This window comes from Cajanus cajan, chromosome 9, assembly GCF_000230855.2.
Source record: "Cajanus cajan strain Asha chromosome 9, NIPB_CcT2T_4, whole genome shotgun sequence".
Classification (NCBI taxonomy): domain Eukaryota; kingdom Viridiplantae; phylum Streptophyta; class Magnoliopsida; order Fabales; family Fabaceae; genus Cajanus; species Cajanus cajan.
This window is the reverse complement of record NC_138525.1, coordinates 14,750,632-14,894,810: the sequence shown is the minus strand read 5'-3', so window position 1 is coordinate 14,894,810 and position 144,179 is coordinate 14,750,632. Positions and strand designations below refer to the sequence as shown.

The following is a 144,179-nucleotide window of genomic DNA, read 5'->3' as shown; positions in this document are numbered from 1 at the left end:
AACTTTGAAAAGACATAAAGTCGTGTATATAATCCAAAGAAACTTAAAAATATCTTTCGACCTCTTGCTAGCTAGCATATCATTAGCGGTCACATTCTTGTATTGTTCACTCCAATGTCTAAAATATTGTTCGCTTTGTAGTGTCTGATAGACTAATCACAGTTTTTATATAAGACATTTCAATGTGTTAGAGAGAGAAAAATTATAAATTATCCTTACACTATATTATTTAAAGTAATTTAGTAGAAAGAAATTTTAGTATGGTATTGAGATGGACAAATTGTAAAAATTTGTGGGATCTATCATATTATATTTTCTTCCACTTTAGTCGTCATAATTTGGGATGGAAAGTCTATATAAATTATTACTTCATAACTAACTAATATTTTAAATTGTTTGAAAATAATGATAATAATATTAATTTATTTTAAAAAATAAACTATTAATATAAATATATTTTATATACAATCTATTTTTTAATCAATCATCTTGTCTCAATGGTTATAACAAGAAGTTAAATTTTTATGTGTTTTAAAATTATATTTGACAAATAGAAGACATGTGTCCCAAAAGTACAAATTAATTATTAGTTATCAATTTTCGGACATTGCGTGGGCCATGAAATAAAAAATAATTTTTTTTACTCTTTCATTTTCACTCATTCGAACACGTGGGAGTGAAAATAATTTTTTTTTTACCTTTTTTGTTTTTTTTTTTGTCTATTCAAACAACACATTATTTCTACAAAATTTCGATTTTCTTTTATTTCTATTCTTTCTATTTTTTTTTTATTTCTTTCCTTACTATTTCATTTAGTGTAAACAAATTAAGCATTAATCTTAAATTTTAAGCAATATAATATTTTTTTTTCATATCAAACCAAGTCCTCTAATCCAAAGTTATAATATACTATTTTTTATAAATATCATTTCTTTTTCACCCGTAAAAAGAGAAGACTTTACACAAAAGAAAAATATTACATCCAATATCTTCTATTGCTAAAAGCTCGTCTAAGACGGTCATTTAGTTAAATTATAAGTTATCATACCACTATTGGGAGTTGTACACCGGAGAGAACTCCATCAATAGATAGTAAACAAATTATAAGTAAAATTAACACTATATCTTAACTCAAAATCTTAAAACATTAATTTATATGTCTTTCTTACTTATATACTATTTAACATACTCAATTTTATTTGATGTAAGACTCTTATTTATACTTAAATTCCAACACTCTTCTCAAGTGTGAGTCTCTTTCATATGATATAATACCTCCCTCAAAGATGAGTATTTAATGGCCTATTTACATTGCTATTAGCTCATTTCAATGAGACACTTATTCACACTATCCAGAAGACTTTTAGTTTATGACTATATGGTAATCCCACTCTTGGAGGTCGTGAGCAAACTGCAAGTGAACTTAATCTAACATCTTAAATCAAAACATTAAAACGTTGATAGTTTTTCATACTTATATATCAATTAACACGTTCTACTTTATTTGATGTGAGACTTTTATTTGCACTTAAACTCAAGCCAAACATAAATATCATCTCTCTACCACCAGTAAGAGAGAAAACTTTACACAGGAAAATTATTACGGCAAACAATTAAGGTATTATAAAATTTTGCTAGTCCGGGAAATTTCAACGTAATTTTTTTATAAATAAAATCAAACTATGATCATTAAAATGGAAATATATTTAAAAACATTTTAAGGTTCATATATATATATATATATATATATATATATATATATATATATATATAGTTAATTATCCATACACTGCTAGTGTAAAGTTTTTTACATTGACAACTAATTATATCTTTTAAATTATTTTATTTTATTTTTATTTTATTAAATAAGCAACTGACATGACATTATTAAAAAATATAATTAGTTGTCGGTGTAAAAAAACTTTACACTGACTTATATATATATATATATATATATATATATATATATATATATATATATATATATATATATTTTGAGTGATTTTATCAAAATCTGAACCTCCAAGTTAGTAAATTGGATCTCCCTCACTTATGTACATGTAGCTGGAGTAAATGCAAACAAGACTAACATTCAAGTAGTAGTTTTACAGTGATAATGAGAAAATTAAGTTAAAATAACATGATATGATGTCCCATTTGTATAGATGTGAATGTGTAACTATTAGGATTTCATCATATTTTTTTGTAGATATATTTTGTTTATAAGAAGATAACTAAATCATAGAGATAAGATTGTTACCTTAATTAATTATTTTAAGAAATAAATATTTGAATAATAGTTAATAGTTCAACATTATGGAAGAGATAATAGTGACCGGCGTAAAATTATGGAAGAGATTTATGTCGCATAATTATTTTCTTTTAGGATTTTGTGATTATTTATCAATCGTTAATAATAAGATTGAATTATTGGTAAACATTTCTAACCATAGTATTAAAGGTATTGTGATATCATTAACGGCTTATTTAGATATAAATTATAAATGATTTTAATAGTTTTTATTGAATTTTTTTTATTTTAATAAAAAAATTCTCAAAAATACTTTTAAACTTATATATAAATTTATTGAAAAAAAATTCAAGTTTCACATCGACTAATAATAAAATAATTAAAGGATCGACTCTCACTTTATAAATCAATTTTATAGAATTAAGTTAAGTTCATAATCCACATTTTAAGATGATATCAGAACTAGTTATATTTATTATAAAAGGATTACCCATCATTTGATACATGCATCAAAACGTGATTGTGTTAAGAATGAATTTTTTTATGGATAAAAACTCAAGTCTCATCTACTCTAAATTATTAAAAATAGTTATTCATCATTTGTCTACATATCAAATTCAATAATATTGTATGTGAAAAAATTTATTAAAAAAATACAAATTCTACGTTGAATAAAAATAAAATAATTAAAAATTATATAAATAAGAATAAATTAAGAAAATCCGATTTTATATATATATATATATATATATATAAGTTTATTGAAAATAATTTGTTATATGTAAAAGTCTTAATATATAAAAACATTCTTAGACAATGCACTTGGTATGACATTAATTACTTCAACGTGAACAATCATGCATGGCGTGATGGTGATGGTGATGCAGTAGGTACGTATGATAATAGGTGTCAGCTTTAGATTACTGGTCTTTATTCATAGTTTGAACGTGTTAAAGGGTGACTGGTTACAGAAGAGTGAACGTGACAGGGTAATCTATGGAGATACTGAGGTATCAATTACAAGGGACACCTGTCTCATCCTGGTCACAATCCCACCCTCCACGTACTGCCATTAATTCGCCAATGGTGCCCCGTGCTTGTTTTGGTTATGTTTCTACAAATGTATAGCGTTCAAAACTAGAAAAAGTGTTGCATAGCTATACTTCAACTAATGCAGAAATTTCGTACGGGGACCTATCACCGCCACGTATACACCCACAACACACCATTTCTCTTGTCATTCATTCTTGTATGCATGTCAACATATAGGGAGAAAAATACGCGTGGATGCTTCTAAGCTTGTATGACTTAATTAGCTCACATCACACTCAACCTTGCTTATTTTTTCTTTTTAAACAATTAAGTTTGTACTATTCGTACAGCGAAGTCGAGCTTGAGTTCAGCTTCATAACGCAGATTGACATCGAACATGCGCTACACGACATCGGCCAAGACAGAGGCTCATTATCTGAACAAACTATAATTAATCTCGGGCCCAAGGTCTAGAAAAATCCTAATTCACACTAAGGTACGTGCATTACTTATAAGAGACTCAAACATCCACAAACACTAACTTTGGCATCGGAGTCTCTTTTGCAGGTATCACCCCCACTTTGGAGCAGCAAGCGTACTCAGCAAAGGAGGCTCACCAATCTTGCCCAACAGATCGTCCCTACGACCAATCTCCGGTAAGAACATTTGGCGCCCACCGTGGGGCTGATCCAGACATCTCCTATCGGCCACGCTTATGGTTTTCACCCGAAGCCATAGTAGACGAGCAACAGACGACCTAGATCGCGCAACAAGAATGGAAAGTGAAGCAACATTGAGGAGACTGATCGAGCAGGTCGATCAAATGCGGCAACAACACCCCGTCGACCTGGAGAACATCCGTGCTAGGCACGAATCCGACCTAGCGGCACTGCGCGCTGAGAATGAGCGCATTTGCGCTCAGCTTCCTTGGCACCCTTCTGATCAACCCCCTCAACCGAGTAATCAACACGAGAAAGAGGGGCACTCAGTTTCCCAACCACCGACTGCACCCAGGGCGGCGACCCATAGGTCTACTGTTCATCGGTCACACGTACCGACGAATAGGTTAGACCATGAAGTCAGCAATGCACCTGTCCAGGCTCTAGGACATAGGGCAAGCATCCGCCGCCATCCTTTTGTTGATGGCATCATGGAGACGCCTCTCTCTTTTGGATGGAAGCCCCTCAACATCGACCGTTACGATGGCACTACTGACCCAGATGAGCACGTCGATCTGTACGTCACACAGGTAAACCTATACACTAACGAAGATGTTATTTTGTGTAGGTTTTTTCGACCTCGCTCAAGGGAGCAGCGCTCGCCTGGTATACTCAATTGCCGGCAGGATCAATCGATAACTTCGACACTCTGGTGAGACGATTCACGGTGCAGTACGCGACGAGCCGACCTCACCACATCACGTCAACCGCCTTGGCCAGTCTCAAACAGGGAGATGACAAGCCACCGAGGGCGTTCATGGAGCGCTTTGCCGGCACCTCGGTCAAGATCCAAAATTTAAACCCCAAGGTCGCCCTTCACGCCATGCTCATGGCGTTCAAGCCAGGATCTTTCGTTGACAGCCTATGTCGACGACCTCCCCCAAACATGGACGAACTCCGTGCCTGAGCTGCAGGGTACATCCAGATGGAAGAGCACACCGCTTTCCGCGACCAAGTTCGTGGCAAATCTCAGGCGAGGCCAGACCACGGTCACAAAGATAAGGTGAAAGTCACCAATGATAGCCAATTCAAGAAGGTTGTTAGGGCAAACAAAGGAGGGAGGTATGATTTCTACACCCCCCTGAATGCGCCCCGAGTACACATCCTAGAAGAGGCCAACAACACCAATCTGCTCACTCTGCCACCACCTGGGCATAGCCCCAACAGTGCAGACAAATCCAAGCATTGCCGGTACCACTGAACACTACAAGAAAAATGATAAATTGCGACGGACAAATTGCGAAGGTTATCTAGAAACCGTCGCCGCTTTGATATTGCGACCCTTCATACGACAGTTTTTCAAAACCGTCGCAAAATTGTTCAACATTGTGACGGTTTATCGTAAACCGTCGCAAAAATTGTTTAATATTGCGACGGTTTATCATAAACTGTCGCAAAATTTGTTTAACATTGCGACGGTTTATGATAAACCGTCGCAAGTTTAACATTGCGACAGTTAATCATAAACCGTCGCAAATTTAACATTGCGACAGTTAGTCATAAACCGTCGCAAAATTTTCAGCATTTTTTTTTTATTAGAATTAAAAATTTTTTTTTGAAGTATTATGTATATTATCTTAATGAACTTATATTTTATTAATACTTTTATATATACTTTCTTTAACATGAGGTACACGATTTTTTTTTCTTTATATAATTTCAAAATCGTGACTAGAATATAAATTTATCTTTCAACAAACTTATAAATTTATCTTGTATGTAAGATGTGTTAGAGTATATAAATAAGTATAATTATCATTTTATAACTTAATTCTTGAGTTATCACATCACATATTATTGAATAATTTACAATGTTAAATTTTATAAATTTTATTTTAAATGTCCATCTTTTTAACACTATTAAAAATATAAAAATAAATATGTTAAATTTTATAAAAATCCAGTTTAATTTATTTATGATATAAATATGTTTTTAATATCTAATATATATTTTTAGATGATAATTTATTTTAAAATATATCTTATAATAACAATTCTAAATGGAACATAAATCTTCTGATTTTTCTTATTTTGATTTTTTTAATCAATATATACAATTTTACTATTTTGATTTTTTCAATCAACGTATACAATAAATAAAAAACACAAAAGATAAACATGCATGGTAAAAATTTTATTTTATCAAAAAACTTTTATTTTAATATATTACATTATAGATGTGAATATTAAGACATATATATATATATATACATATATATTATAATTAAAATTTTTTAAAAAATTAATTCATTATTAAGAATTTTTTTTATTACATGAGAATTAATTTCTTTCAAAAATTTGACAGATATAAAATAAATAAACGTTTTTTCTGAATCTATATTTTTATTTTATTAGAATATAATTTTTATTTTTTAAAATATATTATTTTTTTAGATAAAAAATTATGTATATGTCAAATAGTAGTGGGGCAAGTGCCCACTATTCCAAACGTACATCCGTCCCTGTATAATTATATCAATGTAACTTTTATTAAGTATTATGTTGCTCAATAACTTTATATTAAATGTGTATTTTGTAAATCCAACCGTTAAATTGAAAGTTCATATCACTTTATAAGTGTATATCAATTTTTGTTAAAATTGAACAACAACCGGAAGGTAATCAAATTGTTTATATTTTAATGTATTTTGAAATGAATATATTACATCAATTTTGTTTTATAAAAATGAAGTATCAAATCATCTTGGGTTAATATAAAGTTTTGTATATATAATCTATGAGAGATATGAACTTTCAATCTAACAGTTGGATTTACCAAATTCACATTTAATATAAAATTCTTGAGCGGTGTAATACTTAGTAAAAGTCACATTTAATATATATATATATATATATATATATATATATATATATGAGGGGGTTTATAATTACCAGTGTAAATTTTACTAAATATTACACCACTCAATAACTTTATATTAAATGTGAATTTTGTAAATTTAACCGTTAAATTGAAAATCTTTTATTATTAAATCATATATACAAAATGTTATATTAATCGAAGATGATTTCTTATAAAAATAAAATTAAATCTGTCAGAAAATTTATATTTTCGATGAGAAATTTTTTGTAGGAAAAGCTATATTATTGATGGAATATTTTAGAAAATTTTATATTTGTCGAAAATGTAAGAACTGGTTTTAAATTTGATATGAAAATATTATGATATAATTAGATAAGATTTTAAGTTAGTATTTTATTAATATTTGATAATTAAAAAATAAAACAAGGATAAAATTTTATATGTTTGATTTAAGATAACTTACAAAATAACTCTTGGTAAAGTTATTCCGCTCAATAAATCATAGTGTGTTGAATTTCATCGATCCAATTAATTGTTAATTTAAAAATTATTAAATTTTACTAATAATTAATATAAAAAAATTAATTAGTTTTGGAATAAATTATTTTCTAATTAACAATATAATTGAAACATTAATTATTTTAAATTATTTAACTAAAATCTTATTGCCAATTTACTATATGATCTTAATATTTTTGTATAACTAATATCTGGTTTTAAATTTGATATGAGAATATTATATATAATTAGATAAGATTTTAAGTTAGTATTTTATTAATAGTTGATAATTAGAAAATAAAACAAGGATAAATACATTTTTTTTTGAATTTTATATGTTTGATTTAAGGTAAATAAATATATTAAATTAATTAATAATTTATTTAAAATATTAAAATTTAATTTATAAGTATGTAATAAATAAATATTCATAATTTTATAAATTATATTATCATTATAAATTAAAAATTTTTAAAAATTTAAATTATAATTTTAAATCGAAATAAGTAGATGTTAATTATAAAAGTAAGTACATATAAATAAAGAATAACTAAATATATTATTATTATTATTATTATTATTATTATTTGTAATATAAAATTATTATATATTATTATTATAGTACAAATATGAGATTGTATATTTGAGAATGACTTAAATGAATTAATTTGTACAAGTTATACTGGCAACATACATATACATTTCGGTAGCTTACTCATCAGAACTTCACAGTTAAGCGTGCTTGAGCTGGAGTAGTACAGGGATGGGTGACCTTCTGGGAAGTTTTCGAGAAATTGCACAAGTAAGGATAAAACATGCTAAACAGTGAAATATCGTGAAATAAAATCCTTGAAAGGCCAAATACGAGGATTGTTACATTAATAAATTTATTAAAATAAAAAAAAAATTATAATTTTCGACGGGTAAAAAAAGGGTTGTAATATTAATTTAGAGGCAGTTGGTGCGACCTTTGATGAAAGGGTCGCAATGTTAATATAGAGGCATTTGGTGCGACAGTTGATGAAACGGTCGCAATTCCAATTTTGCGACGGTTTGTGCAACGGTTCTGATAACCGTCGCAAAATTGCCTGGTGACGGACGATTCTGCGACGGTTCCCAAACCGTCGCAATGTTGTCTTTGCGGCAGTTCTAACCGTCGCAAAATCGTCATTTTCTTGTAGTGAAACTATGGTCACACAACCGAGGAGTGTCGCACACTCAGAGATCGCATCGAGGAACTCGTCCAAGGAGGGCACCTCGGACAATACGTCCAACGACAATAATCTCATAGAGGAGGCTACCACAGACAAGGACGAGGACGCGGCCTAGGTTCTGGCACCCGCACAGACCAACCCTCTAGATCTCATCAAAATAATGGCAGAACGGTGCAGGTGGCTCCCTTACGTAGAGTCATTAACACAATTGCAGGTGGCTTTGCAGGGAGAGGCTCTAGCAGCTCGGCGCGCAAAAGACATTTGCGCAGCATCAACAATGTCCACACTGCCACCTTGGCCCCGCACCACAACACACCACCCATCACCTTCACGGATGACGACCACACTAACATCTGTCCAAACCAGGATGATCCCATGGTCATCGTAGTGGAAGTCGTTAATTGGGAAGTCCACAAGACGTTGATTGACCAGGGAAGCTCGGCTAACGTCCTATACTGGCCGACATTCCTAAGGTTAGACATTCCTCACTCCCTTATCCAACCTCACACAGAACCCTAGTCGGTTTTGTAGGAGAGCGAGTTCACACTCGAGGGTACGTGGATCTGCTGACAACTTTCGGGACCCTTCCTGACTCAAGGAGAATCATGGTCAGATACCTCCTCGTCGAGGCCAACACATCCTATAATATAATCATCGGAAGGCCGACGTTGAACCAACTCGAAGTTGTGGTATCTACCCCGCACCTGGCGATGAAATTCCCTAGGGAGCAATGGCAAGATCATCTCCGTCAAGGCAAACCAGAAGACAGCTCGGCAATGCTATGCTAAAAGCTTGAAGGTCTCGCCATCCGAGGAACGCCACAAAGGAGGCCCCCCTACGATAGCTCACATTGCCCAGGTTGACATCATTGACCTGGACCCAAGGTCAGAATCCCATAACGAACGACCAAGTCCCATTGACGAGCTTGACGACCATCAAGTCGGTAAACTTCCCAGACAGTGTACGAAAATAAGTCGCCAGTTAAACCCAGAGCTACGACAACGACTTATTGAGGAGATCTCCAAAAATGCCGACCTCTTCGCATGGTCAAGCGCAGACATGCCAGGTATTGACCCTAACCTCATCTGTCACAGGTTAGCCATCCACAAGGAAGCTAAGCCGATCACTCAGAGAAAGAGGAAAGTCAGAGGGGAGTGGGGCGACGCCATCGTAGCTGAGACACAGAAGTTGATGAACGCGGGCTTCATCTGCGAAGTCAGATACACCACGTGGCTGGAAAACATGGTACTGGTCAAGAAGAGCTCGGGGAAGTGGCGCATGTGCGTTGACTACACCGACCGCAACAAGGCGTGTCCCACAAACTCATACCCCTTACCGAGCATTGACAGGTTGGTTGACGGCGCTTCCAGCCATGCTCTCCTCATCTTCCTTGACGCATACTCGGGGTACAATCAGATCATGATGTACCCACCAGACGAGGAGCACACAACCTTCATCACCGAACACGCAAATTTCTGCTATCGCGTGATGCCTTTCGGCCTCTAGAACGCGGGAGATACTTATCAAAGGCTGATAGACAAAGTTTTTCACCAACAGATTGGTCGGAACATGGAAGTCTACGTCGATGACATGGTCGTCAAGACCACCTCAGCCGAGAATCATGCCGCCGACTTGGCCGAGGTGTTCAGCCAAATCAGAAAGCACAACATGCGCCTCAACCCATAGAAATGTGTGTTCGGCGTCCAAGGAGGTCAATTTCTGGGTTTTATGATCACCAGCAGGGATATTGAAGCCAACCCGGAGAAGTCAAAGCTATTATCCTAATGCAGAGCCCCCAGACTGTCAAGGACGTCCAACGCTTGGCAAGACGGTTAGTCTCTCTCTCCCGTTTCATCCCCAGGTTGGCAGAGAAAGCAGGACCCATCTTTACCCTGCTGCGGAAACCTAAGAACTTTGAGTGGACCGAACAATGCGAAGAAGCTTTCAAAAGCTTCAAAGTTTTCCTCACCACTCCACCAATCCTGTAGAGGCCGGATCATCACGCCAACCTACTCCTTTACCTGGTCGTGGCAGAAGGCGCAGTCATAGTGTAAGAACACGAAAAGGTACAAACGCCCATTTACTTCATCAGCCGAGTCCTTCAAGACAGAGAAAAATGATATAAGACAATTGAGAAGCTTGCACTAGCACTCGTCACCGCAGCTCGATGCCTCTGACCGTACTTTCAAAGTCACCAGGTGGTCGTCAAAATCGACTACCCGATCAAGCAAATCTTGAGAAAGCCGGAGCTCGCCGGACGCATTATAGCATGGTCAGTAGAGCTGTCCGAGTTTCGCATCCAATATGAAAGCCGCAGCCCCTTAAAAGCTCAATGCCTGGCAGATTTCGTGGCCGAACTCACCCCAACCTCGGCTGAAGAACAACAGGTATGGACTTTACACGTTGATGGAGCCTCGAATTCTAAAGGTGGTGATGCAGGTATCATTTCTGAGGGACCAAATAAAGTCACCGTAGAGAAGTCTCTCAAATTTGGCTTCAAAGTGACCAACAATCAAGCAGAATATGAAGCGCTACTAGCAGGATTGAGCTTGGCACGTGACCTCGGAGCACAGCGGGTGAGTTGCAACAGCGACTCAAAACTCATGGTAGAGCAGCTTAGTGCGGCATACCAGACCAAGGATACCCTTCTCCAGAGGTACTTCCATGCAGCATCCCAGGAGATCTCGTCTTTTGACGAGTTCACCATACACCATGTGCCCCGAGAGCAGAATGCCAGAGCCGACCTCCTATCCAAGCTCGCCAGTACCAAGCGCCCCAGACAACACCAAACCATCATCCAGGAGACTCTGAATTCACCTAGCCTGGACGACAAGGTCGTCAATGCTAATGACAACGGAGACCAAGGATGGATGACAGGTATTTGGAACTACCTAAAGGAGGGAACCCTACCCGAGGAAAAGGATGAAGCTTGGAAGACGAGGGTAAGGTCAACTAAGTTCGTCATCGTCAAAGATGAACTGTTCAAACGCGGCATCTCTACTCCTTTACTAAAATGTTTAGCGGGGTCCCAAGCCACATATGTCATCGAGGAGATCCATCGAGGGATATGTGGTATGCATTTCGGGGCACGCTCGATGGCGATCAGGGTGCTCCGAGCTGGGTACTACTGGCCCACATTGAAGTCAGATTGCCAAGCTTATGTGCAAAAATGTAAGGAATGCCAGCAGTTCGGCAATGCACATCGACAACCACCTGAAGTCTTTCACCAGATGATGTCACCGTGGCCTTTCGCCTAATGGGGAATGGACATCCTCAGACCGTTTCCCCCCGCGAAGGGTCAACTCAAATTCCTCCTAGTGGCAATCGACTACTTCACCAAGTGGATCGAGGCATGCCCACTCGCCAAGATCACCGCCGAGAATGTACAGAAATTCACCTGGAAGAACATCATCTGCATGTTTGGCATCCCACATTCTCTCATCACCGATAATGGCAAACAATTCAAAGCGTAGAGCTTCGAGGACTTCCTCCGTGAACTCGGAATCAAACACCTCCCGACCTCGATGGAGCATTCCCAAACCAATGGCCAAGTTGAAGCCGCAAACAAGGTAGTACTCTGAGAACTCAAGAAACGGCTAGTAAGCGCTAAAGGAAAATGGGTTGACGAGCTCCCCAGCATTCTCTGGACGTACCAGTATACACCCCAATCAACAACATAGGAAACACCTTACAGGCTGACCTACGGAGCCAATGCCATGATTCTAGTGGAGGTCGGTGAAACATCTCATCGGCGTCACACCTTCGACAATGAGCAAAACGCTCAAGAAACGGCAATCAACCTCAACCTCATCGACGAGCTCAGAAAGGAAGCTCGGATCCACGAAGAAGCCTACAAACTCCGAGCTTCCAGAAGATACAACACGCGAGTCTGACCTCGCTCTTTCCAGGTCGGCAACTTGGTGTGGCGACTACTAGGCGAAGCATGAAGAGACTCGTCGGAAGGGAAACTCGCGCCTAACTGGGATGGCCCATTTCGAGTTACAGAAGACCTCGAAAATGGGGCATACCGACTAGAAGAGCTCAACGGAAAAACCATCCCACGAACTTGGAATGTCACGCATCTCAAGTTTTATTTCAGGTGAAATGTACAAATGGGTTATGCACTCTTTTCCCGAGTCAGTCTTTTATCCCAAAAAATAGAAAAAATAGGTTTTGGCTTAGAGGGTTTTTAACAAGGCATACCCATAACATCAATAAAAGTGAATCATTCCACTCATTTTGTCTTAAATTTACACCATATTGGCAAGAATCACTTCATGTTAAGCCAAGGTCGAATTCGAACCTTGGTGCGAATCACTTTATGTTAAAGCCAAGGTCGAATTCGAACCTTGGTGCGAATTACATTATGATAAGCCAAGGTTGAATTCGAACCTTGGTGCGAATTACTTTATGATAATCCAAGGTCAAATTCGAACCTTGGTGCGAATTACTTTACGATAAGCCAAGGTCGAAATCGAACCTCGGTACGAATTGCTTTACGATAAGTCAAGGTCAAATTCGAACCTTGGTGCGAATTACTTTACGATAAGCCAAGGTCGAATTCGAACCTTGGTGCGAATTACTTTACGATAGGCCAAGGTCGAATTTGAACCTTGGTGCGAATTACATTATGATAAGCAAGGTCGAATTCGAACCTCGGTGCGAATTACTTTACGATAAGCCAAGGTCGAATTTGAACCTTGGTGCAAATAACTTTACGATAGGCCAAGGTCGAATTCGAACCTTGGTGCAAATTACATTATGATAAGCCAAGGTCGAATTCGAGCCTTGGTGCGAATTACTTTACGATAAGCCAAGGTCGAATTCGAACCTTGGTGCAAATTACTTTATCCTAAACTAAGGTTGAATTTGAACCTTATCAAAATGAGGGTCATCAAAAGAGCAAGACAAAAACCGCAAATGAAAAAAGAAAATTATATACATAAACGAGTTTATAACACAAAATACGAGTTCAGAAAGCGAGAAAAATAAACTAAGCTATTACAAAATAGCAGGCCTATGCAATGGTATTCTCGCTCGAGCTATCGGGGAGGTCATCCTCCTTCACCAGTTGCCCACCTCGCACCTCTTTCTCTACATGCATAGCAGAGAGGTCGACCCCTGGTGCAAGCAACCTTGCCTGACGAGTGGCCTTGACGAAACCCCTCTTGTGCTCCATCAGGACAGCTCGCTCAGCCTCGAAGAGCTTTCTCTCCAAGCATGCCCTCGCCGCGGCCATGTTATCAAGGTCAGCCCTCAAATCTCCAGCCTCCTCTTCCTTGCCGGCAAGCAGTACCTCCTCGCAGAGACGCCTCTCAGCTGCCTCCGCTAGCTCAGCCTTCAGTGCCGAGACCTCATCCTCTAGAGAGCGCGCTCGGCCTCGAGCAAAATTAGCGACCTCCTACAGCTCTCCCACTTGGGCAGCATAAACCTCATTAGCCTTCAGAGCAATCTCTAAAGACTTTTGAGTTCTCACAAGACCCCTCCTTGTGGCTTGCAGCTCAGCCTCATTCTGCCTCTTGGCCTCGCCTAGAGCGGCCCCCAAGGCCTTGTTCTCTTCCTCAAAAGGCCGAACCCGGCTCTTAGCACTCTCGAGCTCCCCCTGCAGCTTCTACCACTTGTGCTTCCAATGATCCACAATAGTGATCGACCTCTGCATGAAGACCTCCACAGAGTCTAGGCCCTCCATTGCCCCAACCTTGTCGATAATTGCCTTGTCAGCCGAGCACAGTGAACCTTGAGGGTAGAAGGTCTTGGCGGTCACCTTCAAACTCCACATGGAGTCCACATCCGATGACACACTCACGTGATCCAACCTCGACAGGGGGTGATTCACATCGAAGCGTTGCGCGATGAATTTCCCCTTTGGAGCCCCCGACGAGGGAGGAGGCAGCACAGCGATTGTAGGAGTCAGAGTCTGGGTCGCAGAGCTCGGTCCCTCCCCGTAGACCTCGGTGGGAGTTGAAGTAGGAGCCGCCTGCTCAACAGTTGAGGCATTCGGCCCTGGCACCTCTAAGCTCGGCTCCACCCACGCCTCAGCGACAGTTGGCACAGGCCCCGCCTACACACAACACGAAAAACTTAATAAGTTATAAAACAAGGAAATCACACAGTATGAAAGAAAAATGATAAGAAGAGAGACACAAACCTGTGTCTCACGAGCAACCTCCTCTACGGCCACTCTGGACGACCCCCCAAGCGGAGGACTCCCTGTTAGGTCGACCAGGTCGGCATCGACGGCCTTCGAGGTCACCTCTTCAACATCATGAGGGGCTGAGGTCTCCCCGACCTTCTTCTCTTCCTTCTTTCTTTTTCTACAAGTTTCAAGGGGAGCAACCTCCTCTTCGTCGACCTCAGAAACCTCGATCTCGTCTACATTGTAGCGGGCCTTTAGCTCTCGCCATTTTCTTCTTCTTATTATACCTGCAAGCACAAAAATCCATCACATAAGAAAAAGAAAAAAGAAAGAAACCCTAACCACTAAGGATGACGAGGTACTCACTCTCTAAACCCCTCTCCTTGTTCACCGAGTTAGCAAGCGACAGGACGAGCTTGCAATCCAAGGGACGAGGGAGCGCAGCTAGGTTGGCAATGGCAGCCGTATCCGAATTCATCAGATGAAGACCACTTGACCCGTTGAACTTAATCGGATTTTGCTGCCAAAAAAAAGGGAACCTCGGCAACCCACCGAAGTGGAAGACCTCGTCGACCAGAGGGTCGGCCTCCTTAGGCAAGACTCGAAAGAACTCCTGTTTGAAGCCCTTATACGACTTGGAGTAAAGTGAGAATAATCTCCCAGCCTTACTCCCATTCAACGACACCCACCCTAGGGGAGGGTCACCCAACTTGAGTTGGTAAAAATGGAGAAACACGGGCAGTGACAACCCTATCCCCAGGGCGGAGCACAGGACTTGAAAAGCCCTAAAAAAACCCCAATTATTGGGGTGCAGCTGGCAAGGAGCCACCTTGATGAAGTTAAAAAATTTACACTCAAATTGTGTGAAGGGTAGACAAACGCCTAAATCCCTAAAAAAATACTGGTACACAGAAAAAAGGGGGATTAGAGGTACCCCCCATATACACATGCTCGCCTGGTTGACAAGGCTCAACCCGGATGAGCTTGGAGATGGACGCTTGGCAGATCCTATGCGATTTACATATCGCATTGACCTTAAGAAATGATTTAAAGACGCTCTGAAACTCTCCGACGTCCCCTCAGACCCACTCGTAGGCCGGGACGGTAATGGCGGGGTGGGAATCTTTAGGATTATTCCCACCCCTTTTCTTTTCAGCGACGACCGTCTCGTCGGCCACCGCCTTATCGCGCGCCTTGCCCTTGGCCGGCGCAGAAGGTGCGACACTACTCTCACCAGCCATCAAAAATGGAAAAGACTCGAAAAAGGGGAAAGACGAAGAAGAAAGAGGAAGGAACCCGGAGGAGAGAAAGAGCGAAAGAGAAAGCAGTAGAAAGGAAGTACCTAGTACTCCTCCTCAAACAATGACCTTAACGGCGGCCTGGGTGCCAAAAATGGCGGCGACAAGGACAAACGGAGAATATGAGAAAGGAAAGGGACAGAGGGAGCATCGGCGTGCACGAGAAGCCAAAACAAAAGAAAGAGTAAAGTGAAGGTAAGAGGGGTGCGAAAGAGAGAGGGAAAAAGAAGTCTCCAAAATTGAAACGAAAGTGACACGTGGAGGAAGGAGACACAACTGACGACACATTAAATGAGGCCTATTATGACAAAGTGCGCCCATCATTACATAACCGTCACCTCCCATTAACACGCCGCCCACGCCTTATGGGAACGAGGTGACATTCATGACACATGGCGTCACGTCAGAGGAACGCACGCGAAGAGTCATGACCCTCCAGCAAGCTCGATATTAACTCCTCGATCCACGGTCTTCGGAGCTTGGGGGGCTAGTGTACTATCCTTACCGCGAAGCCGAGCTTGAGCTCGGCTTCATAGCGCAGATTGACATCGGACATGTGTCACACGACATTGGCCAAGATAGAGGCCCATTATCTGAATAGACTATAACTGATCTCGGGCCCAAGGCCCAGAAAAATCCTAATTCACACTAAGGTACGTGCATTACTTATACAAGACACATACATCCACAAACACTAACTTTGGCATCGGAGTCTCTTTTGCAGGTACCACTCCTACTTTGGAGCAGCAAGCGTACTCAGCAAAGGAGACTCACCAATCTTGCCCAGCAGATCGTCCCTATGACCGATCGCCGGTAAGAACAAAGTTCAAATTTTAAAATTAATGTATTCAAATTTTATCTTTTTAAAATATTAAACAAGTTGATTTATATAAAGAGTAAAACCTACAAGTTTATTAAAAATAATTTGTTATATGTAAAAGTCTTAATATATATATATATATATATATATATATATATATATATATATATATACTTAAATAATTTATATGAATGTTAAATTAGATCTGATGTTACGTTAATTGTGTCACATTCAACATAGTAAAAGACGTGGTAATATTGTAAGTTTTGTGAATTCTATTACATCAATTATATAATAACATACCGATACATTGTACATCAATTGAGATAAAAATCAATGCAGAAATATACATTTTTATATTAGTTATTTATACAATCGATGTATAATCGTTAATATACATAGATTCTCCCTGTAGTTTTTCACTTTGCTTGAGCTCATGAATAAGGGGACGTACACAACTAGAGTAGTGAAAAATATCGCTTCCTGAGGTGTGTGACGAAACTATCCTTTAAAACTTATTCGTGGTATCTACACGGGCCCCGCAGAATACAACAAAGACTTTCCAACAATAGAGTTATGGCACAAAACTAGCAAGACTTTAATAGTCGAGAACCCAATAGTTAAGAATCCAATATGATAGATAGTAAGAGAAGACAAGTTTGAGTGAAGGTGAAAACAGTGACGTAGAGGTACATATATATTTATAAGAGGAATGTAACATCTTATTTTTTGAAAAAAAAATTAAAGTTGTTAAATAATGTAAGCTTAACTAATTTATTTATTTGAACTTATAATATAAATAAGGATGTCTTTAATAAATAAAATAAAATAGAGTTTAAGACATGGGTTAGAGAAGAATTTATGGGTTTGGACTTTTAAGTCCAACTCAAAATCTTGCTAAAAAATAAGTAGAGGAAAGGTTAGGTTAGATAACGCATTAGTTTTTTGAAATCCTAAGAGTATCTACAAGAACACGTTAGAGGATGCATCATAGAGGAAACTTGAGAGGAAAACCCTAAGAAGCCTGTGGAGTAGTCTCAAACTACAATGAACATGCCCGTTGCCTTGGAGATCGTCATCTAAGGTAAGAACGGGAATGAAAAAGTCTCAATATGAACACATATAAGGGGTATGGATAGTGAGCCAACCTCTAAGTTTCTTTAGGATTTGTAATTGAATACATTCGATGAATTAATTGAGAGTTTGTGATTTGTGTGGTTGTATGACAATTAATGAAACTTTATTTAAGTGTTGAATATCTAAGAGTTAGGGTTATGTGATAATTGGGTAAGTTTGTATGAACTGGAGTTCTATGTGAATTGAATGATTTGACATTAATTGATGTTAAGTAAACATATCTCTTAATTATGTAATTTCTCTCTATGTGATTAACCAAACGCAGTTTCGTTTATTGGGTTAGAAACCAGATATTTGGGACTATAGTTTAGATTCAAGAATTACATAAAAATGTTAAGAAATGATTGAGTTATGTGAGTTACAAAGATAAGCCTCAACTTTTGTGCATAAAAGTAATGTCTACAACTTGTAAGCCTTATGAGGACCTTTCGATGACCAAATTAAGTGTCATCATATTCATAAGAGTTATAGCCATGAATGTTAGCTTTCCAATGACACTATAATCACCTAAAAAGCTAAAATACTATAGTTTTGTAATTTTTAGAATATGGTAAAATCAACTCTTGATGATGTCAACATAAAAGTAGTAGATAATTATCTTAGCTTTCTAATAAAATTAAGATCAATTTGATAGTATATGTACAACTCTAGATATTATAATATTTAGACTACACGATGTCATAGAAGCTCAAGATAAGAAAATATTATTTGTGAGTTATAATGGTGAGTTGTTTTATTCTTTAAGTGCATATATGTGATGAGTAATGGTAATATATAGTGTATGGTGTGTAATGATGTTTGATGATGATGTTTTGATAATGATGTTATAATGTTGAATGTTATAATATATCATGAATGAATAATGACGATGTATAGTGATAATATGCGTATGAGATGGTATTGATGACAACATGATGTATGAGTTGATGTTGATGATGGTAATATTTATGAGATGCGTAAGTCCAAGCTGCAACTAACAATGACGAGATCCAGACGGTAACATATTGATTTTCTTAAATAAAATAAATAAATAAATTGCCTTTAATAAAAATTATATTATAGGATTAATTATTTAATTAATATGTTTATAATGAATTTTTTTTTATTAATTAAATGAAATAAAAGGGGTGAGAAAAGGAAGAATAGTTTGGGTTAGACTTTGAATCCAACCTAAAAGCTTTTAAAAACAAAACAAAGGTAAGATTTTCATTACACATCCTTCTAAAATCCTAAGAGCACTTGTAGAGGAGAACTTAGAAGAGGCCACTAGAGTTTGAATCAGCCAAAAAGAAGGCCTAGAACTCAAGTTATAATCAAATTAGTGAATGAAGATCAAATTGTCAAAATTAGGCTAAAATATTGTAATTTTGTATTTTTTTTTTAAAATAGTATGTTAGATCAAAGGACAATCTTAGATCTCCTAATATATAAGTTTTAATCTTAACAAACTTGAACGTTTTTGTTAAATAAATGTTTTCTAGATCATATAAAAGGATAATTGGTTACCATGACATATAGTCTTTCAAATGGACTACGTCGTTTATCTAATATGAATGTATTAATTATATCTTTTATGATATTCGATAACCAAATCATCTTTATCTATGTTATTTTTTAATAGATTGAAGGAACAAAAACTTCTTTAGTACTTGAACTTCAAAAAGAAACAAAGATTTGTTGTTTGTCAGAGAAAGGATAAACAAATATCTTCAAAGGGTGCTACATTTAAAAAATATCATTTTTGACTAACAAAAGCGACAGTCCCTCCCATTTTGTACCTTAAAGATGATAAGAAATCTCCTTGATCAGATAAGAAGTGAAATTTTGGTAAAATTCATTTAATGCTTGCATTTAATACACCAACGAATACTTCACTCTACAAGGAAGAAAGACGAAGCAAGTCTGTGAGAAAAGTTTAAGGATTTCTAGTGATTGTCTTCATGAAACATCTATTTAAAGAAGTTTAAAGACTTAGAAAGAAGAATAAGAATAACAATTATAAAATTCATTTCATTCTTTCTGTGTAACTTTGTACTTAAATTTTTTGTCTTATGAGTAAGACGAAACAACATTAATTACCTAGCTTTAACTTTGTGTTTTAGCTTAAAACTTAAAAAGACTTTGTTGTAAATAATATTTGGTTAATGAAGCTTGGAGAAATTTTGTTGTTCGAAAAATACTTGAATACTTGAATACTTGCTTGAAGAGGTAACTAAAAAAATATTTAGGTTGATCCAAAAGTAGCTTGTGAAAAAATATTTGTATCTTTGCGAAGATAGTGGAACTTGATTAGTTGATCAAGAAATAAACGTATTTTCGATGCTTGAGACAAACTAATATAAAATACTTCATGTTCTTTGCTCTTAAAAGTTTCATCTGCACTATTAAGGTTTATATACTACTTTGTTGTTTCAAAAAGTATTGAGTTTTTGATTGACATTATTTAACCTCCTTTCTAGTGTCTCTCTTTAATCCACATAATAGATGGTAAACTCTATAGTCTCAACTCTTGAGATTAACATAAAAGTTATATATAATTATCCTATCTTTCTAATAAAATTAAGATTAAATTGATAGTATAGGTATGACTCTAGGTATTAGGTTTATACCACACAATGTCATAGAAACTCAAGATAAAAAGAGGTAATTTGTGAATTGTAATGATAAGTTGCTTTATCCTTTAAATGCTTATAAGTGATACAAGTAATGGTAATGTATATTGTTATAATGTGTGATGAGGTTCGATGATGATTATGTTTGAGGTTCGATGATGATGATGTTTGAGGTTCGATGATGATGATGTTATGATTGAAATGCTATGATAATAATTTTATAATAATGTATAGTGATAATATGATGTATTAAATGAATGATGATGGGTATGGTTGAGTTGATGAGATGTCATGATGATGTTGAACATGTAAGTCCAAGCTATGGTTGGCAATGATGAGATCCAAGCAAGGCTTATTGTGTTGTGGATAAGTCTAGGGCTACAATTTAGCAAGTATCATTTAATGGTTATACATATGTATTGTTGCATTATGTTGATTGTAGAGTCCATGAATAAATGTTTTGTTGAGAATTAGTGACTTTATGTGGATAGGTCTCAAAGGTCATATACCTAAACCTTAGGAGCATTATGGTGGAGAACCTCTAACGAGAATGAGAAATAACCATGTTCAATTATAGCACTTTGACAGGACCCTAATAAACATCCCCTGGTTGAGGATGAATCATGGGAATCACTATAGATGGGTTGGTCCCACTCCATGGATCCTAGGCTGTCTTGAGGTGGTGATGATGATCATTTGGAGATTGGTACCAGATGCATATGAAATTATAATTGTGATTATCATTTGCACATGTCTATATATTATAATTGTGATTGATTGGCTTACATGAATAATCATCATTGATGATGAATGAATATAGATTGATGTATTTAAGGTGAGTGTTGCCTTGGATGTTGGATACAAATATGTCTTGTTAAGTGTTATCCTTATGTCTTATATGTGTTATACATGGATGAGATATATTCTCACTTTTTGTGTTTGTTGTTGTGTATGTTTGGGCTAATAGTCAATTATAGAAGTAACACAAGTATAAGAGGGTGAGTATAATGGCAGAACAGCTTAAAGCTTTGGTAGGTGTTGGGTCTTGCTATTATATTGTGAAATCGAGGCTAGTGGATGTTGTCATGTTTTATTAGTTATAAATGGAGCTTGATTTATTTTATGATGGATTATGTTTTTGAAAGATTTGTATAAAGGGATGGTTTTAGCCTTGTTGAACTTATGTCAATGTTTGTCCATCTTTTTATTTAAGAGTCTTATTTAAAAGTTTGTGATTAATTGAATAAGAGGATCTTTATTAATTTGTTTCTCACTCATTACATTCTTCTCTTTCCCTATTATAGAGATACATTTGTCCCTAAAATAGGTAACTATGAAAATAAATAAATATAAAAGAAATAAGAAAATATCATATCAAATCTCCTAAAATAATATCAAATCTTCTAAGATATTTTTATTTACAACATGAGCCATTTTACTAAATGAGATAAGTTTTATTTTAAAGAGGTTTTATAAGGTTTTTAAATTGACAATTCTTTATAATAAAAATATTTATTTATTGTGTTTTAAGGTAAAAAGGTGTCAAACAAGCAAGACTTGGTGTCTTGTAGAGAAGTTCAGGGATGTGGTCTGACAAAGAATCACCAAAATGATTATTGGATATGCATGTTGTGTTATTGTGGTTGGTAGAATCCATGCATTCATGTTTTGTTGCAAGGTAGTTTGAGTCTATGTATAAGGGTCTCGATGTTATCTACATAAACCTTGATTGTGTGTTTGGATGAGGAATTTTACAAATTCAATGAATTTTAAATTCTTGGTATTTAAATTACTTTGATTTCAATTTCTATTATTCTTAAAATATTTTGTTCGGATAAGTCAATTCAAAATTTATCAAATTTTAAATTGTTAGGTTGGATATGATAATTTGATTCCACCATGGTAAAATTGATTTTAAAAATATATTTATATGTTGAGATTTTTTAATTAAATTTTATAAAAATAAATATTAGCTAATTTTTAAATATTTAATAATTTCAAAAATTAATATTAGATAATTTTAAAAATTTTAAAAATATTTTTTAATATTCAATAATTAAAAACATTAAGAGATAAGAGATAAGATAAAATATATAAGTGAAATAAGAAAAAAAATATGAGGAATTTCAAATTTTTACTTTTTTGGGAGAATTTGAAATTCTACTATTTCAAGGAATTTCACAAATTCTTGAATTTCAAATTCTTTATAAATTATTCATCTAAACAAGGTATTTCACCTCAAAGAATTTGAAATTCTTCAAATAAATGAATTACTCCATTTTAATCCCCCATCCAAACACACTATGAGGGTGTTATGGTAGGAAGCCTATAATAGATGGTATGGGGTGACTGTGGTTGACTATAACACTTCAACAATATTCTGATAGATGTTTCTTGATTAAGGATGGATCAAGGGGATCACCTATGGCGGGATTGTTCCATTCCATGGCTCCTAGGCTACCTTGTTTTGACGATGATGATGTGATTGGTACCACATGCATATGAGTTAGTTATATGCATTTGCACAAATTTTATTTTATAATTGAAGTATTCTTGATTAGAATGAATAATTGTTATGGATGATGAGTATATGTGATTTGATTGATATTTGAGTATGAATGAGCTTTGATCTTATGAACGTGAATATACTTGTATGGCTAATATTGAAGTTATTGTATGTTTGGTTAGTACTATTCTACACCTTATGTATGCCATACATGGATGAGATGTATTCTCACTCCCAATTTATCATTGTTGTTATGTGTGTTTGGATTGATTGTCACTTGTAGGATTAGATTAGGTACAAAAGGAGGAATTTGATGGAGGCGAAACTTACAACTTTTATGGTTACTTTGGTTCCTTACTCAAATAATATGACATCAAAGGATAGAGTTATTGTTTTGCATTTATAGTTGTAGTGAATTCTATTTTATGATAATTTCATTTGTATTGGAGTTTGTGTAAACAAATAATTTGTGCTTGGTTTAGATTACTTTTGAAAGTTTAAGTATGTTTTATTTTAAGAGTTTATTATGATGGATTTGTGAACCCTTTTACTAGTTGAACTAAAATTAAATTTCTTTTTATTAAAATTTTTTTAACTTAGTTGTCTTTCAAAAATAAAAATCTTTATTTTTTATGCTTTGAGGTAGAAGGGTGTCATATTTAGCGGTATCAAAGTTAGGTTGGTTCATTTAGCTAGTGTGTTATGAGAGTTTGCCATGTTTTTGTGTACTTTGAACTTTTGCTTGATGCTGAGTGTTTTGAGTTGCTTGTGTTTGTTTTGGAATTTAAACTTGTAGTGGAAATGCCAACTAGTGGGTAAGTTTCTACCTCTAATGTTTGTTTTAAATTCCCTTTGAGAATTGCTGATATGATTTTTGTAGTTGACTTAATTTTTTACCTTTAAGTCAACTAGATGTCATTCCAGGTATGGATTGGTTATCTTCCAACCATGTCTATTAAAATGTTCTAATAAAACCATCATTTTTTGTTAGTCTATCGAGGGTAAGAGCAAGGACTTGGCATCTTTGAAAGAGAATACCCAAGTATACATGATGTTAGCCTCCTTGAAGTTAAAAAGTAAGGTTATTGTGAGTGAGGTACCTATAGTAAGTGAAGACCTTGAAGTAATTCTAGAGGATATGTCTAGTTTACCACTTGAAAGTGAGAAAAACTTTTCCATAGACATAATACTAGGAACTAGACCCATATGTTTAATACCCTATAGGATGTCTCCCTTAGAGTTAGTTAAGCTTCAGAAACAATTAGGGGAGTTGTCAAAAAGGCAATTTGTGAGAATTAGCGTATCACCTTTGGGGAGCATTTGTCCTTTTAGTCAAGAAGAAAGATGAGAATATGAGGTTGTGCATACACTATTGCCAACTGAGCAAGGTAATGATTAAGAGTAAGTATATTTGCCTAGGATGGATGACCTTATGGACTAGTTAGTGGGAACTTGTGTGTTTAATAAGATAAACCTTAGATCAACTTATCACCTAGGTAAAGCCAACATGCATGGTGGCTAATGCCTTGAGTAGGAAATTTTTACATGTGTAAACCTTGATGATTAGGGAGATGGATTTGATTATAGAGTAGGGACATCAACTTAATAAGAGAGATTACCCCCTAGTAGTGTGAGACTAGGTATGTTGAGGATAACTAGTGATTTGTTGGTTGAGATTAAGGAATGTCAAAAGGTTGATTGGTTCTTCATAGATAGAGTGGAAGCTATAGGTCAAGGTTAAGGTGGAATTTAACCTATGAGATAATGGAGTATTGAGGTTTAATTATAAAGTGTGTGCCTATTGATTTCAAACTTAAGAAGTTGATCTTAGAGAGAAAGAGGGAGATAGATAGTTGAGTTTGTGTGAGAATGCTTAGTATTCCAAAAGGCTAAGATAGAACACTTGAAACCATTAGGTTTGTTATAGCCTTGAATATTCTTGAGTGAAAATGGGATAACATTTTCATGGACTTTATGGTCAGGTTGCATAAGACAATAAAGGGTTTAAGTTTTATCTGGGTTATAGTTGATAGACTGATTAAGTCTTCTAACTTCATCCCTATCAACACTAGGTATTCCTTAGAGAGATTGGTTAATCTCTATGTTAACAAGATTGTTAGATTGCATGATATGCCTTCTAGCATTGTTTCTAATAGAGATCCTAGGTTTAACTTTATATTTTGGGGGAGTCATCACCAAACCTTGGGAACTAAGCTTAAGTTGAGTTTAGCTAATCAACCTCAAATCGATGGCCAGACAGAGATAATCATTCAATCCTTAGAAGACCTGCTTAGAGCTTATGTGTTATAACAAGGGGTGGTTGGGATAACTTATGCCTTTGATAGAATTTACGTACAACAATAACTTTCATTCCAATATAGGAATGACACCCTACAAAGCCTTAGATGGGAGGAAATGTAGGACACCTTTATGTTGGTGTGGACCTAGTTATAACCCTATGTTAGGACCTGATGTAGTGCAATAGACTACCAAAAAAAGTTAAAATGATCGAAGATAGGATGATAACAACCTAAAGTAAGTAAAAGAGTTATGCCGACAAGAGGAGAAAAAGCTTAGGGTTTCAAGAGGGCAATCATGTATTCCTAAGAGCTACTAAGTGGACTAGAGTTGGTAAGGCATTGAAATCTAGAAAGCTTAACCCTCGTTTCATTGGTCTGTACCATATCCTTAAGAGATTTGTTGAAGTATCTTATCAAGTTGTTGTACTTCCACATTCATCAAATCTTCATAATGTTTTTTATGTGTCTCAACTTTGAAAGTATGTCCATGATCTTTCACGTGTGATAAAGTCAAACCACTCTAAGGTCAGAGACAATTTGATTGTCAATACCTTACCAGTAAAAGTTGAAAAGCGAATGGTTAAACAACTCAAAGGCAATGATATTCCTCTAGTTTAGGTTGTTTGAGGAGGAACTGCTTCCAAGAGTGCTGCTACTTGTGAGCTAGGGAACAAGATTAAAGAAACATATCTTGGGTTTTTCATTATAGGTAAAATTCGAAGACATATTTCCTTGTATAAAGGGTGGAATTGTAACATCTTATTTTTTGAAAATAAAAAAAAATAGTTATTAAATAATATTCTAATATAGGCTTAATTTATTTAATTGGGCTTATAATATAGATAAGGATGTTTTTAATAAATAAAATAAGGTTTAAGAGGTAGGTTAAAGAAGAGTTTATGAGTTTGGATTCTTAAACCCAACCTAGAGTCTTATTAAAATATAAGTAGAGGAAGGATTAGTTCAAATAACATGTCAATTTTGAAACCCTAAAAGTGCCCACAAAGAACACATCATTGGGGAGACAACAATGCAAATGGTACATGACAATCCAATTCATTTAAGTGGCACTTCATAACAATGGTCGAGCGTTTCTTTGACAATGGATTATGTATGATTGAAAATAAACATAACAATATGAGATTTGGGCTAGCTGGTCCTCAATAGTGTACTAGATAGCAGCTATTTGATACAATAATAATAGAGTAAGAATTACTTTGAGATTAATTTGATTTCTTATATAAATATATATAAATTATAATTAAATATTAATTTGATTCCATATAATGAAGTACTAAATAATTTTAAAATTTCGTAAAAAAATTGTAAATTTGATATATTTAATAAGAACTTTTTATTTAATGGTTGGATCATTGAAATTTCATATAAACTGTGAGTACCAAGAGTTATTCTTAGGATAAGTTATTCTAAAATAATTTGATACATATATATATATATATATATATATATATATATATATATATATATTTATATCAAAATTATCATAATATATATTTTAAAATATATTAAAATATAAATAATTTAACCACCGTCAAATTGTTATTTAATTTTAACAAAATTTTACATAAACAAAAAATGTAATGTGAAGTTATAATCGACAAAATTCATGTTTAATATAAAATTATTGAATAGTATAATAATTGATAAAAATTACATGATATCATTTGATTTCTCCCCTTATATAAATATAGCTATATGTAACTATGACTACATAAAGTTTTATTTTATTTAATTAAAATTTATAATAAATAAGTAGTTATAAATATATGAATTATAATAAATAAATATTATAATTGTGGACTGTACGATTATCATAATAAATAAAAATAAAATTATCTACATAAAAACATTATATAATCTTTATATATTATTATATATAGATTCATGAAGAGATGATGGGTATTATTGTAGATGATGCCTTTATTATTGTTGTTTATCATTGTTGTGATTGATTAATTTGATTCTACAGCATGGAAAGTTTTTAGCTAAAGATTTGGTCTATATTTAAGCATTGGAGAAACTAAGAAAGAGAATGGATTATAATCTTTGAAAGTTGAAAGCATAGATACTTACAGTTAGTGTGTTCATCGATGAGGCAACATGTGTTGGCATGTTGCGTCCTATAGCAGATAGCTTGTGAATGGGAAGACCCAACGTGAAGCAAAACGCGACGAGTGTCGTACTGCCCCTTTGTCTTCAAATATTTTTACTGTAAAGTGTGTGTACTGAAGATCCACTCTTCATTCATTTTGTCTGCATGAAACGCTTCATCTGGACACAAACATTACGTTTGATTTGACCAACATGTAGGGTTTTCCAACATTAACCTAAACATCTTCAAAGTATATATTATTATCTTCTAAATTCTCACTCAGATTTGTGCATGTCCTACCTGGCTATCTTACAATGAAGCAATTCAGTTTTCTTTTATTTTCCCTGCATAAACTTTTCATTTTAATTATTTTACGGTGTAATTAACGTGAATAGATCTTAACAAATATATTTTACGTAAATTTTAAATTAAAATATAAAGAGTAATATGATAGAATAAGATAAGATGATTGTCTTATCTTATTATAACCCCTTTTTTTGTGTTCTAATATGATAAACTAATTTCATCCCTATTCTTCTTTATATCTTGTTCGTCTTCTATGTAACTAATATTTTGGTATGTGTAATAAATAAACATACATAGTTAAATATTTATTATATAATTAAAATTTATAAATATATATATATATATATATATATATATATATATATATGAGGAGGGTTCAAATAATACCAGTATAATTTTTACTAAGTATTATACCGCTCATAATTCAACCGTTGAATTATAATTTCATATTACTTTATATGTTTATATCAAATTTTGTTAAAATCAAACAATAACTTGAAGGTAATCAAAGTGTTCATATTTTATTATATTTTAAAATATATATATTACATCAATTTTATTTTATAAAAATTAAGTATCAAATCATCTTGGATTAATATAAAATTTTATATATATAATCTAAGAGTAAAAAACTTCTAATATAATGGTTGAATTTACAAAATTCATATTTAATATAAAATTATTGAGTGGTATAAATTATATATAAAATTTGTATAAATAAATATTTTCAAAATTATATTTATGATAAATAATTTATATTGTGATACGAGATTATTTATAATTTATTTAAAATATTAAAATTTAATTTATATATAAATATGATAAATAAAAATTAAATTAGATAAAATTAAAGAAAAACTCTAATAATTTTTTCATCAAAAATAAGTACTTCAAAACATTCTCTCACAAGATAGCTGATGTGTTTACTATATGAAAGTGAATATGTTGATTATAATAAACACAATATATAATTTAATATATATTATATTATATTAGATAAATAATATAATATTTTATGCAAAATATATACCACGTAGTGATATATAGTACTACTTCTAACCCTAATTATAAGTAATATAAGATAAATATTAGTTAATATATAGTACTGCTTCTACACTGATTATAAGTAATATAAGATAAATATTAGTTAATATGCTTAGTTTTAATTAATTTTACCATAAATTTAAGTTTTATTTCAAATATATTATTTATTTAAGTAGTTATTATATTTAATATTAGTTATAAGTAAATTCATAGGAAATAGAATTAACAAGTTATAAAATAAGTTTAATCTTTACGTGACTTTAAAAAATAATAATTATTGCTTAAAATTATGACCAAAGAAAAACTCAATTTATTGTTTATAATTAGGGTCAAATGTAGTAATATATATTTATAAATTTTGTATTCATCATATTATCTTTATATTATATATATATATATATATATATATATATATATATATATAATATTTTTGACAAGTAAATCTAAAATATATTATTAATTAAACTATTAAAAATAAATAGCTATTATTCAAATTTTTAAGAAAAATATTTAAATAATAATTATAATTTTAAAAAATATTGTATATATAAGTAATTTCATAAAAAAATCATTTTGTGTAATTTATTTAAAAAAATTATATAACTTCCATAATTTCAAAAAATTAAATTAAAAATATATAAAAAAATCATATGTAATTTTATAGAAATACTATCTTCTATCCATAACTTTTGATGTTATAGATTTTCTCTTTTGTTCTAAATTTTTTTGAAGTTTTACACATTTGAAGTAATACTAGTATTTTAGTCGGTGCATTGTAAATGCACATGCTAAATGTTTATGGTAGATAACTAATTTTTTTAATAAATTATATATATATATATCAATAAATATATTATATTTTAGCATATAAATTATAGTTAAAAATTTTATAAGTAGATATTTTTAAACAACTAACTTATATTATAGATTTATGATTTTAGTTATTATTAGTTTATTTTAAAAATATTAAATTAATTAATAAAAAAATATGATAAATTAAAATTAAAATAAATAAATAAATTATTAAAAATTCTCTCGTAAAAAAAATGTCTAGAAACATGATAGGCCCAAAAGATACAAACAAACACCAGCCTGGATGAGAGACTATATTTAAGGATAAGCCCAATCGTTCTTTTTGTGTTGCAGTGTTTTTTGTTAATAACTTTCAGCCCTTGTATTTACAAGCCCAACGTCCATTAGATATTTTCTAGGGTTCTATATATGTATGCAGAGGTGAATTGAATGGGCAGAGATCATTTTCCTGAATTTTCTTTTCTTTATTTTAGTAATACTAGTGTAGCCCTAGCTCTCAATAATTTGGACCTATCATTGGTGCTTTCATTGCTGCCGCTCATGCCTCCTCGCAAGGATACCGACCCAAAGCCGACCGATGAGGCTATTTCAGCACTCACAGAGAAGCTTAATGCTCTCCAAACCCAGTTGGACCTTCAACATCAAACCCAAGAATCTCGTCATGATTCCCTCACCACACTCATGGCCACCTTTTTGGAACGTTTTCCCCAACAATTTCATCCACCTGACCCCTCACCTTCTATATCCCTTCCCATCCCATCCCCGTCAGCACATTCTTCCATATCCTTTCCCACAATACCGCCTATTTTCACATCTCACAACCCGCCCAATACACAACCCCAAAACTCATTTTCCACAACTACTTTTCCCCTCCAGCCTTTGGGTACTTCCCACCCTCCCCACCATCAACCATACCCCACCTCTCTCCGTCCCCCTAAACTACAGCTAGCTACGTTTGATGGTCAAGACCCACTTGACTGGCTTTTTCAAGCTGATCAGTATTTCATTCTCTATCAAGTCCCTTGGGAGCAACGTGTATCTCTTGCTGCTTTTTATATGCGTGGTGATGCCCTCGCATGGTTCAAATGGATGTTTTACAATCAAAAGCTTGGTGATTGGCTATCATTTAGCCGTGCATTAGAAGTCCGTTTTGGTCCTTCTTCATACGAAAACCCCCAGGCCACCTTATTCAAATTAAAGCAAACAGGTACTGTTACTGATTATCAAACTGCTTTTGAAAAATTAAATAACCAAGTATTTGGTTTAGACCCAGCTGCTATTCGCAATTGTTTCATCTCTGGCCTTTCAAAGGACATTCAAAAAGAGCTAGCTATTTTAAAACCCCAAACTGTGTCCCAGGCCATGGGCCTTGCTAAATTGGTAGAGGACAAATTGAAAGATGTACGGCCTAAACCTTTCCGTTCCCATTCCTATCCCTCCACCACCGCCCCCTCTTCTAAAATACCTTCCACCAACACACCCCAAATTTCCCCTACCCTTGCCCCAAATACACTCCCCATCAAACGCCTTTCCACCCAACAAATGCAAGAACGCCGTACGGCTGGTTTATGCTACAACTGTGATGAAAAGTTTTTTCCCGGGCATAAATGCTCTACCCCTCGATTCCTTCTTTTGCTTCATGATGAGGCAGAAACCCTTGATCCAAATTCCGAACCTGAAACTGCAATTTTACCATCTGACCCACCCCTACATTTCCATTTATCCCCACAAGCACTCACGGGTTTACCATCCCCTCAAACCCTCAAATTCCATGGTACCATAAATGGACAGTCAGTCATGGTGTTAATCGATACCGGGAGCTCCCACAATATAATCCAACCTCGCCTAGCCAAACACCTACATTTATCCACTCAACCCACTTCCCCTTTTAAGGTCATGGTAGGCAATGGTGCCCACATTCTTTGCCAGGACTACTGCCCACAAGTTGCAATATCTTTTCAAAAACACACCTTTCAGGTACCCTTATACCTCCTTCCCATTGAGGGGGCAGATGTGGTTTTAGGCCTGGCTTGGTTACGCACCTTAGGCCCTGTTCAAGCAGATTTTTCGATCCCTTCATTCACCTTTAATCACCATTCCATGCCTATTACCATTACTGGCGAGACCCTTCATAACCCCACCCAAGCTTCTTTCCATCAAGTTTGCCAATTCTTTCACCAAGATTCCATTGCCTCTTTTCACCTTTTAACTATCTCCTCCGTTACTACCCTACCAAATTTTTCCACTAACACTCACCCTTCCACTACTGACCCTCCTCCAAATTTCCAACAAGCACTATCCACCCTCCTCCAAAAATTTTCTCAACTATTCCAACAACCTCACGGCCTTCCACCATCCCGACCCCACGATCATCACATTCCTTTAATTCCCTCTTCTAATCCCGTCAATATTAAACCATATCGTTACCCACACTCCCAAAAAGACACCATGACCTCCCTGATTTCCTCTATGCTTCATGACGGTATTATCAAACCCAGCACTAGCCCCTTTTCCTCCCCAGTGTTACTAGTTAAAAAGAAGGACGGAACGTGGCGTTTTTGTGTTGATTATTGTAACACCCCAGCAACCCGCATGTGGATATTGTCCGCTTTGGCCGCAGCCCTCACGGTTTTGCTTCTGGCAATGGCACGCATGCCACCTCAAAACGCGTCCACACAAGGAAGGTATCCACACCCATATATATGGCATGCTTCGTTCTCCTTCCTAACCGATGTGGGACTTCACAATCCACCCCCCTCAAGGGAGTCCAGCGCCCTCGCTGGCACACTGGCCCGGGTCCAGGCTCTGATACCAAATGTAACACCCCAGCAACCCGCATGTGGATATTGTCCGCTTTGGTCGCAGCCCTCACGGTTTTGTTTCTGGCAATGGCACGCATGCCACCCCAAAACGCGTCCACACAAGGAAGGTATCCACACCCATATATATGGCATGCTTCGTTCTCCTTCCTAACCGATGTGGGACTTCACAATCCACCCCCCTCAAGGGAGTCCAGCGCCCTCGCTGGCACACCGGCTCGGGTCCCGGCTCTGATACCAAATGTAACACCCCAGCAACCCGCATGTGGATATTGTCCGCTTTGGCCGCAGCCCTCACGGTTTTGCTTCTGGAAATGGCACGCATGCCACCCCAAAACGCGTCCACACAAGGAAGGTATCCACACCCATATATATGGCATGCTTCGTTCTCCTTCCTAACCGATGTGGGACTTCACAACAATTATCGGGCTCTTATGCAATTACTATTGGTGATCGTTTCCTTATTCCTACGATAGACGAGTTGCTTGATGAGCTTGGGGCTGCTCGAGTATTTTCTAAAATTGATTTGCGTTCAGGTTATCACCAAATACGAGTTGCTCCCTCAGACACTTACAAAACAGCTTTTAGGACATTTGATGGCCACTATGAATTTTTGGTGATGCCTTTTGGGTTGTCAAATGCTCCTTCCACTTTTCAAGCAGCTATGAATGATTTACTCAGACCATATTTACGAAAATTTGTTCTAGTTTTTTTTGATGATATTTTGGTCTATAGTGAATCATTTGATAGCCACCTTAATCATTTGCGCATTATCCTCAATTTGTTGCTTTCTAATCAGTTTTATGCCAAATTATCTAAGTGTGAGTTTGGTGTGACTTCTGTTAAGTATCTAGGCCATATTATCAATGATCAGGGTGTTTCCCCAGACGCAACCAAGATACAAGCCATTGTGGACTGGCCTGCACCGCGTTCTCTCTCGGCTTTACGTGGATTCTTAGGCCTATCAGGGTTCTATCGACGTTTCGTGAAGAACTACGCTACAATCGCCGCTCCTCTCACCAATTTACTTAAATCTCAGACTTTTACATGGACAGACGAAGCCCAAATGGCCTTTACATCCTTAAAGAAACATATGACATCAACTCCGGTGTTAGCCCTTCCTGATTTCAATTCCTCGTTCGTGCTTGAAACTGACGCTTCAGCTATTGCCGTTGGTGCTGTTCTTTCTCAACGGGGCCATCCGTTAGCTTTTTTTTAGCAAGAAACTCTGTCCAAAAATGCAGAGTGAATCAGTTTATATAAGAGAAATGTTTGCCATCACAGAGGCCCTCAAAAAATGGCGACAATATCTCATTGGGCAACATTTTCAGATTATTACTGATCAACAGAGTTTAAAAAACTTACTTTCGCAATCTATTCACACCCCAGCACAATAGAAATGGGCCACTAAATTTTTGGGGTTTCACTTTGACATTTTGTACAGGCCTGGCAAGCAGAATTTGGTTGCTGATGCTCTGTCTCGACCGGAAACACCCACCATGCTGGCTTTTTCTGTATCCTCTCCGGTTGCATCCTTCATCCAAGAATGGCAACATTATTATTCTCACACCACCGAGGGCCAAACACTCAAACAACAATTGTTACACGACACTACGCACAACAACAATTTCACCTGTCGCAATGGGCTGCTTTTTTTTAAGGAACGCCTCTTTGTCCCTGACCTTCCAGACCTCCGTCACAAGCTTATTCGTGAGTTTCATTGCACACCTCTAGCTGGCCACTCTGGTTTGAAACCAACTCTTTGTCGTCTCTCTGCTTCCTTCTATTGGCCCAAAATGGCTGCTGCCACTCGAACCTTCATCCGCCAGTGCTCCACCTGCCAATGCAACAAATACAATCCACAGAAACCACTTGGCTTATTACAACCTTTACTCCCACCAAAACGAGTTTGCGAAGAAATTACAATGGATTTTATCGCCCATTTACCTGGATCTTTCGGCCACACCACTATTTGGGTCTTGTGTGATAGGCTCAGCAAGTTCGCCCACTTCATCGCCTTACCTGCCAAATTTTCCGCCCCACAACTGGCCCAACGTTTCATGGTGGACATTTGTCGTTTGCATGGTGTCCCAAAGTCCATCGTTTCTGATCGTGACCCAGTCTTCCTTAGTGCTTTTTGGAAAGAGCTTTTTCGCATGCAAGGCACAACCTTATGTTTCAGCTCCGCTTACCATCCTCAAACTGATGGTCAAACCGAGGTCTTGAACCGGTCATTGGAAACCTACCTCCGTTGTTTTGCTGGTGACCTACCCCGTACTTGGTATCGGTTCTTGCATCTCGCCGAATATTGGTACAACACTTCCCGCCACTCTAGTCTGGGTACGTCTCCATTCCATGTCCTGTATGGTCGACCCCCTCCAGCTACCCTTGATCTTCTTTCGGGCTCCTCTTCACTTACCACCGTGGCTGCGATTATCAGAGAACACAAGAATATTATCAAAATCGTTAGAGCAAATTTATTTCGCAGTCAACAACGAATGAAGGCTCTCGCTGACCTCGGTCGCCAAGACCTTACCTTTGAAGTTGGTGACTGGGTCCTTCTCCGGCTCCAACCGTACCGGCAAACCACAGTTTCTCGTCGATCATCGAACAAACTCGGCCGTCGTTATTTTGGCCCCTTCCAGGTCCGTCATTGCATTGGTCCGGTGGCTTATGACTTGGCCCTTCCAGAGACAGCCAAAATTCATCCTGTGGTTCATATTTCCAAGCTTAGGCCTTTTCGAGGACCTCCCCCTCCATTGTCGCCTCTCAACCTTCCTCGTGACCTTTGCCCTCCGCCTAACCCACATACTGATCCAAATGCCACCTTAATTCCCAATATTACGTTCTCAACTACTGACCCATTACTCCATCAGCCTCTCTCTTCATCTGAGCCGTCTACTTTGAATCCAACGGACATACCTTTTCCCCTCCCACCTAACCCCACTAAAGTCACTTCGACTTCCGCAAGCACGCACGTGTCCGCAATTGATCCCACGAGTGCTACGGTTTCATCTAGACCATTCCTTACAAACACAAATTCATCCTCACCGCATAATGCAACCGTGATCCGTGACTCCCACACTCCCACCAACCAGCTGCTGCCACCTCATGATATGGCCCTTGTGGACCTTGAGGACAAGGTCCGTTTCGGACCGGGCGGTAATGATAGGCCCAAAAGATACAAACAAACACCAGCCTGGATGAGAGACTATACTTAAGGATAGGCCCAATCGTTCTTTTTGTGTTGCAGTGTTTTTTGTTAATAACTTTCAGCCCTTGTATTTACAAGCCCAGCGTCCATTAGATATTTTCTAGGGTTCTATATATGTATGCAGAGGTGAATTGAATGGGCAGAGATCATTTTCCTGAATTTGCTTTTCTTTATTTTAGTAATACTAGTGTAGCCCTAGCTCTCAGTAATTTGGACCTATCAAAACACTCTCTTTAAAAAGAGATTCTTAAAAATGTTCTTACATTAAATAGGGCTTTTCAGCCAAAATAAATTAAAAATAAAATAAAATTATTGAAATAAATTAATTAAAAAACTAATTACTAAAATAAGTTGTTTCTGCCAAGTAGGAGAGAGAGGATGCAAAAAACATCATTACATATGACGTTTTCTTTAAATAAGTTACCTCCATTCATGTTGCGGCATGTATAAGGGAAAACGTCATTATGATAGACGTTTTCTTTAAAATTTTCTTCAAATAGAAGGCGTCACCATGCTATACGTCTTGTAGCACAGGTACTGGTACGTCGTCGAAAAACACTTCCCTCCCACTTCATGCAATCGCAAGCTCATCGGAGCTCACTACTTCTACGCTGGCTACGAAGCCACCAATGACAAAATGAACAACACCCTCGAGTATCGCTCCCCCATAGACTCTGACGGCCATGACACCCACACCGCCTCCATCACCGTCGGAAGGTACGTCTTCCTGACCTCCACCATGGGCTACGCCAAAGGAATGGCAGCCGAGATGGCTCCCAAGGCTCACCTCGTCATTTACAAGCAGGGACGGAGCCAGGATTTCAATACTGGGGGTGCCATATAGGGGGTGCCATATAGTAATATACATATGAGTTTATATTAAAAATATGAGTTTATATTAAAAATAGGGGGTGCCATATAGTAATATATATGTATATAAAAAAAAATTAAAATTGTTGGGGGGGCCGTGGCACCCGTAGGTCCCCCCTTGGCTCCGTCCTTGTTTACAAGGTCTATTGGAACATCAACTACTACGACTCTGACATTCTGGCTGCATTCGACGCTGTCGTGGCCGACAGCGTGGAGGTGATCTCTCTCAGCGTGGGGGGCATGGTGGTGCCTTACCACCTGGACGTCATTATTGTGGGGGCCTTCGAAGCCAGCAAGGATGGCGTCTTCGTCTCCGCCTCCATGGGGAACAACGGTCCCGGCGTCCTGACGGTGACGAATGTGGCACCCTGGATGTTGGCGTATGTGGCAAAGAAGTCGTCAATCCAGGTGACAATTTGTTTGAATTTTTGGTCAAACTCGCGCAAACCATGGAGCAAAAAAATGTCGTACAGAAGTCGTCAACACTGTTAATGTTTTTTATGTAACATGCAGCATCGTTTCTGTACTTTTTCACATGGTATGGGAGGCACTTTTCAAATATTTAAAAATCACTTTCCATGATGTCTTATGCATCCTACGTGGCAGAAATTATTTATTTTAATAATTAGTTTTCTTATTAATTTATTTCAATAATTTTATTTATTTATTTATTTATTTTGGTCCAAAAGCCTATTAAATAGTTGTTCATGTCTAATACATAATAGTAGATTAATTAATTTTTTCCACATATACCACTACTTAACAATTGTTATTATCAGGTGTCAAAAAAAATTAGTAGTTATTACTACTCCATAATTGATCTTGTTAAAGATATTATATTAGTATTTTAGATTCAACATACTAACATTAAATATTTTTCAAGAAGTGCGAAAAATCTTAAACATAAAAATTATGAATAGGAGTGAGTAGTGATTTTTTTATTTGAACATAATTAACATTATATTTTATAATTATATGTCTAGTAATGTTAAATACAAGTCAAAATAATACAACAACATTATTTAATTTTGATATATGACATGTATTAAATATTAGATAAAATTAAAATTTATCTTATTTTAAAAAATATTAGAGCCAACTTAGCAATGAAATATTAAAGTAATGTGTACATTAAATTAAAACCTTATATTTTATTGTTATGTCACCCTCTATCTCGCATACATAATATAATAATTATAAAAAAAATAATTGTACTTGAATAGCTTCAAATCTAGGTAAAGAATATTATAATAGAAATTCAAATAAATTAAACTAACGCCTAGTTATTACAAACTTTAAAGAAAGTACATTTTAAGAAAAGTAAACTAAAATTCCTAAAATAGAAAGCATGAACATAATTCAATATTCCCAATATCATAGATATCATAGTTCTCCCTTCAATCAACTAGACTCCTCTAAAAAGGAATCCTCTTGCATCTACATATAAACATCTACGATGAAAAATAAGAGATTGAGAACATATCCCACTCTGACTATCAGTGTAGAATAAGGTCAGATAGTCACACACAAACATTATATATAAAACCAATAATTAAACTCCTCGTCAATCCATACAATAGTTTCAACTCAATTTATATCTCATTCCATCATGATATCAATCAAAATATAGTTTAAACACGAGCAAAATGTTTTGATCATATATAGATTAGACTATCCTAATCTACATGTATGTGGCGTTAGTAAAAACACTTTTCTTGCTAAAAGGTTGAGAAGTTTAGGAGTACATGCCGAGTCAAGCCATCACAATACTTTCACTAGAAAGATATACTACTAGGGTCTTTTCGAAATAATTGAGTCACGCAAGATACCTCACATGCACACAATAGACAAGATTGGGGTTTCTCGACCCAAACTATCCCCAAGGACTAATCCACAAACTTTTTACACAAGGGAGCCTTTCCTAGCAATGTATTCTGCATCATACCAATCACAAAACCCAAATGCTCATGATACATGACATTCAAAACTCAATACATTATTACACAAATTCAGTTACCACATATCATTCGTAACACATAAGCTTTATCACTTATCACTTTATCACTTCACAATTCATAATTCATAATGTATCACTTTCACTTATCACAATCACTTATATACACAAACCACCCACATACATGTACATAAGAAGAAGGTTTAGGCAAAGAATCGCACTTGGCAAGACACCCTACGATCGACGTGTGTGAGGCTGCAAGCCTCTGGAAGGAAATCAAGCTCAACGAGATACATCTAAAGAATCTCTAGAGCTCTCGTGCTTGGCATGACTACACTCACGCCTGGTGTCAATAAAGCCAAAAATATTTTGGACTTTCACGCTCAACGAGACCAAGTCCATGTCCGACGTGGTCAAGGCTTCGAGTATTTTTGGTTTATCCGCACTTAGCGAGACCATGTTGTCGCTTAGCACGACACCAGTAAAATTTATTTTTCAAATATGTGGCTTTTATGATTTCTATGATTTTAATTTGCTAAAGAGGTTTCTATAGCCTAATTAATCCACGTTTTAGTCAAACAATTTACAATTATTATGAATTAATTCCAACCTAAGGGTTTAGATACATCCTTAGGATTCCCCGGGGAAACCACAAGCACTCATAGGTTCATGATTACATACAATTCTTATAACCAATACATCAATACACACATCTATCATATACAAAACATTTAATTTCATACAAGTTCACAAAAAGGATCGAGTTTAATTCCTCGCCAATATAAATACACATCCTAAGGATTGGGAGCTATCCCACTACCCAATAGTTACCCTACACTCTGGAGGAAGGTTTTCATTCCCCCTTACCTAGATCGGCGCTAGTTTCAAGATTTTGATCTTCGAGTTCCTCTTCGACTGTCTCCAGTTTCCTCCCCTCTTTAGATCACAATGTACTGTTAGATTGCATGTAAGATAAACATGACATTACTAATGTATTTAAACAAAATCCTAACACTAGTACAAAAGAGGTATTCCACGTCGGTTATTTTGAGCTTTTTACGTTGGAAAAAATACCGACGTTAATGCGGGAGACGTAAATCTACGTCGGCCCTGTAAAACTGACGTAAATTTACGTCGGACATTACCAAGGTCCGACGTAAAAAACTAGTAAAAAAATTATTAAAAAAAATATAACGAGTGCAAGCAGAACGGGCCGTTCTGCAAGGTAGAACAACCCAAAAGAAAAGGCCAACGAACTGTACAAATAGAACAACCTAAAAATTGGATAGAACAGATAGCTACAATAGCAATGCGAAGCAAAAAGGTGTTAACGAAACCTTGATTCATACCTGATGAGCTGCAATAGTGTGCGAATGAGTAACAAAGAGTTCACCCCACTCTGCAAAAGACAAAAAAATGATTCAGTAACAAAGGAGAGGGAGAGGGTTTACAGAGAAAAAAACAAAAAGTGATGAAGAGTGAATGCGCGTGGTGTGCCTCACACTCTCTTATTCAATTTCACGAACTTTTTTACGTCGGACCCTACCAGGTCCGACGTAAAATGTCAAATCTACGTTGGACACAACATACATCCGACGTAGATTTGACATTTTACGTCGGACCTGGTAGGGTCCGACGTAAAAAAGTTCGCTACAATTATAAAAATGCTACCGCGTCTTTTTTACGTCGGATTTTAGTGTGTCCGACGTTAAAGAGGTGACGTAATATACTAATTTTCCATTAGTGTAAATCTCACTTGCATAACCCATCAGTAAAAAGCTCAACCAATTAACTCTACATATTTAAATTTTAAAAAATAATTAATAGATATTATCTTATCTAATCACTCAAAATAATTTAAATCCCAATTAATTAATAAAAAAATATTTTATTCATCTATTTGGGAAAATAGTGAGATGTTACAATTGTCACTGTAATTTCTACTAAAGAAAATCTTATTCTTGTTCTACCGTACGTGCTCACGTATCCCATTAATCCTCTCATTTGTGACCACAAAACGACTCAAAAATCACGTAACTTTTGTATATCGTGCTATCCAGTGACTGTTTGGCTAAAAGATAATGATAAAGCTAGAATGAAAAGAAAATAAAGGAATGTTTGATAAAAAGAATGAAAATGACAAAATCGATCGCGGGACAGACTCCATGATCATGAAACTTTGTTGTAATTGCGAAGTGATCAACACTTAACAAGTATTATGATGCAGATCATTTTGGAATTGAAGGAGGAGGTGCTAAATAAAGCAAATACATTATAAAATTCTCAATTTACAATTTATCTTTAAATTAATATTTTTTTTTATTGTTACGTCTATAATACAAAAGTAATTTAAAATTACCTGGATAAACAAACACTATTTAATCCATTGAGTGTCGGTTAATGAGAAAAAAACTATCTTTATTTTACAATGTCCAAATTTCTGTGTAGTCTCAATGCAATCACACTGACAAATGTAAAGAAATAGAAAACTTATGGACTCACTTGCTTATACAGTAAGCTCACAGATAATCTACCACATTAATTCATTATAAATTATTATTTTATAATAATAATAATAATAATGTTAATATTTATTATTAATTTCAATAAATATTAATATAATGATAACATTGTGACTAATAACATTCATGTACTCTAATATTTTAACATTTTACTAATTTAAATTTTAAAATAAACAATAACATTAACTATAGTTATCCAAATAATCTGAGAGTAGCACCATCATATCTATTCGACCAATTAGTAAGATGAGAAAGATATAGTTCATAATTGTAAAGATTGTGGTTGATAGAACATGAGAAAAGACCCTAATATTTTCCAAATCAAAAAAGAAGATTAAAGGGACCCAAGTGCTTACGATAAAGGATGTAGCATATGCCAGGAACCACATCTCTCTTCTAAATCATCACACATCACCATTTATTTCCAGCTGGAAGGAGTCATCTCGTAAAGTTCATGAATTATTGATCGAATCCCATGATACATAGGAAAAAAAAATTAAAAAGGAAGAAGAGGAAGAACACGACATTACCATGGCGGCCACCAATAGTCGAGAATTGAGCTTGAGATAAAAATTATATATTTTCCATCACTCTATCCCTACGTGAGAATTTCGGATCCGGATCCTCTGACTTTGAGATATCAAAGTTATGGTAACTTAACACATCTCAATCGTTGGATTTGTAATAATAGATCAGATTGTGACACGTGTACAAAATATATTTTAACTTAAATGTACACGTGTCACAATTTGATCTATTATTACAAATCTAATGGTTTAAATGTGTAAAGTTATCTTAACTTTCACCCTCCAAAGTCTATTTCTGAGAATTTCGTGGTTGAGGTACTGGTCAAACTGGGCCTCCTTATATCACTTTTAAATTATTAGTTATCACCGGTGTCGGTCAAGAGATTAGAACACTGCCAATGTGGATTCTAATCATAGTTTTAACTATTTTAGTTACTAATTAAATTTGAAAAGTATTATCAAATTAAATTTTGAAATTATAAAATTATAGGAATGTTAAAATGAGTCGGTTAGTCAATCAAATAAAAATAGATTAGACGCTTTAATTTGTCTTATCTAAAGATAAGTTGACAGGTTAACAAGTTAGTCCACCATAAAATTAAAAAAATATATATAAAGAAAAAAATTTACATATTTATTTTGAATACTTTTTTTAATATATTTCTTTTTCAATATCTAAAAAGCTCACATAAAATTACTGTACTTAAATAATAAAATAAATCTTAAATTATAATATTTTTTGTTTGATTTGTTAGATAACAAATATCAAATTTGTTACATAATAAAATAGATATGTAATTATAATAATAATAATTCTTTTTAAAAAAATCTTAAAATTATATTAATAAAATAAATCGAATGTATAACATATTTGTTGCACAACAAATCACATATTACTTACATAATAAATCTCATGTGACTTATTTAAACTTAACAATAAAAATAAATAATAATAAGTTATCCCAATTTGTCGTTGACAAGTTAGATATGACGAGCTAAGCGAATTAGGATGCCTAATCCGACTGACGGATAGCCTCCGTTTTATAATCCTTATAAAAATTGTCAAATAAGTTTCTACAATATTAAATATGTTCTTAAATTTAATACTTAATAAGTAATTTAATGGTATAATAGCTTTAGCTAAATTCAATAGACTTGTTTTTCTGTTGGACAATGTTGTTGCTATTATGTAGTAATTGCAATTTCTATTTCATTAATTTTTGATCTTGTAATCAGATTATAAACTTTGTTAATGCATGAATAAATAAAATTAAATCTTTATCTTTTTAAAACAAAAAATATCTCTTTTTTATCCTTAGGATTAATATAATTGTGAATTTGTACTTTTCTTAACTTGTGGCTAATATGATAGTACTTTTCAAATTCAAGAATCAATTTGGATGTTTATTCATTTTAATTTTAAACACTTTATAAGAACCTTTCATTGAATTATGCTTTGATGACGATTTCAACCTTCTAAATTAAGAACTAACTTTTAAATAAACAAGTTCTTAATATTAAAATATTAATTTCTTTGTGTTGTTGTCTTTTTCATAAATTAATTTTGTAAGTTATCAAGTAAAGTACAAATAAAAAATTATAAAAGTATAAGTAGGTTATAAGATTTTAATATTATAGAAAAATTTGTATATATATATATAAGATAAATGCTTAAAAGTGATATATGATATATGGTGAAACCATTTAAAATGAAATAAGAATCTGAATGAGTTAGTTATAAAAACTTGCATTGAATATCCTCTAACAAGTGAATTTGACCAACAAATTATCTTGATTTTTATTCTCAAGTATAAACTCTTTGTGATGTTTATATTTGAAGTATTGCATGTGTTTCGAATACACTAGAAAGGTTGGATGCTAAGGGCATGACTCCAAAACTATAAGATCATTATTTCAATGTATATGCATCCAATTCTAAGGGCATGAAAATTCAAAATTATCAGATTATTATTTCAATGTACATGCGCCCAATGAAACGATAAATGAAAGACCATGACGATGGGGTCTCATATTAAGACGTTGATCTTTATTTTCGTCCACTTTCTTATCTTCTTCAATCGTTTTTGCGGCTACTTTTATGCAAAGAATGGAATAAATTAACTTAAGGGATGTGATATTTGTGCTTTACAACTTGAATCCAAAAGAAACAGCTAAAGTCCAAGCCAAGCTGCCAAAGTAATTCTTAGCCTCATTTGTATAAAAGTATGTTCTAATTTGACTTACGGCTGTTTACAGGTCGGATTAATTCGGATTTTGATAAAAATTTAATTTGAATTAATTAAATTTAATTGATTTAAATTTATTCAAATTTCATAAATTTTTTTATTTAATTAAAATTGAATCAATCTGATACTGATTGAGTTAAATTGATTAGAGTTATCAGATATTTAATGATTTTTTATAAAAAAAAAATTTCTTAAAATAAATAGATTTTTCAATATTAACTAAATTGATATATTGATAAAAATTAACTAAATTGATAAATTTACAATATAGTTCTTTTTGGTTTCTTTTCTTAATCTACTTAAAAGATTTTAAATGAACTATAGTGTATGAAAATGATATTTAATATATTGTCATATAATTCTTCATGATTTTTTTAAGTATTTAAAAAAGTGAAAAATTTATATACATAAAAATATCATCAAAATAATCAAAATGATACATATATATTAATTGTTAACAAAATAAAAAATAAAAATATATAATTCTATTGGTTTGGTTCGAGGTAATTTGGATTTTAGATGTGTAAATTTAATCGATATTTAAATCAATTAATATTGAGTTTAATTGATTTAGTTTATATTAGATTAAAAAAATATATATATATATATATATATATATATATATATATATACTAATTTAATTAATTTGATTTAGATTGTTAAATTAACTCGGATTGTTAAATTTATTGGATTGAGAATCGATGAACACTCCTAATTTGACCAATTAACATAGGATAACGAGGAAATTTCCACTTTTGCCTCATATTCTAATGAGTTATTTTAACTCAATGATGAATCCTTGCTTGAAATTACATAACGTTATTTGAATTAGTTCCTTTTTATCACACATTTTGGTGTACATCAAAGACAAAAGTAAAGTGGTTAATATTTTAAAATTTATTCTTTTTATCTCGTCATATTTAAAAAATCTTAAAATAATTATTATATTAATTTTTCAATGTACTATTAATGATTATTAGAGATGAGAATAAATCAGATTTTAAATAGGAATTTTTGATCTATCCTAACTTATTCAATAAAAAGAAATTTAGACTTTTAAAAAAGTCTATTTATTTAAACAGGCTAAACTTAGACTTAAAAAAGTTATGAAAGATTTAATAGGTTGACCTATTTATCTATATAATATAATAAAAAAAAACGATATACATATTAAATTATTAACAATATAATTAAATAAATAAATTTATAATAAAAAAATTGTTAATATTTTTAACATTTTTACTAGATTAAACATTTTTATATTCCTTGTTTATATGAAATCAAGAAATAGAAAATCTAGCGGTTATTCATCTTCATGATTGTTTATTTAAAATATTCTAAATGGGATATAGGAAACATTTTTTAAAAAAGTTATAAGATTATCTTATTCCATTACATTTGTACCTGAGTGGACACATGTGTGAATGAGTTATGTCTCTTATGTTAATTTTTTATTTTTATTTGATCTGATTGACTTATTCTAATTTGAAATGATCACTTTTCTTTTATATTATATACTTTTAGTAAAAAGGATTAATTATAAATTTTTTTTTTACCTATTTATTAGTTTTTTTTAATTAAAAAAATATAGCATTACACTCATTATAGGAACGAGGAAATGCTACTTATATAAGGGGAAATTTATGGAGGATATCTTCTAACAACATCTTAATCATTCCTGTCTTTTGTAGGAAGTGACGTGCATTGAAAGGATGGTACTTATCGTAAGAGTTTTCCATATAATCCAATAAATAAGTCTGGTTAGGTTGTGAAAAATGAGTTAATTACTTATATTACATTGACAACTAATCATATCTTTTAATAATATCATGTTATTTATTTATTTAATTAAATAAAAATAAAATAAAATAATTTAAAAGATATGATTAGTTGTCTGTATAAAAAATTTTACACGGTATATAGATGATTAATTCGTGAAAAATTAGGTCTCAAGTTATTTTGATATGAATCTTTACTAGTTTGAGGTGAAGTGAGCTGACCATGTGATAGGTTAAGCCTGCTCATAGGTCAAATTTATTTATTATTATTATTATTAAGATAATAAACAATAAATATAATATTATATATATAGTGAATACTTATTTTAAGATTAATATTTTATGCATAGAGTTTTGTTTCTAATTTTAACACTTTATATATATATATATATATATATATATATATATATATATATATATATATATATATTCATGATATGATTGACATAATATTTCACAACTCGCAACTAAGACTTAATCTACATATGTGAAACATAACTTAATTTTAAGTTTTTATTCATGGTTATAATTGATACACGTTATTTTATTTATATTATTGTGTATTATATCTTGGGTCAAATACAATGACAATTACCATTGTATTCACCCTCATGATCCTTCAAATAGCCAAGCTTTTAAAGTTTCTGATCTAATGAGCAATGATAAGAATGGTTGGAACGATATTTTGATTAATTCCCTGCTAGATAAGGACACCAGCAACCGGATACTCAACATTCCTATTCTCAACCCACGCTGTGAAGATAAACGTATTTGGAAATGGAACCCCTCGGGTTCTTACACTGTTCGTTCTGCTTATAAAGGTTACCTCCAGCATTGCCTCTCCATGGGTAATCTCAATGTTCCTGGTCCATGGAAAAACATTTGGAATCTACGTATTCCCCACAAAATTAAGCATTTCATATGGAGATTGATGCGAGACATCCTTCCCACGCGGCCAAACCTTCAAAAGAAAGGCATTCGTTGCCCAAGTACATGTTTCCGATGTAATACTGATATCGAAAACACCTGGCACACTTTCTTTAGTTGTCCATCAGCCAAGTTGTGCTGACAGGGAAGTAATCTTCACTCTTGTATCTTGAATTTGATCAACTCCTCTGATGGTGTCTTTAACCTCATATCTCATATTTTACAGCATTGGACCCCTCAAGCTGCTGCAGAATTTTCCATGATTCTCTGGAGCATGTGGCACAACCGGAACGCTTTGCATTGGAGTAACACTCCTTGGAACCCAGACGAGATCAATCTTCGCGCCTCCTCCATGCTTCATGATTGGGCCACTGCTAACAGAATCGACCTGGTCCAGCGCACTAAAACCCAAACCAGACAGCGGTGGTCTCCTCCCCCCCCAAGGGTCATTTAAGTGCAACATTGCCACTCACTCTTTTCCAGTGGAAGGACTTACTGGAATAGGCATCTGCATTAGAGACCATCAAGGTGCCTTTGTTAGAGCTCGTTCAACCACTATCAAAGGCTGTTTGGAACCCCACATTAGTAAAGCCTTTGCTCTTCTTCATGCTATCAACTGGACACATAACCAGAACCTGGAGGACATCATTTTCGAAACCGATTGTAATCGCATCCCTTCCTATTTCTCCAATCATCACTCTGTTGACATAACTAAATTTGGTTGCCTTCTTGACCAATGTAAGCCTATCATGGTTAACCCCCCAAACTCTCATGTGAGTTTCTCCCCTAGATTTGCCAATATTGTTGTTCATAAGCTTGCTAAAGCAGTAATAGAAAGTGCAAATCACTGTGACTTTTTTTACATCCCAAATTGTATCATTTATGATATTCTTAATGATATGAGCTAAAATTTTGAATTTAAAAAAAAAACTGTTTTATTAATTTATTATAAACAAATAATTTAATTTTTCTTATCCATAAAAAAAATTAAATAAGAAATTAATAAAACTTTTTTTAATTACCATAAAATATAATAATTTACTTTAATAATTTTTAATTTTTCTATTTCAAAAAATGATTTGCCCGTGGGCTTGACTAGGCCCAAAAATGTTTTGATCCGAACTAAGAAAAAAACTCCTCAAACCTTTTTGCTTTGGGCTTGCATCTCCCATGTTAGGTACGCTCAGCCTTCACCTTGATTACCTCAGTTATTTGCTATGTTAGCTCCTTCAGTCATTTTTCTTTTCTTCCTTTTATAATGCAACTATCATCTTAGTCCAACGTATTATTAGGCCTAACATAAATTTTAATGTTAAGTGTTTATAAAATTTCAAAAAGTAATACAAAAATTGGAGGTCTTTAAAAGGTAAAAACAATCTTTTCTCCAACAATATTAAAATTCTATTTATAAAAACTATTTATAAAACAAATTCACTTTAAAATTATCATACTAAATTAATAAGCTAATAATATAAATGTATCTATATTAATATAAATACTAATATATATTATATATTATTTGGAAGACCTAAAGTAAGAGCTTCTCTTGTATTGGTTAAGTCGATCATGACAATTATGATTTTTTTATTTGTTATTTTAATTTTTTTTATAAAATAATATAGGTGGAGCAAAAAAGAATATGAATAGAAACTGAGAATAGAAAATCATAACATCCTAAAATTGTTATGATTTTTTATTTTAACAACTTAACAGAAAATAAATAATTTTTTAAAAATTACTTTTTTTATGCAAAATTGATTCTACCAAAATTATCTAATGTTGACACTAACTACAAATTAATTATTCACTGTCGGGATTCTATGTTCACCATGAGGTAACAAACTTGCATCGTCCTTAATTGGATTCTTGACTATTCAAATAAGCTACTAATTTTTTAAAACATGATGCTACGCAATATTTTAAAATTAATAACAAAAAAATAATATGCATGATTTTACTAGTTAAATATTATTTTAATGTCATAGAAATTGATCTTAAGTGATTTTACTAGTTAAATATTATTTTAATGTCATAGAAATTGATCTTAAGAATATTATATCAATTTTTTTATGTAAATTTTAATGATTAACAGATAAATATAAAATAAATTATTAAAATTACAGATTTTATAAAATTAAATAACAAAAATTATAAAATTAAAAATTAAAAGATCAGAATATTATAAGAGATCCAAAGTGAAATTTAACCGTTTTCTTTCTTCCCTCACCTTCCTTCCTTTTATTCAAACGTGCCATAAATGTTGTTACAAAGCTTGTACGACTCGAAGAACTCACATCGGATAATATTATATTCACCTTTATACATGTACAAACTAACATGTGTTGATGGACGAAAATTTATCCGTGCAAGAAAATAAGGTTGTTGGTTTTGGACTTTTGAGATCACAGAAGTTGTATCTTTATCTGCTCTACGATCATCGGTAATTGATAAAGGTGAATATAATATTACTGTTAACCTGTCAAACTATGTTTCTGAATAATTTTCACTTGCAACCATATAACACAAGTTGTTTGGCTTTTATGCTCAAAGAAATTGTAGCCTTAGTTACAGTAACATGATTGCTCTGACAAGTTAATAGCTCTGTTCAAAACCAAACAAGCCCTCATCACATATTGGTGATTTTAAGGTATGATGTTATCCACTTCCAATTGATTAATGTATATATGTACAATAAATTAGAGCAATTCTTATACAACAAAGAAAAGAACATGTAAAAAAAGAAAAAGAAAAAAGTATAGAATAAATAAGACAATGAATAAAAATAGGAAAAATAATATAAAAAAACTTAAATAATACATTTTTACATAAAATAGATTTACTACTTAAATAAAAATAACAATAAATCAAATTTAAATTATGTATAATCCAACTTGATTTGTAAATCAACATATAAATATATATCTTATATAATAATTCCAAGCTCTATATATAAATATATAATTTATATATAAAAAAATTATTTAATTTTAACTCATTAATACTTAAAAAAAATTAAAAACTTAATTATAAATTAATAATAATATAAAAGTCACCATTTTAAGATTTTATGGTTATAAATTAAATGTTTTATTATTTTAAGCAAAATATAATTTATGCAAACATTAGTTATAATATTTTTTAAAAGATTATATTTATAGCCTTACAAAACTAATAGAACCATTTTTTTCTTAAAAAAATTAAACAATTATTTAATCTAAAATTTATTAATAAATTAAAAATTACAATTATTTTATCTATAATTTATTAATAAATTAAATATTTTGAGACATATAAAATTAAAAAACAAAATTAACTATTTGAACTAACAAGTTGTTCACAACGGTCAATCGAACCGAATCAATTATTCTAACTAAAAAAATGTTTATATCAAATTTGAATCAAACTTACATCATGACATTGAGGCAAGCTAATCCAAACTCAACTCTCATTTCCAACCTTAGTTAAACACTAATTGTACTCTCATTTAGATTCTCATTTCTCTCTATATAAAAATAAACATTTATAGTCGATCAAAATAGCACCCAAAAAATGCATAGTAACTCAAATTAGCTTCAATTCATAAAACTCACCAAAGCTTTCATGTATGTACATCACGAAAGCTTTCATTATGTACACACATCATTAACACAGGCCAAAAACAATTGCCCCAGAAAATTTTATGTCTGATTCCAACAACGCTACAAAATCCCAAGCATGGGTATACATAGAAAGCACTGTAAAATCTTAAAATTCCGGGTACAATTATCATGTGCAATATCCACCATTTCCCTGTGACTCCGATGCTAAATTGCTAACTAAGAACGTGTCATTCATAAAGGTCACAGCGAATCACGTTTCTGATAACCCCTCGTATTATAAGTGAGTAAAAAATTATTTTGTTCCCTGAAAATTTTGAGACCAGTCACGTTAGTCCTAAAAAACAAGAATCACAGTTCTCATTTTTGAAAAAAAAAAAAAAGAAAAAAAAAGTCAACCAATACACTGATTTTTTTTTTCTTTTTATCATAAGTACTGAATTGATCGACATTTTTTGTATTAGTTTTTTGGGAGGAAAATAGTAATTTTCCTATTTGAGAGACTAACGTGACAAACTCTAAATCTTGCAGAAACAAAACGTGTTTTCACTCTATTTTAAGCAGCAGAAACAAAATTCTTGGTGAAATCTCGACCAGAAGAAGAATATTTTCTGTTAGGGACCATCTGAAACAGCAAGTTGAAATGGTCATAACTCAGTTCCAAGTTCCAATCACCCGAATGAAACTTGAGATTCCTAGCAACAAAAGGATGCAATATAAAATAAAATATTACCTGATCATTGCCTTCTGATGCATCAGTTATCAATGATCTCTGTCGTTTCACCTTGCTTTTTTTACTTTGCTTTTTGCCTTTCACTTCTTCATCGACAAAGTTCTGGTCTGACATCTCTGCAAGAGCCACATAATCAAATTAAAATACTTTAATAAATGGAATTGCCATTCATAAATCATAGTATACGTACACAAAGAGCAGTAAGCTAAATTACTGTGTTTGGATTCACATCGGTTCATCATGTTAAAATACTAGCTAACATAATTTAGGTACATGTTCACATGTTTGGTTTTTTTTTCAATTTTTAATAACTATGCCATTAATACAAAGTATCCATAATGCTTTCCTAATAACTAGTTACTAAGTTTTGCGAGAAAACTTAACTGATTACTTTAGTCCTGAGGTGTTACATGTTTAATTTGACATTGAGAAATCGATTAAATGTCCAAAATTGATTTTGATTTACAACTTTAGATATCTTCTACTTCTAGTGTTCTACATAGTCAGTTTAGACGCATGTTATCAATGTTTTCAGAGCTTCTCTATTAAAAGAAATTCTTTATTTTCAATAGAGAAACTCTCAAAAACTCTTGTAAGTTTGCATCCAAGCAGACTCCTAATATACTCTTTCTAAAGGGTCACCAATAAACATTTGTTTGCCACATTTGATAATACTATAAATTAGAATTTAACAGATAAAGACACTGTGGGTCATGTTATGCATGCCATGCAGGAAAGCTGAGATAGTAAACAATTTTAAAGATGATATTCAAAGTAGAGGTGGTAGAAGAAGATTTAGGCTCACCTGTATCACTGCAAAGCATATCCTTATGGCAGACACGAGATTCACACATATGAAGATGTCCTGATGCAGTGGAAACTCCTTTCCTTTGGCCTAAATCAACAACTTTGCTTGATGTAGTAACACTTTCTTGAAGGGATGGAGCTACTATGCCTCTCTGTTTGCTTGAAGTTCGATAGTGCTGAATCCATGGGTTTTCTGTCAAGTCATGACACTGGCTAATCCTACTCATTTGTGGATTATCTCTTTGAAAATTGATTTTTTGCCAACACCCACCACGAAGCACTTTGAACTGCAGGAAGGTATATAAGTTAGGATCATCAGATTCTGCAGGATGTGTATACAGGCTCTGTTTAGAAAAATTTCTTTAAAAACACTTCTAGGAGAAAAAAATAAGAAGAAAAATCTAAATAAACTTTTCTATAAGCTAAAAACTAGTTTATGCATAAGTTAAAAATAAGATTTTGAAGAAGTTAATAGGAGAAAACTTCTAAAAATAAGTTTATATATAAACTAATTTTAACTTACGAAAAAACTTATTTCATTTTTTCTTTATATTGTTCTCTCCTGGAAGTGTTTTTGAATAAATTTACTCAAACAGACACATAATCTTAAATAATTTAATGCCCCCACAAGGCCACACTAATTTCAAGGAAAGAAAAGGCAACAACAAAAGATTTTTATTTTTCATTCAATCACAAATTGGTATGTATGATAAGTTAGTTAACTTCGTAATAATTACATTAAAAGTCATATTATCACGGTTTCTGATTTTTTATATAGTTTTTTTTGCACCACGATGCATATAAATTAAACCCAAAAGAGAAGTAATGATGTTCATGATAACAACCAAATCTCTCTTCTAAAATATATTGTTTACATTAAATCAAGTCAAATTTTTGGAATGTATGGATCAAATTAAAAAGGAAACCTGGCCAGAAGTGGTAGCAGGGTCAATTGAAGTTCCTTTGCACATTTGCTTAGAATCATATAACTGATTAACAAAAGATGCTTCTATAGACTTTATATACATGCTGTGTTTCTCGTCTGTCCACTCTGCACCCATTGTGGATTCCGTCTCCCTAATGCCCTGATATGCATACCAAACCCCAAAATCATGTTAATACAATAAATAATATATATGCCAATACAAAAATAGTCTGCAAACAAGAACTTCTATCAGCAAGAAAAAAGGAAAACAAAGTTCTATACATTTGGTGTTATAATTTCTTTTTTAATACATGCATACAAATTTCCGACCTATACTAAAAACAATTACCTTTTCCTTCTATATGATTTTCAAAAGTGACCAAAATTCAAGGAATATATACATCATACTATTATATATTATATTCATCAAAAAATTAAAAATTGGTAAATAACAACAAATCATCATATTTGTTAAGTGAGGCTTCACTTGACAAATGTGACGATCACATTACCAATATCTATTTTTTTGGTTTTTATAGTATCTAATAGTGTGATGTATATATTCTTTGAACTTTGATCACTTTTGAAAATCACACAGAAAAAAAAAACACATAGAAGATAACGATTTTTAAGTATAATCCGGCAAATTTTATTAATAAACAAAAAATTCATACCAGCTTTTATTTAAAACAAACACTTCATTTATTTTAATTTAATTTAATTTTGAAGGAACATTAATGTAGTTATCTGTTCATTTATTTTAATTAAATTTAATTTGAAGGAACATTAATGTAGTTATCTGTTCGTAATTTCAAAAATATCAAAATGTGATAGCTGTACTTCAAAAAAAAACATATCAAAATTTTGTCAATTCATTAAAACATATTTCTTCAAAAAACAATTCACTAATTTCATCAAATAAATACTTATATTTTAGTTTATTTAATTTAAAATATAAAAAAGAAAAGCAAATATTAACCAGCTCTACTATCCTTCTATTTTAAAAAATATAGTTTTAAGAATTTAATTAAACCCATTAGTTTCATATGATATATTAGTAAAGAAGTTCAGTTGTATGTTTTATGGTATAAGATGACAACAAATATTCAAATAATAGTGCTACTCCAAGTCCAAGTCCAAACATCCACTCAAATAGGACCCCGCAAACACAGGGCTTGTACTGTTTCTATGAGAAATATCTTTACCAATCCCTGATATCTCTACAAAATCTTTGATTCAATATAATATCTAAAAGATAGGAATATAATTAAAAATAAAAATAGTACTCAGTAATTAATATTATTTTAGATTTTTAAATCAATAATTGACAGTTAAATATAATCTTTCTAAATATCAGATTATAAAAATAAAAATAAAATAAAAAAAGTACCAAAAAAAAAAACAATATCCCACCATCACAATTTTTTGTTATATAACATTTTTATTCATACAAACACTAAATTACAAATATATATATATATATATAAAAACTAAAATAAACTCGGTTATCATTATCATCATCATATTCTACATTTTAAACCTTGATCTGATTCTCTTTCCACAACAATTTTTTTAACCGTTAAACAAGTCTTCATTCATGTAGAAATTTTACTTCTTGGTTCAAAAACATTAAACAACGAAGAAGCCCTGAAAATTGATCAGCTGAAAAGCTATATAAAACTCTTAAAACACTTAAAAACATGAATTCAGACATGAATCAACTTTAAAATCTCTGAAAATTGAACAGCTGAAAGCTATATAAAAATCTTAAAACACTTAAAACGTAAATTCAGACACCTTACAAAACCCCGACTCATAATCTCTTCCCTTATATATTCAAGTATACAACTCAATGTATATTTCTTAAATTACAAAATCCATCGTAGATACGAAAAATTTATTAAGAAAGTAATAGTAGTGAACATTAAACAATCTCCATCATTTAAATGTCCTTCAAGCTTTTATAAATATAATTAAACGGAATATTCTTTATCGCAGATCAAACGAAAGCATGAGCGAATTTACTTGAATTCAACAAAGGTAACAATAATCAGCAAGATGATGAACATGAAGCATAATTTATTTGCGATTCTAAAGAGGATTAGGAAGTTTTATAATAATAATAAAAAAGAGCAGATATGTAAATGAATGAAATTAGGAGAAAGAAAAGGTTACCTTGTCGGAGTTGTGGAAGGTGGTTGGAGTTTCTTGTTTTAGAACTCTGAGATTGCTCTTCATGATGATGATGGTGTGTATTGAATTTGGAAGGGTGAAGAAGAATAAGAAGGAGAAGGAGAGAGGGCGGTGATGGGGAGGAAAAGGGAATACAGTTGTCTGCGCTTTTACACGTGTCGTGGGACCAGGCCATGGCCACGTCACAGTCAGGCTACATTAGCATGGGAGATAAGACGCTGCCGTAGATATTTTCATCAACTATCAAAAATATCTGTTATCCTTCTTCTTCATCATTTAATTAATATATAAATATAAATATGTTGGTAGCATCAACAGTACTACTACTGCACTTAAAAATCTGCCACCTCATTCTACCAGTTTTTTCACACCTTTTTCCTATCTAGATATTTTATTGCTGCACTTTCACTTTTTACAAACTTGTTTTTTAAGTAATCCAGTTAAATAGCATCTCAATTTTTCATACCATCCTTTTGTTTTTTTTGAAATAAGAGATTAAAGATTTTGTTTAATTTTTTTACTAAAAATTAAAATTAATTAGAATACAATAAAATGTTTTTTATATTGTGATTTGATTGGGTGGTTAGTTAATTATTTTAAAATTTTGAAAGTTATATATAAGAACAATCCTATAAATAAGTAGTTAAAATGATTATAAAATAATAAAGACAAAATAATAATTCTAAATTTATAAGAATTAAAAATAAAGATTTTTTATTTTATATAAATTAAAATCAAAACCTACTTATCTTACAATGACTAAAAATAATAGTTCTAAATTTTATAAAAATGAAAGATAATTTTTTTTTACATAAATCAAAATTAAAACTTATTTATTTTATAAGAAGTAATACATATTTAAACTTATTTCTTATATCTTAATTTTATTATATCAAAATATAAGAGTGATGTATTTTCATTTGTTTATTTTAAATAATTTATTTTTAAAGATTTTAATTCAAGAACTAAAGGATAAAATCTCCTTCCTTTTAAAAGTGTATCAACTAAATTCTTTTTACGGCTTCCACCAAGATGAAGTTATTAAAATTACAATATAAGTATTTTTTTAATCTGTTTTAACTAATATTTTTTTTATCAGTAATTACGAGAATAGTTTTATTTTTTATTTAAACTTAAAATTATTTTTGTGTACTACTCCAACTCTTAATTATTAGATAAATTTTTATTTTTCTGGTACATACTTGTGCATAAGATGAGTTTAAATTTTTTTTATAAAAATGAATCTTGTGTTATCTAAAGATTAAAACGTATTAAACATTTCAAAAGAGTGTTTTGTTGCAAATTAATCTAATATATATCTAAAGTTTTCAATTATTGATTGATGTGTATAAAAAAAAATATATTAAAAGAAGTTAACTCTTTATATAAATTTTAATAATAATTAATCTTAATTTTAGAACGGTGATATTTTATTTTAAAAAATTATCTAATCCATTTGAGTTTTTTCTTTTAAAGTATTTCATTCTAAATTCAGAAAACGTGAATGGATGAATCATATTCTGATTTAGTAAAAAAAATAATGAAACGTAATAGGTTGAATGTCGTATAATTAAATTAATTTTATCTAAGTCAAACCATATAGATTCATGACGGCATTTAGGAGGATTAGAAAAGAGTAAAGAAGAATGCGGCTTTGGTAAACAAATGGGTCACGACAACCACGATATCTGTGACCCAGATAAAAAAAAACAACGGCAGGGACAGGCTCACATGATCGAATTCGTTTGGTTAATACAGCGAATTCAAAAATAAAAAAATAAAATAAATAAACAAATATTCCAGCAAAGCTCGTGAGAAATAAAAATGAAAAATAGATCCATAGATGATAGAACACATGATGGAGTATGAAGCATCGTGCTACAACATCAGCATCCATTTTATCCCTGGACCCTGATACTCTTTTCTTGTAGTATAAGCCTTTGGTTGCATTTCTTTCAAGATATATGATATGATTATATTTTAAGAAATGTCATTTTCGAGAATAATATATTTGTGTCCCAAAAGAAAATAAAAGAAAGTCATTTTTTATAAATTTAAACACATGTTTGGTTATACCTTTTTGTTATCATTGTCTAATTAGAAATATTATCATTGTCTAATTAGAAATATATACTAAGTCGATAAAAAAATTATATATTAATAATAAAGAGAATATTTACATAAATTTTTAGACAATTATACTTTTAATTAATTTTAAAAATCACTCTTTTATAGTAATTTTACATTTTTTAACCATATTTATTTTTAACTAAAAATATTTTTTTAACCCACAAAAGACATTGTTTTGTAACTAGTGAATGTAATGAGAATATTTTATTTCAATTCCAAATGATATAAAAAAGTAAGAATGAGAATAAAAGTCGATAATTTAATTATATAATAATTTTTAAATTTTCATAAACTGTCAATAAATTGATTAAACATAACAAATATGTGTATTATATTTTTAAAACACTTTGTTAAGAATATAAACATGTTGTTAATGCAATAATTAAAAAATTAAACAAATAAAATTATTTGAAGACTGAAATTATCCATTAACTATAATAAATAAATAAATAAAAACTAAAAGTACATTCAAACATTTTTTTTATTATTTTAACTTCTGATATTATAACTTACTGCTTCTGATATTATAGCTTACTGCGTGTTTGATTTTGATGGTGTGTTTGATTTTGATGGTGCTCCGTCCAAGAAGTACATCAAATGTTTGACATCTATTTTTGACATTTCTAGAATTCGATTTTTCTTTTCCTGGAATGTAATGAATTGGTGCATGTTTAAATATGCATTCAGATCAATTTTGTCGATAAATATCAATGATGCAGAAGTAAATATTTACTGCTTCTACTTGACCCGCGTCGACACAGAACCAAACAGAGGCATAGTCATATCAGACTTTTCCCTCTAAACAACATTTTAGTACTTGGTGTAACCAAAAAAATAATCTTAGCACTTAATAGGAAAGTAAACACACTAATGGTTGCAAAAATATTATCAAAATATCTGTATACAAAAAAAATGCAAAATTTTCTCGTTACTTAACAGCATAAATGAATGGATTCCAGAAGATTGAAACAGAACTATATATGAACAGCACAGGTCTGACTTCATGTTAAGGATAGTATCATCGTTTGAGCGGTAGAACAGAGCCACATGATATTAAAACTAACCCCACCATGATCCATGACCTTACTCCAGTGTTCAGTTTTGTCCTGTAATTGAATTATGAATATGCTTGCTAACATTCAGTCATCTACAATCTTCAAACGCCAAGCATAAAGAATAGAATACAAGATCCAACAAAGGTAAAACAAGTTAGCTTTGATTCAAGCTTCTGGCTTCTGCTCACTTTCTGGTATGACAGTATCTTGCAAATCAATCCGACCTGCATAACCACAGCGTGTTAATACATCAGCTGTAAAATAGCAGAGATATATACCAGATTATAGCCATCAGTCAATATTGGTCACTCTGGAAGAAACAAAGCTATACAAATGCTGCAATGCAATTTTTATTTGTCAAAGAATACTTCTAAACATATCCGATTAAGAAATTTTGCTACAAATGTAACTTGTTTTACTACATCCAAAGAAACCAAATCTTGCTGCATGGAAATTATTTACTACATCCAAAGAAACCAAAAGAAAGATTGCACACGTGGTTATGCATGCCTCACATGTCTGCATTAAGAATAGTTGTTCATACCTAACAAGGTAATCAAGGAAGGGGTCTTCGATGATCCATTTACTCTGATATCTGCATCTACAAAATATGTCAAAATCTGAGGATTAGTGTTGAATGCTTAACAAAAGGCAGTTTTTTATTCAGAAAGTATTTGTAGTCATCCCAAGGTGTAGTTTTTTATTTCTGAGTATTTTCTTCGGGCATGCCTACAGATGGAAGATCATCATTCCACTTCATCTCTTGAGATTCCGAAGAGTTTCAGGTAGTTTTTTTGAATGGTAAATTTATCCAGATAAGAAAATGCAATCTTTGCATGTCATTGCTAATACATTTCCTCAGATTTTATTTGTAGGATCAAATAGATTTAGATACCATCAATTTTAAATCTTCATCTAATAGTTAACGCTGTCTCTGACTACACTGAGATGAAATCAGCCAGCATGACCCCTCCTCAGTATTTAAGTTCTGTTAGTAAATTCTTTCAAGTTTCAACCAAGGGTTTCTGCATGAACTATACCAGCTTTCTTACTTCATAAAAATTAAAATCTACGAAATTGCCAACCAGGCGAGCATAAATCCAAAATAATGTGTTATGCTACAGAAGTATGAATAGCCATAAGTTGCATACCTGAGGTTTCAAGCGATTTAGGGATGTCTGACTTCTTAAAAGTATATCCTATGAAATTGTTATCTTTGGACGTCAGCATCTGTAAGAGGATCAAAAACAAAAATAAAATATCATAACATTGCAATTTTAAATAAATAGTTAATTATTAATTATCAAAGAAGCTGGAAAATTCAGAAGACAACAGAACTACTGTTTTTTTAGAAGAATAAAGACCTATTAAAGCAGAGTTTCAAATGGAATAAACTTGAAACACAGAAATAGAGACCACACTGCTTCAACTTGATATGTAGAATATACTGTACTACCATTGAAATAACGTTGAAATCAATATACCTAAAAAAGTAGTGCACTAACCAATGAATATCAGTAAATATAACAGGAGGAAGATGTACTTAAAAAAAAATTAAAGTCCAAGTTAATAGTTAAAGATATAATGCTACCAAAAGGAAGTTTTTTTTTTTTTATATCTTTGCACTTTCCCATCACACCTGCACACATATATATGCTAAAATGCAATGGGAAAGATCCTAGACAACAGCAGACGTGCAACTTTTAAAAGACTACCGAAGCATAATTTAAAGAGGAATACACTTGACAATAAATTATAAAATTTTATTAACAGGACTTAGAGACGTTACTTTGTTTTAATGAAATTATATAGCTCACTTATCCAGCAGAATATATTGTAGTCTTCACCAAAATAACACAAAAATGAATATAGACCTCTAAACCAAAAAAATGTAGTGCACTAAAATATGAATGTCAGTAAATATAACAGGAGGTGGAGTGGTGGACTTACTAATTAAAAACAGAAATCAGTTAAAGATATGGTGCAACAAAATGAAGCATTTGTTTTGTTATGTTTACACTTTGCCCACACACCGACATTAATATATACGCCATGAACAAGACAGACATGTAATCCCTTACTAACAATCTTGATAAATAACAAGCTTAAGAAAACAAATCACCTTCCGCCATGGTCCAACAGTGGCTGTTACAGATGGTGGGCCATCTACCTGCCAATGATTGAAATCACAAGTTTAGGTATATGTTTAGAGTCTTTGGAAATTTTGTCATTGATTCAATGTCAATAAATGATAACAAAATTTAAAGGCATGGACGGCCAAATAACACTCATTTCAAAGAAATCATTTGCAACTGTCATTGCCATCAATTATATTAAAATTAAATTATTTATAGACAGATATGGCTAGGTCGTATTCTTGTTCCATATAAAAGAATTTACAAGCCTCCACAGCATTGGACTTCTTTAATCCAATGTTAAGGAGTTTGATACTTGCTACCCCCTTCCCAGCTCTCTAAATATTGAATCATCTTGAGCCCTTATGTAGAACAAACAGTAGCAGGAAGAATAGTTTACTTTATGATGAAGATTGGGATAGAAATTGAGAGAGCACATATAACTAAACCATTTGGGATACAATCTTGCATATGCATAATATTTCATTTACATTCATCAAATGTTTGGTAATTAAATGATTTTAGAGCTTACACAAAATTATTGCATATGAATAAATTTTAATTATTTCTAATGCATAAAATTTAATGTAATATATACTTACTTCAGGAAACTTCTCAAAATTTTGAGTATCCAAGTCACTAGTGACTGTGGGTTTATATGCAGCTTCTGATTCATAAAGCATGTCCCACTGAACAGACTTGAACCATGGATGAGCCTGAAAAATCAAGTAATGATTTTTTAAGAGAGGACTTATGCAGATTATCAGGGCATACCACTAAGAGGCAAATTTCAGGGCATAACTTCGAAATCGGACTAGAATAAATAACTTGACACAAGGAAAACCAAATGAGAAATATGGTTTACTCAAGTATTTGAAGAAACTGGCATAAAAAATGGGCTACCAATAAGATTTGTCACCTTTATTTCTTCTACTCCTCTTGTACCTAGTCTTGAGTCAACGTCACATAGTAAGTGACAGATCAGATCCTTTGCTTCAGCTGATATCTTGGGTTCTTCAGGGAATTTCAGACATGTTTTCCAGTTAACAATCTGCAACAATACAGAAACAACAGGTTATTATGCATAAAAAGAAGATATAAAGTGGGGAAAAAATCAATCAATCATAATACCTTACGGCAGGCCATCCTTGGATCGTCAGAACAAAATGGAGGATACCCAATAATCATCTCATACATAATTGCCCCAAGAGACCACCAATCACATTCTATTCCATATCCCTTCTTGAGCAAAACTTCAGGTGCCATATAATCAAGAGTTCCAACAGTTGAATACGCCTGATAAAGTGTAAAAGTCGGCAATAATTAACAGAATATATAATAAAGACAAATACCACTTAATAATACACATCAGTAGCCAGTAACCTAATAAATTTTGTATATCATCTAGAGCATGTTTGTATTGGATTATTTCCTCTTTTTTTTCTTTCTAATCTCTCAGAAAGATTTTGATTATAAACTGATTTGAACACAACATAAACTAATCCAAACACAAATTTAGTCATTACTTCATATACTTTCTGATTGTTTTTAAGTTATGCCAATAATAGCTACAATACCCACTAAGGAACATGAAATGGGGGAAGAGAGGCGCACCAATGCACGGCGATTACGTTTCCACTGCTGTAATTGCTCCTTTGGCATCAACCAAGGAGAGGCAGAATATCCTTCAGTTTCACTGGTTGATTCTTGACCGAGATCTTCATTTTCCAATAAAATTGATGAATACTTATCATCAAGAGGCTTACATAACCCAAAGTCCGAAAGCTTCAAATGGCCATTTTTATCCAGTATCAGATTATCAGGTTTAATATCCCTACACAAGCAGAATATCTTAGCCTGAGCATAACTATACTTTTTTCAATAGAAAAAATTATTTACTAAGAAATTTTGAAATCTTCTCCGGAAACATTACATTTTGTAATCACCTGAATATTTTCTTAACATTGTTGAAAAACCAATTCACTGTACCATATTTTATATGAATCATTTAAGAACAGCATAAAAATGGACAACAACTGAACAGATGATGCATAAATATATTCCTTTACAATCTGAAAAGCTAAATATAAATTGCATATGCTCCACTCATAATCAGCATTCCTTGTAAAGAGCAGTAAGCTGCATACTAGAATAATGTTTTCTGATGATTTCAGAGCAGACAGTGAGTTATATTTTTGTTAGACCAAGCCATGAGCCATGTTGTAGCATACAAGTGTCCTCTGTCCCACTACTTATAGCCTCTTTTGCATAAAATGACCATACCATTAGCTACCAACAAAAGCCTTATCCCACTAGGTGATAATAGAACAAAATCTGAACAGTGCGATAATAGCCATACCTATGTACATAGTTGTGTTGATGTATTGAATGAATAGCAAGAATGCTTTCAGCAATGTAGAAGCGAGCAACATCTTCAGAAAGAATATCTTCTCTCATTAACAACGTCATGATGTCACCACCAGGTAAATATTCCATGATGAGATATAGGAATTCCGAATCTTGGAATGAATAATGCAGTTTCACTATGCATCTGCTATCAACCTCAGCCAGCAAGTTCCTCTCAGATCGAACATGTTCCACCTATATTAGATTTACATCATTATATAAAAACAAGCATACAAAATAATCCCCAAGGTCAGAATAACATCTAAAGATATATTTTGGTTTACATGCATTGAAATTCTTAATCCGCCACATAATTGAACCCTAAGCTCCTTCATAATGAATGTTTTTATTCCATTTTTATCCAATGCCATAGAGAGAGCTGCTGGAAACAGCAGGAAGGTATAAGGAAGAAGTAAGTTGTTTTTATTGTAAAGTGCCTTCTCTACAAAGAAAAGCAAGATGGTCACACAAAAACATGTCAGACAACCTCAAGTGGATATTATCTACTGACTACCACTTTGTTTTCCACTGGACTGAATTTCAGTTATAAAGTTGATTTTTTACACCTTACAGTGTGATGATCTCATGCAGATAGATATTGGAAATTGGTGTTGAAATAACTCTGCCTACCAGCTTAACAGGTTAACCATTTAGAAAACTACATAATATAAAAGAATTCACATTTGCTAAGATGCAAATTAGCAGAGGCATGCCAGCTAGATCACTTAATGTTGGGTATTAAATTTACATTTTACCATATATAAGATAAGAGCCAAATCTTCATAATTCATAACATCAGTCAGTGTAATTGGGAAAGTATTAATGAAATCAACTAAACAGAGAAAATAAAAATAAAACACTGATGAGTTGTGAACTAGAATTTTGGTTGTTTCCTGCAATAACTAGTATGAATATGAAAATTGACGCATTTAAGTGTTATGCATTAAGTTTGACAGCTGGTACCTGTCCGCGACTAAGCATCTCTGACTTCTTCAATTTCTTCATGGCAAAAATCTCTCCTGTACTTTTAGCACGACATAACCTCACCTACATTTCCCGAAAAGTTAAAGAACTTGTGGTGATGCACAAACGCATTGATTCTTACCAAGAACACACTACATCATAAAAAACCAAAGGTTCGAGAAGTAAGATTTTGTTAAATGTACCTCACCAAAAGCACCTTTGCCAATCACTGTTAACTGCTCGAAGTCATCAATTCCAATCTTACGTCTCTGAAGCCTCATGTACTCAGTTTCTCGCCGCTCCAAATTCCTCATCATTTCCTCCTGCTCCTCAACCGATATCTGAGATTCTTGCACTCTTCTCTGAAGCGCTCTGCGTCTGCAACAAAAAGAATCACAAACGTATAATCTACATATCCACTTATTACACCCTGATTAATTTGAATAATATGATATTATACTTTACCAGCAATCATGTATACCACATTATACACAAATTATTAGACACTCATAGTAATAATAACTAATAATATCATAATTAGCATTAACTTATCTTCTAACAACACTAGCGTTTTAACAAAGTTGTTCAATAAAACATCATCAACTTAAACTCGTTCCACTTAACAAAAACTATTCAACGAAAATCCATGAAATTCAACATTAAAAATACTAAATGCTGTGTTTGTATACATATATATATATAAAAACATGAGAGTTTTTCAACTATCAGAAAGGAGAAAATCCGAAACAAGGCTAACACGTTGTCGGCGAAGAGAATTCGGAAGCGGAGGAAGAAGAACGGAAAAATAAACGCGAGAGGAAGGATTCATAATTTGCATTGAAACCAGAAGTATTGAATGCTTCACCGCGAATTCGAATGAATGAGAAATAGTCTTTGCGAAATTATTAAATGCAAACCAGAACAGTGAAATAGGAATGAATGAATGAGTGAGTGAATAGGTAAGCTAGGTAGCGTAGGAACCTGTCTTTGCGATCCTGCAATCCTTGGAGATAGTTTTTGTAATGATTCTCGATGAACTGCTTGGCGGCGGCGGCTTTCTGCCGCGTGACCGGCGAGGAGACGGACACGTCGGCGGCGGCGGCAGCGTCGAAATCGGCGGCGCGATCGTGGCGCAAGTTGAGGGCGCCGAGCCTGACGGTGCCGTCGTAACCGTCCATTGGGATGGGCGATGGAGAGATCTGCGATGTGACGTGCAGAGCAAGGAATAATGAGGTGCACGCGTGAGATGGTGGTGCCTGCGTTGTTGTTGTTGTTATTGTTGTTGGTGTTGGTGTGAGTGGGAAAACCAAGTACTACTTGGAAATTGGTTCAGAGCTGTAGCAAGCTGTCTTATAACTCTGAGTTGTCTCTTCTTCACACCTTCCGCTTTTGTTTCTTCGCTTTAATCTAGAGCTATCACATTTACTATTACTAATAAACTTCCCTTCATTTATTAGGGTTTAATGCTAATCCACTTTCAACTCAAAAGGATTTTACCTTTCTTTAATAAGCTAATTATCTTAAAAATTACTAATAAATTTACTTTACTCCAATTCAAAACTTATTAGAGTGAAAGAAAATAAAATCATCCATTATAAGAAAACACGAGGATTAAAATCATACCTTTTTTAAAATACATAATAAGGAGTAAAATCAGTTTTATGCCAAAAGAAAAATACCCAAAATTAAAATAGAAAGGGTAGGGTAGAAATAAGAAAGCTCCAATCTTGTCTTTTTGTGAGTTGCACTATAAGCCAATGACCCTGATGAATAACCGCTTGTCTTGGCTTTTTATAAAAGATTTTCTAGAAATTAAAAACAAATTAAAATTAAAAAGGAATTTCTTATGAAATAAAATGTTTTTCATACATAATATATAGATACATAGATTATTAGGGTTAGTCTAGTAGTTGGGTGAAAAGGAATTAAAATAGTTGAAAATATGAAAATTTAGGTTTAATTTTCGTTACGACTATTTTTATTAAAAATATATATAATTAATGTGTACCGGAAGGTCCCTATCGGTCACGTTGACCAACACGTGCCATTCTGTCAGACACCTACGCCATGATGTCGGAAACATCGGTCCAGCCAACGTCCGGGACGAATGTTACTAATGGCTCGGCATAAGACCGAGCCGGAGAGTCCCCCGTAGGGCAGGATAGCTAGACAACTGTTGATCAACCCGATTAATAATAGCGCCCTTACTAACGGCTCGGCATAAGACCGAGCCGGAGAGTCCCCCGTAGGGAAGGATAGCTAGACAACTGTTGATCAACCCGATTAATAATAGCGCCCCATCCTTTACCTATCGGATCGGCGAAATACCGTACCGATAGGTGAAGAGCGGTTATTAATCATGATTAGCAGGTAAGCGCATGGTTAAGTTAGTAAGTAGGTAATTAACATCGTATTACCTAATTTAGTAAACACCTGAAAAAGCCCACAATGCTCAGGCCCACGTCAGGCACTATAAATAGGTCACACATAACGAGGTATGTCACTGTTCATTTTTACCCTAGATATTCGTGCGTATACTGACTTGAGCATTGGAGTACCCTTTGCAGGTACCTCCCCCATCCCTTGGAGATACCGTTGGAGCTCTTGTTCGGTCCCCTTTCACCCAGAAGAAAAGGAGTGTGCCCTTAGACAGGTACATTTTGGCGCCCACCGTGGGGCCGAACCGAGAGCTATTCCGAGATTATTTTTGAAAGAATGGTGAAGACGAGAAAGAATAACGTTGAAGAACACCTGTCCGAGGACGAGCATCAGTCAGGAGCCGAGACGACAGAAGAGACAAACTTGAACAGTATGATGCGACAGATGAAAGAGGAGATGGCCGCTATGAAGCAACAGCGGGAGAGAGATGCGGCCGAAATGGCTGCGTTACGGGCGGAAAATGCCACCCTCAAAAACCAATACCGCGATCCTACATGGAAGCCCTCCGAGACAACCCACACTCAAGGGTCGTTCCATTCGCATGGCCAGCACGCCTCGGTCCCTTACACTTCTGTTGCCCCTGCCGCCCACGCCTCGGCCAGCCGACCAATACAGCCCATGCCGGCAGGATCACACCGACATCCCTTTACACCCAATATCATGCAGTCCGCCCTCCTTGACAACTGGAAGTCCTTGTCTCTCGACAAGTACGACGGAACCACCGATCCAGATGAACATGTTGACGTGTTCTTGACTCAGGTCACATTAAGCACCACTGATGACGCCGCCCTGTGCCGAATTTTCCCGACGTCGCTAAAAGGTCGAGCGTTGAGCTGGTTCACTCGGCTCCCGGCCAATTCGATCGACTCATTCGGCACCTTAGCCTCTCAGTTTACCATCCAGTTCGCTACAAGCCGACCACACCAGTTAACTTCTCTATCACTAGTCACCATCCGCCACGAGAAAAAGGAGTCTCTCCGGACGTTCATGAGCCGATTCAACAAGGCGGCATTAGAGATCAGGGACCTCAACCCAGCCGTCGCCTTACACCATCTAACCACCGCGTTGAAGCCGGGTCCCTTTGCCAACAGTATTTGTAAAAAGCCACCGGCAAACATGGATGACCTTCGGCGCAGGGCCGATAAGTATATGCAGATGGAAGAACTAGCCGAGTTTCGCAACCAGGCCAGAGCAGAAGTGGTGAGCAAGACAGAAAAGCCAATAGAAAACAATTTTCGCGGTCGTCCGAAGGAACTCGTACCCCGCGAGCGGCCACCCCGTGGTCCGAAGTATACACAGTACACACCACTGAACACCAGCCGGTCAGCAGTACTAGAACAAGCATTGGCTTCGGAAGTGCTGACTATCCCGAAGAGAGCATCGACCCCTCCCCGAGCCGACACAACCAAATCCTGCAGATTTCACCGCAATCGTGGGCATTCAACTGACGAATGTTCAGCCTTAAAAGACAAAATTGAAGATTTAATCAAGCAAGGACAGTTGCAAGGTTTTGTGAACCGTCCCGACCGGCCCCGACACGGCGAACAATCACAGAGACGTGACCATTCCGAACACCGCAGAGCAGAAACGCGCTCGTATAGAGAGCGCAGTCGGTCACGGGATAGGCATGAAGAACAACAAGCAACACAGCCACGGCGAGTTATTAACACCATTGCTGGCGGATTTGCTGGCGGGGGCTCATCTTCGTCGGCACAACGAAGACACCTGCGAGCTGTCCGACACGTGCACGCCGTGGAAACAAACCGTTGCCGTTTGCCAACCATTACCTTCACAGAGGCCGACTTCAAGGGAATCGACCCAGATCAGGACGATCCGATGGTGATCAGCGTTGAAATTCACAATTGCATCGTCCGTAAGACATTGGTTGATCAAGGAAGTTCAGCGGACATACTATATTGGAATACGTTCAAACAGTTGGGAATTCCAGAGTCCGAACTGGTCCCTTACGATGAACCTTTGGTGGGATTCTCTGGTGAACGAGTCAAGACAAAAGGATTTATCAAGTTATCAACACGATTTGGGTTCGAAGGGGCGGAATACCGAGACATCTCGGTTAAATACGTGGTCGTTCATGCGAGCACCTCCTATAACATTCTGCTCGGTCGGCCATCCTTGAATCGGCTCGGAGCAATCGTGTCTACTCCTCATTTAGCTATGAAGTTTCCGGCACAGTCAGGACGGGTTATCACCGTGCACGCCGATCAAAAAACTGCACGCGAATGCTACTTTGCCAGCTTGCGGCTACCGAAAGTGCAAGACGAAACGATCAAAGAGCCACAGAAAGTCCACTCGGTAACCCAACAGTCCTCCATAGACCTCGACCCCCGAATCGGGCACGACGAAAGGGTCGAGCCTATTGAAGAGAGACAACCACTCCAAGTTGGAACCCTTGATACCCAACTGACTTATTTGGGAACTGTTCTGACGGAGCAAGAGAAAGCATCCATCGGACAGGTAATACTTGATAACCGAGATCTATTTGCATGGCACCCCTCCGATATGCCGGGTATCGATCCAGAGTTTTTGTGCCATAAGCTCTCAATTAGTAGGGAGGCAAGGCCGATCGCCCAGCGGCGTCGGAAGACCGGAGAAGAGAAGAAGGCGGCAATCGATGCTGAGGTAGCCAAATTGTTAGAAGCACGGTTTATACGGGAGATCCACTACACGACGTGGTTGGCTAATGTGGTCATGGTCCGAAAGCCGAACGGGAAATGGCGTATGTGTACCGATTACACAAACTTGAATAAAGCTTGCCCGAAAGACGCCTACCCGTTGCCCAATATTGATCGTCTCGTAGATGGGGCGTCTGGCCACCGTTTCCTATCCTTCTTAGACGCGTATTCGGGGTATAACCAAATTCGCATGCACCCTTACGATGAAGACAAAACAGCATTCATCACCGAGACAGCCAACTATTGCTACCGTGTAATGCCGTTCGGTCTGAAGAACGCCGGAGCTACATATCAGCGTCTGATGAACAAAATTTTCCAGAGTCAAATTGGTCAGTGCCTCGAAGTGTATGTTGATGACATGGTCGTCAAATCTGATGAAGTTTCTGCCCATGTACGCCACCTGGCCGAGGTATTCCAAGCGCTCAGACAACACCAAATGAGGCTGAACCCCGAAAAATGTGTGTTCGGTGTATCAGGTGGAAAATTCTTGGGATTCATGTTGTCTAGCCGGGGCATCGAGGCAAACCCAGACAAATGCCAAGCCATACTGGAGATGAAGAGTCCCACCACTCTCAAAGATGTACAAAAGTTGGCAGGGCGGCTAACTTCGCTTTCACGTTTCCTTCCTCGGCTTGCCGAGATATCTCAACCTATCCTCGCCCTGCTGAAGAAAGCAAAGCAATTTACATGGACTCATGAATGTGAAGAAGCGTTCCAACAGTTTAAGCATCGCCTAAGTTCACCTCCCGTACTGTCCAAACCTACTGCCGGCTCCGACATGGTCATTTACCTTGCCGTGTCGGGACATTCAGTTAGTGCTGTTTTAATACAGGAACAGAGGAGTCAAAGGCCGATATATTTCACCAGTCGAACACTGCAAGAAGCCGAGAAGCGTTACCAGTTAATTGAAAAGGTAGCTCTAGCGCTCGTCTACACGGCTCGCAGGCTCAGGCAATACTTCCAGAGTCATAGGGTGGTTGTCCGAACCGACTGCCCGATTGCGAAAGTTCTTCGTAAACCGGAAATCGCGGGCAGGATGATGGCCTGGTCGGTCGAACTCTCAGAGTTTGACATATCGTTCGAGCCGAGAGGACCCATCAAATCACAACATTTGGCCGACTTCGTCAATGAGCTTACCCCTACAGGTAGTTTTCACGACGAGCCGTGGACAATGCATGTCGACGGCTCATCCAATGCGCAGGGAAGCGGAGCGGGAATAATTTTAGCCAGCCCTTCGGGCATCACGGTCGAACAGTCACTCCGGTTCGGTTTTCGGGCATCAAATAACCAAGCCGAGTACGAAGCACTCCTGGCCGGTATGAGACTAGCAGCCGAGATGGGTGTGACAACGGTCGTATGCTGTACCGATTCAAAGATCGTGGCCGAACAGGTCAACGACAATTTTCAAATTAAGGATGCTAATTTGTTGCAGTATTACCACCTCTTCCAGAAGCTCAAAGAGGAGTTCACTGACGTGCAAATCCGACACGTTCCCAGGAGCACCAATGAACGAGCCGATCAGTTGGCTCGGCTTGCTAGTAGTCGAAAACCAGGACAGCTGAGAACAACCATTCACCTAGAAATCCCTGCCCCAAGTGTGGCGATCGAGTGCATGGCGGCCGATATTGACACACCGAACTGGATGACTCCTATTCGGAACTACATCCTCCAACAAGAGTTGCCCACCGATCCGAAGGAAGCAAAAAAGCTTCGCACCCAGGCCGCTCGGTACTCCATAGTGGCTAACGACCTCTACAGGCGAGGATTCTCCACCCCGTTGCTCAAGTGCATCGATAACTCGCAGGCGGATTATGTGATGCGGGAAGTTCATGAGGGTATCTGTGGGTCTCATTCCGGAGGCCGTACCCTAGCTGCAAAAGTGTCACGAGCCGGTTATTATTGGCCAACTCTGAAAGGGGATTGCGCTGAGTTCGTCAAACGTTGCTTACAATGTCAGCGACATGGAAACCTCATCCATGCCTCCGCCACCGAGCTGCACAGCATCAGCTCTCCATGGCCGTTTGCCTTATGGGGCATTGACGTACTTGGCCCGTTCCCCGTGGCAAAGGGACAGGTTAAATTCCTCCTCGTGGCAGTAGATTACTTCACAAAGTGGATTGAGGCCGAGCCGCTCGCATGCATCTCCGCTGCTAACGTCCAAAAGTTTGTATGGAAGAACATCATCACCCGTTTTGGCATCCCATATGCCATCATCTCCGATAACGGCTTACAATTTACAGACAAAAAGTTCAACTCATTCCTCGAAAACCTTGGCATTCGGCACAGATTTACATCGGTGGAGCACCCTCAGTCAAACGGCCAAGCCGAAGCAGCCAACAAGGTTATCCTGACTGAATTAAAAAGAAGACTCGGCTCGGCAAAAGGAGTGTGGGCCGATGAATTGCCAGAGGTTCTCTGGGCGTACCGGTGTACACCACAATCCACTAATAGAGAAACACCCTTCCGCCTCACATACGGCACTGATGCGATGATTCCGGTTGAGGTTGGAGAACCATCTTTTCGGCGACAAAGCTTTCAGGAGGAATCTAACGACGACGCACTCCGAGCCGAACTCGATGTCCTCGAGGAAGTGCGGGACAAGGCACAGGTGGTGGCCGAGGCATGCAAACAGCGAATGACTCGGCGCTTTAATTCCAATCTAAAGCCAAGAACTTTTCACGAGGGCGACCTTGTGTGGCGTGCAACGGGGGCAGCCAGGCGAAACTCTTCTGAAGGAAAGCTCTCGGCCAATTGGGATGGACCATTCCAGATACGACATGCACTCCACAATGGGGCCTACAAGCTAGAAGAGCTGTCCGGCAAGGTTATTCCAAGAACATGGAATTCTACCCACCTAAAGACATACTATAGTTAAATTCGAATTTGTAATACTCGAACTATGTAATTGTATCGCGGTGCACTCTTTTCCTTGACTGATCTTTTTCCCTCTTGTAAAAATGTGAAAAGAGGTTTTTGATTAGCAAGGTTTTTAACGAGGCACCTTCTTATCAATGAAGATACATCTCCCTCTTAATTATCTCCACTTATTTCTTCAAGTCTTCCCTCCCGAGAAGTCTCTCGGCCAAGGATGTGGCTTAAATCTAATTACAAGTCTTCCCTCCCGAGAAGTCTCTCGGCCAAGGATGTGGCTTAAATCTAATTACAAGTCTTCCCTCCCGAGAAGTCTCTCGGCCAAGGATGTGGCTTAAATCTAATTATAAGTCTTCCCTCCCGAGAAGTCTCTCGGCCAAGGATGTGGCTTAAATCTAATTATAAGTCTTCCCTCCCGAGAAGTCTCTCGGCCAAGGATGTGGCTTAAATCTAATTATAAGTCTTCCCTCCCGAGAAGTCTCTCGGCCAAGGACGTGGCTTAAATAAATTATAAGTCTTCCCTCCCGAGAAGTCTCTCGGCCAAGGACGTGGCTTAAATAAATAATTATAAGTCTTCCCTCCCGAGAAGTCTCTCGGCCAAGGACGTGGCTTAAATAAATTACAAGTCTTCCCTAGTCTCTTGGCCAAGGACGTGGCTTAAATAAATATTTATAAGTCTTCCCTCCCGGGAAGTCTTTCGGTTACGAATTTAACAGAATTACTCAAATATTGCGAGAATTTAAATTTCATTCAAAAGGCCCTAAAAGGCCTAGAAGTACATGCAAGGGGGGGGCGCTATCGGCCCAGCATTACAAAATAAAAATTTTAAGACACGACCTCAGGCTCTCCCTGGTTCGCATCATCCTCGGCAGCGGGCTCCTCGTAAGTCGTCTCCTCCTCATTCGGCCTGGCGGGCCGCTCTGGGGCCTCAGCATCGGCCTCTTGATCCGGCGGGATTGAGCTTAAGTCCACCAACTTCCCCTGAAAGAAGTCCTTCGTCATATCCAGTTGAAAGTCAGGGGGGAAGTCACCAAAGTAGCTAGCTTGCCGAGCAGCTTGGGCAAAGCCAGCCTCATGCTGGGACAGGAGCTTGTCGCGAGCCTTCTCCCTGAAGGAACCAAAAGATATTTTCTCGGCCTCCAGTTCCTTTTGAAGCAGGGTAGCCTTCTCCGTTTCATTTTTCAAAGACGTCTCCAAGCGCTGGACCTTTAAGGTGAGATCGTCAACCGCACGCCCTCGGCGGTCAACCTCGGCCTGGAACTTGCCGTTAGACGTCTGAGCATCGGTCAACGCCGTCAGCGTCTCTCGCAGCGACTTCTCCTGCTCAGCTAGCTGACGGCGAAGTCCATCAGCCTCCCCATTCGGTTCCATGACGATGCTTTGAGCCAAAGCCACAGCCCGAACTTGGAACTCACAGAAGAAGTTCCACTTCTGCGCCGAACTCATCCGGCCCAGAGCTGCCTGCCCAGCCTCAGAAGTCAAGTCTTGGCTTAGGAAATCCTGCGCGTTCACATTACTAGCCAATAAGTTTGGTCCAACCAAGCTCTCCGGGGCATTGGGATTGGCTAGCCGCTGCTGCTTGGCTTGGCGGCTCTCCTCCACAGCCCTCCCTTCAGTAGGCTTTCTTTTTTCAGGCTGCCGAGAGGAACCCTTGCCCCCTTTCTTGGGATTGGAGGGTTGCCCTGCTCCGCTCGGCCGTGGAGCCGGTTGATTCACACCTGCACGCGTCTCGGTCGGAGTCTTGTTTCCTGTGACCCCTGCCACTCGGCTCCTGATCAGATTGCGGATATTCAAGTCATGGTCAAAGTTCGCCATAATACCTGCACATCATTAGTCAAAATCAATGGTAACGCAGGAATTTAAACAAACAAAAGTTACTGTATACCGATTAGTTCCTCGGTGACGTTGGCCGATTCGAATAATCGGACCAGGGGACGACACGGTAATGGCCGTGGCAATTTCTCCAAAATATCCAAGCTCTGCCTTTCCTCCGGCGACATTCGAGATTTCGATACGGTATCGTACTTTCTCGGCCTTCGGGTCCAATACAGGGGAAAGACCGAGTTCCCCTCATCGTCAAAAAAGTATTTATTCCCCGTCTCGGGTCGAATCATCACCTTCATAAAACCCACTTTAAATTTTTTGTAAGAAGTGGTGAATGGCTGAAGCAAGCAATCACTATGCCGAATCAATGACAACCACTTCGCTTTCTTCGTCGGCCGAGAGGAGTAGTAATACAAAAATAAATGTGGAGTAGGTTGGAGGCCAAGAGCTAAGCACAACCGTCTAAATCCTTGCATTGCTGCCCAGGTGTTAGGATGGACCTGAGACGGCGCCACGTTCAGAAGACGAAGTATACCCGAAAAATAATTATCAAAGGGGAGGGATATCTTCAAATCCCGAAACATATAGTCATACACATAAAAGAACGGGTATTTGGATGACCCCTGGTCTAGATAAACAAAATCCGGATTAGGAACCCCATCACCTCGGCATGGCTGGAAAAAGATAGCAGACGGCTCCTCGTCTTCGGGAAAATTTAAAAACTTCATTGCCGATACGAAGTTAACAAGTGATTTCTTGGTCGTATACCGGGAGTACACACTACCAACTTCCCCGTGTACCCATGAAAATCCAGGCGTCGATACGGGAGGAAAGCTTCTTGATGAACCCCCACCCCCACTTGGACGGTCATCAGAACCTATAGCCGAGGCGGAACCACTTCCACTAACGCTTTGGGCCCGCTCAGATCCAGAAAAGGACTCGGTGCGATCTCCATTAGAGGCCGAAGCTGAGGCAGCGTCCCGGACCGGAGATCTTCTCTGCCTTGATTCCCCTTCGTCACCGGAGGAGTCGACATGAACAATATTTAAATCTGCCATTACGTACCTGAATGCTAAACTTCAGATCTTCCTTCGACGAACACTCGAACGCTGATTTACTAATTCGGATCCGGAGATAATGAGTGTGCACGTATGTGGAGCCCCCTCTTCATGCCTATTTATAGACCCCGCAGGTTGCAAATTCAAGTGTCGGAGCCTTAGGAAACCGTTGGATCCATTTAATCTAACGATCCTCAATACGCAACCCCTCGTATGCTCCACCTAAGCCCAACGGACACAACCTTTGGCGTTCCACACTTAATGCGAACCCTAGCACGCGCTATTCCACGCACAATGATGGCAACCCTTGACATCCCATCAGCAGTTGTAACCCCTCACGCGTAATTAATGTCTGTCAGTTATGCACCAGAGAAATTAATGCTTGTCAGCTACGCATCAGAGAGGCACTTTAATCATAACCCCTCACATTCCTGAATCTTTCGTCGTATTCCAATCGGAACAATTAATCCTTTGCGTCGCTTCCCTCCTCAAGGCTGGGGGGCTTGTGTACCGGAAGGTCCCTATCGGTCACGTTGACCAACACGTGCCATTCTGTCAGACACCTACGCCATGATGTCGGAAACATCGGTCCAGCCAACGTCCGGGACGAATGTTACTAATGGCTCGGCATAAGACCGAGCCGGAGAGTCCCCCGTAGGGCAGGATAGCTAGACAACTGTTGATCAACCCGATTAATAATAGCGCCCTTACTAACGGCTCGGCATAAGACCGAGCCGGAGAGTCCCCCGTAGGGAAGGATAGCTAGACAACTGTTGATCAACCCGATTAATAATAGCGCCCCATCCTTTACCTATCGGATCGGCGAAATACCGTACCGATAGGTGAAGAGCGGTTATTAATCATGATTAGCAGGTAAGCGCATGGTTAAGTTAGTAAGTAGGTAATTAACATCGTATTACCTAATTTAGTAAACACCTGAAAAAGCCCACAATGCTCAGGCCCACGTCAGGCACTATAAATAGGTCACACATAACGAGGTATGTCACTGTTCATTTTTACCCTAGATATTCGTGCGTATACTGACTTGAGCATTGGAGTACCCTTTGCAGGTACCTCCCCCATCCCTTGGAGATACCGTTGGAGCTCTTGTTCGGTCCCCTTTCACCCAGAAGAAAAGGAGTGTGCCCTTAGACAGGTACATAATGTAAATTTTATAAAATTATTATTAATGATAATATTTTTAAAAAAAATATTTAATATTTAAATTTGAGTTTAAAAGTATTGAGAAAACATTTAAAGAAGTTATAAAATTTTTATAAACTTTGTACTAAGTTTAAAGTTTTTATTCAATTTATAAAGTAATCTTAAAAATAGTATGAATTAGTAAAACGTATGAAATGGATTTTGGGGGCACGATGTGTAATTAATTGTTGGGTATAAATGGAGGCATGGGGGTGTTTAGTCACATGAAGTGGTGGAATCTTTGGAAGCATTCTGCATTCATCATTGATTCTGACTTGAGGAGAGAGAGAGAGAGAGATCAGAGATGCAAATAACGCCACTGTCGGCGCAAATCCATAGTACAGATGAGATCCACGTTCTTCCAATTCTCCGTGACTTTCACGCATTCATTGCACCACCACAATTCCACAAACTCTTTTCTTCCTCCATCTTCATGCTTCGCAACAACATCTTATTCTCACATATGCAATCACAGATTCAAATTCTCCTGATGCAATTAGTATGTTAATTCAAACTCTAATTTGATTACGTGAAGATACTACCTTATTTTTATAGAAATTAAAATTGAATTTACTGAAATAAATTATATCTTCTAATTAAATATATATATATATATATATATAAAGGGATAGATCTAAAATGAGATAAAAAAAAATTATAAAAAATATTTATTATAATAAATGATGAGAGATTTATTTATCTTAAAACTATTTTATTTAATAATTTATATTTTATATCAAATTTTAATTATCTAATTATTAAATTAAAAATTATTAATATATAAAAAATTATAAATTATATAAGAAAAACTTGAAAATAATATTTCAAATCAACGTATAAAATATTTTTATAATTATATGTTGATGTTAATGTTAATGTTAATTAATAAAAAAATTATCAATAATTTTAAATTTGAATTAAGTGGATTCATGTCTCCCTCTCTTTATTTATTTATTTATTTATATATATATATTTATTTATTTATTATGAGTTGAAATTCATATGAAAGTCAAAAAATTTATATCGAATATTATATCTTTAATAACTTATTATATAATGTTAATTTAATCTGATCATTAAATTAAATTATATTATACTTAAAATTCTTTATATCAAATTTTATGAAATTTTAAAATTATTTAATAATTTATAATATTACTTTAATTTAATGTATAATATGATATTTAAAATATGTGTAATTATTTATTTTTAGATAATATATCTAAACTTTTTTAAATTATGTTAAATTTGATATAAATAGTCTTTAATTTAATATGACATAATTTAATAAATAGATAAATTAAATGTGTATATATAAAAAGTTATTAAAAATATAAGATTTGTTTTATAAATTTGTATACTTATACCTAAGGTCAAAAGATGTGATTCTAGTCTAAATAGGTCCAGTAGATAAGATATTTTTTTCTTGACGTTGAGAATAAAAAATTAAATCGTGACTTTACCGGAGAAGAATTGTATAATGCTTTGTAATTTCTAAACTAGGCAGGTTCTACTCAAGAGTGATGTTTATATTTTTCTTAAATTATTTAATACAACTTATTAGTTGAAAATAAAATTGTCACATCTTGATGATTAAAAAACTTAATAATTTAACGAAGACATTATTCAAAATGTATTTTTGAATAAAGTTATAAAATCAATTGAATTGGATTATTAGTAAATTGACACATGTTTATTAAAAAAAAATGTTCAACTCATTTTTCACGAGTGGAGCCATAAAAACGTTCGATGGGCCATACGCAGCCCATAAGCCAAATTCTTTTTAGCCCATTTGCGATAAGTTTGCAATAATTCCATTGGTAACGCCGTAACGGTGGAAATACGTTAGCAGCTGGTTGGCTTCACTCAGACCTTTAAATAAATTATTTAATTAAAAAGTCGCATCTAAACTTTTAAAAAAAATTATATTTTGAGTAAAAAATAAAAAAGTCAGTCTCAAATCTTTAAAGAAAATCTATTTATTACATATAATATAATATGATTATATGAATTTAATGTTCATGGAATATTTAAATAAGCATGCCTTTTATCTTTTTTCCACATGATTTAACTTTTAATTTTTTTTTTCATATTTATTTTTCAATATATTTAACTTTTAACATTTTTTTTCCTAATCTCTGGACATGTTTTACGCATTTATCCCAAAATCGAAACTAACTGTTAAAGAAAAATCTAAATGATTCACAACAAATAAAAAATTAATCTAAATATATCTAAAAAGTAGCATTATTGATATTCAAAATAAAATTTCAAAGGTTAATCTCATATATTAATTTTCGAAATAAAATTTCAAAAGTTAAACTAATTCCCAAATTATTATTGAGTAAAATAAACATTTACAAATTAAATAATATCATAAATAATGCTTAAATAACTCTAATTAGTATTTTAGCTGTGTATTACATAGATTAAATGTTTATTATATTTAATTAAAATTTATAATAAACTATATATAAATAAATATTATATGTAAATATATAACTTATATTAAAATTAATATAAATAGTTATTTTTAAATATAAATTATATTTTAGATTTAAGATAATAAATGTATTATTTTAATTATTGATTATTTGTTTTAGAATATTAAAATTTAATTTATAAATAGATATAATAAATAAAAAATTAAATTAGATAAGAAATTAAAAAATATTTCATAACAGTTCCATAAAAAAAATCTTAAAAACACTATTGTATAAAATAGTGATTTACTTTTAATATACAATGTTCATTATAAGAGTTTTCAACGTAGTGTATAAGTTTAAATTTCACTGGTAAAAAAAAGTGATTTAGATTAGGATGATCCCTTTTTCAGCAAAATTTTATCTCAAAATTAATGCTACAGGAAACTTGTGATTTTATAAAATAAATTAAGTTTTAAATTGATCTTGAGCTTACTTTTCCTCGTAGATTTGAAACATATAGTTGATATTGTCTATACGCGTGTAATTTTGTTGCCTTAAATATAGTTGTAGTGTAAATAAATACGATTTTGTTTGACTTTTCTCCTTTTTATTATTGTTTTTATTTTACACCAAAAATCATATGTTATTAGAAAAATACAAAATCAATACTAATTCTTATATAAAATTTTAAGGTTTCAAGTGTTTTATATATTTTCTCTTTCAATTTTTTTTAATAAACATGCATCAAATATTATATTTGAGTCATTGACCCAGTAGCATGTTTATCTCTTTCCATTTGACTTAGCCATGTAATATTACTATCCCTATGGGTTAGAGTGTCCCTAGTATTCTGCATGTTAATAATACTTTGCTTTTAAAAAAAAATCATTTAATATGAATTTTATCATTTACTAGAAATACAGGTGCTGCTACACCTTGCAACTAAATTAATCCCCTATAATGGACTTTGGTCCAAGTGTTGTTGGGTCATTACTGACTTTGGGTTGAGGTGATGATCTATTCTAACGAGTTGGGCTTTTGAAGACCAATTTGAAACACAACCTCATTAATTAATCAATTAATTAGGTTCATTAATAATATTTTATTACATCAAAATTATATATCGACTGAGTACAAAAATGAGAAAATTTCAATCTAAAAAAATGTGAATTTTTTTCTATAATAAACATTTCTAAAAAGATAATTTAGGTCGGATCAGATAAATGTACAAACACTTAGTGTGTGTTTGGAATTACGTCACGTCAACTTGGATTTATGTCTAGGGGTGTACAAAAAATTCAAATTGATCCGAATCGATCCATAATCGATCCGATCCACATTGAAAAATTCAATACATTTTGAAAAAAAATTCAAACTGATCAACATTATAAAACCGGTTCAATTATCTGATCCATTTTTACAAAGTGAATCGGTTCGATTCGATTTGGTTTTTTTAAAAAACTGACCCATATATGAATAAAAAATGGATAACCGTACCACACCGAACCGATTCAAGTTCAAAAAAACTTATCCATATTTTAAAAAAACCAAACCGATCCACTTTATAAAAAACGGATCGGTTAACCGATCCACTTTTATAAAATGGATCGGTTCGATTCAGTTTGAATTTTTCAAAATACCGATCCATGGACGCCCCTATGACTACATCTAAGATAAATAAATATTTGTAACTTCTACATCTATTGTCAATTTTAACGTGATTTTTGAGGCTAACGTAAGTAAATAATGTCATTCTAGTATCTATTGTCAATTCTAATGTGAATTTTGAGACTAACGTAAGTAAATAACGTCATTCCAAATACGTATTTAGATCGATCTATTTTCGCTTTTGTAATCTTTTCTATTAATAAAAAAAATTCTAAAATTCAATTAGTTAGTCATGTAGTTAATTGGTAACCCAGTACTTACTATAGCTAGCTCATTGTTATGAGATGTACTCTCTCCACTTCTTATGCGCTTGTGTAGTAGCTTTCGACCATGGAGTTCGATTACTTATAATCCTCTTTGCAAGTGTAACAATGATATGAAGGTCACAAATGTCTCTGCATTCCTTTTAACAAAATGAATAATGGCTGCCAATAAACCAAAGAGAGCAATGGCTCCACAGATACCAAATAGGCCAAAGAAAGGTTGAGGACCAAGTTGTTCATTTTGTATTTTGCTATTTGTAGACCCACAATTGGTGTTGGACCACATATTCTCTTCTAATTTTTTCACTTCTCCACTTTCTATGGCTCTTAGGGTTGCTCGTGACATGTCAATTGCTAAACCTGACCCTTTTGGAAACGCCTGCATCAATAAGGTATGAAAAAATATATAAGCATCTCATCTATTTTTATTTTTATTTATAAGAATTACAATGATAATAACAAAATTAGAACTTAACACTTTATACATATTACTTTATTTTTTTTAATCGTTAGGACAACTTTAATGATTCTATAAGCATCTCATTCAACAAAATGAAAGTAATTTATTTTACTAATGGATGATTGAGAGTACCATGAGATTATTAAGGCTTATTTATTTTTTTATTTTCACTTTTAATTATTAAATATCTCACTGTTTTAAATTTATTAAACCAAAACTCATACCATTTTTCTAATTATATCATTATCTTTTCAAAATCCTATCCCTCCTAAATTTCAATCATCTATTCTCTTATTCTGTGAAAAAATATGGTCAAAATGTGGTCACCTATCAATTTTTCAATCTAACATGTAGCATGCATGATGCATACAATGAGATGACAAGAGAAACTCACAAAGCCTAATCCACCAAGTTTCAAGAAGGTAGCTTTGGTGTAGCCCTTGCAATAAGTAGCTAGGAAAACATCAGCATGAGGGGAAATGGTAAAAGAAGCCACAATTTCTTTGTTCTCAAAGGCTCTTGGGAAATCATGGATGGAGTCAAATACTTTGATATTCTGAGGCTGGAACTTGAGTTCATCAACTAAGTATTGGACCAAAAAAGTGTTCTTGTTGCACCCTATGATTGCATTTGTCCTCAACAATGTTTGTATATCTGGCACAGATGGTTCAAGATGGGACACTGTCATCATGGATGACAAGCTAGCTGTAAAACTTTGAGTCACAATCAGAATAGCAAATAACCAAGGTGCTAGAACAAGTCGGGCCAAGTTGGTCTTTACAGGTTCTCCTACATATCACAAATGTTATACTATCAACCAATTTGAAATGATTCGAGATATGACTTGATCACTACAAAAGTTAGCAGTTTTCATGTAATAATTCATGATAGAAAAACATTATTCAAAAAAGATAAAACTTATATACAATATAATGATAGTATTATTTTTCGATTAGAATTGAAATTTCATTTTTGTAATTAAAATTGAAATCATTTATTATATATGTTATCAAGATAAAATTTTAATTTAATTAAATAACACAACTAATAATATCTATGATATTGTATCTAAGTTTCATTTATTAAAAAGTCTCTTACATTATGGGTATATTCAAACTAAATTAAATATTCAAATTACTACATAAAATGTTACTTCATTAAGGAATTTGATGAATAAAAAAGTTATTATATGGTGCTACAAATGACCTTTCAATGCGACTTACTGTGTGCAAAGAATAATATGGTGACAGAAAACCAGAGAATGGCCCCAAAACTCTGAAGTTCCGAATTGCTTTGACCTTCAATGAACCATATTACAAATGCTATGAACAGGTGCATTATCCCCATCAATAACCACATTTCTTTTGTGAAAGCGTCCATGAACATCCACGTTTCTTTGGATCTATTTGGCTTTACTTTCACTACCATGGCTATACCAGATTCAACATATGGATGAGAGAATTCAGCAAAAGCATATCTATGTTCCACCACTTGTATATCTCCAACAGCAGCATCAAGGTACTACATTAGAAACACACATTACAATAATTTATTTATTTTGTTCCTACACAAATATGTACGTGGTCCTATTTAGATAAATAATTCAAGAAAGAGAGAAAGAAGGTAAAATGAATAAAGCATTTAATTTAAAATTAGCTTATGTATAGTTAATAGTTCAGTTTACAAAGAAGTTACATATAAAAGAGTTTCTATAAATTATGCAAAAGCTTAAGTTAATTCACCTTCTTATTTTCTTCTCGAGAAATTTATCTAAATGGGATCTAAATAAGCATAGATAATGATGTTACCTTGCTGCTCACTTGTTCAACTATTTGATCATAAGAGCCATAAAATGGCACAAAAACAAAAGGCAAGGGATAAGGCAGGCGTTTCACAACTGATTCAAAGACATTGATTGAGAAACCAGTGAATTGTGTTTCATTCAGCCTCTTATCATGGCTCACATTCACAAACTGAGGACAAGGATCAATAGCTGGAACCCCAATTTTCAAAGGCCTTCCCTTAGTGCTATTGTAAACCCAACCTTTTGGAACTGTTTTCAACCCACCAGGCCAATCCACAGAACCTAAAAGCACTCTAGCAGAACCACCACAAGTTGTTGCGTTCTTATGCTCAACAAGGTTCTCACTGAAACCAAACCCTAAAGACCAATATGCTAACTCTTTGTAACCCTTTCCAACAACATTGACTACCTTAAAGGTTGGTGGATCCAACAACATTCTGTCTTTGAACCTTATCTTCCCACTAAGCCCCTCATGATTACTATGTAAAATATTCTCTGATAAGGAAATTTTATTTCTTTGTGTCTTCTTCAAGGCATCAGCAATGATCCAAACAACATCATAAGCCCTAAGAGCAAAGATACTTGGTTTTGAGTTTTCTTCTTGAGGGTATTCCAATCCAAACCTTTTCCTAAACATGAACTTGAAACGTTTGAAAGTTTGACTCGTTTCCATGAAGTTGGTCTTGCACCCTATAACACCTTGCATGTTGAATGTGACAGAAGAATCCAACGAATCAAGATGAGTGGCTACATCATCTGTGATGATCCAAACCGACCCTTTTTCCATCATTCCCATTTTCTTTGCCTTCTCAAACAGCAACGTGGCAAACTCCAAGGAAGATTGAACAAGCAAGAACACCCTATTGCTCTTGTTCTTAAGCCTCGTAAGCTCTTGTTCTATGCTTTCTATTGGGTTTGAAAGAGAGGAAATCGAAGGAAAAGCCACGTGGTGATCGATTTCAGCGTTGACGAGACGGAGAGAATAAGAGAGTGTTGTTAGTATTTGTGAGTGAGAGGTGTAGAAGTTGTTGTGTTCGTAAATTGGTGTGACCTTTCGCCAATGGAATTGGTGTATGATGGATGCAATGCAGTGCATGTGAAGGGTGACATCGTGGCCCATTTGGATGAAGTCTGGCAATGGGATTGAGGTTGTTTCTGGACTAGCGGTTGAGGCTAGAGATATGATGGGGACATCGTTTGAGTTTTCATCAATGGAGTGGAATAACGTTGCTGCATCGAGTTTTGTTCCTACGACAACTTGCACTTGCTTGCTGTTTGCAAGATCTGTGTATAGATAGTTGCATGAAAAATCTAATTACATTTGGAACAATTTTATTGATGGTTTTTAAATTGTCTACTTGGTTCAAAAAGGGGAGAGGAAAAATTTTAAAGGAGGGATGGGAATTAAAAGAATCAGAAATTTTGTTTAGTTAAAAGAAGAGGAGAGGAGATAGTTGTTTTCATGTTTGTTTGAATAAAGGAAAGAAATTTTAAAAATTTATTTATTTTTATATCTTTGTAATTTTAAAATTTAAAATATAACAATATTTTGAACATCTAAAACTATTTTAAAATATTTCAATCTCTCCTTCAAATCTCCACAATACTGGGGAAGAACTAAAATTAGATGAGAAATGATTTTTGATCCCTCCTAAAATTAAATCAAACAAAAAAATTATAAAAATTAAACTCTTCCTTCCCCTCCATTTTTAACCAAACACTATGTAAAAAGAAATATGGATACTCATTCTCAAAGTAATATAAGAAAAATTATGTTAAAATCTAAGATTAAATCATCGGGACAATATTTGAATTTGATCCTTAAAGAAAGTAATTTTTAGTCAAATTTTATTTATTATTGATGAAGTTAGATTAATCTAAAGCTTTATAACATTGATGTAAAATAATAATAAAAAATAAATAATACAAAAAAAGGGATAATGAAAAAAAAATTTAAAATCTACCAAATAATTAATTTATAGACTCGTGAAATTTAGACACCCTTTAATAGGGAAACACTTCAACGACACTCACTAAAAAAAAATAAAGTTGGCTCAATATTAAAATATTAATTTATTTTTATCATATAGTAGATGTGATTGGGTGTCTTTCCTATTAAAGGGTGTCATTTTTCAATCAATTAATCCAAAGATCCCTTGGTATGAAAGATCTTTCAATAAAATAAATGCAAATACACAAAACTCTTATATTAGTTTTCAAAATCGTATGGGTAGAACACTTTATATTTTAATATTTAAAAAAATACTTAGTCTTTAACTTTGCATTATATATTTTCTTTCATCTATCAAAAACTACAATAGCATCATAATTCAAATTTAAGATCCTATACATAATTTATAAAATGATATTTATTTTAGCTTCTTAATACTAAATGAAAGCAAAATCTTAAGTAAAAAATAATTAAAATAAATAGTTATTGAATTTAATAGGCATGTACTATTGTCCGTTAGTATAAAAATATATATAATATTAATTAATTAGAGATTATATTTAATTTTTTAAAAAAAATATATTTAATATAATTTATAAGATAATATAAGAATTAATGTAGTTATAGTAGAAATAGCAGTTTATAACGAGATGATAGTGTAAGAGAAATTTGCATTATTAATGTATATATTATATATATTTATAATTCACCTTATATATCAAATTAGAATAGTTATCTTGATTCAAAGTGATGTTAGACTTTATATATTTTCGAACAGGACTTTTTAACTATTTTGTTTAATCTAAAAGATTTTGGAGTTTTTTTTAATAACTTATCAACAATATATTTTTCTCTATAAAAAATAATATATTTTTTACATATACTAATAAAAAAAATATTTTTCTTTTGTGTTTTTACTTTTTATAATTACAAAATTGTCAAGAAATACTGACTTTTTTTTTCTCCATTTCTGGTGCAAATCTTTGAACCCGATAAACGATCGGTAAGAGTCTTGGTTAACATAATTCACATTCTTAATATTTCTTCTTCTTGTTTAGATTTTAAAGATACTCATATTTTTATACTTAATTTTTCTCTTATTTTTTAAAACATGGAAGTCATCGTCGTGTATAGAAAATATGAATTCCTCTTGTCCCAAAAGTCAACTGTTTCAATATTAACACGATGAAGAGGTTATCCACCGGAATTTGTGAAAAACAAGAAATGCAACGTATCGAAGATAAAAAGTAAAAACAGAAGAAGACAGGTTTTGATTGTTGACAAAAATATTAATGGGGTTTGAGGGCATTCATTATTTATAATATTTTTAAAAAATATAAATAAAATTGAGTGTCGTGATTTTTTAAAATAAAAATATCATTCAGTTAATGTTTGATAGAACGAGAAGAGAGACAAAATGTTTTTATAAATTTTTATTATTTGATTCTATTTTTAACTTTCTTGTAATATTAGGAGAATATGAAAAGATAAGACATTTTAAAATATTTTTAATATAATGTTCAAAATAAATTTATTTATATTTTTAAATTTAAAATTATAAGAATTTAAAATAAATTAATTTTTAAGTTGATTGAGTCTGATTTTTATTAGATTAAAAAAAACGCCGTTATTATGAGACTGTTTTCCTTAATATTACGTACAATAGACATCAGTCTAATAAAATATTTATAAGGAATACTAAATTTATCGTTTGAAAATTAAATAACTCTAATTTAGTATAAATAAATAAAAAGCTTTGAAAAAAGAATATGGAATGTTGTCTTTTAGCTAACGAATGCTTCAGATTTTTCAAAAGTATGACTGATTTAATTTTCTTAGAAAAATGATACGTACCATGAAAATCTTTTGTTTACTTTATGAAAATGATTTTAATGAAAAAAAATATAGTATAATAACATATCAGTGGTTAAATTGTTTAATTAATTTTAATTGAACAATTTTCACTAATCATTGGTTTATTAAAATTGTTTGGCTTAATTTTAATTATTCATTCTAATTATAATATTGTAAAATTAGTCCACTTTCAATTCATAACTAAGTGTCAAGTAAAAAAGTTAAATGAGTTAATGTTAGAGATGATAAATGGATGGATCATATAATTTTTAAGTTGGATTACAATGAATAAGATAAAAATAATTTATTAATCTAATATAATTCACTTAAAATAAAAATTTAAAAATCTAATCATCTGATCTATTTAAGAAAAAAAAATATAATTCATTCACTAACAATTTTTTAATGGATAGATATCCAATCTTTCCATGAAAATATATTTCGAAAGTTAAATTTTATTTTTATAAAATTCTTTAAAAAAATATTATAAGTCATTACATTATTACACGATCTTTAAAATAGTCTTTATAGTATTTTTATGTTAAAATAGTTTTTTAAAATTTCAATCTAATATACTTCTTTTATTTAATCTAATAGATTTTGAAAAGTGGTGACCATAAAATTAAATTAATGAATTGAATCCAATCCATCATTATTACATTTGTATAATGAATAAAGGAGATGGATTTATTATGGATGGATGGTAGTTAAATGAATTTTTGTCACCCTAATTAATATTAACCATATAGTTGTACATAAATAGTTAAAATAAGAGTGATATATTTTTCTTAATAGTTTAAATTCATTAAAATACAAAATTATGATAAAAATTTATTAAATAAGATATAAAAGTAGTCAAATTTTGCAAGTGTTAATAAATTTCAATTATTATAAGTAAATAAAGTGTGTTCCCAACATTTTTGGTTTGTAAATTATGAAGAATAGTTGTGTGCCAAAAAGATGGGAGTGTGAAATGATGGAATTGAAGGTTACCGGCAGCCAACATAGGAGATGAGTTCCGATGAGCATTACTATTGATGTTCAAGGCAAGCTTATGGCAACTTTGATCATTTACATCGTCCACTGCAACTTCCATTGCTATCTTCTGCTCCTTTCCCACACGTGAACTCATGTCTATGAGGCCTCCAATGTTCACAATAATCTTGGACTTGCACTCTATGTTGTTGTCTTTTGTTTCATAAATATCTTTTGCATTACCAATAATACCTTCTGACCACACCCACACAACCACTACTACCCGCAATAACCCAAACGGAGACATGATGGAATAAGTTTAACTAATGCTTCCACCTATGAATCTACAATTAAGTTCGTAGTTATATATTGAGGAGTAAATGACATAAGACTAGAGAATAAGAACATTTTATTACTCCAGGTCTTATGCTTTTGGATAAATAAAAAATCATATCTATTGCGTATAAGGAGAATCACTATCATAGACTTTTCAAGGAAATAATATATAAAATATGAATTTCAAAACTTCACCTACTTATTTTAAAGATATGACTTCTTGTTACAGACGAGAATCGTTGAATTGGTCATGAACCTTCGTTTTCTTCTCTGCTTCCTCGTTGTTTCTTTGGCTGGAATATGGGAAAACTAGGTAGAAGAATATCGTCATAATTCATTGATTCTATTACAAGTAAGGATTTGATTGCTAATAAATGTATTGAAAATGCTAGATGGTCAAAAAACTCATTCATTTACTCATTTAAAATGCAAACATTAGATTATTTTTTATATTCTTGATATAGTAAATATTTTTCTTTTACTTATTTAATCAACATTTTTATGATCTCTGGAACATTTATCAATAAAACGTTAGTTCAAATGATTCAACATTGTGTCTAATAACCAAAAAGACTGAAACTTGATTTTTTTTTTGGATATAAAATTGTGACTAAAGTTGTAACTAAAGGTATTTATTTTTTATTTGTGCATATAAAAAATATTTGTTAGAAAATGTTGACTCTTTAAATAAATATCAATATGATTAGTCCTTAATTTTCTACTAGATATCGACAATAATGTGTATGAAACAATATTTTCGAGAGATATTATGATCTCGTGAGAAATTAGTCTTGCTCACTAGCTAAAAAATATGCTCTAGGTGAAACAAACACTAACCTTGCTTATATAATAATAATAATAATAATAATAATAATAATAATAACAAGACATTATTATTGTATCTAATAATAGAAATCTGTCCCTCATAACATTACAAATCGACTCATTTTAATTGTCTTATAAAATATTGAACTGGAGAATATGATAGAAAGAATTTTTTTTTACGTTTTTTTCAAGTCTTGCCAAACCCAAACCCATTCAATATAACAGAAATAAAACACACACAATATTTATCCTAAAAAAAACACACTCAATATAATAGATAGAATTTTCTAACTTTTATAATAGAAATATCTTGCAAACACACTCGATATATCAACATATCGATTCATTTAATATTCCAAATTCTACTTCGCTGCTTGTTCTTTTCCCATATTATTATGCCCATTTAAAGTTTTTTGAAACTAGGGATATATTTATTATTTTATGCTCCTGTAAATTTGGAAGGCCTTGTCTTCAGTTATACTCTGTTCTTCCTTGGTGGCACCAGATCGTTCAACTACATCAACATCCATTGATTCCAAAATATGCTACTCTTCATCTATGACCGCCAGAGCTGAACCTTCATTAGGAGAATTTTTTACTGAATTTAACTTTTGTTTTAAAAAATACCAAAATAGCACCCTATACACTTTAATTCCCTAACTAGCACCATTTACTGTACAAGTTCAGAATTCGATTTCCGAGAAACTAAATTTGACCTTCATTTTGTCCTCCCCCGCCAGCGCGGGCTGCCAGAATTCGGTTTCCGGACAGCCTCATTTCGTTCGATGACAACGCCGGCATTTGAGATGATCCCAATGACAGTGAGGGAGTTGTCGCTGCCGGGAGTGACCCCGGAGGAGTGGCAGCCGACAGCGAGGGGGAGGGAAACGTACTGGCAGGCGAATTCATCAACAATGTCGGCAACGAGCTCGCCGTGGACAGCCTTGCAGTACATGTAGAGCATGGTGCCGGCAGTAGCGTTGTAGAGGAGGAGGAGCACGAGGAGCGTGGAGGTGAGGACGATGCGGAGGAGGAAGGCGAAGCGGTTGAGGTGGTGGTCGGCATTGGCGAGGAGGGAGGTGGAGAAGAAGAGGAGAGCCTGGAGGAAGGAGAAGAAGAGGATGGAGGAGGCGGCGATAGGGGCCATGCCGCGGACAAGGGGGCGGGCAGCCTAGGAGGATTCGAGGATGGCGACGACGGGGGCGAGGGTCCATAAGAGGTAGAGGTAGAGGAGGAGGAGGGAAAAAAAAGAAATATTGGCTGCCCGAAATTCGGTTTCCGGAAACCGAATTCTGGCAGCCCACGCCGGCGAGGAGGACAAAATGAAGGTCAGAATTCGGTTTCCGGGGAACCGAATTCTGACCTTGTAAAGTGAATGGTGCTAGTCGGAGAATTAAAGTGTACAAAGTGCTATTTTGGTATTTTTTTTTTTTTAAAATTCAGTAAAAAATTCTCATTAGGAAGCGACAGGGGTCCAGCTCTCAATAGTCAAAACAGAATGGAATTTCAATAAATGGACAGAAAACACAAATCTTACAAAGATAATTTACAAGGATTTACAGCAGAAAAGGAGACAAAAAAAAAAAAAAAAAAACTAAGATGTCAGTTACACTAATACAACAACCAAAACATAGCCCAAAAAAAGCCTTTCAGTTTATCACATTATTTTTAATTCATTGAATACCCAGGAGGGCTTTTCCTATTCTAAAACTGTAAACATATAAGTGCAGTGACTTATTATTGAAGAGACAACTTAGCTTTTGCCCTTGAGCGAATTTTCTGCAGAATTGTCTGTAATTGGTTATGCTGGCGATATTGTGAAAGACTATGTATGACATCTTCACCACTGTCTGAAGAAGTTTCCCGGCTAACAAGCAGCAAGGGAGCCACCTCAGGCAAGAAATCAATGCCTGCCAGGTGCTGAGCCCATTTATAAGGACGTGAAGTTCTATCACCATTAAACATTGTAGCTTCCCCAACAATGAGCTTAGCTGACTGCATCACCATCCAAATAAAACAATCGGCAAACAAATGTTAATGTGATGGAATAAATAAAAAAATGTAAATATAAAGTCTGTTTTGATACAAATTAGAAACGTTTTATAAACTTCTCTACCGAAAGAAAAAGAAAAGAATTATTTAGTAGAAAAACTCTCAAAAACATTTCTAAACTTGTATTCAAACAGGCTTTCATACAAATGAAGTACAAATCAACGCGTAGACAAGATGCCCAAACCTGGTGAGGAAGCTCAAGACCTGTGTCATCAGGGAATAAATTGCATAAGATGTCATTCTCAGGACCATCATTAGATGCTTCGATTCCAACACATATAATATTCAACTGCATCAAATACTCAAACTTTAGAGTAACGAGTTTTGCTGACTCAAGATCAGAAACCTCGTTATCATACACATGAAGATTGACAGCAAGTGGGTGATTTTGAAACATTCCTGCCTGGTCAAGGCTCTCCTTGCCTTGAAATCTCCTTGACCTTTTACTCTGTCTCTGACCATCTTCGTCGGGTACATCATTTTCCAATTTGTAACTCTCCGCAGAGGTGGAAATGCCTGAGTGATAAAACCATATCATAGTGAATTCCTGGATTTTATATTTTGGGTCAGAGGAAATAATAAAAATGATATTTGAAGAGTAATTACTAATTACGATTCAAATATTTAAATGCTTAAGCAACACCTAGTTAAATGACGTATACATTGATATTAAATCCAAAATAAAAAGGAGTGAAGACCATTAGTAAACACGATAGTACATTAAATCTAGCAATAAACTTCTTTCCCTTTACTCACTGTCTTGTTATTAGTGTTGAAACTATTTATAACCTATGTTGCAGCGGCTAATATCCCAGATAATACATAGGAATAGGGTAATGTTTGGGTTTAAAGTTGAAGCATCAACAAGATACTGAAAAACAGTTTATAGTCCTGCATTAGCAGATACACTGAAGCTGCATCAACAGATACACAGGATATTGGATAACATAGATTTGAATCCATAAAATGCTAGAATGGACACATCAACTCTCAATTACCAGTGTCCTTGTAAGCTTGATGGCGGGCAAAAGATTGAGCATCTTTGACGCTTCCTATAATCTCCATGTCAATAGATTCTCCAAATGCCTCCATTTGAGCCAACAACTGTGAGTAAATCACATAAAGAGGTGGTGGAAGTAACCCTGCTGAATGATGCCGCTTTAGTTTCTTAGTATGCTGAACTCCTAGCTGATTTTGCACCGGCAAGGATGCTTTTTTAAGAGACTTGAGCTGTGAAGGGAGACTAGACAAGAATTTCTTTCGGTTTGCAATAGTCTCCAGAAGGATTTTTCTTGTCTGTTCCAGTTTGTCATGAAGTTTGCAAAGCTCTTTGCGCTGATACAAGAGTGTAAAAATATAAAGTATAAGCACATTTATCACTATTCACAAGAAAACTCGAAGGCAAATTATTACTACTACGAGCTTTAAAGAAAAATAAATGCAACATAAGACTTCCCAACTTTAACATAGTCTAGAAGTTCGTTAAAAGACTAACTTAAATGTTCACACTCATGGAGCAGGAATTCAGGAAAGTGCATGCAGAAGTTGCTCTCAAACACTTTATAACATAATATCAAGTCATGTATCTTCAATCTATTATACATAAAGCAAAAAAAACCCACCAATTTCGCCCCCACCCCAAGTATTATTCTCTCTTAAGTAGTCCTTAAAGTAATATAATTACATAGGTAATCCTCCAAATATTGAATACTACCTCCATTTCTATACATATAAGAAACAAATACCATTGAAAGTAGTTAAACTAGCTAGTTTTAATTAATAATGTTACAATTTGAAATTCTTATTTCAAAAATGCTCAAAATTAAATGGTGTAAGTGGTAGTTATATTTAATAACATTATTAATAAATCAAGGAATAATTTTTTCATCCGATCATGACTTGTTAGTAGCCCAACAAATGAATTCACTTCATGGAAAATGAGTACATGACTAATTAATTGACTTATAATATATTAAAGGTATAAAAGGAAATTATTAATTAATACATCTAAGAGTAGACTTAGGCCATCCACAATGGGGGTACTTAACCCTGAGTGATGCTTACCTACATCTCCCCTCCTAAGATCTACAATTGCTGGAGAATCATCTAAGATCAGAGGCTTTCGAAAGCACTGCAGCTTCTGATTTTTTTAATTAAAAATTAATATTATTATATATTTTTTAAAACTTATTTAAACATAAATTGAATGCTATAAAATTAACGTTATTTTTTAAACATTATAAAATTATTTTTTTAATATAATTTTATATATCAATACTTGTATATATAGGATCCATTGTATATTTTTACTCATCATCTTCCTAAGGGTGCAATATATGGTGAATAGAACCCAGTATGACACGGGATACTATTTAGCATATGATATTTATCTAGAATGGACTACATTGGTTCAAACTATCTCAATGCTTCAAGGTGATAAAAGAAAATTGTTTACCCGACATATCAAGAAGTAGCAAGAAAAGACATGGAGCATGCATTTGGAATACTTCAATCTCAGTTTGCAATTATACTTGTCACCATGCGTGCTTGGCACATGGATACAATCAAGCATATATTATATGCATGCATCATATTACACAACATATGATTGTAATTTTGATTATTCTTATGAACATTTCAACAATGATATCTCAACAACCAACATACATAATGGTCTTCATCCAAATCTTGCACCATATCTACAAAAGAAAATACTTCTCCGTGATAGACAACGTCATCATCAACTTCAAGGCGGCCTTGTGGAGCATATAGGGGAACGTTTTGGGCGTGACAGTTTGCAAAATTAGTTATTATTTTAATTATGTACTTTTTTTAACTTTGTAATTTTAATATTGCCGTACTTGCGTAATTTAGTTGGCTTCATCATTTTAAATAAAATTTGATTTAGTTAAATATTTATTTTTTATTTTGTATCATGAAAAAATATTTTGCAAAATAGTAGAATAAAAAATCTCTTTATTTATAACAATAAAAAAAATTAAGTTAATAAATAAATTATTGATGATATGTAAAAATGTAAGATTTTTTGTGGGACCCATTTAAGAATTGAAAGAGAGATGCTGGATTGGAGAGCAAAAAGTTTATAAAGGTGCTTAAATTGAAAAGAGTAAAAATGAGTGATGTGTACATGTGGGTCCCACTTAAGAGTCTAAAAAAGATATCTCCATTGGAGATGCCCTTATATTTCTTATAATCTTATTATTAGGACTAAAATAATATTCTCATTTATTTTTTATATATAGAAATAGTAGTAGTATTTAACAATTTAATCCCTAAGTAGATGTATTTTAGTGAAGTTCAAGGACCAATTTGGGGGGATTTTAATATTCGGGAGACTATTTACCATGAATTCCTAATATTTGAGACATTACTTATATTAGTTACATAGTTTATTTTACTTAAGGAAACATTTAAGAAAGTTATACTTCAGGTACGAAATTGATGGTTTATTTGATATATAAACTTTTCTCAAATACAGAAAGACACATTGAAACAAGGCCACCGTCTATTTACTCCTCAAATCCATCTTTTAAAGCACAACCAGTTTATCAATACAAAAACTTAGTACCGAAAGAAGAAGCATCCATGACCACAGTAATACAATTTGGAAGTTACAAACATCTGATAATTAAATAGTTCCATTGTTTTTCTTTCGTTTGTTTTTTTTTAGACAAAAAAATACTTCCATAATACCAAGACATAGGTAATCCTGGATCTATGAAAGTGGGTTTGACCTAACTCAACCTAAAAAATCCGGTTGTGTGGTAAGGATTGTTCTCCCATTTATATGCACTTTGTTTGTCTTATCTCTAATCGACCTGAGTTTTTTTCCAATACACCCTCTCATGTTCAACAGTATTGGACTAGATACATGAATAAATGATGAGTGATCCTTTTTAATGATTTAGGATAGATGGGACTAGGGTTTTTTCCAATACACTTCCTTATACTTAGCACTATTGAGCTTGGTGCGTGTATAAATACCGATCGCCCTTGGATCTAGGATAACTCTGAACCACATACCACATTTTTAACACTATGGCCTAAGTGAAAACATCTAATGACAGCAAAATATTTCTTTTGTTAAGGGAGAACCTAATAAGTTCCCAGTATAAAACAGGAGAAATCTTTTGCTGGACTCAAACATGTCATGGATATACATGAGGGATTTGGTGACCTCTCTGGTTTCCAACATGTACGGTGAAGAGACACATCTTGTTTTTCTCATAAAAGAGCACACCAAGTTTACATTCTAAGGAAAATTGTTTTCCATGTTTAATTTTGAAAGAGTCACTAAAATGGCAATCAGAAAATAAGACATAGCCATTAATGATGTTTCTGGGGCCCTCCATGGATGCTTCTTTTGAATTAGAACTTTATTCGGTAAAGCTTCACTTAGAACTTTACAAGTAAGGATCAATCATCACTTAACAAGTAGGTTGTGTAGTATTAAGTTAGATTCAAACACACATCCTAAGACTGGAGTTTTCCAAACTACAAGATCCTAAAGTTTCCTAAGCTTATTACTCATTTAATGTCAAGAATCAGATGCCCTAGCCTAAGAGCAGAACAATCTATAAGGTATAGGGTCAATATACTTCTTCCAATTCCTTTTGTTAGACCTAGATCAAGAATGTTGTTTATCTTTTTTATAAGAACCAATCTAGAATGTCACTAACATTTTTTTTTAACAGTAAATAGCCTCAATTAAAGTAATTTTTTTAGTCAATAAGTAGCTGGTGGAGTTGAAGGAGAGAAGGTGTCTCATTAAGGTTCATGATAATTTTGGAAAAAAATATATATAAATTCAAGACAAATATAATGTTATCAATAAAATTAACCAACTTTCTTAATTCGTAAGAAATAGATAATGATGACTTAGGTAATTGGATATTATAAAAATGATAGAAATGAGTAATGCATTGAATTCTTTCCATGAGTACATGCAAGATGCAAGGTTTTAGAAAGCAGTCAGCAATTTCAATCATAGCAAAGCAACTGCAATTGTAGCCACATTTTCCCACAATTTAATGCAACGAAATGACAACCACAATTTAAAACCTCCCTAACTCCTAAGGCTTCAAAAACTAGTAACCGACTCTGGTTCAATAAACAGAAGCAAACGTGACTCTAACTTACCTGGAACAGCTCAAAATTGAGCCTCTTAAGCACGAGGTTATGTTCACTGTGATTAGACAAAACAGCGTCCTTCATATTCCGAGGCGCGTCGCGAAAAAACTCGTCCTCCGACGCCACTTCAATATCGGGATACTTCGACTTGAAATCGCTACACGCCTTAATCGCTTTCGCGTAGTGACTCTTCTCGTACACGAGATTGTGAAGCTGCTGCGCGGTGCGTTCCAGAGGCGCCTTCGCACGCTCCGTCTCCGTTCTCGCACGCTCCTCCTCCAGCAAGATCGACCGGTTCGCCTGAAAAACGGAAACAAACACGTGTTAGTGTTAGTTACGTTACGACGTCGCATTGCGGAAATGAAAATGAAACCCTAGCGTGAGGGACCTGGCGGAGAGTGACGAAGTGGAGGAACGTTTGAGTGAGGAGCTCTCGGAGACGGAGAGTGAGGAGAGGTTTGGGCTTGGGATGGCTCTTGAGAGAGAGAATCTCGGCCACGATGTTCTCTAATGAAGCCTTCGTGTTACGCAGCAATTCTTGCGGAAATTCCTCCTCCGGATCGCGGTGGCGCGAGGAATGTGGAAACCCAAGCGCGTCGCCGTCGCCGTCGCCGCTTGCGACCGGAACAACAGCCGCATCCTCCGTCGTGTCGCCGTCTTCCATTGTTGTACTGTGTGTGTAGCGATAACTGTTTCCGCGCTGTGACTGAGTGTGTTTGGTCTCACCGCAGGCGCGGGTTCCAGGCGATGAATCAATATTAACCTTAACCCCAATATTATTTTGAAAGTAGAAATTTTGTTAAATTTATAAAATAAAAATAAAAATTATAAGGATAGTTATCAAAATTTATTTTATAAATTATTATTATTATTATTATTGTCATCGTTCTTAATTAAAGAGGTATACAATTCCAATAAAATGTAATTAAGAATATTTTTGGAAGACATAATTTAGAATAAATTAGAAGAGAAGAAAAATAATTTATAAAGAATTGAAAAAATCTAGATTGTTCTAGGTAGTAATTTGTGAGGATTTGAAAATAAATATAGGTAAGTTCATGAAGAAAAATGTCTTATAAAAAGAGGGAATTTGCTAGAAATTTAAAAAAGAGACAAAATTTAATATATTAGTTACTTTTTTTTTGTCTCACTCTACCAAAAAAGGATTAAATATAATAAAAATATAACTTTAAGTTACCAATTTTTTTCTATTTCTGATCTAATTTTACTTTATTAAATAATTATAAATTTTATTTTTTATTAAATCAATTTTTAAATATTCTCTTTTATTTTCTTTAATTTCTTTTCTCTCCCCCAAACAAAACATAAAAATTTAGTGATGGTACAAAATTAAGTCACATCAACTTTAACAATTAAAAAAAAAGGCTTTACATCAATACACAAATATATTTTTCTTTAGAGGCAAACTAAAATTCGGCTAAATCTATTACTTGATTTGCTTCAAGGAAACTGTTCTCAATTGAGATTGGCCTCAAAACAACTTTTCTAATGAAATCGGGGAGTCTTCTCTGCTTTGCAAATTGGTCACTCCGAGATGGGGTGATATCTGCAAAAGAGATTATGATGCTTAAGTTAGTCATTGATAGTGTAGATGTCTTTTATATATAATGCACGTACCTTAGTCAATTTAGGGTTTTCCCCGTCTTTTGTTAATATCTTCTTAGTTACGATGAGATCTTGCTTTTATCTTCTTATCTTTCTGTTGGGGAGTGGCTTTGCTTTACCCGAGGTAAGTCTTGTTGTCTGATGTCAATTATCATCGGATGCCCGATGTGCCGACTTATCGTGGCGGTACACTAGCCCCCCGACTTAGAACAAGTTGAAGAGCTTGTTTTGGGATTTTGCGTGGCGAGGTGTCGTGGCTTTTCATTTCTCGATGTGTTTAGTTGTATTCCATGTGTCTTCCAAGGGTGCTTCGTTTCTTGAGACAATGTCTAGGGACGCGAAACGGTGGCGACTGTAATGAAAGATGATGACTCATAATGATGGGCTGTACCCCGTCATTATGGGTCCTATTTAATAGGGTTTATTCTGTCATTTTTTTTGTTGTTTTATGGTCTTAAGTTCTTTGTGCCACTTCATTTGGTTCATTCTCCCTTCGTTCAAACTTTTCATTTCCTTGTTTTCTCTGTCTCTTCTTCCCTCCTTGCTCGTGTTATGCTCTGCATTGCATTGCTTCCTCCAGCCACCGCTCACGTTATTTGTGTCAAGTATAGTCCAGGTACTCTTCCCTTTCTCCATTTCTTAAAGCCATTTCATTTTGAAACTCTTGGTTATGTCGCATCCTTCTAGCTCTGGTCCTCCAGTTGCGAAGGAGGTGGTGGTTGGGAAGGAAAAAGGGTCCGTTGATGATGACGGTGGCCAGAAAAGTAAGAGGGGGAAATAATAGGAAGGAGTCTCACCCCACCATTTCTCAACTCTTACGCGATGTGAAACTTTTAAGTATACCAGAACATGGACTAATATAAACTTCCATCAATCATATTGAAAGAAAAAATACTTCGTTATTGCATTAGCCAAGCCAAATTCCACAAGAAAATTCATAAAGCCTTTTGTACCAAGCAATGATGATTTCGATATGTATTGCCCACAACTCAGCATGTAGCATTAAATAGAAGCCAATATGTGCTACAAAAGAGAAAATTATTGCTCCTATATGGTTACAAAATGTACCTATACAACGCTCTCATTGCATTAATCAATGTGCCACAATTTAATTTTAATTTTCTATGAGGGGCTGAGTCCATTGAACTTGCAATGGCACCCCAGTCATCCCAATAGAATTGTTACGGTCCACATCCTATAAATAGTTGATACTAATGGCTTTCACACCAACAAAATATATATATGAAGGTTGCAAAGTAACACCCTAGAAAACAAAACCATTTTGGCATTGTCATAAAACAACAAGAGCTACGACAAACAACAAATTCCAACTTTTACTATGAAACTAGATGAATCACTTAGATTAGAAAGAAGCCACAACAAGAGATCTTAATTAAAAACAAAGAATGTTGTTGTCCTAATAGTAGCATGTACCAGATAGCCCTAGCTGGATGGCAAAATCTAAGAACATGATCCACATTCTTAAGCCTTACCCCACGTTTGAAACAAGAAGCCTTACCCCACATTCTTAAGCCTAAACCTCCCACAACAAAATGCGCACTCTCTATGCACCAAGCCAACACCAAACAACATCAAATAACAAATTCTTCTTAATGTCAGTACCATAAGTTATGTCATCATATGCAAATGAAACAATTTTTTTTTTTACCATTTAGGGTTCCTTTCTAAGATATGACATTAAGTCCTCTTAATATATCAGGGGAGGAATGACTTGAATGCAAGCTAAAACAGAGTTATCAAGAAAGTTGTGCAAAATAGAAGAAGTTCTAATCACCCATCTCAACAACAACGTCTTTAACTATATTAGAAATCATCGTAGATGGAATGCTACCAGTGGCTTTGCTAAGAAAAATCCTTGTACTAGGTAGCTAGTCATAGTTCTAGAACTCCACCAGCTCCCAATTGCCAATATTTCAAGCCAAAAACTATTTCACTTGATTCCTGTAGTAAAATAATTCCAACATATACAAATACCCTACCAAAAATTAGAGTCTAGTTGATTTGCATTAATAACAAGAATAACAGATTTTCCACAATCATACTTAGCTCTAACAACCTATACCCATAACACGTCATGTCGCAAGTACAACTCTTAATCCACTAGGAACGCTTGGTTGAAATCTCTTAACAATTCTCAACCCCATCACACTAATAGATTTAGAGGTGTTACATATTAAAAGATCCTAATAATGATTTTAATGAATATAATTAACATTTATTTAAAAACTTATCAAACTTTTAGTCACACACTAATATAGTACTAATTGTGGTAATTACTTAACTTTTTAATAAATAAATAAGTAGTTAAATGATTACATAATAATGGGAACTTAAAATAATAATTTTAAGTTTTAGAGAGATGAAAAACAAGTAAAAAATTTTAGTGACCAAAATCAAAACTTACTCATTTTACAAAAACTAAAATATATTTAAGTGATAAAAATAAAATAAAAGATAAAAATAAATAATTTTAAATATAAATAAATACTTAATTAACACTCAGATAATACGAGTAATATTATGTAATTGTTGTCTTGTAGAGGTAAAATATGATAAAAAGAAAATGGATAGCAAGTCTATGTGTTTGCATTAAAGAAAAAAACGTAATTACAATATTTATGAACAATTCCAAAAAAAATATAAAAATAAATTTAGCAAAATATAAATATCGACAATTATGCTAATATGAAAGTGATGTGAAAGACAATTATAAAAAATAATATCATTTTTATTAAGAGTCTCTTTGATTCAAAGGAGAAAAGGAGATGAGACGAATTTTAATGGAAGAGAGGAAAATGAAGGAGGAATTAGAAGTTCTATTTGATAGAGAGGAGAGAAAGAATTTTAATGAACATGTATTAACTCATTTTTTTATTTGGTTCAGAAAGAGAGAAAATAAATTTAAAAAATTAATTTATACTTTTATTATTACAATTTTAAATTTTAAAACACATGTAATAATATTTTAAATATTATATCAAAAATATTTTAAAATCTTCGCTCTCATTCAACCAAATACTATGTAATAGTATAAATATATGTTAAAAACTTCTTTTGGTCCCTTATAATATTTTTTTGTTTTAATTTAGTCCCACTTTAATTTTAGGTCTCAATTTGGTCCCCAATAATTTAAATCATTGCAATTTGGGACTTCGTCTAAATGATTTAAACGGAGTTAACTGGTGACCACATGGATGTCAGGTGGATGCCACGACGCCACGTAGGTGGATCCCAAAATACTTGAATACACCTGGAACCAGAATGGCCCGTTCTGAAACTAGAACGGCCCGTTCTGGTTACACTATTGGTGTGTAAATTTTGTACCTGAAACGGGTCGTTCCAGGTGCAAAATTAACACACCAACAGTGTAACCAGAACGGACTGTTCTGGTTTCAGAACGGGTCGTTCTGGTTCCAAAATTTCGTGCACAAAAAAACTAAAGTACAAAACATTTCAAATATTAGATTTGGTAATATTGTTAATGGGGATTGATAACTTCAATTGCTAAACATTTGGGCTATACAATGTATCATTAAGGACGATGCTGTGTATTACTAAGGACAATGGTAACAAATTTTATTTCATTGTTATTCAAACTGGAGTAAACCACTTACTACCAAATTGACACTATATAGTCAAGAATGAAACGAAACGCTATTTCTCCTTGAAGTCATTGACGATGTACCCCAACAATAACAACCTGTTCTTGAGGAGGTACAACCTGAATTTTTTGTGGTTTAGGGTTTCCCTTCAACGTTACCTAGATGATTTCCTTTCTCAATAATTTCTTTGAACTTTTTTAGTATATGTTATGTTCTGAATTTTTATTTTTAGTTTCTGAACCATGTTTCTGTCTTTGAATTTATGATATATTATGAATTTTTATTTTCAATTTTTGAATCACATTGCGGTATTTTAATCAAGATTTTGAACTGGCTAAGTTCAAATCAAAAAAGGATTTTGGAAGGTCTTATCTTATTTGATATTTTTTTAGTTTTATTCATAAATAAATATTAATTTATTGTGTTTTTTATTTATTATATTTTTATTAATATAGATATAATAAAAAAAATACAATAAAAAGCATGAAGTTGACGTTCTGGAACGGGCCGTTCTGAATTCAAAACGTCCCATTCTAACAGCAGAACGGCCCGTTCTGGTGCACTCATGTTGTGTTAAATTTACATTTGGAACGGCCCGTTCCAGTTGCAAAATTAACACATAACATGTGCATGCAGAACGGGCCGTTCTAGTTTCAGAACGGACCGTTCTGGTTCCAGGTGTATTCATGACATTTGACATCCACCTATGCATCTACGTAACATCCACCTGGCATCCATGTCAGCAGGAGTTAACCCCGTTTAAATTATTTGGATGGAAGTCCCAAATTGCAATGATTTAAATTATTGGGGACCAAATTGAGACCTAAAATTAAAGTGAGAGTAAATTGAAACAAAAAAATATTATCAGGGATCAAAAGATGTTTTTAACCTATAAATATATTATATTATTATTTGATTATCATATATTTAATTATATTATTGATTTAGAATTTTTGTTAATAGGTGATTTTGTATTATTAGTTAATTTTAATGAAATAAAAATATATTTTTTATTAAGGTCAAAACAAGAATATATTTAATTTTAATACTTTTAAGATTTAAATATGTTTTTAGTTTCTATAAAATTAATAATTTTAATTTTAGTTCCTCTAAAATTTTTATTTATTTTTTATCCTTTTAAAATTTATAAACATTATTTTTGGTCCTTGTAAAATAAGTAAATTTTTCTTTTGATTCCTATAATTTTTTTTATCCATCTAAAATCTAAACTAACTATTTTTAACTTATAATGATCATCCTAAAGTGGATAAATAACACTTATTTTAAGACCTATAATTTTTTTAAAAGTGTTAAATATAAATATGATATTAGTAATGATTATAAGTAACACCTGAAATGATTATTTAAATTTTTAATAAATAAAAATAGTTAAAAATAATTATATAAAAATAGAAACTAAAAGCAATAATTTTAATTTGATAAGGATGAAAACAATTATAAAGATTATATTTAAACCTACTTTTAATTAATTATATCGGAGAACTTTTCTATCTGACTTAATTAAGATTATTTCAGACACAAAATAAAATTTATTTATGAAAAAAATATAAAAAAAACATTTTAGAATAACTAGTTAGGAAATTATCTTAAAAATATTTTTCGATCAATAATTAAATTAAAACCCTTTGCATATGTTTAAATAAAATAAAAGTTAAAGCCTAAAATAGATTACATGATTTAAAAATGTGAAGCCGAAGATATAAGTTATTATTGCACAGAGAGGTCGAAGTTGATTTAAATACCGGGGAAGCAAAGTGCTTACATAGTTTGCGAAAGAAGCTTCTCTTACGAGACTCGTTGTCAAGCATGGTCGTGGCTGATTCCGACTACGAAGGTCCCGCAATCGAAGCCCTCGGTTCTCTCTTTAAAGTCACCCAAGTCTTCCTCCGGTTAGTAGTAGTACTCACTCACTCAATCACTCACACTCTCCACTCTTCTTCTATCTAAAACCTAGCTTTTACTTTCGTCTACTTCTTTTCCACCGTTTTTTTACAGAGACGATGGCGTCCAGGTTCCATTCTTTGCTCAACGCGCGGTAACTTAATCTTCCTCAATATTTATGAATTTTCTATCCAATTTTGATTTTCATGTGGCTTCGTTTTCGTGTGTTAGAAATCGGATGAAAATGACGCCTCTAGCCCCGTTCGCGCTGGCAAGTGCTTTTCACTCTTCATTTCAACAATTTTCGCTCTCTTTTTTTTTTTTTTTTTTAAATTTTTAACCGTTTCTTTTATTATTTTTTTTAAAGAAAATTTGTATTTCTTGTATTTTTCTGCAGATTCGAGTGGCTTTATTACAGCCGAGGATTTAGAAATTACTAAACAACTGAATGAATTGGGGCTCCCTCTTTCTTTCCAGACAAACAAGAAGGTATGCGTATACAGATAAATTGTTTTTCTTTAAATGCTTTAATACAATTTGGCTTTTGTTATTTGGAAAAGCAATAGATGATATAGTAATTCTAATAAAATATATGCACGTGTCTTTTCTGTGATGTTGTTAAAATCTACTCTGTTAATTTTCCGATCAATGATTGCAAGTTCGTAACTTGTAAGTTTATACATTTTCTTTTGAAGTGTACCTCTCACTTTACAGGAGTGAAATCCACGGTGTTCAAGCTCTGACTCAACCCAATAAAAATTCATTACAGCTTAGACTCAATGTTGGATAAGAAAGTAAGCCTGTTTTCTTGGTCCAAACTTGTCTCATTCTAAGCTCAATAGTTTTCAAGTTTGATAATGACTAATGAGCTTAATTAATCAACTACTAATTCTATTCCAATTGGATTCTATAGGCTTTAACAAGTTAGGGTGTGGAGCAGGCTTGAATTTGTGACCCCGTAAATTTCTCCTTTTCTCTTGCATGTTTAATTTTAATACAAGTTTAGTCATGCCAAAAATGAACCCAAATGCTTATTTAGTGATTAACTTATTAACATGTTAGCAAATGAGTTTTGACTGGCTCATTCTGTGGCTTAAGAAATAGTGAAGTCCAAATCTAATTTTAAAAGACAATAGGTGCAGGTTTAAAGTTATATAGTTCATATTTGTCTTTGCAGTGAATTCAATAATAGTTAATGTTGATACGGTGGCAAACTGAACAGGTTCATAAAGGACATGATTTTAATTTTCTTATAACAAATTTTGTCTATCCTGTTTTCAATGAGAGCATTGTCAGTTGTTCTCCTCTATCATACACGTTCTGCTCTGTATACACCATTATACTATTACTTATAAGAGTGCAATTAATCATATTTTTTTGTCTATCTTGTACTAGAAATTTGGATCGGTAAAAGGAAAAAAAAAGGGTAAACGATCGAAGCATCCACATACTTGTCACAACCCTGTAGATGAAACTCAACATAAAGTGAGTGGGGAGGAGGAGGCATCTCCTTCTAAATTTCATGATAAAACAAGTAGTTCTTTATCTTGTATGTCAATGCTGGGCCAAAGTGAATCATCTTACTGTGATGATGCAATAGATCATGATATGACCCAATGTCCCTCTGGTGAAGGAGATAATTCAGCTTGCTGTACTGGATTTGCTAGTGGTGTTTCCAGGGTGATAAATGATAATATAAATCATGCTACAACAAATGATGCCCAGGATGGTGACTTTTTAATCAGCAATTATTGTGTTGATTTGAAAGCTGCACCTACTTCAGATACTGGAGTCTCTGCTGGAAGCTATTTGACAGGTGCTGGTGTCAATTACTGTGGGGCAGAATATGTTGAAAGCTTGACAGACAGTGAATGTTTAGAAGTTTCACCAATTGTTGGCAAAAATATAGATTGTGAGCCTATTTATGATGCTGCTGCTGCTGCTGCCACTTGTCATTCACATGCTATTGAATCAGAATTTCTTTGTGCGAGTTCAGAAGGGATTGGATGTGACAGGAATGATGTGTCAAATAATTATGGTGAACTTGGTGATTGGATGGCCCTCTGGGATACTTTCTATAAGAGAACATACTTCTATAATATTAAAACACACACTTCTACATGGGACACACCCTTGGGGATGGAGCATCTGGTAATTGCTGGGTGTACTGAATCAGATGATAGTGAAACTCTAAAGGCAGCAGAGGAGTGTGGAACACAAAATAACACTAAACCACCTGAGGAAACATTGATTGAAGAGAACTTGGAAGGAAAGCAACATGAAGAGTATTTGTCTGAGATTGGAGTTGCTGTTGGCAATTTGGTCTCTGACGTCACTACACATGGTGAAGACCAATCTCTTGATCATTCGAATGAGTGTCTTGAGAGAAGTAGTTGCAATGATGGAGTCTCATGCTGCTCAGTATCAAATACTCAGGATAATATCATTAGGTAATGCCTGTTCTAGTTTTAATTCAAGCATAAATGAAATAAAATCTATAAACATTTATCAAATCATTTTGAATTTTTTAATCTGTTTAAAACTCTTAACACATTGTAACATTAAACTAAAGCAGATTGGTCTTGACTCTTGACAAGTTTTGCACCTTGTGGATAACAACATAAATGCTGATTGCTGAACCTATACCTTATATTTTGTCTTCTAAATATGTCTAATAACTTTTTCTAGACAGATAATATAAATTGCAAAGCAGACAAAGGCTTTCAATGTTAAAAATTACTAGAAGAGTTAGAAAGTGTAAAGGATTAGCTCTCCCAAAATTTTAGCTAGTTTGGTGAAAATGGTTAGGCTTGAATGAAGCAGCACAATCAAAATAGCTTACATTTTTTTATTGGAAGATCAGGTATGGAAAAAGTTGGTCATGAACCAATTCTCCCAAAAGCTTAAGCTTCCAACTGGAGGCTTGTGAATGGTTTATATCTCTAACAAGTAACAATAATATGATGAGTGTGCATATCTTAACTATATTTTCTGATTTTTACAACAATTGATATGCTTTGCAGCTCTAATGAAAGTTGCATTCAAGCAGCACCAGAGGTTAATCATACACCCTTGGAAAACATGGAAATTGATACTTCTGAACTGGATACTAAATCTGATCCTTTCGAGTCAACAAAAAGTAAGAAAGTAAAAAGAAGACAAAGGCAGAGGAAACTATATAATGAAGCTGAAGGTTTGTGTTAACAATTTATTCTTGGTAACTGCTTCTACCATATGTTTGGCTTTTGCAATATGGTTGCCATTCTACTAAATCTTTTAGCTATTTGTATCCACTGGTATGATAATACTTTCTACTAGGAGTCAAATACATATAACACTTGATAGCTGCTTATGAAATAGCTTTGATGTTCTTGGAGTCAAATACCTAGGGTACTGGATAGATGCTTGTATGATTGATAAAATCTGATTCTTCAATGTCATGTGACATTTAATGCCTAAATATAGATTTTGCTCAGTAGGTGCAATTTGCTGTTGATATTGTCCTTGTAATATACCATTTTTGGATTTTGCAGATATGCACTTTCAAGAAGTGCCTGAAGTGTATTCTGCTACAATTGGAAAATATTGGTGTCAGAGGTATACTTTGTTCTCTAGATATGATGATGGTGTAAAAATGGACGAGGAAGGATGGTTTTCTGTCACTCCAGAGGCTATTGCTCAATATCAAGCAATACGATGTGCTACTGGTGTGATAATCGACGGTTTCACTGGTGTTGGTGGGAATGCTATCCAATTTGCACAAAAGTGAGTACTGAGTAGTTGATCCTAATTAATTACTTGTGATAGCAGCCTATAAATTCATTTTAGTTTTTGGTGACTTTGATGGACAATATTTACTGAATATTGTTTCACCAAAACTCATAAAAAAGACTTGTACTTTTCCAAGGAAGAAAAATAGACTTATATCTATTTAATTAAGATTAATCTATTCTTTTAGCAACTTGAATAGCATTAAGATAAGATAGCAAAGGAGAAACATTAAATATGTCCTTTGGTTTGTTTTTATCATCTAATTTATGCACACTGCTTCCTTGTGTTACTTTGGATATGTATCTGGTATGCCTACCTGAGTGCATTTATTTTCTCACGGGTTAGTTTATGGCTGCACCTTCACACTTCATCCTTTTGTTTTTACCTGACACAAAATAATACATTTGCATTTCAGTAAATGGTTTGTTTTGATTGGACTGTTGACCTTGTGAATCCCATATTGGATTCCTAAAACATTTGCTACACCCTGTGTTCTCTCTTCCTGTATTTTATGCATAGTATTCCAATTTATATGGTCTATAAAGCCTAGATACTTAGTACGACATGGGTACGATACGACACAAATATGGGGATACAATTTTTTTTTTTTTGAAATTAAGGATACGATACATTAAAAAAATAGAAAAATTAATATAAATATAAAATATTGGTAAAAAAAAGAGAGAGAAATATTGATCATTTCATTAATTCATAATTCATAGCTGATAACTATGATGATCACAATTTACAAAAAAGATACTTGTGATCATAATAAACAAAAAAATGCAGTTTCTACTTGTATTTTTGATAGAACTCAAAGCAAGTCATGGCTTTATACAATAGCCTACAATTCAAAAGCATCATTACTAGTTACTAAATTCAAATTACTGCCTAATGCTAACATTATCAGTTTCTTCTCCCCCATTACCATCATCCAAAAAAAAAAGCTTCTAAATCTGGCTCATCAAGAGACATTTGCTAGCTCAAGAATTCCAACAGTACTATCATCAAGTGGATTATGTACATCTCCACTAATATCTCACAGTCTTGTCTCTCCTTTTTTATAAATTCACTTTTCCTAGACAAATGTCGAAGGTTTGAGTGCACACAAACCAAATCTTCAGCCCTTTTTGGATCCATTTTGTTTCTTTTCTAAGAATGAATGAAGATGTACTCCAATTCCTCTCACAACATGAGGAAGAGCATGGTTGTGCAAGAAGTTTTAAGGCAAGCTTTTGGAGTAGCGGTGTAGAAGTTCCATGCATCACCCACCATGTTTTTGGATCTAGTACCCACCGGCCACCTATCCTCAATTGAATCAAAAGAACCAAAGTCACCCGCACAAGATGAGAATTTGGAGAATTGCTCATAAACATTTTTTCTCTCCTCAACATGTGAAAAATATCTCTTTATACATTTGTTCCTCTCTCTAGAAACTTAATCATCTTGATGAGGAGGGCCCTATTTGGAGCTTCACTAAGCCACACTTCACTATAATACCTATTAATAAATAAATAAAAAAAACAATTTAGTCATTATGATTTTAGCTATCCAAAGAGAAGACAACCATTAATCATTGACTTCAAAAAATTACCTTGGATTTAGAGAATGAGCTAAGCAATGAAGAGGAGTACAACTGTTGCTCCACCTATAATTGAGAATATCATGAACAACATTATAGAAGTTGGATACTTCATTTGGTTGCTTTTTCTCATGCCTATAGATGTCTACCTTCCCCTTTTCTATCATACAATCCCACATTTCATACACCAAATGAAGAGTAGAAGCATTGCTGTCATATTCTAATCGTGCTATATATAGGATCTATGAAAGAAAGAATGTAATCAACTTTATCCCACCATATATCATTTAAAATGATTTCTTTAACACGTGCAAATTTTCCAACATCATCTTCCCTATAACTATTCCATTGGTCACTAATGACCATGTTTTGCAAGCTAGATTTCAACAATTTCAATCTTTTTAGCATGACTATCATAGAGGCAAAACGAGTGTCAGCTACTGAAAGCAATTTAAGAGTAGAAAACTCATTAAAAATAGCTAATCTCATGGAATGAGTCATGATAAAAGTCTTGATAAACAATGCATCATCAATTACTTCATAAAGATACGCAGAAATGTCAGGAAGGAGAAAGGTCATTGCTTGAAGAGAGAGTTGAAAATATCATGCACCGCTTGAGAGAAAGCTATCGGGAAGAGACCCACCGACTAGAATCGTCATCGGAATATGTAGAGTTGGGAGGAGAGAAAGCATATGGAAGGAGAGACAAGTGTATGGTGTTTTGCGTGAAATGTGTCACTGTAGAGTATGCATATTATATTAACTTTTAAAAGGACTTTCCTGTTTAAAAATTTTAAAACTAAAAATAAAAATTTAAAGTAGTAATAAAACAGACATTTGGGTAAAAAAATTTATCCAAGCCGTATCACATGTTATAAAGCCGTATCCAGCAATTGAGTTGTATCAAGGTTGTATCCAATAATTTTTTAAAAAAAGAAAAAAGTAATTGAATACTCCTTGGATATGTATCCTGGCATATCCGAGTCGTATTGATGTGTGATATGGGTATGACATCGATACTTTTCCATTTTTGGAGTATCTGGGCTTCATAACTACTAATTTGTAATTCCAATAATCATTTCATTTTGACTGTTTTAACTTGTTAAAGAGATAATGATGTTTGTCATTTTATCTAGTCAAGTGATTCAGGTTGGATCCCTAGTGTTAATTCCACTATAAAACAATAATATTAAAATTTCCAATACTTAAGTAAAATTATTATTTTTTTCTGTCAGAAATTTTTTGTTCTTTGAAAATGATTGTTGATCTCTACTTAGCAAGGAATTATTTGATATTACAGGTGCAGGCATGTAATTGGAATTGATATTGATCCATTGAAGATTGAATATGCTAGGCATAATGCTGGTATTTATGAGGTGGATGATCAAATTGACTTCATAGTGGGTGATTTCTTCCTCTTGGCACCAAAGTTAAAGGTAACAAGGTTTTCATATAACATGCTTTGCTGATGTTGGTACTATTTTTGTCTTTTGCTCGGGGGAGGTCAATGTCATAATTGATGCACATTATGGCCAGGGTGCTTCTGTTTTGAAATTTCTAATGAACAACAAAAATATTTAAGGCAGGCAAGGGTAAAATTTTGGATATTTTTCCCCGGTTCTTACCTGTCTAATTGTGATCTCTTGCCTCCATTGTATTTGCCAATACCAAGGTAATACTTGTGCTCTGCCTGTTTTCCTTCTGAACATATTTTATTATCATCTTTAGCCCAGCTAGATGCTTTGATCTCCTTGTTTATTCTTTCACAATCTGAACATCAGTCAGTTCTGTAACTTGTGGATAACAAGGACACCATTGGCTAGCTCAAGCCACGCAAGTTTCCAAAACTCAGTAATTCTTATAAATATTTCAGAAAGTCTCAAAACATAATTTCATGTCAAGTATCTTATCAAGTTTTTTTTTAGACTTGTCATGTTAAATGGATTCTTCAATATGTTGAAATTTCTTGAAAAATCAAATGATCACTGTAATTTTGATGCTAGTTATAATATTGTATCAAATCATTAAAAAACCTGGGTGTGAATCTTTATTAGAAGAGAGGGGGAGGGGGCACATGGGTGGTCACATGAACCCTTCCTGACCTACCAAAGTGTGTGTGGATAATAAAGTTCTGCTTCTGATTTAGTTGTGTTTTTGTGCTTGAGGTATGGAATATCTGCCTTTTTTACCTTTATACTTCCCTTGATTTCATGGTTTATCTCTCGGACTTGATGTGGTGTTGCCTTTATGATTTCATATAGATTTGGATGACAGAGGGAGTGAGTTTGATACTGGATTATGAATGAAATGTGACTGGAAGAAGCCAAAATTTGCAATTGTGTTGTAGTAAATGTCAACTTTCAAAAGTAATCAAGAACATTTATTGTACTGAGAATTGATGATATTAAAAACATTGAATAAAAAGAGTGATATTTGCATTTTGTCTTTGTTTATTAATCTTGAGCTGTCATGTTATTGTTGTTATTTTTCTACTATCTGTTTGCTCTGGCATTTAGGGCAAATGCACTCTTAAAAATTTCAATTGCTTCTGTGCAGAATATTTTTCTTGGTGCCATTCTTTGACCTTGTAAAATCTCTAGTATTATCATATCTTCTCAAGTAAGCTTCTGTTTGCATCTTTCCAAACCCATTACATCCATCATCCATGTGATGTTTCTAGCCATTGCTGATTCTGTTTCTTGAGCTTTTGCCTTCCAGTCAGTTTAGAAGGCAAGAAGATGCAGTTAAGATGTTACTGTTAGTAGCCTAGCTACCTACACTTAATCTGATCAGCAGTATTTTGTTTATTAATGTGTCTTTATTTACCATGCAGTAAAGGTTTCCAAGATTAAATCCTTTACTTCTCCCACTCTTTTAATCAAAATTAATAAATTCTGCACAAGGTTTGGGTGCGCTTGTTTTATTTGCAAGTGGCATGTACTAGATATTAACCTAAATATTTTTTTGGGCTCAACAATAACAACTTATATTTTTGGGTAGTTTATAACAAAGTATTGCGTTGCAGGCTGATACTGTTTTCTTATCTCCACCATGGGGGGGACCTGATTATACCAAGGCTACTATTTATGACATGAAGACAATGCTTAGACCCCATGATGGGTGGGTAGATGCTTGTCTTTCTGCTTTAATTTTTTCTCTTAATTTATATATATATATATGAGGAGGGTTCAAACGACACCGGTGTAACTTTTACTAAGTGTTACACCGCTCAATAACATTATATTAAATGTGAATTTTATAAATCTAACCGTTAGATTGAAAGTTCATATCAATTTATACGTGTATGTCAAATTTTATTAAAATTGAACAACAACTTGAGGTAATTGAAGTGTTCATATTTTAGTATATTTTGAAATATATATATTACGTCAATTTTGTTTTATGAGAATGAAGTATCAAATTATCTTAGATTAATATGAAATTTGATATATATGATCTAAGAAATATGAACTTTCAATTTAACGGTTGAATTTTTAAAATTCACATTTAATATAAAGTTATTGAGCGGTGTAACACTTAGTAAAAGTTATACCGGTGTCGTTTGAACCCTCCTGTATATATATAATTTTTTTTTTGGGTGCAAAGTCATAGCTTTTTGCACTCCCATTTTAACTCAATGCTGCTTCTGTGTAGATATACTTTGTTTAAAGTTGCAAAGGAGATTGCTTCCAGAATTGTTATGTTCCTTCCAAAAAATATCAATTTCAACCAATTGGCAGAGTTATCTTTGTTGTCCTGTCCACCATGGTCGCTAGAGGTAATTTCAATTTTTATCTGTTTTATATACTTTATTTTGAAGTGTAATCTACAAAGACCCCAGCCTTTTTAAGGAAAAGAAATGGGGCGTGGGGAGCCGGACAGTATATCTCACTTGAGTTAAAGAGTATTTTATGGTTGATAGTGTGATGGGTGTTGCCTGTTTGGTAGACTAAAGATGAAGTACGTTTTACATTTTTTGGGTGGAAAATTGAAGTATGTTTTACATGATCAGGTTATTGTATTCCCTACAGGCTTAACCACTTGAGAGATGCAATGGAATAATCAAGAATAGATGTGTTGTCATGAATCGTTATATAGGTGTCCAACTTCCCATAGTAGTCAATAGCGGCCGGAGCGGCCGCTATCGCGGCGCTCCGGAGCGGAGTGGCCTCACCCCGCAATCTGGCTGCTGGAGCGGAGCGGATTTGTGTAGCGGCTGGAGCGGCCGCGTCGGAGGCGGAGCAGAGCGGCCCAAATCGCGGAATCGCGGCGCGATTTCAGACTTACCCTTCATTAAGGGTAAGTCGGTCTTTTCAATGGGGTTTTTTTGCCCTAATCCTCCCTTTCCCTCTCGCGATTTCAGACTCATCCAAACCAAACCCCTCCTTTCGTCTCTCCCTTTCTTCTTCTCTGGCTATCGTGCGTGCAGCGTGCAGCTCCGACGAACTCCGGCTCCGACGCACCTCCATCGCCGACGCGCCTCCAGCTCCGACGCACCTCGAGGTTCGACGCAGCTCCGAAGTGGCCGCAAGCTCCGACGCGCGTTTGTCTTCTATTCTCCTTCTATTCTCCTTCGAGGATGCCTTTTATGCAACATGCAACATATTCTTTTTTTAATTATTTATTAAATTATTTCAACTGATTTTTTTTTTAATTTCTGATTTAATTTAGTTGAACAAATTTTATTTTTAAATTCTGATTAAATTTAATTCAACAAATTTTATTTTTAAATTCTGATTAAATTTAATTCAGCAAATTTAATTTTTAATTTCTAATTAAATTTAATTCAGAAAAATTTATTTTTAATTTCTGATTAAATTTAATTCAGAAAATTTTATTTTTAATTTCTGATTAAATTTAATTCAGCAAATTTTATTTTTAATTTCTGATTAAATTTAATTCAGAAAATTTTATTTTTAATTTCAGAAAATTCTATTTCTATTTCTGCAGCATGAATTTAGAGTTATTTTTTTGTTTTTTTAGCTTATATATATATATTATTAATTATTTAATATATATAAATTAATATTTAAATAGCGGTTATCCCGCTCCGCGTCATCCCGCTATCCCAGTTTTAGGGTCGGCCGCTCCTCGCCGCTATCCGGGATTGACTACTATGCAACTTCCCAAGTAGACTGGTAGAGCCCAGAGGGTGGTTGGACCTTTAGTTTGGAGTACGATGGTAGGAAAAGAATGAGGTATGTAACCTGTTAGGACTTGAGTACATGAGAAGAGTCTAACCTAAGAAACTAGTCCATTAGGTAAGAGTCTCAAGGCTTAAGTACCACATAGAATTTCTCATTCTACGTGGAACTTTTAACATTGCTACTCCCTTTAAAAGTTGATGCTCATGACGATTTTTACTCTATCTTACTCTATCGACATTGACCCAATGGTAGCCCTTTTCTATTTGACGGTTTTACTCACCTATTAGTATGGGGTTTGCACCTTAATTCAGCTTATAGATAGCCTTTTCGGTAGTCCAACTCTCAATGATACCAATTTTTAAGACTTAAGTACATGAGGATAGTCTAATCCAAAAGACTAGTTTATTAGGTGAGATAGTCTCAAGATTTAAGTATCACAATGAATTTCTTATTCTACTTAATCTTAATGTGAGACTCTTAACAGAATCTGTGTAGGCCGTATGTTTTATGTATTGAGAGTAGGAGGTATTAACAGAAAGATAAATGTAGTTTTGCTGATTCCAATTCCCAATATGATCCATCTCATTAACGGTGCCTTCCGCATTCCCCCCTCTTCTTTATCAAGTTTTCATGTTTTTGTTGTCTCAATACTCTAGAAACTTCTCTGAAGATTAATTTGAACTTTAGCTGCTTGGGTCTGCTATTGTATAAAATTGCTTAAAACTATAAGCACAGGTTTGGCTGGTTGTTACGTGTTAACCCTTCTTAACCGAGTTAGCATTAAAACATGTAAAATATGAGCAAGGAGGAAAATAGAACACGTGTGGTATACATATGGGGAAATAGAAACAGGACACTATTATTCTCGATGTTATATCTTCACAATTGGTCTTATGTGAAGCATATAATATATCTATTAGGGGGTTTATTATTATGTTTCTTTTATCATCACTGTATTCTTTGGTGGCTTATTAAATATCTTTCCCTTGAAAATTAACACTTTCCTCTATCATGGTTCTAGGTGGAGAAGGTTTATTTAAATGGAAAGTTGAAGGCGATCACTGCTTATTTCAGTGATACAGCAGTTGTAGGGTGCTAAGTTAAACGCATTCTCCTGTTGCAAGTGAAATTAAGGATAATGATCTCCTGCGAGGACAAATAATTGACACAAAGAAAAGCACTACCTGAGGTGATTTTGAATTATACTTTGCCGAGACATTTAGCTTAATTAATCTCCGGCGTGTTACAATAGTAAAAATTGTTAAAAGCTGTGCATACTGTTGTAGTAAAAAAAAAAAGTGTACATGTTTTTTATTTTTATTTTTAATCTTTTTAAAATATGAACAGTAGATTTAAAGCTATAAAAATTATGGGTAAGGATCACGGGTTGTATGTATAACTGCATTTATCAGCCATGGGAAGCGAATAGTTCCCATTGGTTCACAAGCTTAAAAAGATGGGTTGTTCATTATCCGTATCATTCCGCTATTTTATTCCAGAAGTTAATTTTGGCAAGTTCAGATTTTACAAATTAAACTTGATATACTCTGTAGATAGAGTTAATTTATACTTACAGTCATTCTAATCTGGTCGGTACCTTATATTCTTTTAAAATTTATACTTTTTTTAATAATTATGTTAATAATAGGATTTCTTGAATTGATAAACAGTATTTTGTACGATATATGATATTTAAATTGATATTTTTATTGTAATTCAAGGGTTTATTATTATTATTTTTTTATTTATGTGAATCTTGAATAAAGAGGTTTACAACACTTACGTATCCTATTCAACCAATTGAGTTACATGTCTGTTTAGATACAATTATTCAAAAATACTTCTAAGAAAGTAAAATAAGAAGGAAATTTAAAATAAGTTTTTTCGTAAGTCAAAATTAGTTTATATATAAGTTAATTTTTATATATAAGCATATGCTAATTCTAGAAAAGCATATAAGAAAAAGTTTTTACAGATAAGCTTTAATGAATCTGATAATTTTTAAATTAGATTATAATGGGTCAAGTATAAATAATATACCAATTTTTTTAGATTTGAAGAAAATGAGTTAAAAATTCAATTTAATCCAATCCATTTGTTTGTTTGTTTTTTTTATAAGAATAATCTATTCATTAAATTTTTTTAAACGGATGGATATTGGATTCATCTATGAAAATATTTTTGAAATCAAATAATTTTTTTTTGTGAAAGTATCTAATTTTTTTTAAAAGTCACTAAATTATCATATAATCTTTAAAAATTCAAAAAAAAAAAAAATATTAAAGTAGTCTTTTAAAAGCTCAGTCTAATATATTCCTTATTGTAATTCAATAGATTTTGAAAAATAGTGGATGAATCATTATCTATCCATAAAATTAAATGATGGAATGAATTTAATTTAGTATTATTATATTGTATAATAGTTGGATTGGATGAATTTACTTATAAATGAATGATGAATAAATTGATTGTTTTGTCACTCTTACTTATGCATATGTTAATTTTAATTTTTGAAAAAAATTATTTTATTTTTCATGCTTATTTTTTTTTAGAAGTATTTTAGAGAAATGAATAGAAAAGAGGTTCTATAAATTAGAAATTAGTTTATGCATATTAACTTATGAAAAAAAATATTTATTTAATATTATTTAAAAGTGTGCATGGAGAAAACAAACTCTTGATCCTATATCAATGATTTAATATATGATGTTAAGGATGATATATTATGTTCACAGTTCAAATTGATTAAATAAACAAATCAATAAAAACTTTGGGTCGATCAGTAACCGGGATAAACCCATTTCTGAACACCTCTAAATTGGCATCTGAAGGTGTAATTTGTGTCCATTAAGTAGGTTTTATCATTTATGCATTATTGGATCTTGATCGGTCAGATTCATGTATAAATAAATAACCTAATATATTTTTGGGTAAAGTAGGAACTAGATATTCATCTTATGTACAGCCTCATTGGAGACAAACCTTGAACTTTTTAGGTTTGGCAGGCAAATGGTCTGCGACTGGTCAAACCCTACCACACATTCGTAAATGAGAATCGATTTCCATATTACGAATCTTTCTTATTTTAGTGTCAACAATTTTAATCCTCCTAATTAGCTTAGTCCATAAGTAGTTATCTGTTTTGCCTTTGTGCAAAATAGATGCAATTATTCTTAGTGATTAGTGGGTACTAGCAGCAAAGGTAAAATAAATGAAAGTCCTATGGTAGGTAAGTAATACCTCTCAACTCTTAATGAGTAACACTACTTTCAAAAACTTTTAATACTTAGAGGACATTAGTTTAAAGTTACTAATTTATAGAAAATTATATTGTGTGTATGATGGAAATATATTAATAATATTTTTTAATAAAAATATCTTATTTTTTTCTTTAACCAGTACCCCTAAAACATTAATTAGCGTTTGCGAATCCTTTTATATATATATATATATATATATATATATATATATATATTCAATAGTTTTTAAATTTTATTTTATCATAATTTAACCCAACCCAACACAAAGTTTGATAACGAAGATTTGCCAGATTAGCATTAGCATTTGTAGCCCAGATCCCTTTTAGATGGAAAATCAGAATGGCATATGAGTTACTGATCGGGTCCACGTTACCAAGTCGTGAAGGTTGGATATGAACTGGATTTCTTTATAGGGCAAGAATTAATTAAACCATTGGCTTAAGAGTTAAGCTATTACTAACCATCTTCTAATTATGGCCTTTCAATATCTCCAAATGGATACTTAAGTGTATAATCACCTTCGAAAGAGGTTATAAATATTTCAGTCCCAAAACAATGAGATTATATTATAATTATAAATTTGACAAGCTGTTTCTGCATTAACTTTTGCTGAGAAAAATGTCAGGGCCGGTTATCACATGCGCGAGCCTTTCTGCATAAAATTAGGAGTCACAGATTATTTTTAAAACAAAAAAACTAATTGTAAGAGTTGAAAATTTGTCGGAACCGAAAGATATGGTGGGCACCTGTTAAATGTTGTTTTCAATGGAGACAACAACTCAAACAAACAATTTCCTTTTTTTTCCCTTTCTTTGTCCTTCCTTACTTATAAGATGCCAAAATTACATTTTAGGGGGGCACCCAATTATGTTCCCACCCACCTTTACATTCACACTCCCGGCATTATTATTTTCTATATCACCATTTTGTCATTTTCAGCAATCATCATCAGCCTGTTCTTTTTTGAAATAAATATATCTTCTCAATACCTTTAGTAAATTATTGAGTCCTTTATACGGATTTATTGGATATGTATGGTTAATGTAAAAGACTTTATATAATTAATCAAAGAAAAATTAGTTTTGGTTTAATTTTTATGGTTGTTATTATCAAAATCAACACATTTGTATATGATAGTTTGTAATTAAATGAGTGTAATTTTTTTTACATTGTCCATGTATATTATTTTTCCTCTTTATATCGCAAAGAAATAGATATATATTTTTTCAAAAGTGAATCCTTATCTACTTAATTAAGATTTTGAAAATTTGTAATATATATATATATATATATATATATATATATATATATATATATAATGTTATATTTTTTCACGTAAAATGTGCTTATCTCTTACTTGTGAATCTCTTGTTGTGTTTTTGTTGAATCTTGTGTTGTAATCATGTATTATGATGTTAAAGTGATATGAATTGAAATCGATTTATGAACATGTAAATGTGAATGAAGAGTAACGTGATATGAGGAAAATGTTAAATGTAAGATTATGGAATCATGTGAATGTAATGCAAAGAGTCTGTTTGCATTACACTATTAAGAATATACTGTTACGAGAGACTCCTTATGTAAAAGTTTAGAAATCAATCTTCGGGATAGTTTGGTTTGGAAGTCTTAGTCTTGTCCTCGTGAGCATAGGATGTATCTTGTGCAGTTGAACTGTTCCGACTAGATCCTGATAGTATGCCTTTCTAATGAGAATGTGCAGAAGGTGTGACCTAACATGTACTCCTAGACTATTCTAATGAGAAAGAGTCTATTTGCATTACACTGTTAGGAATATACTGTCAAGAGAGACCCCATGTGTAAAAGCTTGGGAACCAATCTTAGGGATAGTTTGGTTTGGAAGTCTTAGTCTTGCCCTTGTGAGCATATGATGTATCTTGTGCGGTTGAACTATTCCGACTAGATCCTGGTAGTATGCCTTTCTAATGAGAATGTGTAGAAGGTGTGACCTAACATGTACTCCTAAACTACTTTAGTGTATTGTTAGTGGTAATGCACAAATGTGACGTTTTTACTAGCGTTACATGCATGATAATATGAAGTTCGTGTTCGTTGCATATGCATTATAATCATATCTGTTGTTTATTATACTATAATGATGGTGTGTAAATGTTTGTTATATTGTATGTGTTGTTGTGTTTGACTAGTTGGTTTGCATACCTACACCGTGAGCTAGAATGAGATATTTCTCACTCACTTTTCTTTTATGTTGTCTTCTTGTGATCTTTGCTGGTAATCATCAGCATGGTGTTGAGGATATCGGTGATGAGGCTCAATCTTTAAAGTTAGATTTTGCTCTGATAAGACATGTGACATTGAGAATTAATTAGGACTAGTTAGGATTCGATTTATGTTATTTAAATTGAGTAGTTGATTTTATTTTCCTTGTAATTTGTTATTTCCACCAAGTCTAGTTTATGTTAAAATGTGATTATTTCTACCTATATAGATTTTGAGTCTATTTACTATATTGAGATTATTTAGTTTTATATTATATTATGTGTTATGGCATGTGGGGTAGAGGATGTCACAAATTCCTTAACTTTGGAAATCCTAAGAATCCTAATTTAATAACAAATTCCTAAATTACCAAATTAGAGTCCTTACGTTAAGCTCGAGATTTAACCAACTAAAAATCCTAAATATATTCCTAACATTTAGAATCACTAGGTGATTTGATTCAAATCAGATTCATAAATTATTTGCCGATCAAAATCCAATTCTCAAATCATAAGATAGGTGATTGATTCATCTAAAATATAAAGCACAAAATCAAATCACTAACATTGAGTAACAAAATATCATATATATAAATCAAAAGAATTATAGAAGAGTTTGATAGATTTACATTCAAACCCAGCAAAAAGGAAGATTAACTACTCATGATAGTGAGAGCAATCTTCATTACGATGAAAGCATAAGAAAAGAAAGTTGAACCCAAGATTTTTCATTCCTAGAGGTCTTGGATGTTTTTCTTCTCTTTGTTCTTTGTTCTCTTTCCAACCTCCTTTTTTTTTCTTCTAATTTCTCCTTTTATACCAGCCAATTCATAAATAGAGAATGGCTTAAGTGACCTAATTCACTCTGCTATTTCTGATTTGGTTAAGCGGAATCTAAATTCTTTAGGTTGAAGAAAACTATTTTGTTCAGCCCTTTTTGATCTCGCTCAACCTTTTTTGCTTCCAAAATTCTTTGCTCATTAGGCCAAATTGCCTCAGTCATTTCTAATTTGGCTGAGCATTTTTTTGTTGTAGAATTTCCTTGCTCTCTAGATTAAATTCACTTATCCATTTCTGATATGGCTGAGCATTTTTGCTCTTTGGATCAATTCTGCTCAACCATTTCTAATTTTCCTGAGTCAAATCTAGGTGGTGATTCTCCTTTATTTTTCTCTAATTTTGTTGAGTAGAATTTAATTTGACTCAATGCTTTCCATAAATTTGAAGACCTTTGGTACTTGATCAAATCAAGAAAATGAGGCTATTTAGTCCAAAAATTATCAACTCTTCATAACTAACCAATTTACACATCTTTTTTATTTTCACAATATTTTTATAGTTAAAAATAAATTTTACTTTTAAACTAGCCAAATAATTGTCAATAAAATTATATTACTTTAGTAAAATTGATACTTATCAATCAACTTGATCAAGTTCTACTTATCTTTCACAAAGATATAAGTATTCTCTCACAAGTTAGTTTTGGTCCAACCTAAGTGTTCTTTGATTGTCTTTTCAAGCAAACTATCAAAGTATTTTTAAACAAAAAAACAACTTCAGGCTCCAACAACAAATATTCTTTAAACAATAAAATTTTCTTCAAGCTTCATGCTAAAACATACAGTTTAAGTTGAGTAAACTAAGAAAGGGTTCATCTTACAAACAAGACGTGATGAACTTTTAAGTATCGAGTGTAATTTATGGAAAATGAATAAAGAATAAGATTGTTTGTTGGTTTTCTTTTTCTTTTTCTCTGAGTCGGTCATGCTTCTTTATTAGGTGCCTTTTGAAGATGACCTTTGCAAGTTCTAAAGTTACACTCATCGACTTGCTCCATTTTGCTTCCTATCAGAGTGGAGTGATGTGTTTCGATGTGTTTATTAGTGCGATAAATGCTTGTATTAAATACATTTCAACAAATGGTCGCTTCTTATCTGATCAAGGAGAACAGATGATAAGAATGTTAAAATATTTAAACTATTTATTTGAGACACAATATGTTCAATTTGAAAGAGTATCTTACATATATAATGTATAATATCATCTTTACCTACAATTTGTACTATTATTTTTCGCATTTGATCTTTTTATGAACTTACAAAATCATTTATTTTTTTAACATTAACTTTTGAGAAGTTTTAGACCCTTTTTTAACCTAACATAGGTATAGACAATAAAAAGTGTGGTCCTAACATACCCAATGTTAGATGGATTTTACAACTCAAAACGAAAACTTTTTTTTTTCTTTTTTGTTTTAGTTTTGACACAAGGTTTAAAATTGTTTTGAAAATGCATTAAAATGATTTCAAAACTATTTTATCTGAACATCTGTTTTTAAAATAAAATTTGAATAAGACCTAGGCTATTTTTTTTTTCCTTTTCAAAATAGCTATTACGAAACTTAATTGTTTGAAACTTCATTTTAAAAGGAAGAAGCAACAACTTTCGGCTTGTGTGTTGATGCCAAAATGACAATCATAGGGGCGTTTGTTTAAAGGCAAGGCATTGCGTTATTTAGGAATTACATTTTGAGGAATATTATAATAAAAGGGTATTATTTTTAGAATATTTAAAAATATTTGGTTAGATTTTAACATTTATATGATATATGTTAAATAAAATATGTGATTTTAGTTTTATACTTTTGATTAGATTTGTTAAATGAGTTATTTGGCTCATTTTTTCCTTTGTTTTTATTTAATTTTTTAAAAAAATATCGGGCCTAAGTTTCCAACCCTTAAATAACTGGCTTGTCTAGGATTGAATCAACATGATTTTTAAGTTTTGAAGATAAAATTCATCAAAATGAAAATATAAGAACATTTACCGTGTTCGACTTAAAATATAAGGACTGAAAAACATTTTTCTAGTTTAAGATTTAAAATAATTGAATTGAAATGAAAATAATAATCTAATTAGAAAACAACTTGCTATCTTTTCATGAAAATATACTTTTCAACCTCCCATCACGAGAATGAAAACAAAGTAAATCATGATAGTACTATTTTTTTCTCTCAAATAAATAATACCCAAAAATATTTTTAAAACTCATTATAAATATGAGAATATTATATTTCCAAGTTGATAGTCAGGAAAGTTATTATTTTCTCCTAGTTGATAATGAAAAAAATAATTTCTTTTAGATGTAGGCATTATTGAAGTGAATTTTATTTTTTTTACAAATAATTCTTTTGAGATGCAGGTATCATCGAAGTGAATTTCATTTTTTTAAACAAAATATCAGGTTAGTTAAAATACCAATTGTGTCGATTTTATTTTGTTAGTTAAAATATAAGGTTTTTAAACAACCCCACCCACAAGAACTGATTCATTTATATAGAATTCAAAACACACACGAGCCAAGACTCGGGAATATAAAGGATAAATATAAATGCATGCTGACATAAATTCTTGTTCTTTTATTATGAATTATATAGTATAGCCTCCCTCATATTATAATCTGAACAAAGAAGTATGGAAGACCATGCTTCTTTAAATCAAATTTTGGCCGAGGGAATTTACAGATAAATAACCAATAAATAATATTTTGTTCAAATTATTATATATGAAAAGCATTAGGTTTTTCATCTACAACAATTAACAATAACAAAGACAATAATTTAGTTCAATTCGAGAATAGAGTTTTTAACACCTCTTATTTAGCTAACCCAATTCAAAATAAAGCTCGTAGCCAAGTAATTTAGTTAAAAATTTGTTAAAGCTAATTAATTATATATAATGAGGCACCGAATAACTAATTTAAATAATAACTCTAGAAATAATTTGGTCCCTCATGCTAAACTTTACATTAAAAAATTGTTGAGTAACGCGATAACCCAAAAAGTAAACCTACTTTAACCCAATCATGTAGGGCCCAATAGCCATAACCGTAAACCGCACCTAGGCATAATCATCATTATCACACTATGGGTCCTTTTAACTGTGAAAAGAAAAAGACAATAACACCCTCACTCAAACAAAGATAAATGGGCCTTATAGTAACTTGAGAACCAGTCAAATTCGACGGTCAAGTAAACCAGAATGATTACATTAGCATAAAAAGAATAAAAGTTGGAAAACAAAGCTTAACTTATACTAAAGGTCTTGTTCACAAAAATAATACTAGTGACTTTGTGTAGTGTAGTGTACGAGTCTGAATCCAAGTCCAACTCATAGATAATGACACACTCACTCATGCAGAAACCGAGCCTATTCTGTTGCAGCAAGTCATTGTCCTTCGAAAATGGTTCTCACATTTTCACAGCATAATTACTTGCTATCTCTGAGTCAAACGACAATGACGTGTTGAAACTAAACTCAACGACAAATCGTTCATTTCGTTTCGTTCTTTATCAGTAATAAATAATAATAATAATAATAATAATAATAATGCTGCAAAATAAAACAAACAGTAACACAATACCCGCCATATTTACTGCGTGAGTGTGAGTGTGAGTGAGTGTGAGTGTTTCTCTCTGCGAAATGCTAGTGCGATTCGATGCTCGATGAGAATGCGAGAGCTAGGGTTTCAGGAACGAAGGCCGTGGAGGCGCGCAGGGTCGCGGCGCGGCGGCGACACCAGCCCTGACTCCGTCATCTTCACTCTCGAGTCCAACTTGAGCCTCTTCTCCTCCGCCTCCGCCAGCGTCGACCGCTGCTCCTTCGCCTCCGACGCGCACGACCACGACTCTCTAGCCTCCGAAATCTCGCTGGTAAAGAAACGCAACTGGAAACTAGGCTTCTTCATTCTGTAACGATAGTTGAAATTCCGAAAACCGAGTTTGAGTTGAGTTTCTCGCTGTTCCCTTGCAGCATTTGGCGTCGCAGGAGCACGACGCGGATTTCGCTCATTGCGGAAACTGGAGCGGTACAGATCCGGATCCGGATCCGGATCCGCGTAAACGACAACATGCAGATGCAGATGCAGTGCACAGGAAGCAGGAACAAAATCGTTTCCACGGAAAAAGAGAGAAAGCGAAAGCGAAAGGTGTGCGTGTGTAACGTTATTATCATTATTATTATTATCATTATTATTATTATTATTATTATCATTATTATTGTAATTATTATTATTATTGTTATTGCATTATCAATTTAACATGCACTTGCGCGTTGTTAATTTGTTTTGTTTAAAAATCAAAAGAGAGGAAAAAAAGAAAGTGAGTCACTAACTCTGCTGGTTGTTGTACTTTCCGTATCGAAGTTCAAAAGGAAGAAGAAGAAGAAGAAGACAGTGACGGTGGTGACACTGAGGACGGAAATCAACTCTCGGAATTTGATTCCGCCAGAAACTCTTTCTCTCTGGCACTCAAAGGTACTAGGATTTCAATTTCAGCTTTTCAATTCAACCATTTCGGTTTATTTTATTTTATTTATTTAATTATTTTGAGTTGCTTAAAGAATGTCAGGACCGGAGATCAAGATCTGAGGCGTTATTCAAGAAGCACGATCGGAGAAGGCCTGCTTCGTTAGATCTGAACAATGCTATTGGCAATGGCAATGTTTCTTCGCCTCGTTTGGGATTGGGAGCAATGAAGAAGAGCACGCTTTCTTCTCGAAGGTCTGGCTCTGGTAATTTTCCGAGTCCTGGAACGCCTAATTATCTTCAAGCTGGTGTCGCTATGCAAAAGGGTTGGAGTTCGGAGCGAGTTCCCTTGCATTCAAGTGCTGCGCGCAAGCAGGTTGGTGCGGCTCTGTTGCCTTTGAACAACGGCCGGACGTTGCCATCCAAATGGGAGGACGCTGAGAGGTGGATTCTCAGTCCCGTTTCCGGTGACGGCACCGGCAGGGCCTCGCTTCCGGCGCCACAGAGGAGGCCCAAGTCAAAGAGTGGGCCGCTTGGCCCCCCTGGTGCTGCTGCTGCTGCTGGGTATTATTCCTTTTATTCCCCTGCGGTGCCTTTGTTTGAAGGTGGGAATTCAGGGAGCTTTATGGTGGCTTCTCCATTTTCTGCTGCTGTTGGTGTCTCAGCTGCTGCTGATGGGGTAACGGCCAGCACCGGTGGCAGTTGTGGGGTGCCCCCCACCAAAACTGATCCTTGTATGGCTCGCTCGGTTAGCGTCCACGGATGCTCTCAGATGCAGAGCCAGTCATCATTGCCTGCCCAAGGTTGTTGAAGTATATTCTATCATATTATGTTATATCTAAGGTTTTAAATTACGGTCGTGGTCTTTTTTTTTTTTTTTTGTGATTCTTGACATTGCAGGAAATCGTGGGCAACTGTGGCCGATGCGGTTGTAATAGCAGCTGCGACGAGTCCAAAAATCGTGATGTTGTGACCGAAATTGTGTCCTTGGACTGTTTTTTTAACCTTGTTTGAACCTTATCTTGCTCTGGGTTTTGGTGAATTATGATTTTGTTGACTTGATTTGGCAATCAAGTTGTGCTGTAGAAATATGTAGTCTATGTATGCCTGTTCGATACTGGGAGATCACATGTTTCAATGGTGATTCAATAGGACTAAACCAATTTTAATTTCCTGACTTTCAGTTAATTCTCTATGTTTTGTGAACTCCTGGCACTTGCTGTGAGATTCTGTATTGACTGCTGTTGAGAGGTGGTATGGATTGAACAAATTGTTTGTGTTGGCAATACTAATGATGCGCGTTGATAGTCGACAATTTTATGCTTAATGATGAGATGATGGTCTTATGAAAATATGAAACTATACTTCTGTGCTTATGATGTGTCATTTTTTATGTTGGTTCTAACTTACAGGGGAAAAGTTTGATGGTCTCAAAGATGCTGGCACCAATGTATCTCCTGCCGTTTCAAGGAGGGACATGGCAACCCAGATGAGCCCAGAGGGTAGCTCATGTTCCTCTCCCAATTTGAGGCCTTCTTTCTCTGCCTCCACTCCACCTGCCCTTTCGATTACAGAGTTCAAGAGTTTGCCTTTCTCTAAAATGGATATCAGGGATGTGCCGGTAGATGAACGTGTAACCATGACAAGGTGGTCTAAGAAACATAGGGCCCTATTCTCTGGCAGAGCCTCAGAAAATGTTAACAGCTGGAAAATTAAAGAAACAAGCAGTCGATCTTCATCTTGGGACATTTCTGAAAGGTCAAAGACTGTATCAGAGTATGTGTACTTTAGTATCGTATTAATTTTGTTCAATTTACTTTGTAAATAAAGAAAATGATTTTGGACAACTTTAAACTGTAAATAATTTGCTATTAAGAATAACATTGAGATTTTCCCTTTACAGTCAACCTTTTGCTACCTTATTGACCTTGGAAATATTTAATTAAAATGATACTTGTGCGGTTGCCAATAATCTCTCTTTATTACCTTCCAAATATAACAAAAATTTACCATCCTTATCCAATTCGCACTAGAAAATATAAAATGTGAAGTATTTCATGACCATTTTATCCCTGAGAAAACCTCATAATTTATTGTCTAAGAAATAGTTGCGTAAACTTTACATTGTTTCTTAATTCCCAACATTTTTTTCTTGCCAGGGCTAAAAGGGAGGAAGCCAAAATTACTGCATGGGAGAACTTGCAAAAGGCAAAGGCTGAGGCAGCAATACGGAAACTAGAGGTTAATTCCTAGTGTTTTCTTTCTTAGCAGACTCTTAACAAGAAATTCCTCTTACAAATACTTATTAATTATATAAATGAAAAATAACCACATGAAGTGATTTTATGTATCATGATATATTGGTTTAAGTAACCATCAAGGTGTTATTGCTCCTTCATGGTAAGTATTTCTATTAAAAAGAAACTTCCTTATTTTTCTTAATTCATGATGTTTAATTATTTCCCTTTTTTCTTTAGTTTAATTTTGGTTATCCTCTGCTAGCTGTATTTCTGCCTAATGACTTGCTCTTACTGCCATTAGGTTATAGTAAAGTAGTTTGTTCAGATAAGTGACCAGACATCCCTTATCTGTAAATGCTGAACAAGTTATTGACTATGTTATTGTGAAGTATAGACTCTATTCATTGTGTCGGTTGTTTGATAGAATTAGGATGTCTAAAGGAAAGATTCTTTACGTATGTTGTGTCAGAAAGAAAGTCTCCTTTTCTTTGTTATATACAAATCAAGCAATATATGGATTGTATTTTTGTTAATTCATTTCAAAGCATGCATGCATTAAAGAATCTTTTCTATTTGAGTCCAAAAATTATTACTAAAATAAAGAAGAAAAGGGATAAGAACTAGAGTGAAAGGACATAAACAAATAGATCATGATCTCATTATTTTTGTTATTTCAGATGAAGTTGGAAAAGAAACGAGCATCATCTATGGATAAGATTATGAACAAGCTGAGATTGGCTCAGAAAAAAGCTCAAGAAATGAGAAGTTCAGTTGTAGCAAACCAACCTCATCAAGTTGCCGGAACTCCTCACAAGGCTATATTATTTCGTCGAGCCAGTCAGATGGGTTCTTTAAGTGGTTGTTTCACTTGTCACGCCTTTTAGGCTTCTCCGACATTCTTTTCCATTCATGTGAAGCTGGGTAATTTTTTCTGTAAACCTTTTAGTAGTTCAATAATGAACTGTTTTACGAGTCTTAGTTTAATTTGGTACTTCAATTTATTTTATTTGACGATTCAGGTGTTTGAACAGGTATTAAGAAAAACAATTGGTAACATTTTAGATTTCATAAAAGTTATTATACAAATTTGTAATATACCTTTTATCTTTATATTAATTATATTATCCCATTTATATTTCTTTTATATTTTCTCACTCCATAATGAATTGTTAAGGATATGATAGGAAACATGTATTTAATGCTTTATTGATATTACAAAATGACTATCAAAATGGAATAACTTTTTTTTTGTTGCTATAATATAAAAGAAATTGAATGAAGGGAGTATTATTTTGGTTTCAAAAGCTTTTTAAAGCAACACACTTTTACCTTTCGTTACCAAATTGTCTGCATAATTTTGAATGTGAAAAATGTAGTTTTTATGAAATTTATGAGTTTTTTGACAAGTGAAAAAAGTTTAGTATGCAAGTTATGCTCGAATGATTTTCCACCATCGACAGATTTTAAAACATGCCTGCTTTTGTTCCATTTCTTTTATATTCAAGCCCCGTCGTTCCCTGGAGACTAGAGTTTGATAGGCTCAGGTTTATTTATTCCCTTATCTACTTACCATGGACATATGCCTGATTATATCCTTGTTCAGTCTCATGTATTTTGATACAAGGTTGTTACTTGCCTTACCAGGTTTCAGAATTCAGAATGATTTAAATGTGCTCCATGTAAATGAGCGAAAGGTGGATAAAAGAGAGAGCAGCTTATGTTGACACTAAATTGGTGTCATCGCGGTTTTGCAATGCGTGAAATAGCAGCACCTTCTAAAGGTATCCGATTAAATCTAAAGCCCTTTGTGCCCTCACCCTTGGGAGTTTGGATTCAGTGATAAATAATATATGTATGTATGTAGGCCAAACTTTAGAAATAAGCTTTTTTTTTGTATTTTTTTTCCTCTCCTTGACAGTTTGTTGTTCAAATGTAATCTGTTATCTATCTATAGTAGAACGTTAAATTAACCTCAAATCTATAATTTAGTTTTTCCTTCAGAAAATCACGCTTGGATCAGTTCTTTCTTGCTCGTTGTCGGATTTATGTTTTTTTCGTGATTCCTTTCTCGCTAATTTTGTCTCACTGATACAATTGTGTGAATATGCTTACTATGTCAGTCTATTTATTGTCATTAGTTACTAGTCTCAGGAAATTTTGGAATTCCATCTAAATCTGAATACACCACAACTAGAAAAGCACATCTTTAAATTATTTGTTCAGTGAACATTCCAATGTCAGAAAGGAAAAGGGAAGAAGCAAAATAATTGTTATTGTACGCAAGCGTTGACATTAATCAACCTTGGAATCTCGTGACTTTTGATTCTCCAGAAATCCGTGTAAGGATCCCAATCTGGTAACATTGATGTAATCCGTTGTACAATGAGCTGGTACTCCCGGAATTATGATTCCAAAGAGCCTGTAAATTATCATGAACCAATTCTGCATATACTCTTTACCTTCTACCAATGGGATAAGAAATCCTCTAATAACCTCCCAAACTGCATGTAGAATATTGGGTATGACCCAGAACAAGGAGAAATAATTCTTGTTCGGCTCCTCCTCTAGAACCTGGATTGCAATACATAAAAAAAAAGTATACAGTCAGAATATACTCACTCTACTATATATTATAGAGCAAAACGAAACACAATCATATACTATTCACATTTCATACCTGCCGACAGTATAAGCTGTTGAAGTAGAGGCAAGGAGCGAAGTGCTTAAAGAGGGTTGTGTGATCGTAAGGGATCCTAGGCACCAAGTCATTGCAGTAAACATATCTCATATACCTCACCATACTTTTTCAACTTGTTCATCGTGAACTCCCCAAACTGTTTGTCCCAAACACGCGGCTGCCCAAATGTGTAAACCCCTTCCAACTTGTCCAACAACCATTCCTCCTCACGCAGTATGAGCACCGCAGCAAACAAAATGGCCAATGCTCCTCCTAAGCTGTGCCCTGTCAATATAAATTTTGCATCCTCTTTTGCCTCCAACATGGCTCTAAGCTTCTCTCTTATTGAATAGTAGGCATAACGATGCTGGGAACTGCTTTGATCTATCTCTTTGGGCCATCCACTTTTTTTTGTAGACCTAATGCTTTCATGAAACCACCATGTATTCTACCCACATCTAGGCATGGCAACGGGGCGGGGCGGGTACGGGTTTCATGATACCCGTCCCCGTCCCCGCGACTGAAATTCATACCCGTCCCTGTCCCCGTCCCCGTCCTCATACTCGTCGGGTATGTAATTTTTGTCCCATCCCCGTCCCCGTTGGGTATTGGGTATACCCGTACCCGTACCCGTAAAAATAGAGCGTGCTCTAGAACTCTTTGAAGAGATGTGCAGAAAAGTTCTTGAACCTGATATAATTACCTACAATATAATTATTGATGGGCTTTTAAAGGTGGGAAAAACTGAACTTGCTCTAGAACTCTTGGAAGAGGCCTGCAGTAAAGGTCTGAAGCCTAATTTAATTACTTTCACTTCAGTAGTAGGGGGCCTAAGTCGTAATGGGAAGGTTCATGAAGCAATAAAAATTTTCCATTACATGGAGGGGTTTGGTGCTAGACCCAATGCATACACTTACTAAGGCTACCTATATTGTTCTTGTAAATGGCATTACTTGTGAAGGATTACCTGAGGAGGCTTCGAGACTGGGTCGCGGTGTGAGTTGCAGGATTTGAAACCCTAACTCGTGGAGGCTGGAGTGTTCTCGTGTTGCTGTAATCGTGTTGCGCTAGAGTGAGACACTTAATTAGACTAGAGGCATTATTTTTAAAATTTTAATTTTTTTAAAGTAATTAAACCGGGGACGGGTATTTAACCGGGGACGAGGACGGGGCGGGTAAGTTATACCCGTACCCGTACCCGATTTAATTTATCGGGTTTTACCCGTACCCGTACCCGTACCCGGTCAAAGCGGGTATTCCCCGTCAAAGTCGGGACGGGTTCGGGTATTACCCACGGGTACGGGTTTATTTGCCATCCCTACATCGGGCAACTCGTACCATGAGATATCCGCATTTGTTCTCCATTGATCTGCATCGAATGGCTCTGTGCCCCTGAATGCAACCACGATCAAGTTGGGTTCGGACTTGGTATCTTGCACTATGATTGCTTGTGTGGACCAGAGCTCTTGGTAATCTGTATTCCATCATTTGGATTGTCAAAAATGTATCAATCCCATTAAAGCAAAAGATAAACACGTTGAATCATTATGGTAGGTCTAGTCATGAGGGATTAAGTAACGTGCACAAGGTGTTATTGTACACCAAAAAAAAAAAACCAGTTTCTAACCAAGCAATATAGAGGGAACGGGTAAAATAAAAAGTAAATTAAGGCATAATCATTATGAAGTAGTATATATATATATATATATATATATATATATATATATATATATATATATATATTCTGGCCAAGGGGGCGTCTAGGGTTCTTTTCCTAGGTCAACCTTCCCAAGCCAAAGCATTCGAGTGAGTAATGTGTAATCTGCCTTTCTAGCTCTAGGATTTTAGGTCTTATACTATCTTGTCCATAGGCCTCATGGGCCCCGTGAACGCGGAGATTTTTATGACAGTTTTATTTGGAGATATTTGGTCATTAAAGATATGATTTTATCATTGATATCAGATCAGTATCTACGTGGGAAGGTTAGATCGGATTCTAACCGAGTTCACCCATGTAGAGGAGTCAGATTGGGCTCTGGCCGAGTTCACCCACGGGGCGGGGCCAGGTCGAATTCTGGCCGAGTTCACCCACGTGGCGGGGTTAGGTCGGATTCTAACCGAATTCACCCACACGGCGGGGTCAGGTCGGATTCTAGCTGAGCTCACCCACGTGGCAGGGTCAGGTCAGATTCTGACCGAGTTCACCCACGTGGCGGGGTCAGATCGAATTCTGACCGAGTTCACCCACGTGGCGAGGTCAGATCGGATTCTGACCGAGTGTATTCATGTGGTGGGGTAACAAAGGTATCAGTCATTTTCCTATGGATCGTCTCGGAACTAAACCTAGACGGTACACTTGCCTTCCAGCCTATAAGGCGAAAGGGCTTAAGTGATCACACAGTGCAGGATCCCTCTGACGTGTAACAAAGGTCTCGGTCATTTTCCTATGGATCGTCTCGGATTTAAACTGAGATAGTACACGTGCCATTCATCTAGGTTATGGTTCCTATGAACCCGTTGAGAGACGTCTATTCATATTATGAAAGAAAGGACATGCATTTATTGCAAAGCTGCTGTTGCAGGATTGTGAATAATGATATTGCCACGTGGCATAGCCTATTGATAAATTTGAAAATGTGGGACCCCTAGGGCCAGAAGCTGCAACGTCTCACGCACGTTGTGACTCTTGAGTCTCATTCTTCACGCGCGACCCTTCGTCTCTATAAATATAGGTTGTTTTGCAACATTACACTATTCATTTTTACCTTCCCTTCCACGCGTCTTCTTCTCCGGTGACCCTCTTCTTCCTCGTAGTCTACGGTGGCTCTATGACTGTGTTTTGAGTGGGTGAAGTTGGTGTGAGAGCCCTTAGGTACGCATATCTACTCTATCCCTTTGGTAGTTTTTGCTTGCAAACCCTTGAGTTGTAAGTTAAGTTAGGATTATTTAATCAATCGCCACCGTAAGTTATGGAGAGTTGTATAAATGGGTTAAGGATGATGTATTAAAATGCGAATCTTCGATAAACTCTTGGGGAGCCATGGATAGTTTTTGTAGGGATCACGTAGTATGTTGTGAGGGTGATAATATAATTGTTTGCGAACTGTGTGTAGATAAAGAGCCTGTGTGCATTAGTGCAACCTCTGTTGAGCGCTTTACTTTTTGTTATACAACCCTTATTTCCAAAATAAAAGTAAGATGGCCCCTTACCGAGTGTGAGAAGGGAGTGCTTCAGGCGCTAAATGTAGCCCCCACCCAATTGCACCCAAATAGTTGGACATTTGTTCGCAGGTTTAAGATCTTATGCCTAGGGCTCGGGATAGTGCCGATTGCGAATAAGTTTTTTTTATTTTTTTGAAAGTCGTGTGACCAAGCGTAGTAGTTGGGTGTCGGTCAGTGGAGTTGTAGGTCGGGGAGTGTTGTCCCTATTCTAATCGTCATATAAAGATTTCAAAAAATCTTACTTTTGGATTCGTTGTACGCCGGGAAATGAAAACTTACTTGAGGGATACCCTTTATATTGGAGTGAAAAACCAGTATCTTTCGGAGGGCTAGGTGCCGAGACTATGTCAGAGAATGACCGAGAAGATGTTAAAAAACTTGAGGACCTCAATACCACTTTCAACACTGCCAAACTTCTAGACTTAGAAAACAGGCCCAATGAACTAAAAGTTTATATAGGTATTTGGTCTTACTTTGATAATATTGGCATTGTTTTAATGATGATGTCGGTGTTACTCTGAGTTGAAAATTAATGTTGTTTTGGTATTATTGTAGAAAAAATGGCGAGCATGAGCAACCGAGAGTTGAGGAAGTTGTGGAAGCAACAGGAAGCCTTCAAAGCTGCTGGAGCCGAAAGTCTGATAGTCGAGAAAGCTAAAGATGGTGATGCCCTATTCCAAAAGGATGCACTCGGTGAAAGCTCTTATAAGCGTCGTCGTGAATCCGAGAGACCTATAACACTCGTGAACTTGGAAACAAAAACCGAGGTTGGGGAGACCGAAAAAGATGATGAGGTTCAGTCTGCTGAGAACACGCTGAGTATGTGCATCGGCGAGAACTGGGATCCTGTTGATCATGGGACCGACCGGGGCAAGGCTATTTCTTTTTGGGACGAGATGTTTAACCACTCGGCCCATATCCACCAAACTGACTTGCTCGACGACAACAAGGACGATTTGGAAAAATTGAGTGCTTTCACCATCGCAAAAGGGGTTGAGTCGTTGACTAATCGTCTATCTTCCCTCTCACTTGTCAGTGAGGACAAGATTCGTGGACTGGTAAGGGAGATTAAAATTCAAGGGAAGAAAATTAATACCCTTGAGGAAAATTTGAACAAAGGCAAGGCTGATTTGAAGTGAGTGACCGCTGAACGGGACAAGCTGCTTGAAGGTCGCCATGCCTTTGAGGAGGAGAAAAGGGCTTGGTTTATGGAGAAAGCGGCGATGGAGAAAGAGCTCGAGGTGACTCGTCTGGCTCGAGACAAGAATGCCGATGCCACCCACGTTTTTGAGAGTGACTTGTCTTTGATGAAGGCTGAAATCGAGAAATTGCAAGCTAACCTTCAGGCTACCAAAATAGAAGTCATGAAGAAATTTGTAGAGGGTTTTGATGCTGCCACAACTCAAGTAAGATTTCTTCATGCTGATCTTGACCTTGGAGGCCTTGGCTATTTCAAAGAAATTTTGGATGGTGAACTTGTGGATCCCCTAGAAGACGATTGGAATCGCTTGTTATTCATCGTAGGCTCTTTATTTCTGTACGAACTATGCACTACTTTTAGCTTTAATATGAATGCTACTTGTTGACTTGAATGATTTGGTTATTTAATTTGTAATGTTTTTAGTAAATTTGTACCTCGTCCAAATTTCGACGTCATGGCAAAGGAAAATGACCAAGTTAAACATGTTTTTGGAACAAATATACGTCTCGTCCAAATTTTTCTCTCATGGAAAATGAGAAAAATAATCTAAGTTAAAAAGAAGTTTTTGAACGGAGTACGTATCGCCCACATTCCAATCTCATGCAAAATGAGAAAAATAAAAAGAAGTTTTTGAACGGAGTACATATCGCCCAAATTCCAATCTCATGCAAAATGAGAAAAATAACCTAAGTTAAAAAGAAGTTTTTGAATGAAGTACGTATCACCCAAATTCCGATCTCATGCAAAATGAGAAAAATAATCTAAGTTAAAACTTGATTTTTCAACGAAGATACATATTGTCCAAATTCCGATATCATTTCAAAATGAGAAAAATAATCTAAGTTAAAACTTGATTTTTCAACGGAGATACATATCGAAAAAATTCTGACTTGACGAGTATAAATAACTCGAAGACCAAACTCGTGATTGATCGGAAAAATTCCAATACATTGTCAAATTAATCTTTTAAATTTTGAATAAGTTTTTGAAATTTCATCTTAGCCTCTAAACTTGACTAATTACTTTTATTTTAGTTCTTTAACATATGTTAAAATTATCTCTTAAGTCACATTTTCTTTTAATTTTGAACTAATTTTCTTAATAAATTATACATTTAAGGATTAATTTTATGGGTTCTTAATCAATATACTAATCGTGTCACATGTATATTGGTAAATAAAATAAGAAAGTTAGAAGCTAGGGCTATACGCGATCAATTATACAATTATTCTTTTATTTATCCAAATTCTAAAAATTGAATTTAAATTCTCATATATATATATATATATATATATATATATATATATTATATATATATATATATACTTGATCTAAGTTAATTTAGTATTTACAGGTTCGATTCTTATCAATGCTAAAATAATGTTTAGTTAACAAAAGTCATACTCTATAAATACAAATTAATCATTAATTATTAATTTTAAAACATTACGTAAATCATATTCATAGATAAAAAAAAATATTCATATAAGATTTATATATATATATATATATATATATATATTATTTTTAATTAGAAAAAAGTTTTGAATACGTTGTGGGTATCATGAGTATAAGCTAGTTTGCATAAGAAAAAAAGCAAAATAAAAAAAAACATTAAAACGTTTGAACAAATTAACATCAATATCTATTTCATTGCTTTACACTAATTAAATTAATTTCGGATATTATAAATTTTAAGCAGTAAAATAATATAAACTTATAGTAAATTTAGATATAAAAATTAAAATGAATATAAATGAATAAATTAATAATTAGAAAATTAATTTATACGTATGTGTAATATGTTATTATTTATTTTAAAATATTTTAGATTAAATTAAAAATAACAATTGTAAAATTTTGAAAATGCTGATATTTTGCACCGCGCCGGTTATTGATGGATAATTCAACAATTTCAACTAACATACACCGCTTTGTAACCTTAGTACATGACTACTAAAGTAATTGCAAAATCGACATGCCAATGTTTCATGCTAGTAGAATATGATGTTCCCCATATATTAAAATGAATAAGATAAAAAAACATGCATGACATTACTCAAACTGATATCAAAAGATAGTTTCCTTTGTCTCGCCATATAACACACATCACATGTTGTGTGATTGGATAAAGGAATGTAAAAGTATCTTATATTTAATAAAATCATTCTATCTCTAGATAGATGTCCTAGCCTTAAATGCTAAAGAATGGTAGGAGACAATATAGTAGCATTCAAACTAAGAACAAACAAAGATCTATTGATATGACTCCTTGTAGTATGATCCACTTCCAAGTAATATAATCCATCAACTTGGTCAGTCGAACCAATCTTCTTCAAATGTTCCTTCTCTTGAATAATACAGTAGTTGGGTCCAAAAGTTAATGTGCAATTGAGAGCTAAACACAACTTGGATATATAAATTAGATTAAAAGTGAATTGAGGCAGGAATAAGACATTAACAATTGACAAACTTTCTAATAGCTTGATTGTTCCTACAAAATGTGCTACTACTGAATTTCCATTTGGTAATTTCATTGAAATTGGATCTATTTTATCATGTTATGAACCATTGATTAAAACAATGTATATGATCAATGGCTCTAGGGTCTAATATCCAAGCTGAACCATTAATCTTTGTCTTGAATGAAACTGAATGTGGATTACTTGATGCACTACAAATGTTTATGAATTTTCTTTACCGCACAACCTTTATTGGATCCCTTCAATGTGTTCTGTTGTAGCAAGGCCAACAACCCAATAAATTGATCTGTAGTGAAAGCCATCCAACTTGCATCATTTTCTTCCTTGACTTGTGAAATTTTTTTTGTTGAATCTTTAGTCTCTTCACTTTCTAACTGATTTGTATAAGAGCTTCCTCGACCAAAGCTTGGTGGATAACCATGCTTTCTATAGCAGGATGCGATCGTGTGTCCTAACTTACTGCAATAAGTACAAACCTTATCACTATTTTTATATCCTCTTCCTTTTTGCTTATAGCCAAAGCCTCTTCCTTGACCATATCCATTTCCCTTTTTAGTTTCCATTACATTGGTTAAAGATTTTGACTCATCAACTATTCCATATAGAACCTGCCTTTCTTGTTGAATGACCATTGTAAAGGTTCGATTCAAAGAAGGCAGTGATTCTATGAGTAAAATTTGTGATCTAATTCCTTGAAATTGTTCATTCAACCTTGTTAGAGATAAGATTGATATAGGTTTTAGGAAAGCTAGTTGAGTTGTCATCTTATATATATTAAGATAGGATACTTTAGTATAATATTGTTTTGTTAAGTAAGTCCATCTATCTATATATATATATATATATATATAGCTTAGACTCTTTCTCTTTGTAATAAGTTTTCTTTCAATAATATTTTTAAAAAGTTTCTCTCTCTTTATCTTGTTCTCTCAAAAAGAGAATTAATTCATTACATGGTATTAGTTACACCACAATCCTAGATCTTTCTCATGGTTTCCACTGAAATTCCGTTTCATCCCCATATCTTCACAAATGCAATTTCATCCAAATTAACGGATGATAATTTTTCTCACTTGGATGCAACATGCAGAAGCAACGATCAAGGGTTATAAATGGATTACCGGTCTAAACCATGCATCTTTCTAGGTTATAGTTGTAATCATAAGGGTTATATAAATTTCTTGATTCAAGAGACAAAATTCATATTGTTAAGCAAGTTATATTGGATGAATTTGATTTTCCTATGCTTAGTAAAAGAAAGGCTAAAACACTAATTTGGTCCCTTATAATAATTGTTTGTTTCAATTTAGTCCCACTTTTATTTTTTGTTTCAATTTGGTCCCTCAAAAATTAATTGGTTTCAATTTGAGACTTCCGTCCAAATTATTTAAACGGAGTTAACTTTTGCCCACGTGGATGCCACGTGGATGACAAATTTTTTTAAAATACTTGGACCCAGAACGACCCGTTCTGAAACCGGAACGGGCCGTTCTGGTTTCATTTTTGGTGTATTAATTTTGCATTCAGAACGCCCCGTTCCAAATTCAAAATTAACACACAAAAAGTGAAACTAGAACGGCCCGTTCCGGTTTCAGAACGGGACGTTCCGGTTTTAACTTTTTTTTTTTAAAATATAAAATATTAATAATTTTACAAAATATATATTATTAATTATATTTAAATTATGTTGTTATATCTAATAAAATAAATATTTTAATAAAAATAAGTAATTTTAAAATTTTTACCATAAAAAAATATTTTTCAAAATTATTATATTTTTTAATAAAATTAATAAAGAATATCATAACAATACGATTTTAGTTTCTCCCATTAAAAATTAATAATTTTAATATATATATATATATATATATATATATATTGCGGAAAAATATAATGTATATTTCTCTGATTTGGGAAAAATACAAAAGTGGTATAAATAGAATACAAGGGAATAAATCTGCACACTAATCTATCCCTAAAAATCTGGGAAATAATTCTCCCTATAAATGCTGTATCTAAATAATTAAAGGAGGGGAAATAAAATTGATCTTATTAACATTAAATCTTTACAAATCAGAATTGAATATTCTGATTGATATATGCTGATTTCCAACAGATTCTGATTGATATGTGCTGATATCCAACATATATATATATAATGTTTTAAAATTAAACAATTATTTATCTATTCAAATTAACATATATTATAATTTTTGATATTATATCAATAATATTATTAATATATTTATTGATAAACTAATATACTTTTACAAAAATATAAGTATATTAATTAGAAATATATATCTGATCTTATATATTTATATTTTTGTAAAAATATATTAATATATATTAATATATATTTATCAAATTATTAGTTTATTTATAAATATAGGAAAAATATTATTGATATTAATTATTAATAATATTAAAATATTAATAATATATAAATTTTATTTATTTAGTAATAATAAATATATATCATTTGATACATTACAAAAAATTATAATATATGTTAATTTAAATAAGCAAACAATTATATAGTTTTAAAACATTATATATATATATATATTAAAATTTTAAAATTATTATATTTTTAATAAGAAAGACTAAAATTGCACAATCATGATATTTGAGAGATTAAAATTATTCAATTAAAAATGGTGAGACTAAAATTACACAACTATAATCTTTTAAAGACTGAAATTACTCAATTAAAATCTTAGGGATCAAAATTGCATAATTATCAAAAATACAATGAAGGCACTATTCTCAGTTTTGGAACGGCCCGTTCTGAATCCAGAACGGGCCGTTCTGAAACCAGAACGGCCGTTCTGGTTTCAGAACGTCCCGTTCTGATGCACTTTTGGTGTGTTAATTTTGCATCTGGAACGGACCGTTCCGGATGCAAAACTAAAACACCAAAAGTGCAACCAGAACGGCCCGTTCCGGTTTCAGAACGGGCCGTTCTGGGTCCAGCTGTTTTAAAAAAAATTGGCATCCATGTGGCATCCACGTATGCATCTACGTGGCATCCACGTGGCTAAAAGTTAACTCCATTTAAATAATTTAGACGAAAGTCCCACATTGAAACCAATTAATTAATTTAGGACTAAATTGAAACCAATTAATTAGTTTGGGACCAAATTGAAACCAAAAATTAAAATACGACTAAATTGAAACAAACAATTAATATAAGGGACCAAATTAGTGTTTTAGCCTAAAAGAAAAGAAGATTTAAGTTGTCCTCCTACTTCCGATAATATACATCCTCTTATTATACCTATTGTTCCTAATTGTAATATGCCTCAAATTGAGGATACTCCTCAACCTACAAGTCCTATGACCATTACTCTTGCGACTATGCTTCCTAACAATGTAGGAACTATTTTAACTGAGAATACAAATACTTTCATTGTTGAGATTGATTCTGATACAGGTCCTAGCTCTGGAGCTATACCTATTGTCATTAATAATCATCTTATGGTCACAAGAGGCAAGGCTGGTATTTTTAAACCAAAAGTCATGGTAGCTGAAATGGAACCTAGTATAGTTAGAGAAGCTCTACAATCTCCTAAATGGATTCAAGCTATGCACGAAGAACTCAAAGCTTTAATTAAAAATCAAACATGGGATCTTGTTTCTTTACTGTCGCCACCGGCCCGAAACGGGCTTTCGGCATTCGCGAAGGATGGTTGGACCCTTTTATTTGTTTAAAAATATGGATTGCTAGAATGACTTATTCTCAAACTGAGACCTTGTCAAACGAGCAATTTTATTAAATGTCTCACCAATCCATGTTAATCCCAAGCGGGACCCTCCATGGATTAGCAGTTTTCATAAAAAGGAAGGGTTCGTGGAGTCGCCACCAATGTTTTACTCAAAACATTGGAAAAAGGGATAAGGCAATTGATTTTATAAATCAACTTTGGCCATTACAACCAGAGTTGGGTAAGGGAGTCGGTTACGCGTGGGGAAGGTGTTAGCACCCCACAGCGCCCCTTTCGGGTTCCCTATGACAGATTATTTCTAAAATAACAGTGTAAAATTACTAAATTACCCCTATTTATTCTAAGCAATTATAAATTAACTATCTACATGATGACAGTTTAAATATGCACACAGAAAGCAGTAAAAAGAAGGATTTAAGAAGAAACCTCTTGAAGCGTGCTTTTATATATTGAGTAAAACTGGGAAGCTTTTTGGCGTTCCCTCGCTCTACAAGCTCGCTCGCTCCTTCCTAAAAACTTTTAACTATGGAAATCCGGAGGATTTCCCTTCGACTAGGTTCGATCCTCAAGCAAAATGGCTCGGGGCTCAAGAACTTTGTCGGATCAACTCTCCGAGTGATTTCTAGGGCAGAACACTGCTCAAAAACCCCAGAATACTCAAGGAGAGGGTTGAAACTATCTGAAAAAGTGTGGAATGACGTCCAATTGACGTCATATTTATAGGGAATAGGCGCAATACGGCCTACAGAAGCAATACGGCCGTATTGAAATTTTTGAACTTCAATACGGTCGTATTGAGTTCAATACGGCCGTATTGAAATTCAGAAATTTCAATGCGCCCGTATTGAGTTCACTGCGGCTGTATTGAAGCTTCAATACGGCCGTATTGATTTTAGTACGGCCGTATTGAAGTTTCAGAAACTTCAATACGCCGTATTGAGTTCACTGCGGCCGTATTGAAGCTTCAATACGGCCGTATTAAGTTCAGTACGGCCGTATTGGGCTTCATTCCCTCCACTTCCTTATTTTGGGCTATTCTAAGACCTCTAGACCTACAGAGAACCCTCCTAGGGCCTTCCAGGAGTCCTTCTGGCTGATCTTCCTTCAGTCTTCGAGAGTCTTCAAGCTTTATTTCCGACCCGGACAATTTTAGGGGTCTACATTTACCTTCGCATAGAAAACCTATGGGATCGAAGTGGATTTTCCAGCTCAAACACAATCCTGATGATAGCGTGTGTGTTTGGAAATCCGTTCAAAACTAGTTAAACATACTTTTTTCACTTTCTGATGCAAAAAAGCTAAAGCAAGTGATGTGTTGCTTTTGGGTTACGTTCAATGTAACTGAAAAACAAAAACACCCAGCATCTCTAAATATAAGGTCAGGCTAGTGGCAAGAGGATTTACCTAGCAACAAGGTCTAGATTATCAAGAAACTTTTAGCTCTGTAGTTAAACATATGACTATCAGGGTCATCTTGTCTATTTCACTATTTAGAGTATGGTATGTTAGACAAGTGGATGTTAATAATGCCTTTTTAAATGGAAATCTAAAGGAAGTGGTCTACATGAAACCTCCAGAAGGGTTTCACAACAACAAATCCCAATTTGGTGTGTAGGTTAAAGAAGGCAATCTATGGATTAAAATAAGCTCCAAGAGCTTGGTTTGGCAAACTAGCCTCTACACTTGTATCCTTTGGATTTGTTTCAGCTAAATGTGATAATTCACTATTTATACATTTTATTGTTAATACTATCACATATATGCTTGTGTACGTTGATGACATCCTTATAACAGGAAACAATACTTTGTGCAACATATTATCTCTAAATTAAATAAACATTTTCTCCTAAAGGATTTGGAGAATTGCACCATTTTATTGGAATAGAAGCCAAACATCTAAATGATGGTAAGTTACTCTTAAATCAATTCAAATATGCTTCTAACTTGTTGTGTAAACTTAAAATGCAGGATACAAAAACCTGTGGAGACTCCTCTTGTTCCTGGATGCAAGTTTCAATTTGAGGGAACAAAAGCAACTGAAGATCCAAGTTTGTATCGTTCTACTATTGGCGTTCTTCAATACCTCACTATTACTAGCCCTAATCTTACCTTCATAATCAACAAACTATGTTAATATATGCACAAACCATTACAAAGTTACTGGAAGATAGTCTAAAGGGTCTTACGATAAATAAGTGGGACACGTAATCATGGTTTGCTTTTTGAAAAGTCAAACAATATGCATATAGTGGGGTATTATGACAATGATTGGGCCTTTGATCAAGATGATATGAGGTCCACCTCTAGGTACTGTTTATTTCTTGGAAGCAACATGATATCTTGTATGGCCAAGAAACAATAAGTAGTGTTAAGGAGCAACACAAAGGTAGAATACAGAAGCCTTGCAGCTCTGGTAGCTGAAACTCAGTGGCTCAAATCTCTTCTCACAGAACTCAGAATAAAAGTAAGAGTTCCTCCTCTCATTTGGTGTGACACTTTGGGAGCTATCATGTTTACTACTAACCTAATTATGCATTCCAAAACAAAACATTTTGAGTTAGATTTGTGGTTTGTTCGCGAGAAAGTTATCAGAGAAGAAATAAATGTCAAACCTGTGTCAAGTCAGTTTCATATTGCAGATCCCTTAACTAAAGCTCCTTCTAGTAATTAGTTTCTGATTCTTAGGATCAAATTAAAATGTCCACTCTCTTGGAATAGTTATCTTACAAGGAGATGTTAGAGATAAGACCTATATAACTTTTAGGAAATAGTTAATTGAATTGTCATCTTATATATTAAGATTGGATATTTTAGTATAATATAGTTTTGTTACATATGCCTATATATATATATATAACTTCATTTTTTTTCTTTATAATAAGCTTTCTTTCAATAATATCTTTGAAAAGTTTCTTTCTCTTCATCTTATTCTCTCAAAAGGAGAACTAATTCATTACAAACCCCATCAAGAATTGTATCACTTGATCTTCCTATTTGAACTGTTTGGCATTTCTCATCGTAAGACATGAATAAACAATTGGAGAAGTACATCGGGGTAGAGGTCGATAGTTTTCCAATTCTTCCCATAAACCACGTAATTCAGTAAAATACTCAATTACAGTAAGATTATCTTGCCTGAATACTTAAATCTCCTACTACAATTCTGCCACTCTAATATGATCTCCTTGTGCAAATCTCTCTTTAATATCATTCCACACGTTGATGGCATTCTCAATATACACTACACGCTATGCAATCAATGGAGAAAGGGAATTCAAGATCTAAGAATGGATCGTATTGTTGCATTGTTCCCAGGCTTTAAAACTAGATTTGTGTTGCAAAGGGATTGATTGTTCCATCCACAAAATGATACTTATTTTTCGAGATCAAAACTCGTTTCTTAACCCTCACCTAGGCATGATAATTATCTCCCGTCAATGGGGGATTTACGATCACTGTTGTGGGGCTCTCATTTGGGTGAAGATAGTATGGGCTCAAGGGATTTAATGATGGATCAGTGTGAATTGTCTGGCTCAAACTTGTCATCCTAGCACAACAGCTAAGCTCTTGATACCATATCAGTAAAAATACGAGAAAAGAAATATGAAATTATATTATTCCATTATCAATCTGCTATGTGAAATTACAATGCAAATTCTATTATATATGGGTATATATAGTTCTATATTAACCATAGAATGGTTAATTAACCCTCAAAAAGACTGCCTCTATTAACTCTAGTTAAGTAGCTGACTCATCATGCACGGGCGTGTAACATCCTTCTTCTTCGAGAAGTTTCCACCATCATACAAGGAAAGGGATTTATGGAAGGTGTTTCAAAGATGGGGTAGGGTGTGGGAAGTGTTCATTGCTGGGAGGAGGAATGCAAAAGGCTACTTGTATGGTTTTGTTCGGTTTCTAGATGTGCAGGACTGCATTGCGTTACAAAAACAACTGGATAACGTGAGGATTGGAAATGTGAAATTGAACGTCAATATTTCAAGATTTTCGAGGGGTGATGCAAAGACGGGGAAGAGAGGGAATGCAGAACATTATCAGTCGGCAAAAAACAAAACCCAACAATATTCTTATGTGGATGCCGTCAAGAAAAAGGATGCACGTGAAACAACAAAAAACAAAATACACTCAAAGTGGAGAGTGAAGGCGAACAGGGGTGCCAGTGATAGTCAAGAGGAATGGAATGCAAGAGTAATATCTGTCCCAGAGCAAGAAAATGAATGGCTGCACAAAAGCTGGGTGGGTAGACTGCAGAACATAGAAGATTTTGACAGATTAGAGGGACTAGAGATTCTCCATAACAATGAGTCTCTATAGTTGCGTTATTTTGAAGATGACATGGTACTGATAACCAGATTGGAAGAATTAGATATTCAAGATGCAGAGAACGGGGAGAATGGTGAGTTTTGGTCGTTGTTCTACGATGTAAGAAAATGGGAGCCAGATATAATGCCTGGATTCCGACTTGCGTGGGTTAGATGCCTAGGGGTGCCTCTTAATATATGGGGGGAACGAGGTTTCTCTCAGGTGGTATGCTCTGTGGGTGAGTTGGTTAAAGTGGACCCCGACACTAGTAGTTTTAAGAATGTGGAGAATGCGAGATTACTGGTTAAAACACCTGCTCAACTCCCAATCCAACATTATTACCGAGCTCAAATCAATGGTGTAAGGGCTCAAATTAGGATATTCGAAGAAACAACTGGAGTTCACCCAGACTGTAAATGTTATTTGTGGGGAGGGAACTACGAGACTGTGCAATCCAACGGCAGCATAGGTGGTGGGGATACAAATTCAATGTCATCGGTTAATAACGAAGAGATGGATATGTTAAAGGAGGTGGGCGTGGCCCAAACGAATGCATTGGAGGAGGAGTCACCGCCG

At 34.0% G+C, this 144,179-nt stretch overlaps 10 protein-coding genes, 1 long non-coding RNA gene and 1 pseudogene across 19 annotated transcripts; 5 read left to right on the top strand and 7 right to left on the bottom strand.

The window, feature by feature from the left end:
- The first annotated feature begins 30,160 nt into the window (after positions 1 to 30,160).
- Positions 30,161 to 37,015, top strand: LOC145951965 (uncharacterized). The gene is made up of 5 exons (XM_083064174.1): positions 30,161 to 32,102; positions 32,916 to 33,642; positions 33,884 to 35,582; positions 36,183 to 36,370; positions 36,634 to 37,015. The coding sequence occupies exons 1-5, from the start codon at positions 30,161 to 30,163 to the stop codon at positions 37,013 to 37,015; spliced, it is 4,938 nt and encodes a 1,645-aa protein (XP_082920300.1).
- Positions 37,016 to 37,476: 461 nt separating this feature from the next.
- On the bottom strand, positions 37,477 to 42,088 carry LOC145951775 (uncharacterized). Its single transcript, XR_014429705.1, has 3 exons — positions 41,356 to 42,088; positions 39,827 to 39,876; positions 37,477 to 39,430 (listed from the first exon to the last, which is right to left on the bottom strand). It is a non-coding gene; the product is annotated as an uncharacterized LOC145951775 (long non-coding RNA).
- Positions 42,089 to 46,202: 4,114 nt separating this feature from the next.
- On the top strand, positions 46,203 to 46,786 carry LOC145951964 (uncharacterized). Its single transcript, XM_083064173.1, has 2 exons — positions 46,203 to 46,539; positions 46,704 to 46,786. Exons 1-2 carry the CDS (start codon positions 46,203 to 46,205, stop codon positions 46,784 to 46,786), a joined length of 420 nt encoding a protein of 139 aa, XP_082920299.1.
- Positions 46,787 to 46,836: 50 nt separating this feature from the next.
- Positions 46,837 to 47,385, top strand: LOC145951963 (uncharacterized). Its single transcript, XM_083064172.1, has one exon. The coding sequence runs from the start codon at positions 46,837 to 46,839 to the stop codon at positions 47,383 to 47,385; it is 549 nt and encodes a 182-aa protein (XP_082920298.1).
- A 2,642-nt stretch (positions 47,386 to 50,027) lies between these two features.
- COR27 (cold regulated protein 27) lies at positions 50,028 to 54,877 on the bottom strand. 2 transcript variants are annotated; one of them, XM_020376251.3, is made up of 5 exons: positions 54,714 to 54,877; positions 52,540 to 52,698; positions 51,612 to 51,900; positions 50,807 to 50,922; positions 50,028 to 50,698 (listed from the first exon to the last, which is right to left on the bottom strand). In XM_020376251.3, the coding sequence occupies exons 1-5, from the start codon at positions 54,774 to 54,776 to the stop codon at positions 50,630 to 50,632; spliced, it is 696 nt and encodes a 231-aa protein (XP_020231840.1). In that variant the 5' UTR covers positions 54,777 to 54,877; the 3' UTR covers positions 50,028 to 50,629. The 2 variants fall into 2 exon arrangements, with proteins under 2 accessions (XP_020231840.1, XP_020231841.1); XM_020376252.3 differs by having other exon boundaries at positions 50,028 to 50,380; positions 54,714 to 54,873.
- Positions 54,878 to 57,684: 2,807 nt separating this feature from the next.
- Positions 57,685 to 64,811, bottom strand: LOC109812304 (Protein kinase family protein). Its single transcript, XM_020376233.3, has 12 exons — positions 64,402 to 64,811; positions 63,624 to 63,798; positions 63,421 to 63,504; positions 62,411 to 62,652; positions 61,666 to 61,885; positions 61,183 to 61,347; positions 60,971 to 61,102; positions 60,654 to 60,767; positions 60,039 to 60,086; positions 59,068 to 59,146; positions 58,461 to 58,517; positions 57,685 to 58,140 (listed from the first exon to the last, which is right to left on the bottom strand). The coding sequence occupies exons 1-12, from the start codon at positions 64,596 to 64,598 to the stop codon at positions 58,082 to 58,084; spliced, it is 1,572 nt and encodes a 523-aa protein (XP_020231822.2). The 5' UTR covers positions 64,599 to 64,811; the 3' UTR covers positions 57,685 to 58,081.
- A 13,734-nt stretch (positions 64,812 to 78,545) lies between these two features.
- LOC145951799 (glutamate receptor 3.1-like) lies at positions 78,546 to 81,157 on the bottom strand. The gene is made up of 2 exons (XM_083063870.1): positions 80,720 to 81,157; positions 78,546 to 80,244 (listed from the first exon to the last, which is right to left on the bottom strand). The coding sequence occupies exons 1-2, from the start codon at positions 81,014 to 81,016 to the stop codon at positions 79,948 to 79,950; spliced, it is 594 nt and encodes a 197-aa protein (XP_082919996.1). The 5' UTR covers positions 81,017 to 81,157; the 3' UTR covers positions 78,546 to 79,947.
- A 144-nt stretch (positions 81,158 to 81,301) lies between these two features.
- On the bottom strand, positions 81,302 to 83,679 carry LOC109791249 (glutamate receptor 2.6). Its single transcript, XM_020350517.2, has 2 exons — positions 82,134 to 83,679; positions 81,302 to 81,846 (listed from the first exon to the last, which is right to left on the bottom strand). Exons 1-2 carry the CDS (start codon positions 83,247 to 83,249, stop codon positions 81,535 to 81,537), a joined length of 1,428 nt encoding a protein of 475 aa, XP_020206106.2. The 5' UTR covers positions 83,250 to 83,679; the 3' UTR covers positions 81,302 to 81,534.
- A 5,872-nt stretch (positions 83,680 to 89,551) lies between these two features.
- LOC109791251 (THO complex, subunit 5) lies at positions 89,552 to 96,033 on the bottom strand. The gene is made up of 5 exons (XM_020350522.3): positions 95,662 to 96,033; positions 95,283 to 95,573; positions 91,121 to 91,457; positions 90,307 to 90,638; positions 89,552 to 90,065 (listed from the first exon to the last, which is right to left on the bottom strand). The coding sequence occupies exons 1-5, from the start codon at positions 95,935 to 95,937 to the stop codon at positions 89,808 to 89,810; spliced, it is 1,494 nt and encodes a 497-aa protein (XP_020206111.1). The 5' UTR covers positions 95,938 to 96,033; the 3' UTR covers positions 89,552 to 89,807.
- Positions 96,034 to 102,270: 6,237 nt separating this feature from the next.
- On the top strand, positions 102,271 to 114,404 carry LOC109791250 (uncharacterized). 6 transcript variants are annotated; one of them, XM_020350518.3, is made up of 11 exons: positions 102,271 to 102,432; positions 102,539 to 102,578; positions 102,656 to 102,695; positions 102,822 to 102,913; positions 103,820 to 104,874; positions 105,448 to 105,617; positions 105,958 to 106,189; positions 109,078 to 109,213; positions 110,803 to 110,897; positions 111,432 to 111,555; positions 113,946 to 114,404. In XM_020350518.3, exons 1-11 carry the CDS (start codon positions 102,350 to 102,352, stop codon positions 114,021 to 114,023), a joined length of 2,145 nt encoding a protein of 714 aa, XP_020206107.2. In that variant the 5' UTR covers positions 102,271 to 102,349; the 3' UTR covers positions 114,024 to 114,404. The 6 variants fall into 6 exon arrangements, 5 of the variants coding, with proteins under 5 accessions (XP_020206107.2, XP_082919334.1, XP_020206109.2 ...); XR_003803277.2 differs by lacking the exons at positions 111,432 to 111,555; positions 113,946 to 114,404 and adding an exon at positions 109,314 to 109,449; XM_083063208.1 differs by lacking the exons at positions 110,803 to 110,897; positions 111,432 to 111,555; positions 113,946 to 114,404 and adding an exon at positions 110,334 to 110,796.
- Positions 114,405 to 122,525: 8,121 nt separating this feature from the next.
- On the top strand, positions 122,526 to 127,946 carry LOC109791252 (Remorin family protein). 2 transcript variants are annotated; one of them, XM_083063015.1, is made up of 8 exons: positions 122,526 to 123,136; positions 123,237 to 123,411; positions 123,628 to 123,738; positions 123,825 to 124,532; positions 125,142 to 125,487; positions 125,889 to 125,970; positions 126,647 to 126,890; positions 127,614 to 127,946. In XM_083063015.1, exons 1-7 carry the CDS (start codon positions 122,930 to 122,932, stop codon positions 126,851 to 126,853), a joined length of 1,836 nt encoding a protein of 611 aa, XP_082919141.1. In that variant the 5' UTR covers positions 122,526 to 122,929; the 3' UTR covers positions 126,854 to 126,890; positions 127,614 to 127,946. The 2 variants fall into 2 exon arrangements, with proteins under 2 accessions (XP_082919141.1, XP_020206112.1); XM_020350523.3 differs by having other exon boundaries at positions 122,537 to 123,136; positions 125,142 to 125,505.
- Positions 127,947 to 128,113: 167 nt separating this feature from the next.
- Positions 128,114 to 130,130, bottom strand: LOC109791248 (triacylglycerol lipase OBL1-like; annotated as a pseudogene). Its single transcript, XR_014429841.1, has 3 exons — positions 129,915 to 130,130; positions 128,647 to 129,342; positions 128,114 to 128,540 (listed from the first exon to the last, which is right to left on the bottom strand). The product of XR_014429841.1 is annotated as a triacylglycerol lipase OBL1-like (transcript).
- Between the last annotated feature and the right edge of the window lie 14,049 nt (positions 130,131 to 144,179).

Coding starts and splice junctions, on each gene's coding strand:
- LOC145951965 (XM_083064174.1), top strand. CDS start 30,161: ATGCCTCCTCGCAAGGATACCGACCCAAAGCCGACCGATGAGGCTATT. Junction 32,103..32,915: donor TTCCTCTATGCTTCATGACG/GTATTATCAAAC, acceptor TTCCTACGATAG/ACGAGTTGCTTGATGAGCTT. Junction 35,583..36,182: donor TTGTGGACCTTGAGGACAAG/GTCCGTTTCGGA, acceptor TACGTCTTGTAG/CACAGGTACTGGTACGTCGT.
- LOC145951964 (XM_083064173.1), top strand. CDS start 46,203: ATGAGCAATGATAAGAATGGTTGGAACGATATTTTGATTAATTCCCTG. Junction 46,540..46,703: donor GAAAGGCATTCGTTGCCCAA/GTACATGTTTCC, acceptor CATATTTTACAG/CATTGGACCCCTCAAGCTGC.
- LOC145951963 (XM_083064172.1), top strand. CDS start 46,837: ATGATTGGGCCACTGCTAACAGAATCGACCTGGTCCAGCGCACTAAAA.
- COR27 (XM_020376251.3), bottom strand. CDS start 54,776: ATGAAGAGCAATCTCAGAGTTCTAAAACAAGAAACTCCAACCACCTTC. Junction 52,699..54,713: donor CCTTCCACAACTCCGACAAG/GTAACCTTTTCT, acceptor TATGCATATCAG/GGCATTAGGGAGACGGAATC. Junction 50,699..50,806: donor CATCAGAAGGCAATGATCAG/GTAATATTTTAT, acceptor TTGCTGTTTCAG/ATGGTCCCTAACAGAAAATA.
- LOC109812304 (XM_020376233.3), bottom strand. CDS start 64,598: ATGGACGGTTACGACGGCACCGTCAGGCTCGGCGCCCTCAACTTGCGC. Junction 61,886..62,410: donor CAACACAACTATGTACATAG/GTATGGCTATTA, acceptor CTGCTTGTGTAG/GGATATTAAACCTGATAATC. Junction 61,103..61,182: donor CAAGGATGGCCTGCCGTAAG/GTATTATGATTG, acceptor GTATTGTTGCAG/ATTGTTAACTGGAAAACATG.
- LOC145951799 (XM_083063870.1), bottom strand. CDS start 81,016: ATGATGACAGTGTCCCATCTTGAACCATCTGTGCCAGATATACAAACA. Junction 80,245..80,719: donor AACTTGGTGGATTAGGCTTT/GTGAGTTTCTCT, acceptor TTATTGATGCAG/GCGTTTCCAAAAGGGTCAGG.
- LOC109791249 (XM_020350517.2), bottom strand. CDS start 83,249: ATGGGCCACGATGTCACCCTTCACATGCACTGCATTGCATCCATCATA. Junction 81,847..82,133: donor TTGAACAAGTGAGCAGCAAG/GTAACATCATTA, acceptor TTTCTAATGTAG/TACCTTGATGCTGCTGTTGG.
- LOC109791251 (XM_020350522.3), bottom strand. CDS start 95,937: ATGGAAGACGGCGACACGACGGAGGATGCGGCTGTTGTTCCGGTCGCA. Junction 95,574..95,661: donor ACTTCGTCACTCTCCGCCAG/GTCCCTCACGCT, acceptor TCCGTTTTTCAG/GCGAACCGGTCGATCTTGCT. Junction 90,639..91,120: donor TCAAGCTTACAAGGACACTG/GTAATTGAGAGT, acceptor TTTATCACTCAG/GCATTTCCACCTCTGCGGAG.
- LOC109791250 (XM_020350518.3), top strand. CDS start 102,350: ATGGTCGTGGCTGATTCCGACTACGAAGGTCCCGCAATCGAAGCCCTC. Junction 104,875..105,447: donor ACTCAGGATAATATCATTAG/GTAATGCCTGTT, acceptor TATGCTTTGCAG/CTCTAATGAAAGTTGCATTC. Junction 110,898..111,431: donor ATGCTTAGACCCCATGATGG/GTGGGTAGATGC, acceptor GCTTCTGTGTAG/ATATACTTTGTTTAAAGTTG.
- LOC109791252 (XM_020350523.3), top strand. CDS start 122,930: ATGAGAATGCGAGAGCTAGGGTTTCAGGAACGAAGGCCGTGGAGGCGC. Junction 125,506..125,888: donor AGGTCAAAGACTGTATCAGA/GTATGTGTACTT, acceptor TTTTCTTGCCAG/GGCTAAAAGGGAGGAAGCCA. Junction 125,971..126,646: donor CAGCAATACGGAAACTAGAG/GTTAATTCCTAG, acceptor TTGTTATTTCAG/ATGAAGTTGGAAAAGAAACG.